General features: G+C 42.1%; 2 protein-coding genes across 2 annotated transcripts; both read right to left on the reverse strand.

Annotated features, from left to right (window-relative positions):
- Window positions 1–6,483: 6,483 nt before the first annotated feature.
- On the reverse strand, window positions 6,484–33,236 carry LOC140070202 (5-hydroxytryptamine receptor 3A-like). Its single transcript, XM_072116551.1, has 9 exons — window positions 33,197–33,236; window positions 31,474–31,622; window positions 25,838–25,882; window positions 17,940–18,049; window positions 17,458–17,630; window positions 15,995–16,125; window positions 13,787–13,994; window positions 12,806–13,009; window positions 6,484–8,471 (listed from the first exon to the last, which is right to left on the reverse strand). The coding sequence occupies exons 1-9, from the start codon at window positions 33,234–33,236 to the stop codon at window positions 8,203–8,205; spliced, it is 1,329 nt and encodes a 442-aa protein (XP_071972652.1). The 3' UTR covers window positions 6,484–8,202.
- A 10,633-nt stretch (window positions 33,237–43,869) lies between these two features.
- Window positions 43,870–84,917, reverse strand: LOC140070755 (5-hydroxytryptamine receptor 3A-like). Its single transcript, XM_072117620.1, has 9 exons — window positions 84,833–84,917; window positions 75,519–75,664; window positions 72,792–72,836; window positions 58,754–58,863; window positions 56,594–56,766; window positions 53,327–53,487; window positions 49,211–49,418; window positions 46,239–46,436; window positions 43,870–44,659 (listed from the first exon to the last, which is right to left on the reverse strand). Exons 1-9 carry the CDS (start codon window positions 84,882–84,884, stop codon window positions 44,382–44,384), a joined length of 1,371 nt encoding a protein of 456 aa, XP_071973721.1. The 5' UTR covers window positions 84,885–84,917; the 3' UTR covers window positions 43,870–44,381.
- Window positions 84,918–104,322: the final 19,405 nt, after the last annotated feature.

A 104,322-nucleotide genomic window follows, 5' to 3' on the forward strand; every position in this document is an offset into this window, starting at 1 on the left:
ACATTATAAAATGATCTATCTCCTCTAGGCTATAAATCAAACTCAATGTTCATATAGCAGCACCCCCACCATGTCATACTGAAACCAACTTGCATAGAAATCTACTAAAACAAGGTTATGGTGAAGAGGTTAGTGGGCTTATGCAATTTGATTGACATTTAACTGAAAACTTCGATTTTTGATTTTGAGCATTTGCAGAATATGAACATCTGGTACAAAAAATAATAATGCTATAAATAAATTAACACAACAAAACTCATTAATCATAAAATGCAGCTTAAGTAGTTAATTAATAATAATAATTCCTTTATTTATATAGCGCACACATATCACTTGGTGCTGCACAGAGCCTGCCAAATTGGTCCCTGTCCCCAATGGGGCTCACAATCTAATCACCCTACCAGTATGTTTTTGGAGTATGGGAGGAAACCTGGAGGAAACCCATGCAAACACGGAGAGAACATACAAACTCTTTGCAGCTGTTGACCTGTGTGGGAATTGAACCCAGGACCCCTGCACTATCTTTGGATTTATGATTCACAAAATTTTATGGGTTTTCTAAATTAGGTGAAGTTATCTCCAAGATGCCATATATGCCATATACGTATGATACTACAACTCCCATAAGTGCTTAGTCCTCAGTTACAGCTCAGCGTGCTCTGCAATAGACCAAAAGTTTATAAATAGAAGCTCAGCCTGGTGTTCTGGATGCTTCTGTTAGTCATTGTCTTCTTATATGTTCTTCTGCTAGTAAAAAACTACAGTGATATATGCTTTTCTGTGCTGCTAATGCAGCAGAGCTGACCTGTCTATCTGGAGAGTGATTCCAGACAGTGTAGACTGATTTGCGAGTCCAGTAACTAAGGACCTGAAAAACGTACTAAACTGTCTAGAGTACAAGAAGTTGCATGGAAGAAAGCTAGAAGCTAGTGAAGAATACAGGAGGTCTGGGAAAACTTGAGGAATGAAAGACAGGTAGGATAAGGAATGTGAAAAAGGGTAGATGGTGTATCCCTCGAACACTAACCCAACGGGCAGCATCATAGATGTCCAACTAACACATGCAAGAAATGATTTGGGGAAGAGGAAAGTGCATATTTCTAATGAGGAAGTACATGCAGGATGCAGGATGGCATTTGTCGCATGCTGTTAAAAGCCTGCCCAAGAGAGTTACGGTAAGTACTAGCTGCAAAAAAAAAAAAAGACTAACAGCAAAGGTTATAGGCCAACATTGCATATTGCAGAAGCATTAAAAAAAGTTATATTGGCATAGGTGGTTAAAAGATGTAAGAACCCATTCCAATTCGCACACAAAATAATTCAGTACTGTTCCTACAGACACTAACCTTATGACTGCCATCTAGAAAAGTGACTCGTGGACAGTGGAAACTAAATACACAGAGGTCATTGTTAACTTTGTAGAATGGAGTGACAGAAAATAACTTATTTAAAATGTTGGGAAAACTAAACAAATACCTAGGTGTCTACATAGATCATACACTGAACAGGGCGGAAAATAGCAACAAACTTTACAAAAAGGCAATGCTGAGGATTTATTTCCTTATAGTTAGAATTATTCCATATCTTCAGAAGACTTCTAAGATTCTAATTTTTTCCTGTCATCTGCTAAGCGGCAGGCATTAAGGAGAAAGGTAAATCTAAAAGAGAACCTGTCACCAAGTTTTACCCATCTAAACTTCTACCCTCCCCAGGTAGGGGATGTAATGTCTTTTCTAGAATCCCCCCTTTTATGTAAAATCTTCCTTGTTTGCCTATAAAAAAAAGTCTCTCCTAAAATCTGCCAAATATGACTACTCACCTCATTTTTACAAGAGATGAGTTAAGTTAAGTGGTTGCAGGGGGTGGGTAATTGTATAGACTCCTATAATTGGTTCTTTAGTACCTAGAAATATTATTTTGGTGTTATATTAAAGATAAGAATCACATCTTTTAGATCACAGCAGGCTTGTAAGAACTTGACATATAGGCAGTTAGAAAATAGGTGGGATCTGGATCTTTATCTGCACCTTGCATTTCCTGCTATGTATTTACCTACCTACCTTCCTAGATTACAGAATCACATCCCTGAAAGATGAGATTCTTATCTTCAATATGAAAGCATATGGTGTGACAGTACCAAAGATACAGACATCTTAGATGATCCATACCCTGCAACCACTGACTTTTAAGTGGAAATGAGGTAATAAGAGTCTTATTTAGCTCATTATTTGGTAGTATAGTAGAGAAAAACCTAGTGACAGGTTCCCTTAAGATCATTTAACCAGGTACAGTATGTAACTAGCAACAGTGTATTTTTTAAAATGTTTTTGTTTCCTTTTCCTGATCCCTATCCTATTTTGATGTTATGTTATGCATGTCTGTCTTGAAGCTGCACTCTACCAAGCATTTTCCCATCGGATAAAGGAAGTTGTATTGTATTGTATATAATGAATGTAAACGCCTGCTGGATTACTGATCCTCTTCTCTTTTTTTCAAAGGTTTATCATTACCAATGTTTTACCTAGATGTAAATAAAGTATGTGCTACTTGCTTATTTGCTAATATGTCACTGCAGATGGAAAAGTAAAAATTTTAAATTCTACAGTATATGAAATTTACTGGCTATCCTGAAGTTAAATATTGTTGCTTTAAGCTTACAGTTGCTAAAGTTGCTGTAGCAAATCAGTTGTAAGGTGACCTCCAGATTAACTGCTTTAACCAAAATGGCTACAGGTACCAGGATGAGCGCAGAACCCAAGACAGAGTCTAGTCTCTTAGAAAATGCAAACTCACAATGTTTATAAGTGCACCAGCATATATAAAACACATAAAATAATCTGCATGGGGGCGTGAAAAGGTGATAAAATACTGAAATGCTATAGGCTTCTTAAATATACCAAAACCTCCCCTTTAAGACATTTTTCCAAATGAACTTCATCATTGCAAAAATACTAGACCAGAAATAGAATGTTTATCCTAATTGTTCTTGTGTTAGCTCTCTACTTCGTCACAAAATGGCCTTCAAGCAAAGAAGCTACAGGAAAGACAAGGTAAACAATAGCGAGGTAATTTCTAAATAGTTCACACAAAATGATGTTTGAATCATGACATGGCTGCACAGTGGCCCCCGACTAAGACAAGATGGCGTCTGGTTGCATCTGTAGTGAAATATGATATCTCTCACACAATCTATACCCTTTGCTACTTTGCTAATCAGACCTTTTGTCTTAGTGTCTTAGTGTAAGGAAAGTTATACAATTTTCCAATATACTTCCTGTATAAATTTCTCAAGGTTTTTTTAAGATAACTGCTTGCTGTCCTTCTATAGAAGGTTTCTATGTTTACTTCAAGCAAATAGAAATCTGGACAGGCAGGTGCATGGCCCATTATTATCCCAGGGAGTAACCAGAGATGTGTGATAGTAACGCCACATGCATCTGTGTGTCCATCACAAGATCATGGACATATTACTACTCAGTGAAAGTTAACATCGCGAAATATGTAAAGTTTTCCAGGATGGGATAAGGAAAACCACAGCCAAACCAGTTCCCTATGCTGTACTGAAGAGACCCAATCAGGTCGTAATAGTGCTGTCTACAGTTGGGAATCTGTTTAGTCTGGAATAGATATACTGGTTTGGTTTTAATCCTGCATCACATCATGTCATAAGGCTTCTTGAAGGTCATACTTGATGTCAAGGGAGCTGCCTTACAAGGTAGTTAAAAGAGGCATGGTTTTCTTATCCCATCCTGGAAAACTTTGCATATTTTCTTAGATTCCCCCTACTGGAGCATACTCCTACACGGTGGCCTTATTTGGCAGTCTCCATAAGGAGAATTCTTAATTCCAGAGTTAGGAAGTAAACAAAGCAGCTATCTATGAAAGGACTGCAATCAGAGATCTAGAAAACCATTGTGCCTCCCTGTGCCCCCTCAGTGTTGCTGTGGGCTCATTCACCTGTCCGCGATCCAGCGCTGGCTCTCCCGATCCGGCTTGCTCTTCCTCGCCTCCTAGGGTGCACTCACGCCAGCTTCTTGAGATTTCAAGGGCCAGTGCACACTCATTGGCGCTGGCCATCTGGCAATCTAATAAATAGCCAGCCTCTTCCCTCATGCTCCTACCGGATCTTTGTGACTTGTGCCTCAGAGAAAGCTTGTCTATTATGCCTGTCAGACTTCTGGGGTAATGAACCCTCTGGACCACCACGGATGATGACACACGCCGACACCTGGGACTGGAGTCTAAATGGCACTCGGTTTTCAACAGAGCCCGGGTTGGTCTTGCTGCGGCATGGTACCACCAGGTCGTTCCACAGGTGCGACTTGTCCGCGGTGGCAGCCAAGGTCGGGTACAAAGTAGCAAAGTAGGGAACAGGTCTGGGGTAACAACATGAGGTCGGCACACAGGTCACAGATAACAGATAACAGCTTCTTCAATGGCATATAGTGCAAAGAACCGGTGGGGGATACTGGGAGAAACCGGCTTTTATGGAATCCCAGGAAGTGACCAACGCCAATCAGAAGTGCGCTGGCCCTTTAAATTTGCGACTGCCGGTGCACACATGCCCTGGCAGCTGAGACGGGAGCAAGAAGGTGGAGAAATGTGTGAAGTCAGGAAGGGACGCCGCCACGGAGAGTGGCACGGCTGCCTGCAACCCAAGATGTGGGTCGCAGGGGCACCCGTGACAATGCCTAATGCTCGTCTTGTGAGTTCCTGTTATGACTCCGGTTCCATCCCTATGCTCCTTTGCCTCCTGCTTTGCCTTTTACATTGATCGTGTGCTGCCTTTCTCAACCTCCTCCAGTCTGTCCCTGACCACGCCAAGGACAAAATCGTGCCTGTGGAGCGACCTGGTGGTACCAAGCCACAGCAATCCACTTTGCATCAGGCTTTGGTGAAAACCAGTTGCTTCTTAGAGTCATCATCCGCAGTGGTACAGCGAGTCCACAACCCCTGAATCCTGACAACCATGAGGAATAACTTCTTTTTACACAAACAACATCAATTATTTGCTGAAAGTGGACAACACCTTTAATACCCCTTCAAATATACTGATTATATAGGCCAATAGTGACGTGTTTGTTTCTACAGATCTTAAAGAGCTAGTGGAGACGTTGGTTCTCAGATGTCAGGTTTGTACCTCAGGTTTGAAAGTTGAGATGACTAAATTCCAATTGCACAGCATTCTGGAGAACTGTTTTGCAGGGGTGGGTTTAGTATTTAAGTGTTAGCTTCTGAATTGAAGCCAAATACAAATAATTTTAATGCCATAGAAGAGACCATGAAAATTGCTACATAGTTATTTGGGAGAGTATTTAGTATACCATTACTATAAATTTGTATGTATACTACTGAAGAGAATGTTGTCAGTGAAAGATAGGCCAGCCAGAGGTCACTACAGTCAAAGAACACGGTCTGCATCCATGTCCAAAGGACAATGGTGCCCAAACTGGTTAAGGCTGACATATTGTGAGGTTCATTAGTTATTTGGGATTTAGTATAACTTTACTATAAATTTGTATGTATATGTACAATGAATGCTGTCAGTGATAGGAAGGCCACCCAGAGGTCACTCACTACAGGGTTCAAAGAACATGGTCTGCATCCAAGTCCAAAAGATAATGGTGCCCAAACTTGTTTGGGATGACTTGTTGTCAGGTTCATTAAAGAAAAAACAAAAAATACCCTAACAACAAAATGACCCATTGTTTATCAAGCATTTAGTCTCAGACTTCTAGTCTAAAAGCCTCTCTTTAACAGTTTACCAAACCACACTTTGACAACCATTTGCTGCCATACTACTAAAACTGTCTAACAGTTTATAAGTTCTAAAACTGTCTATCCATTCTAAAACTGGACTAGACAGTATTTAAATGGCCCAGATTAATCACAGTTTTTGATGTTAAATGATAAATCTGAAAATGATTGTTGCTATCTGAAAATAGTGTGTGCTGTTGTCTGTATTACCTAGCAAGTGATCTGCGGACATTGGCTGCATATAGATAGCACCTGGCAGTCTTTTTCTATTGTCAATGGCTCATGATCTAACCTCACCCATCTGACACATGGGACAAACCATTGTTTGCATTCTGTAAAACTGCACTCATTGTGTACAGGTTGAGTAAGTGGGAAAATACTATCAAAAACAAAAAAAGGCAACGAAGGATACGTATCATGGACTAAATAATACACAATCTTTATTAGTAAATCAAACATCAATGAACAATGTCAACAAGACAGCATGTAAATAAAAACACTTAAAAAGTATGTGCCCTGTGCTCCCTAAGCCAAACTGACCAGATGAACAATTCTATCCGCAACACATGAATGACATGGTGCTAAATGTATAAAAAAAAAGAGAAGTTGGATGTGTATGAAAAGATGGCTTAAATTTAAGCCATCTTTTCATACACATCCAACTTCTCTTTTTTTGAAACATATGCACATTGGGATGTGGGGCACATAGAGTTGCCTTTATCTATTTTGCATGGTGCTAAATGTAACTACAATGGGAACAGTCTGCGTATATAAAGTACGTGCAGCAGTTAAAGTGACCAGTGCAAAGAATAGCAGCCCTGTTATATTGTTGCCTAAAAGCCTAACATATATGATACCCAATGTACATCTGAATGGCCATGTACAGGAGGCAGGTAGGCATGCTCAGAGTGGGGGGAGAAAGAAGAGCTCAGGAGATTAATTATAAAAAACATAATATTACCTGAAACAAGCACTATACTATTAAAAAATATGTAGACTGGAGGGTAGATTTTTTCGACAATGCATTTCGTACTATGCAAAGGTCTAGTATAATACTAGAGAAAATAAAGGAAAAATACCACTTAGTAGTAGGTAGTCATAAAGTAAACTAAATATACATAGCCCTCATGCTTTTCTTCCTCATAATGGGACATATCTTCTCTAGTTTTTATGTAATGGTAAAAAATAACTTTTAAATATATGCTTATTAGCGGCGGTTGCTCCTGTACACGTCAGACAGGTGGACCGACGCAAGTCGATGCCGTCTGTGGATCTCGGGAAATTTTGCGAATGCGTAGTCCTTCAACCATTGAAGCATCTGCTTCAGACGGCTTGCAAACGTGACGATTCCCGAGAGACGGTGATGTCACTGGTTCTTGGGGAATAGAGGTGGGAGGCAGTTGATGAATACAATTGCATGCAGTAGAGCAGTAGATGTGCATAATTAGGGAATGAAAGAGCGTTGAACGTCATCAGCCTGTGTGCCATTCAGGTGCTCCGGCATTAATATGCATATTTTTTTACCGGGATACAGATGTATGAAGATTAATGAAGATATGCCCTGTTATGAGCAGGTATGTATATTTAGTTTACTTCATGACTAAGCGGTAGTTTTCCTTTAAGTTTCATAGGGCCTAGTTTTTTTCAAAACACAGCATTCATACACTATTACTTAACTTTAAAGAGTTGAAACAAAGTACTTTTGTAATTCACATATTTTTATACTTTTATTCTTACTCTTGAATAACAGTAATGTTATATTTCCTTTGTTTTCAAAATGTACTATTCACCTTTTATGAATTTCTATTGTGATTTACTCCAATATACAGAAAGTCCCCGGTTTACATACAAGGTATGTTCTGTAGGTTTGTTCTTAAGTTGAATTCATATGTAAGTAAGAACTGTATATTTTATAATTGTAACTGCAGCCAATATTTTTGGTCTTTTTGACAACTGGCTTTTAAAATGTTGGATTGTCATAAGAACCAGGATTAACAATAAAGCTTAACATCAGACACCTTTGAAAATTGTTATGGATGTTTATTGTAGTCTAAGACTAAAGTACAGTAAATTACCAACATCCAGAGGTCCATGTGTAACTAGGGGTCGTCTGTAAGTCGTGTGTTCTTAAGTAGGGGACCGCCTGTACATGTGTTCATATCCTATCATTAACAACTATTAAAAAATGTTAGATATCTATAAAAAAAAGAAACAATTTCTAAACTTCTATAGGCATTGCAGCTGATAATTGACCAATTGTGGAGATCCAATAAAAACCTAAATGGGTGTCCAATGTCCCTGTATGAATTTGAACAAGTAAGCTACTCCCAAAGAGAATCCTACTACTGGGTTTGGTTATTATTAGCAGGCACATGAAAGGAGCAACAACAATGGTACTTCCATTCTTGTGACCCCATGGATAAGCCACTTATCACCTATAATGTTTCAGTTTTGGGCCCAAAGTGTAAACACAGTTACAAATAAAATGAATATAGTGATGAGGTAAAAAATCAGGAATAGACGATCAACCACTAGAGCAACAGTGTGCCAGTCTGTTTCCTCATCATCTTCATTAGCGTCAATCAATTTCTTGTGAATATTTTGCACTTCTTTCAGTAGCATCTTCAGTAGCTCTACCTCCAAGGAGTTTTCTGTGTATAATGGATCCCTTGCTCTGTGAGAAACCAAACCAATTTCTGTGTAACCACTATTATCTAAGAAAAAAAAAAATAGATATAAGTAATGTAACAATAATATTAATTGTGGAAGATTTAATAAGACCAAGGCACCAGAATCCTGGCACATGATCCACCCAAAAACTGGGGAATTTACAATTTATTTTTATTTTTAGACATTTTTTTGTACTTTGCTGGACAGCTTACAAAAACTTTATAGAATGGGCGATTGGATTAGAAAAGTTGTTAAAATGTGCCCCATTTGCTAATGGAGAAGTGAAAAAGGTTTGAAGGTATCTAAAAATGCGGACTAAAATAGCTAAACGAAAAATAAAAATGTTACGCCTATTAGAAAATGATGTAAAAACAATAGCTTTCTCGCACCAAATGAGTTTCGGCAAAATTTCTCAAACTTAAAAGGATATATAAATGGGATACTCGCATTATCCTCTTGACCCATAAAACTTGTATATATTATCTATGCTGTACAATGTATAAAACAAAACAAAATGTTAAAAAAGCTATTCCAGAATATTTTTTTTTGCATTCACCCCAAGAGGTGTAATAAAAAAGTAATTACAACCCCATTCCATATGATAAATATGGTAAATTACCGTATATACTTGAGTATAAGCCGACCCAAGTATAAGCTGAGTCCCCTAATTTTACCACAAAAACCTAGTAAAACCTATGTTTTTTTACTCGAGTATAAGCCGAGTTTGGTTTTTCAGCACATTTTTTGTGCTGGAAAGCTAGGCTTATACTCGAGTATGTATGGTAATAAAGATGTATAACATTATTTAGGGCAAAACTAGCTGCAGCAGGGAGAGGAATGTATAAATGGAGCGGGAGTACATCAGGGTTCACCACAGGATTACCATTCACACTATGATTAAGGGCATTTGACAATTTTCTTGCCCAAAATCTTTATTTTACGATGTAACCAATAAAGCAAGTTATTGTTTTAATTTTTCCGGTGCTATAACCGTTTTTTTCCTATCTTCATGCAAGTCTCCATGGCTGCAATCCAGTGAGCACTGGCTCTGAACATTGGAAGTCTATTAATTAAAACCCAGCTTGCAAAGAGTGGCCTAAGGGCTGTGGGAGCTGTTCCTTTTAGGATTTTTTTCAACGAAAAAGACAATATTTGACAGTCCAAGAATGCACCTCTATGGCAACCTAGAGGATAGTAAAGCATACTGCAGAATTTGGTGTACCCAATCTACCATTTCTCTTTTTATGGTCTTCTTCTCTGCAGAATAAATGTAACATGTGTCAACTAATATGCCCACTATACCCCTTAATAAATTCCTTGAGGGTTTTAGTTTACAAATATGGTAATTCTTTGAGGTTTCCACTGTTCTAGTATCTTAGGGACCCATCACATTGCAGGGTACCCAGTTGAGGCAGCAGTTTATGCCCACATAACCAAGAGTGTTGTAACCAAGAGTGAACCTAGCTTCTCTAATATCTGAGGTGAATTATAGAAAGATACCCCCATGGTCAAATGGTTATGTATTATGCTTAGTGAAAATAATCAATTGGGGTACCCATTGATCACAAGAACTGGGATCCGTTGTACCCCAAATTAACAGAGAAGCCGGTCACATATGCTCCTTGCTGCTCTTTTCATTTTTATGACAGTGATAGACAAACTAAGTACTCCGCTATCTCCATCAGTGCCATGTACAATGAATGCAGCGTCAGCACGCATATTCAACCTGCCTCTCCATTCATTGAGATACAAGGGACCCCGAGACCCCTAGGATGCCACACTTTTTATTGCTATCATTCTGAGGACTGTACGACCTTTTAATCATATTTCATCCCATTTTTTTATGAGTGATGAAAAGATGCGATTCAGACAATTGAACATTTTTTCTGTTATGATTATTTCAGGGGAGCAATGATAGTATAGTAACACAAGGTATTGGTAATAAGTGAAGCACAATCTCATCTGCTACATATGTCCCCTGTGTGCTCCCCACACTTTACTCAATTATCCCTCATATTCTCTCCCTCCCTCATGTTGCCCCCTCGTATTTCCCCTCACTCAGTTACCCCCCTTCATGCCCCCTAATATTTCCCATCACCTTACTCGGTTACCCCCTCATGTCTAAACCTTCTCATTCAGATACTGCCCCCATTTTCTTCATCCCTCTCATCATTCAGTTGCCCCCCCCAATGTCCCTCCGATACTCACTCAGTTAGGGCCCATTATGTTTCCCCCTCACCTTACTGTCAGTATACACTGCCTTGTCCTGAAGGTCATGTGATCATGACATCAGAGGTCATGTAGCCTTCAGATAGCAAAATTGTCCAAAGGCAACTGGAACTGAATGAAGTCATTTCAGGTTCTGTAGGGGAAAGCAGCTAATGCACACTATTCATTGTGCTTTTGCAAGCAATTTGCGGCAAAATGCGACAATATCAGCAGGGATGTTGAGGGGAACTGCCCCAAGATGCTGCCCTTGGCGATTTTCTCAGATCGCCTCATTGGTGGTGTGCCCCTGGTTGTACCCATGGTAATAAACTTACTGTCATATATGTGTGTGAAACTGCACAACAACGTTTCACTGTCAAACATTAAAATAGAAACTTCATTTTGTTTCAAATGCTTAATGGGTTAAAGAAGCATACCAAAAGCTGTTCTGTATAGTTTCGATAGCAATCTATAAAATAAATTGCTCTCGAAATTATTTATTTTCTGAAACATTTTGAAAATGTTTGATTTGTTGGCCTTCAAATGTCCTTATAAAATAAAAAATTATGCCAAGGTAAAACAGACATATGGCTTATGTCAGTTAGTAACCTATATACACTCATTGCACCAAGCACTAATCCAGCAACGGAGCTCAGCAACGGAGCTCAGCTGCCGAACAACAAGGTTTCAAAGTTCCTTTATACCAAGAGCCATCGATTTCTAGTTAATAATAATAATAATCTAATAATCTAATGGACTCAAGGAGCAGCCAAACCAACTTAATAACCCCAACTTGCCCCTCCAACGAAAGTCATCTCCCCCAAGCCATATTGTACCATTATTTCATCTGTTATCATCTGTGTTTCTGATGGTCTATGATTTTTCTTTTGTGTACTCTAAATGCTGGAGCCATCCATGTACACCACAATTTCTTAAGGGATCAATAAAGCTTTATTGTATTGAATATGAATGGTAAGACAGAACATTTAAAATTCTGAAAATTGTGAATTTTTGCTAAATGATTCCAGATTTCCAACATGTCACAAAAAAACCCTGAAGATTACTTAAAGCGTAATGTGTAAGTTATAGGGGCTTATTTACTAAGGGACAGGGACAGTTATAGGTGCTTATTTATGCCGGGACAGGGATTTAGAAGGGCATTGTGTCACACATGATTGGATTTTGGTGCAATTGCGCCGGCTTTCATGCGACACAAATCGGTGGGCAGGCCGCAAAATAAAGGGGCACAATATGGGCCACAAGATGATGGAGAGATGAGGGGTCATTATATGAGGGGGGAGATGAGGGGCTACAATATGAGGGGAGGTGAGGGAGCACAAAATGAGGAGGAAATGAGAAGTCATAAATGTGAAGGAGGGTGATGGAGGCCACAATATAAGCAGGAGATGATCGGCCACAATACAAAGGGCCACAAATTATGGAGGAGATGAGGGGCCACTTTATTAGAGGGAGGTGGAAATTTAATTTCATAAGAGGTCTTTCCTTATGTCTCTATTTACACAATGAGATTGAGTTGCATATAGAAATGCATATCAAGCACAACATGGGAAAACCCTTGTTTCTACTTACCAAACATAAGCATTTAGCTCTAATGATCGGTGTTCACTGAGGAGATGCTTTGGATGCTCTGTAAATCTATTTTAAAATGCAATTCAATTACATCTTGTGAACTTGGTCTTGGGCTGCATTCACACTATGGTGGGTTATCTATCCTGAGTCATGAAATTTGTGCGTGTTTTGGGTTTGCCAGGTTTTTCAACTTTGATTTACCTTAGAGATTAATATCTCTGAGTCTGTGGGGTTTTGGGACTTTATCAAAAAGTCGTATAAAAGTCACAAAAACGTAGCAAACTCTAAAGTTTTTCTAATGATTGTGCAGGGCTGCCATTCATTTGTGACTTTTTTAACCACGATTTGTGACAAAATTTGGACTTTTTCATAGGTCCACATCTGGATCTTAAAGTAATATCGGACACAAAACTGCATGGATAACTTTGCGGGGTGAGAGGAAAGGTCACAGATTTATGCGAAAATTTACAAATGTGCCCAAAAAATTTGCAAATATAAGAGAAAGAAAATCCTAAGATAAATGACCCCCTGTGTGTCATCCTAAGCTTCCAATTAAACATGAATAGCATCAGCCACTTACCATCTTCTATTATTGTCTCCACTTTTACTTCATGTCTATGAGGTACTTTAAAAAACAGCACACGAGCTAGAAATTTTATGACCAAGAGATGAATCCAGCCTGGCACTTCTTGGTTTGTGTCAGACAGATCGTTCATGTAGGTAGTTGCGATGGATCCCATAATGCTAGCCACCATGATGGCCATACAGGTACAACAGAATACACCTATAAAAATATACAATAGACAGCACTGTGGATTATCATGGTGTTCTATGAAATATAAGAGAAACAACAGCTTAAGGGAAGCAGGCTGGGTCTATATCTAGGTTCTGTAGTCTGACATTGTGAGGAGGTGACTTGATCATGATATATTCATTTTTTGTACATAAAGATTTTTTGACCATTTTATGATACATCAAACCTCTTGCAGTATCAGGCTGCGCTGGTGTATGATAGATAACCCACAATATGTATTTACATGAAAGCTCAACTTGATCCACATCTGGCCACTGCATTGGTTTTTATCCGTATAATTGTGTTGGGGTTGGTACTTTGGTACACTCTCAGCATTCTGTATAATTAGTTTAGTTTCTCTGATGTCATTTGGGGTTTCCTGGACTGAAGCAGATGACCTATCACTGCCCTTATGACAGCAGATATACTAATCAGCATATTGGGTACATAAACTAAAGGTACTCACTTGTTAGGAGTGGTGGGAATCAGAAAAATTCTGACATTTTTAAGAATCACTAGAAACTATTTCTCTCATTGCTCTGAGGATTTAGCTATAGTATAAGGTACGTTTTCTTTATAAATACATATTTAACTATAACTATGGGTCCACATGATTATTAATGTGCATCGCATTTGTGTATAATGGTACCATGGGCAAAAAGAACTCCAAACAATAATTTGCAGTGGGTCTATCTAATTTGAATAAAAAAATACACATTTTTTACTATTAATATGTGATATGTAAGAGTTTACAGACAGAGAACATACTCAACAACGGAGGGCTCTCAGATGTAGCCAGAACTTGGTTCAGAACAACAAGAAGTAAAGCAAAACCGAGTACGACTGTGATTTTAAACATAAGCCTTTGTGTATCTTCTAGATGTATAAACATGGCAATTACATCCAGGAAAATCAAAAAGCAAATTGGGACGATAAAGGCAATGACTTGTACTGAGGCGTTCCTTTTAATAGTGACCTAAAAGAGAAGCAAAATATTTTGCTATATTGATGCATAGAAAATGTAAACATGTAATTTAGTCTAATTAACTAATAAATGCTGCACGTATATACCATACATGACAATACTATGTTAGGCCCCTTTCTTATGAACCTATGCTCTTCTGGGCCAAACCCCGGGCATGTCATTTGGCTGGCTGGAGAAGGGGTGAACGCTCCTTATCCCTCCCCTCTCCATAGGGAGCCACACAGATGCACTGTATGTACTGTAAAACATTAAACATGCTCCATCTTTTTTCTGGCTGCGGTACGGTACAGTGACTCATGTTGTGCTCACCATACTGTGCCAGTTCATAATGACTTCTCAGATGGCTGGATATAAGCTACCATTCATATAGATAGCATGTGGCCATCATAAAAGTTCATGTGCATTGGGCCAAAGAAAGGCTGTAATCGCAGGACACAAACAAGGACACTGAGCCCTGACACTGAGACCCCCAATCTGTCCCTACCTACTTATTGGGTCCCCCCTAAACAGAGGCCAATAACTTGGTGACGTTCCTTCCATGGGTAAGGTGTGAACATGTAAAAATACAGACAAACAAACACAATAAGGTGAGGTATACAATCCGAGTTGGCAACAGCAGGGAATAACAATAAACAAATCACAATCCAAATAGAGTAGTCAAGACACAGACAAGAGATAAGAAACCAGAACTAGAGAATGCAAGAGAAGCTAGTGACCAGCAAGATAGACATTTGACCAGCAAGGAGTCAAAGCTAACCAGGACACTAGGGAAACTAAACCCTGCCACAGGTGGAAGGAGCAAGCAATTACAGATCCACAGTGTTAAAAATGACTTTTTAAAAATTAATATTTAAAAATAATAAAGGTGTACTTACCTCCTCCGGCGCCGCCGATGTCCTGTTTGATCCGTGCCTCTGTTTGTTTACAGGGACACAGAAGCCACGCACAGGGAACTTCCGGTCTGCGATGTGTCCGGCTCCTCCCATCTGTCCCTATCTCTCAGCGTTGTAAGCGCTGGGAGATGGTGGCGGATGAAAACTTCCGGCCTGTGCGCCCTTGTAATCAAACCTGCACACAGAGGAGATGGACCGCGGCGTGGGACATCAGCAGCGCCAGAAGAGGTAAGTAGATGTTTATTATGTTTAAATAGCCCACCCCAGCCCGGCCCAAAGTAATTTTTAACACCCAGATAACCCCTTTAACTCTTGCATGACAGAATCAGTGAGGGGAATGGCAGACATCAGGTCAGATACCCATAGAACCTAGTACAGACTGCAGGATGACGAAAAACTCAGTGTCTCCTAATCCTGCCAGCACGGTTAGAGGAGACAGCAGGCACAGACGTGACAAAGGCACTATATACCGGGGGCTCTTAACTACTTTTACTAGAAGTCCACTGAGGTTGTTTGCACATCATTGAGTTTGCTTAATAAAACTAGCTGCCTGTGTCTGTCAGGTTACTCATACTGGATGTTGAACAGCTAAACATGTCAGCTGCCCTCTCTGTATGGGGTGTCTGTAGCTAAAACCCAAGATTTTTGCCAGCACATAAACATAACAAAAATTATCCATGATCATACTGACCAAAACAATGAAAGAGTTTTTGATTAGTTGTACTGAATTAGGAAATTTTTTCCAGCTTACCAGTACTTTGCATGGAATATTAAATATTGATTTTAATCAAGTACAATTTGCCCTGCAGATAAAAAGGCCTCATAAAGAAAAGGCTCAGGAAAATACAAAATTGGCCTTTAAAAGGCAGAAAATGAAAAATGAAACTTCAAAATGTGTAAAGCGGTTAATTTGTTTTAATTTTCACCCCTTTAAATTATAAAGTTATAATCATTTTTTCCATTTTTGGGGTATGAATGACGCATTAACAATTTGTTTAAATTAATCCTCTCCTTTCCAGGTAGCATATAATATCGTAGGTGAGCACTATTGAAATATTACAACCACAACATGTACAAGTTTGAACAACTGGTGCATACCTGATATCGAACTCCATTTGGTAAATTGGTTACACTAAAATTTAACAGCTTCCATTCCCCAATATTGAAAAAACTATCTTTTGATTGTTTATATATGTAAGAGGAATTATATTTAGGTGTAAATTGTATGTCTGTAATATAAAATGATAAAAGTTAGAAATCAAATGATTCAATATAGTTCTTTTTTATTTTTTTAGTATTTGATATAAAGATCCTGCAAACAAAATACACAATAAAATAAGAATATTTATTCATATATATTTATTTAGAAATAATTACGGTATTTCTAAAGTACAGCCTTTTTTGCATTCAGCGTTTTGGCTGTGGGCATTCCCTAGTACTGATCACGTATTTTGTTTTTATTCTGTCTTTCACTCATTTGTCGCAAGTTCTTGTCTTTTTATCTGTTGATAAAGCTAGAAAACAGTTTTCAAAATATATAACTTATGTCTCATCTGCATACTGCTTGTACAATGTTTGATTAGGTTTTGCCATGGATTACCTGAATTGGCAGTTCCATTATGCTAATTCTTCTTCTCCTTCAAGGTTGTAACAGGTTTAGACACATGCGAAATTGTGCAGTTTGAGTTGTGCAGTTTGCCTTTGATGTGTACATGGTGCGCCAGATTTAGGATTTATCTACATTTAGAGGTCCAGTTACCAGCATGCCCCAGGACATTGGGGAAAATTTAACAAGCTGTCTGAAAGTCAGAATATTTCTAGTTGTCCATGGCAGCCAATCAAAGCTCAGCTTTCATTTTACCAGCACTCATGAATATTTTAAAGGGGAGTTGTGATTGGTTGCCATGGGCAACTAGAAATACTCTGACTTTCAGACAGCTTGATACATCGGCCCCATTACACTTATACTTTTAAATCAAGTCAGTCAGAGAACCAGTTGTCGAGAATAAGGGAAAATATAATGGGGGTAATCTTATTGACAAATGGTAGTAGAAAAAGTCATTGTTATGAAAAGGCCTCTTTGAAGGGGTTTCTAGGAAGTTCACATTTGTTTACAGGTCAGCTATAAGCCACTATTAATAAATATTCATAATAAATATTCATAAATATGACATTACTGGTTCACCTGTAAATTTTTGAATAAAGGGAAATCTATTCCCCGTACCACCCTTCCCTTCCCTTCCCCTCCTCTTCCTTAACCCCACCACCCCTTCTGTGTTCTGTCTTGTCTCGTGTCTGTGACCCAGCTTCAAGTTCCTTTAGATGTTGTTGACGGGTCTCACTGTCATTTTGTTACTTGTTACTGTTATAAAACTTACTTCTCATTCTAATTGTAAGGTATACCAATTCATATGTACGCATATGCCGATATTGTAAAGTTGTAAAGTGTATACGCAAATATGAATGTTGCTAAAGGAACAATGATCTATCATATGTTGTCATGCTATGCAACAATCAATAAAGTTTGATGTTGAACCATAAAGGGAAATCTATAAACTTACCCTCTTCAAAATAATTTATAACAGTTATGTTGCAATGCTGAGTGTCAAACGGAAAAAAGTAGACATCTAGGTTGCAGGTACTAGCAATTCTTATGGGTTTTCCAAATGAAATCAATCCATCATTATTAATACCATAGAAAGGGATAACAGGATTTTTATCATCTGCCTCTGTCCTATGTATAATACAATTGTTAAAGAATGGAGTTAGATATAACTAATAACAATGACTTCAGAGTGCATCAATCATCTTATTGAACAAAAGTGACGTTTAGACAGTAACAGATACATTTAGAAGAAAAAAGGGCTTTCAAATATAAAAAAGTCTATTAATTTATTCACTGCTCTCCTCTTGCCTCCCGTCCATACATGTGCAGAAAGCTGGTGACATCACCTGGCTCTCGTGATATTTTGTTCTCTCAATATTTCGTTGGTATCTGATGGTAGATGTCCTTTCAGTATTTTTGTGCATTAAAAAAACTTACATTTCAACAATATAGATGTCCGGTGCCCATAATTTATTAGGTTTATAGAAAAAATGTGTAATATTGCAAAACATATTTGGGTCCCATTGGATAAATTCATTCTTCCATTCCTAAAAAGAGAAAATTTTATGGTAATAAATTTAGACAAGCCATGGTGAATGGTATATAAAGGAAGATTGAAACATTCAGGTTAGAGAAACAAAATCAGGACTGGGTGGCCCAGATAAAAGGGTGCTAGCAATTATAGGGCTGCATTATGGATGGTCCAGTGGTATTTATTCTAAATAGTATTCTATATTATTTGGAAGAGATCTGTCATTTAGGAAAATAGATAGATAGCAGAGTGAAATCACTAGGAGATGCACCTGATAAAACTATCTTTTCTTTGTACTATGGGTGGCTGAGTGTATGCTATGTGGTTAGGGTGGTATGAATCTACCTATAAGATCTCTTTAATGTGGAAGTCTCCTAATGGCGAATGAAACCTATATTTAAGCCAGTAAAACACTGACTAGTACTGATGAGCGTATCATACTATTCGGGCCTATGCCATGGTCCATGCCAAATATAGTCCGGGGTTCACATCTAGAATCCAGACTATAATTTCTTCAAGGAGTTTGGATTAGGGTCAACAGGAAAAGCTGGTTGATGGGCTGAACAGCCCATCAGTCAGTTTTTAGCCCATTAAAACCATTGCCATGGGGATGGCTGTGATTGGCCAGGTGGGTGCCATTACAGACAGGAAATAGCCAAGGAGAGGCTGAAGATAGGGAGAGCTAGATAGGAGAAGATTTAAAAATTGCCATGTAGGGATGTAGCTATGTAGGGATCCAAGGCTATTATATTGGGGAGCCGCTAGAAATTTTAAATAATTGTTCTTTTCAGGGCTGTGACTATAACTGCATCTGTAAATGTGTACCATCCTAGAGGGCAGCAGTGACTGCAACTGCATCTTTATAAGATTACCATCCTATTGTAGTTGCATATGTTTATGCATACCATCCTATAATGGAGTGGTTGTAACTTGCATTTCTATAATCAAACCCTCTAATAGAGCTGTGTGAAGAACTGCAGATATGTTAAAAGTAAGAAAGCAGCCGTGGTGCTGCATCTGCTGGTGGTAATGGAGTTGGTGTGGCATGGAGAGGACAACAAAGCCCTCTGGCTCAAGCAGGCACCAGGGTTTGCATATTTTTATAGTCCACATTAGCTCTGTCAGAATGCAGAGGTCAAACGAAGTTGAGTCACTGGTAAACCTTCCAAGCCTTGGCCTCATCCTGCCACTGAACCCTTAATGTCAGATGGAAACTCCACCACAAGAGTGCACTTTTATTCTATTTTTTTCATTGCTCTCCAGTGGTGGAATTAAGGAAATTATTTTATCTTATGACTGGTGACTATGACTTATTATCTGGTGACTATGGGTATAACCATGCCATTCCACACACTGCATTAAAAGACATTATGGATATCCAGGTGCAGTTCAGGCCTGCTCATCACTAAATAGGGCAATTGCCCTGCAAAAAATGCCCTGCTATGTAAAATACTTAAAGGAATAAGATAAAATAAATACAAATATTAAAGACAAATAAAGAGGAGAAGGAGAGGTTGGAGGTGGATGTGGCGGTGAAAGAGACAGAGGATGAGGTAAACAACACTTTTAACACTCACTCAGGTACTAGCACAGTCTAGTGCCCTGGTACAATAAACATAAGGATGTCCAGGTTGTCTGTGGATAGGTGGATCCTCTTGTTGTGATGAACACGTGCAGCAGGGCATGCCAGCACCTCCAAGGCTTAGAGGGCAAGCTGTGGCCACGTGTCCAATTTACCAACCCAGGAACTCCAGTAGTACTGCGCTTGTACTCTCTCATTGTTCTATAATGCTTTAGTGGTGGTATCAAGAATGCTATATTATCCTTATAGCAAAAAAAACAGCAGGGTGGCCATCCAGTAATTGGCATTGTTGACTAAGCAGGCAACCTGGTGTTTGTTGCATATGCACTAGTGCATGTTGTGGTTGTGTCGTGAGCCAAGCTACCAAGGGGCAAGGACAAGATGTCCTCAGTGGGAGATTCTCCTTCTCCTCTGCATCCACCAGCCATGCTCCAGTGACACTCATGAGCTTGCCACCCTGCTGTAAGATACATTCCTTTTCCTCCTCCTCCTACAAAACTGTCCCCGAAGGAATGGTGGAGTACCTGGAGGCTGTTGGCATGCATGGTTGGTTGCTGGACCATGTGCAGACCAGAAACCTCTTCCCTTTGCTTCCTCCTGAGCGACCATTACAACCTCCATAATGGCCTTAAGTTTTTATTTTAGCAGGCAAAAGATAGGGATGGTAGCACTGACAAGGACATCATTGGCATTGACCATATTCGAAGCACTGCACAAATATCCCTCATCGAGGCCCACTAATTGGTGGTGAAGTGCTGTTGGTCTCTGGTCAGCGCTTTGACTAACCTGGGAATACCTAAACTTAAAGTCATCTATTGCCTTCAGCTGCTCCAACACCCTTTCTAACCTATGTAAAGTGGAATTCCACATGCCACCTTATCGGGAGGACTGGAAAAAAACAGTACAATGCCTATTCAAACCTCCATTAGAGCAAGAAATATTTTCATATATGTAACAATTTATTGAAAGAATTCCATCGTAATTGGCAAAATATCACATGAAATTATCCTGGTTAAAAAAAAAAACATTAAAAGAGATACACATAAAAACATAACCATACAACAGGTGGACAGTGTGGGTATAACTGTAAAGGAAGATACATATATACAAATAACAACATTGGTCCTGGCATCAAATGCAGATACAGCTTAAAGGGGTATTCCAGGAATCAGCATAATTCATATACAAATGGGTACTCAAAATATAAGCTAATGTGTAATTAGTTGTTATTAAAAATTTTGCTCCCCTTAGCAGAAAATGCAGCTGACATAGACTGTAATGAAGAATTAAAATGCTACTGGCCCTTTAATCAGTCCATAGATTTCCTCCGCGCGGTCCGTTGCAGGAAAGAAGATGGCCGCTGGTCACATGTCAACATCACATGTCATGTACCTGTCTGGACAGGTCATGTGATCACTACTATTTTTGGCTGTAGTCGGTTGGTTGCAGTGCGTCCAGTGTGGCCAGTGTTGTGGTGATGTCAGTTGCACATTATTACTATGGTAACAGAGCAAGAAAGTCTGTTATATTATCACTGGGAGCAGAGCATAAGAGGGAGGAGGAGTTACTGAGAACTAAAGGATCATGGAACTTGTAGTTTACAGTGGCGGCCATCTTAATGATAAACTCCACCTACTTTAAAGAGGCCATAAATTTTGTAAATCAGAAAATTAAACTATTGAAGCTCCATTTTGTGACTAATGACATTGAGTATTGTTGTATTCATTTATTGATATCATCATGGGTTTTTGTGTCAGACGTTCATATTCCCGGAATACCCCTTTAAGCAATTATTGCCAGACGACAACTGCATATAAGAAGCAATGTATACCATGTCCAATAATATTGCAAGTCTCCTACATCCACAGTAAGTTATGAATTTATTTGCATCAAAAGTAGAGAATTCAGAACTTTGAAAATAAAGAATTTTTCCAAATTTTTGCCAAATTTCATTTTTTTTCTAAACACAAAAGACATCATCCAAATTTTCAAATGTGTCACGAGAAAACAATCTCAAAATCCCCTGGATATCTTACAGCGTTCCAAAGCTATAAGTACTAACAGTGACAGAGGGCAGATTTGAAAAGATTTTGTAAACAGTTTCTGTTTTTGTCAATAGTTTCTGTTGATCCAGAGATTTACAGTGAGTACGGAAAGTATTCCGACCCCTTTAAATTTTTTCACTCTTTATTAGAGACGATTTTTAATTATTAATGTACATTCTGCACCCCTTCTTGACAGAAAAAAACAGAAATTAAATATTACATGGTCATAAATATTCAAACCCTTTACTCACATCTGGATTTGGAATTCCTCTGCCATTCTTCCTTGCGGATCCTCTCCTGGATGGTCAACCTTGGTGGACAGATATTTTCATGCTCAATTGGGTTTTGGTCAGAGCTCTGGGTCATTCAAGAATGGTCACAGAGTTCTGAAGCCATTGCTTTGTTACTTTAGCTGTGTGCTTAGGGTCATTGTCTGAGGTCCAGGGCGTTTTGTTGGATTTTCATCCAGGATATCTCTGTATTTGGCTGCGTTCATTTTTCCTTCAATTGCAGCCAGACGTCCTGTCCCTGCAGCTGAATAACACCCCCATAGCATGATTCTGCCACCGCTATGTTTCACTGTTGGGATTGTATTTGGCAGGTGATGAGAAGTCCCTGGTTTTCTCCACATATACCACTTAAAATGAACAACAAAAACTTCAATATTCATCTCACCAGACTAGAGAATATTATTTCTCATGGTCTGCAAGTCCTTGTGTTTTTTGCAAACTATATGCAGGCTTTCATATGTCTTGCACTGAGGAGAGGCTTCCTTCGGCACACTGTGCCATAATGGGCTTCAGTGATTTGAGTTGACTTTGTGGAATTTTCTCCTATTTCCCTACTGCATCTCTTGAGCTCATCCTCAGTGATATTGGGGTTCTTCTTTACTTCTCTCATCAAGCTTCTTCTACCATGATTGATTAGATTGGCTGGACTGCCAGGGCAAGGAATTTCTTTTTTCCCATTTAAGGATTAGGGTGGCAATTGTGCTCTTAGGGACTTTGAGATCTGCAGGGACTTTGAGATTGGGACCTTGCACAGATCTGTGCTTGCCACCGTTCTCTCTTTGACTTCTTTGGGCAGTTTCTTAGAACAGGTGTGTTGCTTTCCTAATCAAGTCTAATCATCTTAATTAAAGGAAACCTACCATGAAGAATCTATCATAAGAAGTAGACCTGATGGTAGATTCCTCCTGCCTTCCTCTGACCTAATCTGTAATTTAATAGTCCTGAAACCTAACTTGTTAAAAACTTTATTTTAGTAATATGTAAATTAACTGCAGAGGCTACTGGGTCATGGAGTAGCCTTAGCTCCCCGTGCCTGGCCAGGTCATACACAGTATCCTCTGCGGTTAATTTACATATTACTAAAATAAAGTTTTTAACAAGTAAGGTTAGGTTCCAGGATTATTAAATTACAAATTATGGCAGAGGCAAGCAGAAGGAATCTACCATTAGATCTACCTCTGATGGTAGATTCCTTATGATAGGTTTCCTTTAAACGCAGCTGGACTCCAATGAAGGAGTAGAACCATAAAGAGGATCAGAAGGAAATTTGACAGAATGTGAATTAAATATGAATGTTATAGCAAAGGGTCTGAATACTTGACCATGTGATATTTCAGTATTTCGTGTTTCATAAATTAGCAAAAATATCTACTTTCTAATATTTATATTCCATTTTTTTCTGTCAAGATAGGATGCAGGGTGTACGTTAAATAAAATAATCTTTTTGATCTTACAATTGGCTGCAATAGAACAAAGAGAAAACTTTTGGTACCCACTAAATGCTGACTGCCATATTAGAGGGACTGAAGGAATTTTTTCCTACTTTGGGCAGTGTGTTTTTTTAATTCAGAAAGATGAGTTTCAGTTCAGTTTTAACAATGGTCTAGGTCAGTGATGGCGAACCTTTTAACTTCAACCAAACTTCAACCAAAACCTACTTATTTACCATCGAGTGCCAACTTGACCATTAAACAGTAACTAATTGCTCTCTTTTGTTCCACAACAGTCAATCGTATCAACCCCCTGAGGACACCAATACAGTTGAAAGCAGGAAAGAAAATTCAGACCTCATTATAGCTTCTCTTCAGGATCTCTCTGTACAGGAAGAATCATGGGGCAGTTCCAATAAGTCAAGGATACATCACTTTAAAAGATCTGCATCTCAACTGTCTAGGACTGCAGGAAGATTTAAGTCCTGACTGGTGAACTTTGTCCTGGAGGACAGCCTGGGTGCCCACAGAAAGGTTCCAGAGTGCCACCTCAGGCACCCGTGCCATAGGTTCGCCATCACTGGTCTAGGTGCTGAACTGGCTGGATATGGAGACCGGAGATAAAGAGGTAACAAGAGACCAGGAGTGATGTCCGGCAATCCTGGGTGGTGGAAGTATATGCACCATATTGGTTCCTAATTTGAGCCTAGCAACTTCTGTCTTAACCAAGTGGACAGTTAAAGAGGACCTTTTACCACCTCACACATGTGGAGATTAGCATACCATTCAGGGGCACTTTGAATTTTCTTTCTGGCCCCTATGGTTGCGGAGATATCAGTTGCGGTATCTGACCATTATAATGTCTGTTCTGTGAGGAGTAGCAGGGGCTGGAGGCATGTGTTATGCTAATCTTTTCTCATACTGTCCAATCAGCGGCAGGCAATGTCAGAGAAGCTATTATGAGCAGTAGTGAGCTGTGATGTTCAAACACATTCCGCTAATATGTGTGATGTAATATAATGTGATATAATATAACGACATTTAAATGAAAATGACAACATGATGTAAACCTGATGTGAAAGCAGACACAAAATGCAATGTTACTTCAAGTAATGTAAACATGAACATGATGTAATGGTATTTACATTACATTTGCCCAATTATGATGTTTACATTTACTCTTACATCTTTTGCACTAATATCGCATTTGTGTTTACTTGGCATTTGCACTTACATACTTTTTTGTGCCGTGTTTATTTGCGCTTATGTTGCAACTGGGTTCACATGGCACCTGTGTGGCGTTAGTGTTAGAGTGTCGTTTGTGTTCATGTAGTATTTACGTTTATGTGTCATTTCTGTTTACGTACCATTTGTGTCATGTTTGCATTGCATTCAAGGTTATGTGGCATATGTGATTACATGGCGCTTGCATCTATGCACCGCTTGCGTTGCATTTGCGTTCATGTGGCGTTTGTGTTTTTACACAGCTATTGCAGTGCATTTGCGTTCATGCAGTTTTTCTGTCTACATGGTGTTTGTGTCACGTTTACATTGCATTTGTGTTCACTTGGTGTTTGTGGTACATTTGTGTGGATGTGGTGTTTGCATTGAATTTGCGTTCATGTGGCGTTTGCATGCATGTGGCTATTGCATTGCATTTCCATTCTCGTGGTGATTCCGTTTACGTGGTGTTTAAGTCACCTTTACTTTGACATGGCGTTTGTTTGGTGTTCGTGTTGCATTTCATTCATGTGATATTTGCGTTTAGTCAGCGTTTGTGGTGCATTTGTGTTTACATTTACGTGTAGTTTGCATCTGGTCAGCACAGATGTGATACATCCTCTTTCTGCAGCACCAGTTCCATCGCCACTAACAGCAACGGCACCACAGCCAAGTACCTGATTTACTGGTTTCTTCATTTTACATTTTTTTCACTTACAGTTTTTGTCATGGGCTATAAGGTAATATGGGAATACACAATATACAATTCTTCACACGATTCTTAAAATTTTTAACAGTCCTTTTAGCACCCTCCTCTCCTACGAATAGAGTGGGTTAGGTCCAAACAGTCTTAGAGCACAGTGACATTAACACTATTTTATAGTTTTTGGGGTTTTTTAAATATCTTTCTTTTTTTATCTTATGTTATTATTTTAAATACATTTTCACCCATCTACCCCTCACTATGCCTATTTTACAGCAATTTTTCGTCAGAAGGTTCAGGATTTTGGATTTAAATTTGGGTTAGGTCTGGGTACCCAACTAAAACTTTTTATTTAAGTTCACACAAACTCATCGAAGTTTAACTTCAACAGGTTTGCTCAACACTATGGACTAGTGTCTTATTTTTTTGGAAACTAGATAGCTAGTGTCTCAAGAATTTTTTTTATATCTACTATATTGTCTCATAATTGTTCTAAACCCCTTTTATGTGATAATGTGGTTTTGCCACCATACCATGGAGAACCAAACATAGGAGGTGAGACTCTGCAAGTTGGTATCCTGAAAATAAACAAACACAAATTGTTAAAATGTTAGTGCATAGATGTTTAGGGATTCTGAATGACTATATTGCCTATAATACAATTTAAGATCTATCCTACTTCAGTTTACCAAACAAACAATCAAACATTTATAAAACACAACTTTGAACTTTATCTGGAAAAAAGATAGAACAAAAGTATCAAAAACATTTCTATATAAACCCTTAGCTTAGGATTGAATGGTCGTTCCATCATATGACCACTATTGGCTGGCATCCATATTGGATTCAGTTAAAGAGCCTTGGGATTCAGATTAACCCAGAAATTGGGATTAGTAAACAAAGGTATATCAATTCAAGCTCTTCTAATCAACACCCTATTTAAACTGAAAACATATATAAAAAAGTCATATTACCAAAACCATTATTTCTACCTGAAGATTTAGTTTCCAATATCTTCAGATGAGAAAATGTTTAAGATCACTTAAGATACTGGAAATAATTAAGAATAAGATATGCTATTAATGTAGACACAGCTTTTTTACAATCAGATAAAGCTGCCTCAAAAGGGTATTTCCATTATATACTTAGAATTTATGGCAACCAAAACTAAATATAAATTGAGTTATATGATAGAATGGGAAGGTTATCTTAATAAAAGATTTAGCATTCAAGATTGGAGAAGACCTGAATATTCATTATTTAAACTTGCTATATACTGTATACTAATCATATAGAGACATTGAGGAAATATCAAGTAGGCTGTTACCACTCACCTTCTAGATTATCTAAAATATATCAAACGTATGTGTTGAGAGGGTGTGGATTGCTGGCGTAATAGAAACATTTTTGGGAATATTTTTTGACAAAATAACTAGAATAACCGGTAGTAAAATCAATCCCAGTATCGAGTACTTACCCAGCAAGTCATGCAAGGCATGGAGGTGCCGACCACTTCCATGGCAGCCCTGGGGTCCTATAAAGGATCTCCATAGCTACTGACATTAAATGCTTATAAGATCATGCTTACAGCTCACTGTGCTCCTGTAAGCCTTTGCAGAATGCATAGGCTGACTATGAAATATGCTGCAATACATTGGTATTGAAGAATATTACAATGAACAAGTGATCAAATGATTACTCGTTCAGGTTTTTAAAAAAAATGTAAAATAAAAATAAAATAATAAACTAAGTTCCCCTGACCCATCAGATATAAAAATGTAAATTTAAAATTGTTACTTTGTGTTCCAAAGACCCGAGGCTACTTTGTTTCAGCCAATTCATTACTGTAGTATGGCAGTATATGGTAGGATCGATCAGACAACCCAGGGTTAAAGTACCCTAGGGAGTCTGAAAAATAGTAAAAATAAAAATTAAAAAAAAACCCTAAAACTTTAAATCACCCCCTTTTCCCGAGAACTAATATAAATCTAAATAAACAGTAAAAGTCTTAAACACATTAGGTATTGCCGCATCCGAAAATGCCGATCTATCAAAATATACTAACGGTTTTTCTCTGCGTTTAACCCCGTAACGGAAAATCGCGACCAAAGTCAAAAATGGCACTTTTTTGCCATTTAAAAAAAAATAAAAATTTCAATAAAAAGAGATCAAAATTTCGTAAAGTCCTGAAAATAATATAATTGAAAACATCATCAAAAGTTGCAAAAAATGACAACACCCACAGCTCCGTACAACAAAGTATAAAAAGTTATTAGCGCAAGAAGAAGGCAAAATAAAAAAAAAATTTGTACAGGAGGTTTTAATTTTTGTAAATGTATGAAAACATTATAAAACCTATACAAATTTGGTATCTGCGTAATCGTATTGACCCAAAGAATAAAGTAGATTCGTCATTTGGGGTGTGAAGTAAAGCCGTAAAATCCAAGCCCACAAGAAAAAGGCGCAAATGCGTTTTTTCACCATTTTCACTGCTTTTGGAATTTTTTTCTGCTTCCCAGTACACGGCAGGGATATTCAATGCCACCATTATGAAGTGCAATTTGTTACGCAAAAAACAAGCCATCACACAGCTCTTTACGTGTAAAAATAGAAAATGGAAATGAAAAAACAGGAAAGGGCCCAGTCCTTAACCGGTTAAAGTTGGTTTTTCATATATTGAGTGGTGTAGTTTCTATATTGGGATGATTTATGGGGTTTTACCCCCCCCCCCCCCCAAAGTCACTTAAAAACTGAGCAGTTGCCTGTAAATATAGGTTTTAGGTGTTTTCCATTAAAATGTGAAAAATTGCACTTACAATTATAAGCTCTATAATATCCTAGAAAAATGAGAGGATGCATAAAAAACCATGCCAACATAATGCAGACATTAGGGAAATGTTAGTTATGAAGTGTTTTTGGTGGTATGACTATCTGCGTGAAAATTGAGAATTTTTAAAAATTTGTGCTAAATTTTCATTTTTTTATCAAAATTAAACACAAAATATATCATCCAAATCTTTCCACTAATTTGAAGTACAATGTGTGATGAAAAGCATTCTCAAAATTACCTGCATATCTTAAAGTATTTGAAGCTAATAACCACTTATAGAGACACAGGGCAGATTTTAAAAAATTGTGGCTTTGTCCTTAAGGAGTTAAATATAAATTCAAGAATAATCCCCAAAAACTTTGTTGAATAGTAAATAAAATCTTTGTGATAACTAGAGCTGAGAATGCATCTAAATGGAACGGCACAATGGACGGCAAGCTCCCTCCAAAAGATAACGCCATTCTTCTAGGGCAAGTTTGATGGCCAAAAGTTCTCTATCCCCAATAGAGTAATCTTTACAGGAGAAAAGGTTTTAGAAAAGAAGCCACACGTGAGTGCTCGGCCCTTAGGCCCTTTCTGGGTGAACACAGCCCGTGCACCTACGGAAGATGCATCCATATAGGCGCTACCATATAGCGAGACTGTCACTCTGGCTGGCACTCTGCCCAGCAGGAGGAACAAGGTAGAGGGTGGCAGCACGAAGAAGGAGAGTCTCTCCCAATGCAGGACTTGCATGGAAATTGGCTCAGTGCAATACCTGAGCGGATCTGAGAGGATATGTCCGCTAACCAAGGATATGACCAAAGGCTTCTCTAGAAGGACCACAGGGATGTGGTGCTGGGAGACCAAAGCGGCATCCACAAAGTTCCCCGCAGAACCGGAGTCATACGCTGAGGAGCACAGGAATAGTCAGGCATGGAAAAGCTTTGCTCACATCTATGGACGCTTCTCCCAAGAACCCTAGGTGCTGGAATTTCCCGGACGGTGGGGACAGAAAGAGCAAGTCCCAATGAAGTCCTCTAGGCTGGCACAATACAGACAGAGGTTCTCCTGATGTTGTCTGGAACGCTCCTGGAGGGAGTGTCAGGTTCTGTCCACCTGCATAGGTTCCTCAGGTGAAGGCTGGAGCGACTTTTGGAAGGCATGTGCCAAGTGGGGAAAACGTCTAACTCAAGCTTGAGGGTGCTTGAAGCGTAGGCAATTGGTGCACTCCTTAAAGCGTACGTCAATCCGAGTGGCCAGTGTGATGAAACCACTCAGAGTGCATGGCAGGTCATGAGCCAAAGCGTCTTTGACCTGAGCAGAGAGACCTTTTTAAAAGGTGACGATCAGAGCTGCATCATTCCTGAACTGCAGAACTGAACTGCATACTCTCCCACATATGAGTCACCTTGATGCAGGTTCAGCAACGCAGTCTCAGCAGAGGAGGCTCAAGCAGGTTTCTCAAATATGGACAGAAATTCCGCCAGGAATGCTGTGTGAGTAGCAGTGACCGGATTGCCCCTGCCCATAGAGGGTTATCCCAGGCCACGGCCTTCCTGGAAAGGAAGCTGATGATAAAAGCCACCTTGGAACGCTCGGTGACAAACTGAGACGGCATGAGTTCTATGTGCAAGGAGCGCTGAGTAATGAAGCCCTTGCACAGCTTGGGGTCCCAGCTTCATCAGCATGGAGAGCCTCAGCCTGGGTTCAGCAGCAGATGGGCTAACCAGAGTAGCAGGAGGAGCCACAGGAGCTTGACACTTTGGCCGGGTTGCCATCAATGGCTGCAACATGGCGGTGACTTGACCTAGCTGCTGACCTTGAACAGCAATCTGCTGAGACTGTTGAGCCACGATGGTGGTAAGATTAGCCAGGTTAGGTTGTGGAACCTCTGCGGGATCCATGGCCGGATCTTACTGTTAGGATCAAAAGTAGTGGATCCTCTGAACCACCGAGGACGATGGCACCTGGTACCCAGTTTTCGCCAGAGTCCGCCGCAAAGCGGGTTGGACTTGCTGCAGCGTGGTACCACCAGGTCGTTCCACGTACAGGAATGACAAGCAATCTCGTAGTAGGGAACAGGCAGGAGGTCAGGACAGGCAGCACAGGATCAGAGTCGGGGATATAGCAATAGGTCAAGGCAGGTGGTGGAGGAGCGTAGTCAGAAACAGAACCGGGGGCATAACAGGAAATCTCCATAACAGCACAGGGCATCAGACAAAGCTTTCTCTAAGGCACAATGCCCGAAGATCCGGCAGGGTGTGATGGGAGAGGCAGGTGTAAATAGCCTTATGGGAAATGGCCAGCACCAATTAACGGTGCGCTAGCCTTCTAAATTTCTAGAAGCCGGCGTGTGCGCGCACTAGGTGACGGGGACGCGTGTGCATGGGCTATGGACGGGGATCCAGAGCAGGGACGAGTGAGTATAGCCAGCGCCGTGCCAGCAGGTACCGAGGAGCATGGGTGAGCCTGCGACCAGCGTTATGGGTCGCGGGAGCACCCGTGACAACCATTATAAACTAATATTGGGGTGTTAGGGTGAGTTGAAATTAGGGTATACCAAGGGTAGTTCTGACATCTGAATCCTGACCTGGATGGACCTTTCATATACCCTCCCCTCCCTCTCTTTTTCTTACAGCTGGATGGGTAAGATCTAAGCATTTATTTATTCTAAGCATACTAGTTTTGCTACCATCCACTTAGAGATTGTACCCTGTCACCTTGTGTGTTGTACACAGAGGATTGCTGTATTATGAGTTCTATATCCTGTATTATTGTTTTAATCTATATATATTAAAAGTTATATTTTAGATGTATATATTTTAATTGTACTTAAATAGGCAGGTGGACTATAGCAATTATAAATACTGCCCCAAGGCCCAAAAAATTCTATATATGAATTGAAATTCAATATATGACACAGTCGCAAAAGTGTCTTACACTATGTGATAAAAATATTTAATAAAAATCTGCTGCTAGGTGTTTTATACAGTTTTTTGGTGCAAATTGATCTAAAATTGTATTACAAACTGTTTGATAAATCTACCCCTTTTGTCTGTAAGTGGGGAAGGTTCTCTATATTAAATTTACACCTTGTATTGGTTGGTTAATTTTACACCAAAAAACTGTTGTACCCTTTTGTTGTACCAAACAGAAATATGTCTGAAAGCTGGCATTTTGATGTTTGCTTCATAAACAGATAAATATACGCCAGTTATATCAATAAACCAGCTTGTGAACTTTATATGTCCTGAAGATGTTCTTTTCATGTTTATTGCAAACATGTCTGCTAAAATGAATATTAAGAGACCAAAACAAAAAAAGAAGAAAATACAGACTCAGCCCGGAAGGACTCACCAAATTGATAACTGTGTACAGAGTCATTGAAATGAACACATAGGTTATGTTGTTCCAGTCAGATACTGGACGTATATCTTGACTCTGATTATCCAGATTCAAATGTTTTTCCAATGCTGTGTAGCTGCAATTATCACAGTGACATAAACCTTTGAAGAGAAAAAAGAGGGAAGAGAATGATAACCATGTAAAGTAAATGTGGGAATAAACTTTACTGATGATACAATTGATAAAACTTACAGCCAAATTTACAGAATCTTAGGATACAGTGTAATGAGCTGGATTAACTGTAACATGTATTTCACAGCCAAAACAAAGAACCAAAATTTCACCCAATGTCATACTACTGCCATATAAAGGCACTGTATACAAGGACCTGTTATTATCTATTGTAGTAGTGACTAATGAGATATCTGGTAGATGCACTAAATAGATAGTCTTGGAGACCTGGCTGAAGACACCTTTCCCTAGCTAGCTTAATTCTAGTCAGAAGAGGGACATCACTCTATCACTTTCTATCATATGCTGACATCTATAATACCCTACACATTTCTAGATAGTTCTGTTTTCAGTAATGTAACTAAGGACAGCTTAGATTTGTGCATTGATATTAGCAGCAGGAAAAGCTTCAAGATGCCAAGATTATATAGTAAACTTCCTTCCCATCACTTGTGGTGGAGTCAACTCTGCCAATCCTGTCCTCATTCACAGGGCTGACACATACTGAAAGGTGTGGTATTTTTCAACCCCACAGCACGTATGGAGAAAAAAACACTACTCACAACACATGTTTCATTTCTGGTCACATGACCAGAGCATCACTAGGGTCACACGCTAGGTCACCCTTTTGTTTCCATGAGAGCAAAGCGACTAGTGGTCAACGCAAATTAACAGACACAATGGAAATACAACTGACCTCAATAGTCTATAGAGCCAGTTGAAAGATTAAAGCATCATACAGGTCAGAAACCCACTCCACCCTTGCAATCACATTGCTGAAAGCTATCTATTCACTATGGTATCCAAGGAGCTAAACAACCCTGTCCTACCCATCAAATCCACTGACTATGTCTGTGCTTGGGGAAGTTGAGAAAATTGTAGAAGTACCATGTTAGGCAAGAAAACAAAAAAATGTAATGTAATATCTTTTGTGTAAAAACTTCAAATGTGCTTAAGGAATGTTACCTTTATTGGCTAACCAGAACTGTTAAATTTCTAACTTTATCAAAACATACCATAAGGTTGTGAAACGCTGAGTTATGTAGTGGTCTGACCGACATACATAGCATACAGCGGTCCGAAATATTCATGAGGGTGCAGTCCTAGGCACTCCCCTCTCTTCAGCTTCTCTCGGGGACCATCTCTCCCACACCAGATGCCGACGGTGACTGCCGGGCTTGATGTTGCAGTCGTCGCTTCCCCGGACCGGTCGGTCAGACCGCTACGTACCTCAGTGTTTTACAGCTTTTGGTATATTCCGATAAAGCTAGAAGTTTAAAAGAGTTATCACTGTGAAAGGGCTAGTGACAATCTTCCTTTAGTATTTTCAGCTAGATTGTTTTATTGACCGGACAGACCACCCTGACTGGGTCTCTATAAAGCTAAACAGTATATATAGCTCTTGTCAGAAACAATTTAGCATTTACCATATTCACCCACACTCAAATAATTTGAATTATAGCAACTGTCACTAAATATTAAGGTAAAATACAGATTTACTCACCTAACGCACACACAATGAGTAGAAGGCTTTGTACTGACATTGTGACGAGAAATGAGAATCCAACTGCAGCCGAGTTCTAGTTTTGTGCATTTGCAATTAACATTTTGCATAGGTGGATAAACTTGTTCAACAGTTGTAACCTGATGCTAAATGCAAATTTTGAACCTCATTGTTAAATGGGCTGTCAATCTAAATTAAAAAACAAAAGCTTGTGAAAACAATAAAAATAAGCCTAACTTGGCTTTCCTGCTGTAGTGGTGAAATTACAGTGCAGTGGCTTACACAATTCAAGTGATACATTAATGGCTCTCCAAATGGTAGACAGGAATTCTTTTTTATTATGTGTCGTCTTTTATTGTATTTTCACAAAAAGGTATATACTGAAACAGCAAAAATAAGGATTAGGTCACACAATGGAACTTCCTTACATTCTTTGCTAACAGCGAAGCACATATCATATAGGTAATCTCCGGGTTCCGTACAAGAAGGTTCTTTAAGTTTGTAATGAAGCTGAATTTGGATGTACTCTATATACTCATGTAAAAGCCGAGTTTTTCAGCACAAAAAATGTGCTTAAAAACCTCACCTCGCTTATACTAGAGTCAATAAAAAAATGAACTTACATACTCACCCTCCAGCGGCACCGATTTTCAATGCGGCTCCCTGATGTCATTGCGGCTCCTCTTCTGGCTTCCCCATGGCTCCTCTTCTTTCTTTGGTCTTCTGTAAAAACTGGCATAGACACGCCAATGTTATCTGCCGGCAGGCACATACTATGACGTCAGCAGTGGTCGCCGTCATAGTAAGCGCCTGCTGGCCGAGCACATGGCCGCTTCTCTGACAGCTGTTACAGAAGACCGAAGAATGAAGAGGGGAAGACAGAAGATGGGGAAGACAGAAGAGGAGCCGCGCCGACATCAGGGAGCCACACTGAACATCGCGGCCGTTGGAGTGTGCTGGGTGGGCTGGCTGTATAGTACTGGGGGCTGGCAGGCTGTATACTATAGGGAGCTGTCTGTATACTACAGAGGGCAGGCTGGCTATATACTACGGGGGGCTGGCTGCATACTACTGGGGGCTGGCTGTATACTACTGGGGGCTGGCTGGCTGTATAATACATGGGGCTGGCTGTATACTACATGGGGGCAAGCTGGTTGTATACTAAATGGGGCAGGCTGGCTATATATGGGGCTGTGAGCAATGCATTTCCCACCCACGGCTTATACTCGAGTCAATAGGTGTTCCCAGTTTTTGGTGGTAAAATTAGGGGCTTATACTCGGGTCGGCCTATACCCGAGTATATACGGTAAGTCGGAACTGATATATTTTATAATTGAAAGTCCAGAAAAAAAATTTTTATTCCTGTGATAATTGGATTTTAAAATTTTACAAAATTTTGCTGTCCTGGAAACATGGATTATCAATAAAACTTCATTACAAACACCTTATAGCTGATAACTACAGCATGGGAGAGCATCCAGAGAGCTTCACCAGAGGTCACAGTGGGCAGAGAGTTCCATATGTAACTGGAGGTCATCTGTAGGTGGGGTGTCCTTAAATTGGGGACTGCCTGTATACCAGTCAAATAACCACCCAAATATATAGCATACATTTATCATCATTCATTGTTTGGTGTGCAAGTTAGTGTCATCAAAATGGAAGAAAGTCTTAGTGTCTCCAATGAGAACACAATTGAGACAGTCATCTGCATGTGCTTTGAGCTACTGCATCATAATAAGGCAAGTCAGAGGTTCGTTCCATGTGTCAGTGTTGTGCTTGATGTGTGAAACACCAACTGTATGCTGGCTGGATTTTGGGGACCTACCACAACAGAGGAAAGAGGACCCTGTGGATCAGAGATATATGATGTAAAGAGTTTCTTATTCAATTCAAAACATCAGGGTAAAATGACTAAGCAAAAAAAAATATAACATCGAAAAGAAAAAGCTTTATTAGATCAAACATAATGAAAGAAGTTTATAAAACTAGAGAACATAAACATTACTGAAGGTATGGCCTGAGGTCAGAAAACCTTTAACAATTTACCAATGTAGGAATTGAACAGGGGGATAACCTTGTTCAGTACCTGGAGATGTGTTGACTGATACTCACCCGCCATGTCAGTCAACCCTTTAACGCTCTGCGCCGTAGCTCTACGGCGCAGAGCTACAGTGAATGTATGTAGAGGGCTCAGGGGCTGAATCCTCTGTTACAATGATGGGGGTTGTTGCATATTGCAGCAAACCCCCACCGCTAATAACCGCGGTTGGTGCTTGCACCGATTGCGGCTATCAACCTGTCCGTTGCCGCTGGCAAAGTCACTGGCGACATTTAAAAGACAGAAGCGCAGGGATCGTCATTCCCCCGAACGTCAGCGGGGGGGGGGGGGGCGGCGATCGGTTGCCATGGTAGCCTCGGGTCTTCTGCAGATTCGTTACAATGAGCCAGTGGCTCATTGTAATGAATGACCTGCAAAAATGCCATATATTGCAATACAGAAATATTGCAGTATATGGTAGGAACGATCTGACAATCTAGGGTTAATGTACCCTAGATGTTCTAAGAAATAGTGAAAAAAAAAGAAAAAAAAAGAAAAAAAATTAATAAAATATTAAAAATTCTAATCACCCCCCTTTCCCTAGAACTGATATAAAACATAATAAACAGTAAAAATTACAAACACATTAGGTATCGCCGCATCCCAAAATGCCTGATCTATCAAAATATAAAAACGGTTACGGCCAACGGTGAACTCCGAGACGGGAAATGGTGCCCAAATGTCCGAAATGCAACTTTTACACCTTTTTTCATCACATAAAAAATGGAATAAAAAGTGATCAAAATGTCACACAGACCTCAAAATGCTAGCAAAAATGTTGTCTCATTTCGCAAAAAAATGACACCTCATACAGCTCCGTACCCCAAAGTATGAAAAAGTTATTAGCGTCAGAAGATTTTTTTTTTCTTTTTTGGATACATTCGTTTAATTTTTGAAAATGTATTAAAACTAGAGATGGGCGAATTTGTTAAAATTCGTTTCATCCCGATTCGCTGAATTTTTCGAAAAAATTTGGTTCGACCCGAATCGAATCAAGACGAATCACGTTAAAAAACAGCCATTTCCTGGCTACAGAGAGCCTGTAGGGTGTTGTAGAACGTTGTGCCTTGCTTAAATATGCATAGGGAGCGTGGTTTGGTCTTCAAACAATGCTGTGTTTTAGTATGACACGCACATGACAGCTGCGGCTCTTAGAATCGCTTCATTCTTCACTTCCATGTGCACTTACATAGGCCAACTTCCCTTAATAAGTGAAGCCTGACAAGGTAACGTCTGTGCCAGCTCGAAAGGACCTTGCTGAGGGCCAAGATCCCACTATAACATCAAAGAGTGCACTCTTTTTACACTGACATCAGATGATTCCATAGATTACGACAGAACCTGTTCTGTTAACTGAGTATATTTGATGGTGAGCTTTCGAGAATACTAGTTCTCTTCGTCAGACATGATGTTATGCATGAAACAGAAAATTCACAGCATTTTATACACACTAAACAGTGATCATCAAAGGATATTAAAAAAACCTCTAAAACAACAGAGGTTTTTTTAATATCCTTTGATGATCACTGTTTAGTGTGTATAAAATGCTGGGAATTTTCTGTTTCATGCATAACATCATGTCTGACGAAGAGAACTAGTATTCTCGAAAGCTCACCATCAAATATACTCAGTTAGCCTCAAAAAGGTATCGCCTGATTTCTTCACTCTTCTTCTGCTCTCCATGGCTAACACGGTACAAATCTACACTACTAGCAGCCTGTTCTGTTAAACGCGGATACATGTGGAAAGCCCCCCAAAAGAGTGCAGAGGATGTCGGAAGTAATTTTGCATTGACATCACTGATCATTTTGCCCTTCTTTCATGCGTCAGTGTCTTCTTTCAATCGGTCAATTATCCATCAGTATTGCTAAAGCCAAAAACAAACAGGAGTTGATCCAGAATAGAGATGAGTAGCAAATGGGATCCTTGCATGTCCTCTGTGTTCTGTATCCACTCCTGCTTTTGGCTATCAATCCTGAAGCTTTTCATCCTTCTGACAGATGAAATGAAGGGGGAAACCAAACATAGTGGCAGTGATGGAGGGTGAAAACAGCATTATGGAAATCACAGGGTGTTCCAGGGAGACAGTGGTCAGTTGGCAGCAGTATGAGTAGGCTGCAGAGTGGTACAATGACAAATTATGGAGGTGGCAGCAACATGGTAGGCCACAGGGTGGCACAATGACAAAGTGTGGAGGTGGCAGCAGCATGAGGTCAGAGAATGGAACAATGACAAAGTGTGGAGGTGGCAGCAGTAGCAGCATGAGGTCGGAGAGTGGCACAATGACAATTTCTGGAGGTGGCAGCAGCAGCATGAGGTCAGAGTGTGGCACAATGACCAATTCTGGAGGTAGCAGCAGCAGCATGAGGTCAGAGATTAGCACAATGACAAATTCTGGAGCTGGCAGCAGCAGCATGAGGCCACATAGTGGCACAATGACAAAGTGTGGAGGTGGCAGCAGCAGCATGAGGTCAGAGAGTAGCACAATGACAAATTCTGGAGGTGGCAGCAGCAGCATGAGGTCAGAGTGGCACAATGGCAAATTCTGGAGGTGGCAGCAGCAGCAACAGAATGAGGTCAGAGATTGGCACAATGACAAATTCTGCAGGTGGCGGCAGCATGAGGCCACATAGTGGCACATTGACGAAGTGTGGAGGTGCCTGCAGCAGCAGGAGGACAGAAAGTAGCAGAGTGTGGAGGTGGGTGACAATTCCAGTCCCTAGTAAAGATGGAGGGAGGCAGATGGAGCAACTGGCAGCAGATGTGTGGCATTAGGCGGGTGGCAGCATCAGAAGAGTGGCTGAGGCAGGTAGTTAGAATCCAAACTAATTTCTCACCGTTTGGGAGAGGCGGCATGGCTGAGCTAATCTGATGCATAAGGCATTGCTTTGTTGAAATCCTGGCCGATCCACACCTGATTCATCTTGACAAAGGTCAGTCTCTCCACATTATGGGTGGACAAGTGGGTTCTCCTTGGGGTAACGATAGCCCCTGCCGCACTTAACACCGCTCTGATGTCACACTACTCATGGGGCAGAACAGCTTCTCTACTGCAAACTACGCAAGTTGTGGCCACACATCCAGTTTGGCTGCCCAGTAGTCCAGGGGATCGTCTACCTGGGGTGATAGAGTGCTGTCCAAGTAGGTGGGTGAAGGAAGCTGCTCATTAAGGACTCCAGACTTAAGTTGCTGCTGATGGAGCTGCTACTGATCCTACCTCACCATCTCCCCACAACAGCTGTGGCAGTAGTATGTGAGTCATGAGTGCCAGGAAGCCCCTGGTCATAGGATGGACAATGGCGCACAAACGTCACCCATTTTGGACTGGTAGCAAGGGTCCAAGAGGGTGGAGAGCCAAAAGTCATCCCTATGCTGGATGTTGACTATTCGGCTGTCACTAGTTAGGCAAAGCAGCATGCTGTGGGCCATCTGCGCGAGTGACCCCGGCCTCCATCTCCATTGTATACTGCCACGGTGCTTCTGGGTCATCTGCCTCGTCTTCTAACTCCTCTGGATGCTCCGGAGTAGAAAAAACACTAATTTCACCAGACTCTGCTTGTGCTCCAATGTCCTCCTCCTCCAGTTCAGCCCCCACCGGATTCATGTGGCCATAAGATGTAGTCGCCACCTCTCCAGTGCCCTGACCAGACAAATTTTGCAGCATGAAATCCAGGACATGAAGCAGTGGAATGACGTTATTCATCCTACATTCCTGGTGACTGACAAATGACGTGGCCTCTTCAAAGGGACTGAGTAAACGGCAGGTGTCACGCATGAGCTGCCAGTGGCTGACATCAAAGTACTCCGGTCTGCTTAAATCACCAAAAATTCATTAATGGCTTTTCTATGCTCATACAGGCAGTCTAACATAGGGAGGCTGGAATTACAATGAGGGGGGGGGGACATGGCATATCAGCCTATGTTGGGGGAGGCCGTTCTACCGCTGCAACTCGAGGAGGGTGTACTTGGCTTTGTAAGAATGGCTGAAGTGCATGCACAGTTTCCTGGCCATTTTTAAGATTCTCTTGCAGATGGGTTTAAGACTTCAGGAACCTGTTGACAATCAGATTGAACAAATGCGCCATGCAGGGCGCATGGACCATCCCTCCTCGGTGCAGTGTGGACACCATATTCCTCCCATTGTCTGTCACCATGGTTCCGATTTGCAGTTGACAAGGATCAGTTCCTCCTGTGTCACTTCGTTCGCCCAGGCAAACTAGGTGTAGAACTGCGTGACACTGCTGTGCCCTCCACATGTGGTATGATGGAGCAGCACTTAGACTTGTGGAGGCTGAGGTGGTGGTGGAGAAGGAGGCGGACATTGGCGCAGGAGCAGGAGTTTGACAATATGGAGGAGAAATCGGCACCTCCTGATCGAGTTGGTGTGGCTGGGCAGGAAGCACATTCACCCAGTGGGCCATAAAGGACATGCACCGGCCCTGACCATAGTTACAGCTCCACACGTCCATGCTGCCATGCACCTTGGAAGAAACTGATATGCTCAAGGACTGGCCCACCTTCTGTTTTACATATTTGTGAATGGCTGGTACTGAAGAATTTTCAGCTCAAGTCATTAGTTCTCTGAAGGGTACAGAGTCCACAACTTGGAAAGGGGCACGGTCAGCTGCTACACCTTAGGTTGGCTGGACGCATACAGTTGTCTCTTTGTAATTGCCTCCATCAACGGCTGCTGATTCCAGGCATAGCAAGGAGCAGGAGCATCTGGCCCGGGAGACAAACAGCTCCCTTCGGCAGAGGTGCTGGAGCCTTAACTGGCTGAAATGGCATGTGTGCCAGTAGGTACTGCTGTGGCTGTGGCGGCAGGATGGACCACCACATCTGAGCCACTTTCTCCCAGGCCATTGGATGGTGATGCCGCATGTGTTGACGCAGGGCTGTTGTGCCAATGTTAGCTCACTGGCCACACTTCACTTTCTGCCCGCAGATTCTACATAGACACACGCTCTGCTCCTCTGGTGTCTTAATAAAAAAAACTGCCATACCGCCGAGTTGGTGATTTTACCACCAACACTCTGCACTGAGTGACTACTAACGCCACTGCCTCGCTGAGCCCCTGTACCACTGCTTACTTGGACCTGTGCAGCGGGTTTTGTACCCCACGGCCATTTGGCTCCCGTCCTTGCACTGCTGCCATTCTGCTGACTCATGGCCACAGTAGCAACTTGCTGCCTGCTTCGCTGCCTGACACGCAAGCTGGCATCCTCTTCTCCTGACGATGATCATGAAGCCCTTGCTTCATCATCGATTTGTGTTTCCATATCACTGCTATTCTCCTCAACGGTCTCAGTATGCACAGACTGACTACTTTCAAGTGCACCTCCCATGCCACTCTCCACATCTCTACTTTCCCACCTACTACACAAAGCAGCGGATGGCTGCCCCACCTCTTCACTGACTGTCCTCAAAGACTTTGTCCTTGCTGTATAGTGGTGCTGAGCCCAGGCCACCGGGTAGATCTCTCGCTGAGGGATATGAACAGGACAGAGGCTGGTTGAGGACAGTAGAGGGCCGCTGAGCTGCTCCTGGATCATGCTAATTAAGTGTTGTATCTGACGAACCCATGGACTGGGGTTGGGGTTGTCAGATGTTATTTGGGAGGAAGTGGATGACCTAGTCATCCAATCCACGATCAATACACTGCCGCTAGATTACAACAGCAGTTCTGGCCTCACAGACTGACCCCTGCTGTGACGTCCCCTTACTGTGCTGCAACCTCTGCCTGCTCCACCTGCCACCTTTCTGTCTCTCATAGTGGTTAATCAACTACATGAATTTGACAAGTATTTATTGCTCTTAACATAAAACTATTGAAATTTGTGGTATGCAGATACTCCAAAACGGACACTCTGGAATTAGAGCAAAAATCACTCCAGCAACTATGTGGATTTGACACGTATTTCTTGCTCTCAACTTTAGCAACAAAAAACTATTGAAATTTGTGGAATACAGATACCCCAAAATGGACACCCTGTAATTGGAACCAAAATCACTCCAGAAACTATGTGGATTTTACATAGATTTCTTCCTATGTAACACGTTGCCCCCCTGCCTATTTTGGTGATAAAGGAGAAAAAAAAACTTTGTTCCCACGAGTCACCGTAAACTTCGGATCCGTGACAAATCAAATTTCCCCTGAAATACGGACCGAATTCCACTTCATTAGTATTGATTCGCCCATCTCTAACCTTCACACCCCACTGGCGTGATGGTGGCGGATTGGGGTAAATAATTCCAAGTGCTAGCAATAAGCTCATGTGGCACATAGGCCCTGATAAATATGCCCCATAGACTAAGGAATTCAACCCATGGAAATAGCTACATTACCCTGAATTAATACCCTGAGCTGCACATACTCTACTGAACATACAGGGACCTGCAGGGAGCTGCTGGGTTAAGTTTGTAATGGCCAATCCAGTGGGCCATTACATACATACACACAAAGACACACAAAAACACACATACACACAAACATTATCTGTACTCTCATGTAGCCAGTTACCCACCGTTCCCTTGCTGCATGGGTCTTTGCCTTTTTCAGTCTTTGGCTTCCTTCTGCTCTTTCTCTATGCACAGGATTCAATGCAGTTGTAGAGTTCAAATCAATAGTAATACAAAAGTCCCATATGCCTTAGATGGCCAATACCTTAGGGCTGGGGGCCCTGTAAAAATGCCAATTATGCTTGCCCCTAATGCTGGCCCTGCTGAAGTGTAACATTTCTATAAATTACTGTTGTAGGACATAACAACAATAATATTTTCTTAAAACAAAATATAAAATAACTCTGAAACATTTTTGCCAGTTACATAGTATTTTATTTCTTATTACAACAATGTACTGATGAAGGCACCCAATTCAACACAACAGGAAGCTGCAGAATCTATCATTAGTAGGGTAGAGAAAAATCCAAAGGGAAAGTATCACTTATTAATAGGATATCCACAAACAAAATCCTTACAAATATATACTACATGCTCTCTGGTGTCACATGCCCATGTTACCTTGAAAAACATGCTGTCTCCAAATCTTTTATAATAACATTTGAGTTTTAAGAATTATTTACAGACATTCCCGGGTTACATGTAGGTTTGCACTTAAGTTGAATTTGTATGTAAGTTGGAACTGGTATATTTTGTAAGTGTAGTTCCAGACAAAGAATATTTTTCGTCACTTTGACAGCAGAATTTTCTTAATTTTGGGCTGTCATAGGAACAAGGATTAACAATAAAGCTTCATTGCAGACCCATTTCATAACTCTTATGTTGACCATTGCAGCCTGGGGCCAAAGATCAGTAAATTACCAGCATACACAGACCTTCTCCAGAGAGCACTGTCCGTTTGTAACTAGGGGTTTTCTGTAAGGGTGGACTCAAATGGGCTAAAATGGTTTCAGTGAAAAATGCCTATAACGTACTTACACATCAAGAGGATTTCATTCAGAATAGTGTTTTTATGTAATCCTGGGACAGGGTGATTTCCCTCAAAAAAGAAATCTTCCTGAAGTACATTTTAGTTGTCTACCATTAGTATTTCTGATGGTAGATGTCCTTTAAGTAAGGGAACAGCTGTACTTAATCATTAACAGTTTGGTCACATAACTATGTCGGCCCCCTGTATGGCAACCAGATCCATTTTTATAATTTTATATTTTTTTGTCTTTGATTTTAATTTATTATTTAATAAAAATAAGTATTTGGAAATAATAGTTTCATAGCCAGCATGCGTTTCTAGATTTTATTAATAGGATACCAGTATTTTCCCTACGTCCATATTTTCCATTAGGCCATTTTATGTACAGGCGGTCCCCTACTTAAAGACACCCGACTTACAGACGACCCATAGTTACAGACAGACCCCTCTGCCCCCTTTGAGCTCTGGTGAAGCTCTCTGGATGCTTTACTTTAGTCCCAGCCTGCAATGATCAGCTGTAAGGTGTCTGTAATGAAGCTTTATTGATAATCCTTGGTCCCATTACAGAAAAAAAATTTTAAACCCCAATTGTCACTGGGGCAAAAAAAAAATTTTGTCTGGATCTACAATTATAAAATATAATTCAACTTCAACTTACATACAAATTAAACTTAAGAACAAACCTCCGGAACCTATCTTGTATGTAACCCGGGGACTGCCTGTATATCATAAATACAATTTTAATTCAAATATTGTATACAAATTTAAATCTACTAAATAAAAATCCTAATATCAAGTTTCATTATTTATATTTTCTGTCCTCTTCATTTAGGAATTTTGAAGTGACCTAAACATCTTTCAGTTTCGGATGGACATTGTATCCATATTGCCTGTCCCTATTATAAATCTGATGTGGCCCTGAGGTTTAAGTGGCCCTTCATGGGCCGCCCTCCAGTAGCCTCACTGCCGCACCTACCCCGCATAGCCACAATGTCCCCCTCCAGCTATACTGCCCCCTCCCCCTGTAGACACACTGTATCCCCCTCCAGCTACACTGCCCCCTCCAGCTACACTGTAGCCCCCCCTCCTCCCCCTGTGGACATACCCTACCCCCCCTCAAGCTACACTGCCCCTCACTTGAGCTACATTGCCCCCTCCAGGCAAGAAAAAAATTCACCTTACCTAATTCCCATGAAGCAGTGTAGGAACAGCTGCCATCTCTCTTCGGCATGCGCCTGCAGTAAGGGCCAGCTCTGAAGCAGGCACACGTGATGTGATGACATCATCATGTTCGCAGGCTTCAGAGGTGTTTCATACCGCGCGGAGCGCAGATTCGGGGGAACGAGGACAAGTGAGTTTGGGATTCTGCGCTCGTCGGGAGCACAGCATAGAGGCAGAAAACAACACCAGCCGGAAGGGGATCATTTCTACCAGCGACACTGGTACAATTGATCTGGAGGCCCAAGCACTTGCCCGGGTAAGGCAGGTGCTGGCGTCGGGCCTGGATATAACCTTTGAGATTAGAGATAAGAATATGTGAGGGCCACATGTTGTTTTATACTATTTTTCTTAAAAAAATAATGATATAATTAAATGCTAACGAAAGCCTAAAACCTACAACGCGTGTAACTTAAAGAATAACCTCCATTGTAACAATACTAACCTGCCCAAATGACAGTAACATAGATACATAATGCAGTTATGAGAAGTACATATAGAATCAAAAATATGCGGTCTAAAACCTTCGCGGTCTGGCTCCACACTGTCTTGGCGTTATTTTGTTTCTTATTGACATCTATTATGTTTCGAATGTTTATAATACTTTCCAACAAGTTCTTCAGCTGTATCACTCCCTCGCTGACAGCCTCTCGTTTTGCAGATGCTGAGTCTATTTTCTCCAGCAAATTTTTAAATGTTGCATCTCCAGTCTCTGAATCTGATTTAATTAGACAACATATAAGAAGACACTTATGTTATACCCTGTGACAACTGACTCATCCTGCTCCATTGTAATAATACAAAACAAAGAGTAGAAAAGACCAATGTCTGAAAAAAACATCACAACGTTGTTATTATTTTTAGCATTTGGCTATTAAATTATAGATGTAAAAAGAAATTATGAACAAAATACAGAGGTTACACAAAAAAAATATTTATATGTCTATATCTATACATATTGAACATAGATTTAGGATTCACCCATATTTATTATTAATTTGCCTGAAACTTTCTCACAGTGTTTTACTCTACACATTAAATACACTGGCCCACATTTAGTAAGGTGCCTGCGCATGCTTTCTTTTTTGTACAAACTGCTTTCACATGTATTGAAGAAGTGTCTGCGCCACATATGTGTTGCATGTGACCCTTTTGTGGTGTGGCAGTGTTCTTCATGCAACATTTCTGCACTGAAATGGGTGCTCCGGTGCTCAGTCAGACCATGGGCCACATTTATCATGCAAAGTCCTACAGAAGTGTGTTGCACACCCCATGTTAAGGGTGCACCAAATATATATACAGGGTGGCTGCTGGCTAAATACAAGGGGGCAGTCACTGGCTATATACAAGGGTGCTTCTGGCTATATACTATGTGGCAGGGGGCTGTCTTTATACTCTGGGGCTGCTGGCTATATATTGGGGGGCATGGGCTGCTGGCTATATAGTAGGGGGCAGGGGCTGGCTATATACTGGGTGGCATGCACTGGCTATTTACGAGGGGGAGGCATTGGCTATACACTGGGGGCCGGAACTGGCTATATACTGTGGCCAGGCACTGGCTATAGACTGGGGGGCAGGCACTGGCTATATACTGGGAGGCAGGCTCTGGGTATAAACTAAGAGGCAGGCTCTGGCTATATACTGGGGGGGCAGGCTCTGTCTATATACAAGGGGGAAGGCAATAGGTTTTCCCAGATTTTTTGTGTTAAAATTAGGTGCCTCGGCTTATACTTGGGTCGGCTTATACTGGAATATGTACGGTAATTAGCATTGATACAGTTGAAGAAAAGCTTTATGAATGCACCTGCATTGATTTTACAAGATTTGAATCAACGTTTCATTGTGGAGGTTGACACTGAGGTAGAGGTGGGGGGCATCTTTTTCATGGTCCTGAAATTCACTCTAATATTCAACTAGTGGCCTTTTTCTCATAAGTTTTCCCCGTCAGAACAAAATTATGATGTAGGTAATCATGAATTCTTGGCAATTAAATGGCATTTGAGGAATAGAGACACTTCCCCCATATTTGGATAGTACTATGAGACTTTTCCCAGGCAGGCCTGTTCGTCATTAATTTTCAATAGTTTTCATTTCATCATTAACTATAGTCCTGGTAATAAGAATGGTAAGGCAATACCCGGGATCTAGCCCCTAGTAGTGGTCTTGTGCAACCCCCCAACCCCACAATCTCATCCTCAAGGCAATTGAAGTAATGCTATGTACTCCCTTGTATATCCCACATGACGTTTTAGTTCTCACTGTGAATTGTACCAAGGAAGGTCAATTATACAACTTACCTGGATCTGCTTTGTTGATTGAATCTGAAATTCTTTGTTTTTTGAAACAAAGGATTCTTGATAGATACTTAACAAATAAAATTTCTACCCAGTGGGGGGCATTTGTTTGAGAGTCAGACAACATTAGAATATAGTATGTAAATATAGAGCCAGTAATACTCATCACCATGAGAGCCATACACAAACAGCAAAAGGTACCTGTTAATAGAAAACATAATGGTAAATTTACAACATTGCATAATGTAAGATCTTTAGAAAAGTAAAAGGTATAATAATGATAGGAAAATAAGGCTGTGCCAGACCAAGCTCCCGACTATACTGTATGGTTTATAGCCCCCTAAGCCTCTTGGGCCCTCAATATAAGTTCATAAAGGGAGAAACTTTTCCATCGAATAGCCTCTTTAGGCTTATAGCACTCCAATATTGTTTGCTGTACATCAACGTTACAATCTATGTTAGCACTATGATCAACAGCAGTGTGTCCATCAAGGAATATGTAGGCAGAGTATAAATAGACCTCCTAGAAAGTGGATAGACTTGTAAAGAATATGTAACAATGTACATAATATTTTTGGATTTGAATCGCCTGGCCACACCCTAGGTGGTCTATTAGAATGCTACTGTATATACCTAAAGGGCTATTTGGTGGAAAAGTTCTTCCCTTTATGAACTTATAATAATATATAATAATAACATAATTTGATGCAACAATATATTGAAACCGTATATTTACTATAAACAAGAATGGAAATACTAAGGCCCCTTTCACACTAGAGTTTTTCACGCGCGTGTTCTGCGCGTGCTTTTGACGTGCAGAACTTGCATTGCACTCTGACCCATTGTAATCAATGGGCTTTTTCAGACTTGCATTTTTTTTCGCTCGCGCACGTGCGTGTTTTTTAACGCGCGCCTAAAACTCGGCATGCTCTACTTTTGCAAGTCACGCGTGTTAAAAACGCACCATACAAGTCTATGGAGATGCATCAAAAACGCATTGTACTCTGAGACACATGCAAGTGCAATGCAAGTGCAATGCGTTTTTCATGCATCATTTGCCATAGAAAACATAGAGCTCAGTCCTGAGTCCTTTTCACACGCATTACCTGCGCGTGAAAAACGCATTGAAATTGCATTGAAATTCCATTGAAAATGCGTGTGAAAAACTGAGACACTGAACAAACTCTGACTGAAAACTGATTGCACTCTGACTGAAAACTGATTGAACTCTGTTGCAAAATGTCAGTTTTTCACTGACCAAACCCTGATCGCACCTTGATATGAAGTGTGGAAGGGGCCTAACAAGAGCCGAAAAATTGGACGCATGTGCATTAAGCAAACTAGCACACCATGGAAGATAAACAGCAGAGGAACCAGGTGGGATAGAGAGGATGACCTGCGGCTATGTCACAGAAACTGACCGCGACACTACCGTTGTTGAAGAATTATTTAGGTGTGAGTACAATATATACTGTTACAATATAACATATATTTTTTGGTCACTGTGAATATATTTTATATTGAAGCTATTGAATTTTTCTGAGGATGTGTCGATCGCTAAATAAAAAAGACAATAGATTGATAATCTAAGTAAAGAGAGACTGTGGATTACACAGTTATAAAAGACCTCTGTATACACCCACACGTGGGTGTAGGGCTCATAGGTTGTGTGGTCCTCCTTCTATTACCTATTTATACAGTGGGTACAGAAAGTATTCAGACCCCTTTATTTTTTTTACTCTTTGTTTCATTGCAGCGAATTGGTAAGATCAAAAAAGTTTTTTTTTTTTGCTCATTAATGTACACTCTGCAGCCCATCATGACAGAAAAAACTGAAATGTAGATGTAGATTTTTTTTAAAAATGTTACTAGGCAGCCGATTCTGCCTTCACCAAAATATAATAAAATATTTAGCTAAAGTGGCCAGCCCTTTTAACATCTTGAACTCTGACTCTGCTAATCTAGCCACTGTCCCTCAAATGAACTGACCCTATGGGGCAGATTTATCAAGTGTCTGAAAGTCAGAATATTTCCAGTTGCCCATGGCAACCAATCACAGCTCAGCTTTCATTTTACCAGTGCTCATGAATATTTTAAAGGGGAGCTGTGATTTGTTGCCATGGACAACTGGAAATATTCTGACTTTGAGACACTCGATAAATCTACCCCTTTGTGTCTGATATTTAGAGATGAAAAAAAGATAAATTTAAGCCGCATAGTGTTGCTATGCTCAGCAGCAGGGGCATGTGAGGATGCCATGGATTTAAGAAAGATTCCCCTCCTCCTCCCCATCCCAAAGGGGAGTGAACAGCCCATCCAAAGCCAATCCAAACACCAACTTCCAAACTGCTCTAAAGGGCAGTGGTTCTCTCATGCCATAACACTTTAATACAGTTCATTGTTTTGTGGTCACCCCCCCCCCCTCCTTCCCAACAATAACAATCTTTTCAATGTTACTTTATAACTGTTATTTTTCTATTGTTATGAATCATAATCATAAATTTGTCGGTGATTCGGAGAAACTACTCCTTTGAATTGTATTTCAAATCAAAAGCAGCTTGTAAACACAACATTAACTTATTATTTTCTATGACTTTTGGTGAAACCTCTTTAAGGGTACATTCACACAAACTTAATGTGGACCGGCAGTACCATTTGTGGCCACGCACAAAGAAATATAGGACAGGTCCAATAATTCCCCATGTTACGCCGCTTGCCCTGCGCTGCTCTTTAGAGGTGAGAGCAGCATTCATCCCTCCTCTCTAATGGGCTGACGTTTGCCTACGGCGGGGCACACCTTCGTGTGATTGAAACTTCCGGCATAAACTCTGAGCAACTGGAACTGAAATGACATGCTGAGTACTTGGCGTTTGGATCGGACATTCCAGCCAGCACATGCTGCAAGTTTCACAGATCAATCCCACACGTGTGTAACCAGCCATATACAGTCCTTATTATTGGACATTATTTCTTACCTAGTAATGGTGGGTTATCCGATAAAGGAAGGACGTCATTCAGAATCAAAAGAAGCATTGCAAATCCAAGCAATATGCTGACCTTAAATTCCAGTCTGTCATTTTTCTTCATTTCAATGAACATACTTGCAATATCCATCATTACCATAAAGCAAACTGGCAAGATGAAACTCACAATGTAATTTTGTGGAACCCTTTTTATGGTGATCTGATGTATGGAATGAAAAAATAAATTACTTTAAGGAACATTGTATGAGAACACCATAGGTGGATTTATTATAAGGCAGGTTACACAGTGGGGGGGATGTATTAACGCACTTGCACAGCAATTCTGGTGGGTTTGTGTCTAAAATGTCTTGCACCACAGTTATTAAGGCCTTGAGACCTGTTTTTGGCACTTTTCCGACTTGTCCGAATAAGGGGTGTGACCTCCGCAAATGGGTGTGGCATTGCAATAAAGGGGCGTGGCTTGTGGTAAATTGCCCGGGCCCCCAAAATTCTGGCGCACAGTTAAAACCAAATAAAATTAGGTCTAAAGTAGAAACCGACAGGCTTATCCTGCACCCAAATTCATTATTACAGTGATAAATCTGGTGTAGCAGACTAGTGTTTTCCAGCTAGAAACTGGTGGAACCTAAGAAACATTGTTAAATCCCCCCCAGTGACTTTAGTTATTGAGATGTATTTTGCACATCAGATTTATTAAAGTTGATTTGACAGATTGGGAAAGGTGGCACATAAGGGGGGGATATTTATCAGGACCTCTGTGCACCGCCAGTGGTGCAGAGGCCCTGAAATAATCGCAAATGCTAGCTTATTGCTAGCTTTTGCGATTATTTTCCCCAATCCGCCACCTTCACGCCAGTGGGGCGTGAAGGGGCGTGAAGGGGGGGGGGGGCGCAGCCGGCCGGACGGGAGTGGGCCGGAGTGGGGCGTTACTGTCGCTGCTGCCGGCGACTTTTCATACGTGAAAAGTCACCGGCTGCGTTATTTTCTACGCCAGGCCCTGCCTGGCATAGGTTAAACGCTGCACTGCTGGCAACCCGATACATCGAGAGGCAGAAGCCTCTTCATGTATCAGGCTGCGAATTTGCAGCGGCGGGGCGATCATACTTTTAAATAAAGTAAATGTTTGCTAGTTATATATATACAACCCCCAGTTATACACATGTGCAGCCCCCCAGTAACACATTTATAGATTCCCGGTAACACATAGATATATACACTCACCGGCCACTTTATTAGGTACACCATGCTAGTAACGGGTTGGACCCCCTTTTGCCTTTAGAACTGCCTCAATTCTTCGTGGCATAGATTCAACAAGGTGCTGGAAGCATTCCTCAGAGATTTTGGTCCATATTGACATGATGGCATCACACAGTTGCCGCAGATGTATCGGCTGCACATCCATGATGCGAATCTCCCGTTCCACCACATTCCAAAGATGCTCTATTGGATTGAGATCTGGTGACTGTGGAGGTCATTTGAGTACAGTGAACTCATTGTCATGTTCAAGAAAGCAGTCTGAGATGATTCCAGCTTTATGACATGGCGCATTATCCTGCTGAAAGTAGCAGTCAGATGTTGGGTACATTGTGGTCATAAAGGGATGGACATGGTCAGCAACAATACTCAGGTAGGCTGTGGCATTGCAACGATGCTCAATTGGTACCAAGGGGCCCAAAGAGTGCCAAGAAAATATTCCCCACACCATGACACCACCACCACCAGCCTGAACCGTTGATACAAGGCAGGATGGATCCATGCTTTCATGTTGTTGACGCCAAATTCTGACCCTACCATCCGAATGTCGCAGCAGAAATCGAGACTCATCAGACCAGGCAACGTTTTTCCAATCTTCTACTGTCCAATTTCGATGAGCTTGTGCAAATTGTAGCCTCAGTTTCCTGTTCTTAGCTGAAAGGAGTGGCACCCGATGTGGTCTTCTGCGGCTGTAGCCCATCTGCCTCAAAGTTCGACGTACTGTGCATTCAGAGATGCTCTTCTGCCTACCTTGGTTGTAATCAGCTCGAACTAGTCTGCCCATTCTCCTCTGACCTCTGGCATCAACAAGGCATTTCCGCCCACAGAACTGCCGCTCACTGGATGTTTTTTCTTTTTCGGACAATTCTCTGTGAACCCTAGAGATGGTTGTGCGTGAAAATCCCAGTAGATCAGCAGTTTCTGAAATACTCAGACCAGCCCTTCTGGCACCAACAACCATGCCACGTTCAAAGGCACTCAAATCACCTTTCTTCCCCATACTGATGCTCGGTTTGAACTGCAGTAGATTGTCTTGACCATGTCTACATGCCTAAATGCACTGAGTTGCCGCCATGTGATTGGCTGATTAGAAATTAAGTGTTAACGAGCAGTTGGACAGGTGTACCTAATAAAGTGGCTGGTGAGTGTATGTATGGTACTCATCCAGTGCCTCGTTAATAGTTAGGAAATTTTTCCTGAGAATTTGTCAAGAAGGAGGAGAGCAATGTTTGTTAAATTTCTTTCTTGTTCTTAGAGCTGTTGTTCTAGTAATGTTATAGAGCCTTCTTTATTCGATGTATGTATTATAAAATTCATATTGTTTGTGACATTTTATAGAGCTTTTCATTCTTGTCTTGGTTTAGTTTTGAAAGATCCCTTTCTATCACTGCTTGGAATTGATCCATTATTTTGGGCGGTATTGGATGGTATAGAAAAAGTACTTTTTATCTTTATCTGCATGGAGAGAGACAGACTTTGTAATTGCAATAATTACGTGATTTGTTCTCTAAAGGAAATGTCATTTTGAATGCTTGATTGGCCCTGAATTATGTAGCAACAAGGCTTGTTTTTCTCTGGTATTTTAGGTATTTCAGAGTCAATAAATCGCATTTGAGTGTGTTTGTCAGATGTTTTTATCACATACAGAAATACAAGTGCAATCATATTATGAGTAACAAAAGCTTTTATTGACAGTTAGAATGAGTTAATGCAGCAAGTCAATATTTGCAGTGTTGACCCTTCTTCTTCAGGACCTCTGAAATTCTCCCTGGCAGCTCTCAATCAACTTCTGGACCAAATCCTGACTGCAGTCCATTCTTGCACAATCAATGCTTGCATTTTGTCTCAATTTGTTGTTTTTCGTTTGTCCACCGTCTCTTGTCCGTCTCTTGATGATTGACCACAAGTTCTCAATGGGATTAAGATCTGGGGAGTTTCCAGGCCATGGACCCAAAATCTCTATGTTTTGTTCCCTAAGCCATTTAGTTACCCCTTTGCTTTATGGCAAGGTGCTCCATCATGCTGGAAAAGGCATTGTTGTTCACCAAACTGCTCTTGGACGGTTGGAAGAAGTTGCTCTTGGAGGACATTCTGGTCCCATTCTTTATTCATGGATGTGTTTTTAGGGAAGACTGTGAGAGAGCTGATTCCCTTGGCTGAGAAGCAACCCCACACATGAATGGTTGCAGGATGCTTTACAGTTGGCATGAGACAAGACTGGTGGTATCGCTCACCTTGTCTTCTCCGAACAAGCTGTTTTCCAGATGTTCCAAACAATCCGAAAGGGGATTCGCCAGAGAAAATGACTTTACCCCAGTCTTCAGCAGTCCGCTATAGGCTCCGGCCCCTTGAAGTATTCAGCAGGGGCCTGCGCAGCCTGGCATAGAATTATTCCTGGCATAGAAATATACACAGCCGGTGAATTTTCATGTATGAAAATTTGCCGGGTGCATTGAGTGTGCAGGCACGGGGACAGGAACGCCCCTCGTTGGCCCTCTCTGTGTCTGCCCCCATTCATGGCCCTCCACAAAAGGGGAAAACAATGCATTTGCGATTAATTCAGGGCTTCTACGAGTTGTGCAGAAGCTTTCATAAATACCCCCTGCCCCAAACTTATATAGAGTCAGTCATTGTTACTTGTGTGGTAATTTACTAACAGGTGGACTCCCTATGTAACACCAGCATCCCCTGGTGGTGATTCAGGGTACAATGCAGGAACATTTTACTTGTATGAACTCCTTTGATGCTGCGGGCAGTATGACATACATTGTAGTACAGTTACAGTCACTTTACACAACAACATATAGTCAGTTAATGATACGTCCTAGAGTTATTGATGGTTTCATTCCTTACCGACAGGACAACTCTGCTGTAGGCTGTGTCTCCGAATGAATAACTGTCCTCACTTATTGTAATATTTACTAGTATCCAGTCTCCTTTACTCTGAAAGGTCTCTTTTGACACTTGATAAGAATTTGTAGAGTTTGAATATGAGAGAAAGATGACTTCAGAATCTGTGAAAATAAAATGTCTTTACCATCATCATAGACAAGGATTCTTTATTGTAAAAGCAGTGAGACTGTGGAACTCTCTCCCAAAGGATGTTGTAATGGCTTATACTTTGTACATGTTAAGAGGAGCCTGGATGTATTTTCAAGAAAACATTGTTATTAATTGAGGGACTTGTGAAGAAGGCTTAAAATGAATGACGAACAGCCCATGACTGTGCTCAGTCTACGAAAAACACACCTGCGCTGGTCATATTTTGCAGACTGAGCACATTGCGGAGACTCCTTGCATCATAGTGAAAACCTATAATAATCATCAGCACAATAGTTTTGTGGGGAAGCAGAAACTCCTGACATCAAATTAGACTTTGATGCAAAGAGTCCTATCCCTGGCACTGTGCTTTCTTACTTTACAGCTTTTTTGTCCATAACTTGACACAGTGGTAATTATTTATCGATAGATGTAAACAAGAATAATAGTGAGTAGCCATATAGCTACTAACTGTGCTGTACAAATCTAGCACATTATAGTCAGTCCAACATATTTCATCTGCTTCTTGGACAGTCTCATCAGTGCCTCCTCCCAGCCCAGGATGTGTCAAGCTTAGAACTATTTTAAGGAAGCAGATCCAGATCTGTAGTGGCTGACTACACCTCTGATACTGCCCCCCTTCTCCTGCAGATAGTATTGCCTGTTGGAAGAAGCTCATCTCTCCTTATGGCAGATGCATGCATGGTCAGTTCAATGGCTGCAAGATGCCTAGGTCCTATCAACGCAAAGCACTTTCAAAATAATAAAACCACTACCTTCATACCTGACAATTGATATTTGTACTGATAAGCTGTGTATGTGTTTTGCAAAATATAATCCTGTTAATTATTACCAAACATTTCCAGTTGTATACAATCAAAAGTACATTGTTCAAGCCTTATGGTTTGTTCATATGCAGCTTTGAAAACTGAAAGGGGTTTCCCATGAAAGAAAGTTCTCAAATTTTAATTCCCTAGTGATGTTTACACAATAAAGATGATGTATATGATGTCATTTTTTATGAGATGAGATTACATTTTCATTGCTACCATTTTGAGGATGGTGCAGCCTTTTGATAACATTTTATTAAATTTCTTCTGTGATGTGAAATCATGTGAAAGTGGCATTTTGGATGCTATTTTACATAATGGGGTTCACCGCCATTTTTATATTTTAATAGATTGGGCATTTTGGGCTGCGGTTATACCTAACATGTTTGTAATATTTACGAGTTTATTGTTTATTTAGTTTTATATCAGTTGTAGGGAAAGGGAGGTGTTTTAAATTTTTTGGGTTTTTTTTTACATTTTTTATTGTTATTTTAACTTTTTTATTACTATTTTTTAGACCCTCTAGGGTACTTTAACCCTATACGTCTGATCACTCTTACCATATACTGCAATACCACTGTATTGAAATATATGGCATTTTTACACAGGATTCACTACATTGTGCCACTGGCAGAAGCCATAGAGCCTCAGGTCTTACAAAGACCAAGGCTGTCATGGCAACCGATCAACACTCCCTGATGATGTCAAAGGGAGTGACAATCGCAACAAAGATGGTGGCACCCCACCTTTTAAATGCCGCTAGTGGCTTAAGGAGTGAGCCCTCTACATACAGTATTAGCAGCTTTGGGGTTTCACCCCTTACTTTACAATTTTACTTACTATTTTTAATTTCATTTACTGACAATGTTCTTAGATTATTAGGGCACATGTTTATCTACACTTCTATTTAGCTTCTAAACATTCTACTGGTTTCTGACACATAGAAAAGGGGAGATGAGACGGATGAAAGATGATAAAACACAATGACACTCTCAGGCTCTGCTAGCTCACCTATAATGCATGGTCAGCCCTGCTATATGTCTCCCTCCCTGATATAGACCTTATCTGTCTGTATCTAGTAGAGTTAGCCTCTGCACACTGCTGCTTGCTGGCAGGAAGTGTCTGTGCCTGAGCTGGTCTTGTAATGCAAAGGGGGAGGGGCAAGAGGCAGAGAACACTGCAGTGTGCAGACAAGAGGAGCTATTCATGAGAGGAATTCAACCATAATCGGAATATTTACAGTTGGATCCAGGACTGATAGAGACAAATTGGACTTATAAATGTGAATTGCTGTATTTTTGTTAATAACAGTGAATAAGAGAATGTGTTATTTTGTTATCCTGAGGATATTTAAAGAGGACCTTTCACCACTCCCAACTTATTTAATGTAACTTACCATGATGCAGGGGCTTGCACACTGATTCAGTGGCACTTTGAAATTTATTCCTAGCCCCCACCATTACCGAGATATGAGCACCGTTCTCTGACCATTCAATTTACAGGATTGTCAGAGAGGAGGTGCTGCAGCAGGGGTGGGGGCATGTGTGTATGTTAATCTTCTCTGGCACCCTCCAATCAGTGGCAACAGTTTCAGAGGAAACCACTCTGCACGTTCACTAAGGAAGGTCTTCTCTGACACTGTCTGCCGCTGATTGGCGACACATGTCCCCACCCCTGCTGCAGCACCTCCTCTCTGATGATCCTGAAAATTAAATGGTCAGAGAGAAGATGCTCATATTTTGGTAATGGTGGGACCTAGGAATAAAATTCAAAATACCCCTGAATCAGTGTGCAAGCCGCTACATTCTGGTATGTTATATTTAATAAATTGTGGGTGGTGAATGGTCCTCTTTAAGAATCTTATCTTCATGGGAATAACCCTTTAAACCATCATGTCATGTTCTTTTAAGAATAAAGAGACTTTCTGCAAACGAGTACCAAGTTGTATAATGATGAATTTTACATTTATTGAGAATGGTTTTATAACATGCCCCAGAGTAATGGGCATTGCTACTGCTTTTCAAACTTTTTCAGAATGCTGCAGATTAGCAGACTTCCAAAACCTCTGCTTTACATTTGGTGGTCACACTTACTAATGATAAATTGATAAAGGCTTTTAATCAGCAAATGGAAAGGCTATTTTATCTTTTGACACCAATGTTTTAAATCATTTAGGGTTACATTTTTTAAAAAAAATATAAAGAATCTATATAGAATATAAAACTGCTGTGGTCATTTTCATGTTACAAACCTGGATAATTATAGGAACCAATAGACATATTACATGTCTGTTTGTCAAACGGAAATTTAAAAATGTCTATATTACAAGAAGTTACTAGTCTCATCATTTTAAAATCAAGCACATATCCATCCGAATAAAGTAAGCTGAAGAGAAAAGGCTGAGATTTATCTTCTGTGTCAGTCCTAGAAAGATAAATTATACAGTTACTACGAACAAATATTGCAGATCAGTCTCATGGAAAGATTAGTTAAATCCTATTGACACCTTCAAGCTAAATTTATCAATAAACCCAAAAGTCCCTGGAGTAATTAAGTTGCAGATTTTTGCTTGTCATGCATGCATAACTCTTAATTTATAAAATGCAGCCTCATCTATTTCTTATTATTTATTATCTACATTCCAAGTTTTGGCTGTGAAGAAATTGCCTAGCACTGGCAACATGTTATCTGCTGTCTGTCCACATAAACAAATTCTTGTTGCTTTTAACCCCTTAAGGACGCAGGATTTTTTCGCTCAATTCTTGCTCTCCACCTTCAAAAACTTTTTCATTTTTCCATGTACAGAGCTATGTGAGGGCTTATTTTGTGCCCTTCTCTGTCACATTATTTATTATTCTATGTCGTGTATTGGGAAGCTGGAAAAGAATTCCAAATGTGCAAAAATTGGAAAAAACAACCCTAGATACATTATAAGAGGTGCCCTTTCCTTAAATTGGGTCACTTCTTGTGGGGTTTCTATTGTATTGGTAACTCAGGGACACCCCAATACCAGTCTAGTGTAAACAGAGCTTCAAAAGCTAAAATTTAGTTTGTTCCCTACTGATCCCTGCCTTGTGCCCATCCTGTAGATTATTGCCACATATGGGGTATTTCCATAACCGGGATAACCCGCAGAATGATTTTTTTTTTGTATTTGTCCCCAGTAGCATGAGTTGTGAAAAATACATTAGCACTAAAATGACATATTTGAGAAAAAAATTAAATTTACTCTGCTCCATTCACTTTGTATTACATTTTGGCCAGCATCTTGGGGTAAACAATGCTCACCACAACCCCAGATAAATTCATTGAGAGGTATAGTTTCCAAAATGGTGTCACTTTTTGGTGGTTTCTATTGTAGTGGTACCTCGGGTGCTCTGCGAACCTGTCATGATACTCCAAATCCAAACTCGTGAAAACAGGGCTCCAAAAGCTAAATTAATTCCCTTCTCAGCCCTGCTGTGTGCCCAGACTGTGGATTATTGAAACATATGGGCTTTTGTTTAGCTTTTTTCAAATCTCTTTAAAATCTGAGAACTTGCAACTAAAACTATAAACCTTCTTACATCCGTAAAAAAAGGAAACTTAAAACAAATTATGGAAATACAAAGAAGTCAATTGGCAAAAGGTTTCTACAAAAATACATTTGTGGTAAAACTTTTTGTCTAAAAAGTAGAACATTTGAAACTTTAATTTTTTTTCCAATATTTCCTCAATTATTGAATTTTTACCCCCTGGTCGGATCAAAAATAAAAGGGCTGAGCCTTAACGTATAAACTGGCTACGTCCTTAAGGATTTAAACCCACCCTCCTACTTTTATTGCAACCCCACAGCAACCAGCAATCATGTTACAGGGGTCCATAGGGGATATCGCCTCTCTGTGTCTGTCTCCTTAGCTGTATGGATCAACCTTTATTGCTGCAGTTAAGGAATCAAAATACCCTGGTAAAACATTCTCCATTTAAGGAGGCTGTGTGACTGTTTCAGTTAATGTACATTGTTGGTAGCCGTATGTGGTAACTAGTAATGTATACTATTGCAATACCTTGTGACGATCTGAAGTGTAAGATGATGCTGTTTAAATATTGTATAAATCTCCTTGTACAGTGATTCATACTGTTTAACATGTAATACATGTACAAATGTTCGTTTGTGTTTAAAATCAAATAAAAATGTATCTGATTTAAAAAGAAGGAGGCTGTGTAAAACAGATGGCCTCCCACTGCAGTACCAGAGCGATTATCAGGATAAGCCTGTTCATACTGCTGCAGGATGTCATCGCTAATCTGGTTGATCAATCACATCCTTCATCAATTATTTTGATTATTTCTGCATTTGTATAAGTATTCATTACCCCATCTGTATTGGGCATTATAAATACTAAAAGCAATGTCCTAAAAAAGAACTTACATTTCATATACATAGATGTCTGGTTTCCAAAAATGATCCTTTGTCAAAGAAAGATAATCAATATCACAATATTCTGTTTTATTCCATTGTATAAGCTGAGTATCCCAAGCCTGAAATAAAAAGAATAATTGATCTATGTTAAAGGACACAAATAACACATTCTCTTATTCACTGTTATTAACAAAAATACAGCATTTCACAGATATAATTCCAACCTCCAAAGCCGTAAATCTTCTTCTGTCTAGGGTCGGGCATGGCAGATTCTTCTCATGAAAATCTTCTTTCTGCTGGCTGCAGTCTCTTTTCCCTCCAGCCCCTCCCACTGCATTCCAGGACAAGCTCACACACACACTTCCTGCCAGCATGAAGCAGAGCTGAAGTGTGTCATTGTGTGTTATATTCATCTCCTGGATCTCATCATCTCTCATCTCTGATCTGTCTCATCTCTTTTCTATGTTTCAGATACAAGTACAATGTTAAGGAGTTAAATGGAATTGTATATAAGCCTTTTACCATGATCTAACCCCTTTGTCTCACACAGTGCACAGGGATCATAATGTGTCTGCATAGAGAGTAAAAAAAAAATTTAATAGGGCCCCCTACTGTTTTTATGTGCGCTGCACCCCCTACACAACTTGGCACCACAATATATCTTAGTTATGTGTAATTCTCACTTTTTCTTTTCGCTTAATTCACAGAATTCACAAGTCCTAAATTGGTGTGTCCCACACTGATGACCCAATATTCCACTTCATCTAATCCTCATATCCACAGGACCTCGGATCGGAGATCGACTTGTCTTTACCTAAAGTCCATTTTTCTTGCCAATTGCTTATTGGAAACAGCTATTTTTGACTTAAACAGTACCTTTTCTTTCTGTGTACCTTTCCAACTAGTATCCTCTCTTTTTGTATACCATGCCGAATTATACTTCCATCATTATTGTAATATAATTGTGACCAGGTATAATATTAAATATTGTTACTACTCATTTTTGTATACACACTTAATCTATTAATTGTATTTCAGTTTACCTATTAGTATTATTGTCTCTCTTGGAGGAGGATTGCCCTTTTGTGCCCTGCGCTGCTTATGTGCCTTGGTTATCAAGACGGTACGGCCGCATCTGTACTACCAGTCTCTCGTCTAAATACAACACCTTTCAGACTCATTGTATAGCATTTTTGCACTTTTTTCAGCATCTTTAGCACTAAGCACTAGTCACTTTATATTTAGCAAATGTTTGGACTGTAGATTGCCTACTATAGTAGCACTTTGCTGTATTGTCTTTTGTGACAGTTATATTAATCTGACCTGAGTGAAGTTGGCCCCCCCACCTCGTCCAAATCAAACAAAATTGGTGTCAAACATTTGTGCTACGTTTGTGCAGCAGAAATTTTCGTTTGTGCCGCTATCGTTTTTAAGATATTCATGAAAGTTTCCAGAGGTCATCAGAGGTCAACCAGCCCCCCTAGTTTGCCCAAACCAAACCAAACTGGTGCTGAACAATTCTTCTACATTTGTGCTGGTTTGTGCTGCTCAATTTTTTGTTTGTGCTGCTTTTGTTTTGAATAAATGAACAAAAAATTAAAGTTCAAAAGTTCAACTAGCCCCCCCCCTCCACATTAATCGAATCAAACAAAACTGGTGTCAAACGTTAGTGCTACGTTTGTGCTGGATTATGCAAAAAATTTCATTTGTGCTGCCATTTTTAAGGTATGTTCAGGTGTTTACATAGGTTAAAGGAGTTTAGGATGAACTGGTAAAAAACAAACCCAGTGACAATTCCCTGATTTTGATCACCAGGGGGAGCTAGCAAACACATTGTACTTTGGAAGAAATGAACTGTGATTACCTCTGGAAAAAAGTATGAATATATTAAAAATGATAGCGGCACAAACGAAAATTTTTGCTGCACAAACCAGCACAAACGTAGAAATAACGTTTGACACCAGTTTTGTTCAATTCGGTTAATGTGTGGGGGGGCTGCTTGAACTTTTGACCTTTCATTTTTTGTTCACATATTCAAAACAAAAGCAGCACAAACAAAAATTTGAGCAGCACAAACCAGCACAAACGTAGCACAAACGTTTGACACAATTTTGTTTGATTTGAACAAGGTGGGGGGGCCAGCTTCACTCAGGTATGAATCTGATATTAACACAATTTTGCTGCAGCTTTGCATCTAATATGAATTGAATCCATTTATCCACAGGGTCTTGCACTTTATTTAATTCAATAGCACCAATCACTTTATTATATGAACTTTTGGAAGGTAGATTTTACCGTCTGTTAGTATTTAGTGATAATTAACATGCACAATTTTTGCATCATATCACAATTTTTATATCCATCACTCACGCTCAGTAAATTATTGATCTTATACCGAGTATTTACATTCTCCACGGTATCGTGTATATGAGAAGTCATGCAAATCGAATGGAATATTTTGAATAACTCTCCTTGCCTAGTTAGCTCCTATGACAACTGTGCTGTAGTATTTCGCCGATATAATTTATTATTATCTAAGAGACTCTGATATCCGTCCTCTGTGGGTACGATATTCTTACCATTCCGTAGTACCGTGTTCCATCTACTATTGGTACCATGGGATACTTATTTATCCCGGGATACGTAGAGCCGCCTTCTGTTTATAATTGTTATCATATGATACTCCCTCAGTTCGGTGATACGCAGCTTGCGTTCCACTTACCTAGCAACCAATACCTATTGATGTATTTCCGGCGAATGTGAATGTGACACTCTTTCAGTTTGGTGACACGCAGCTTGCGTTTCACTTACCAAGCAACCAATGCTTATTGACGCATTTCCGGCGAATGTAAAACATACTGCGCATGTGCCATAACTCTGACCGGAACTGCACGCCGAGCAGTCGCAGGCATAAAAGGAAGTCCTCCCCCGCCATATACTCACTCCTGATGAAGCCTACTTGATAGGCGACACGTGTCGGGTCCTCTTCCTTAATTACAAAAAAGGTCCCTGGGGACCTCACTGAGACCCAGGGGCGTCGCTAGGTCAAAAGATCCGGGGCTCGTGCCCCGGATCTTTTGGCCAGTGCCCCGAATCTCCTCGGGTCAGCAGATCATCTGCCCCGCTGCCCGGGAGATTCCTTCCCTCTCGTTCTCATCACGATCTGTGTTCTGAGATCGTGATGAGAACGAGTGCAGGCGCTGCTTTCCCCTGCAAGGACCTAGCCTCCGGGAGTTCCAGAGGCTGAAAGACCTGTGATGATGTCATGATCACATGACCTGCAGGGGAAAGCAGCGCACAGAAAGAGAGAGAGCTGCATCTGTGAGGTGAGAAACATGATAGGGACTAGGGAAGGGGGAGAACATTGTGGGGCACATTATTTACTGGGGGGACTGTGTGAGGCACATTATTTACTGGGAGGCTGTGTGAGGCACATTATTTACTGGGGGGGCTGTGTGAGGCACATTATTTCCTGGGGAGCTGTGTGGGGCACATTATTTCCTGGGGGGCTGTGTGGGGCACATTATTTACTGGGGGGCTGTGTGAGGCACATTATTACATGGGGAGCTGTGTGAGGCACATTATTTCCTGGGGGGCTGTGTGAGGCACATTATTTACTGGGGGCTGTGTGAGGCACATTATTTACTGGGGGACAGTGCGGGGCACATTATTTACTGGGGGACTGTGTGGGGCACATTACTTACTGGGGGGCTGTGTGTGAGGCACATTATTTACTGGGGGGCTGTGTGAGGCACATTATTTCCTGGGGAGCTGTGTGAGGCACATTACTTACTGCGGGGCTGTGTGAGGCACATTATTTACTGGGGGGCTGTGTGAGGCACATTACTTACTGGGGGGCTATGTGTGAGGCACACTACTTACAGGGGGGCTGTGTGTGGGGCACATTATTTCCTGGGGAGCTGTGTGAGGCACATTATTTATTGGGGGGCTGTGTGAGGCACATTATTTACTGGGGGGCTGTGTGAGGCACATTATTTCCTGGGGGGCTGTGTGAGGCACATTATTTCCTGGGGGGCTGTGTGAGGCGCATTATTTACTGGGGGGCTGTGTGAGGCACATTATTTACTGGGGGGCTGTGTGAGGCACATTATTTACTGGGGGGACTGTGTGAGGCACATTATTTACTGGGGGGCTTTGTGAGGCACATTATTTACTGGGGGACTGTGTGGGGCACATTATTTACTGGGGGGTCTGTGTGAGGGCACATTATTTACTGGGGGGCTGTGTGTGAGGCACATTATTTCCTTGGGGGCTGTGTGAGGCACATTATTTCCTGGGGAGCTGTGTGGGGCACATTATTTCCTGGGGGGCTGTGTGGGGCACATTATTTACTGGGGGGGCTGTGTGAGGCACATTATTACATGGGGAGCTGTGTGAGGCACATTACTTACTGGGGGGCTGTGTGAGGCACATTATTTACTGGGGGGCTGTGTGAGGCACATTATTTACTGGGGGGCTGTGTGGGGCACATTATTTACTGGGGGGCTGTGTGAGGCACATTATTACATGGTGAGCTGTGTGAGGCACATTACTTACCGGGGGGCTGTGTGAGGCACATTATTTACTGGGGGACAGTGCGGGGCACATTATTTACTGGGGGACTGTGTGGGGCGCATTACTTACTGGGGGGCTGTGTGTGAGGACATTACTTACTGGGGGGCTGTGTGAGGCACATTATTTACTGGGGGGCTGTGTGAGGCACATTATTTACTGGGGGGGCTGTGTGAGGCACATTACTTACTGGGGGGCTGTGTGGGCACATTACTTACTGGGGGACTGTGTGAGGCACATCACTTACTGGGGGGCTGTGTGAGGCACATTATTTACTGGGGGTTGTGTGAGGCACATTACTTACTGGGGGGCTGTGTGAGGCACATTACTTATGGTGGGACTGTGTGAGGCACATTATTTACTGGGGGACTGTGTGAGGCACATTATTTACTGGGGGGCTGTGTGAGGCACATTATTTACTGGGGGGCTGTGTGAGGCACATTATTTAATGGGGGAGGCTGTGTGAGGCACATTATTTACTGGGGGGCTGTGTGAGGCACATTACTTACAGGGGGGCTGTGTGTGAGGCACATTACTTACAGGGGGGCTGTGTGTGAGGCACATTACTTACTGGGGGACTGTGTGAGGCACATTACTTACTGGGGGGAGGCTGTGTGAGGCACATTATTTACTGGGGGGCTGTGTGAGGCACATTACTTACTGGGGGACTGTGTGAGGCACATTACTTACTGTGGGGCTGTGTGAGGCACATTACTTAGTGAGGGGCTGTGTGTGAGGCACATTACTTACTGGGGGACTGTGTGAGGCACATTACTTATGGGGGGGGGCTGTGTGAGGCACATTACTTATGGGGGGGGGCTGTGTGAGGCACATTACTTATGGGGGGCTGTGTGAGGCACATTACTTACTGGGGGGCTGTGTGTGAGGCACATTACTTACAGGGGGGCTGTTTGTGAGGCACATTATTTACTGGGGAGCTGTGTGTGGCACATTACTTACTGGGGGGCTGTGTGAGGCACATTACTTATGGGGGGGCTGTGTGAGGCACATTACTTACTGAGGGGCTGTGTGTGAGGCACATTACTTACAGGGGGGCTGTGTGTGAGGCACATTACTTACTGGGGGGCTTTGTGGGCACATTACTTACTGGGGGTCTGTGTGAGGCACATTACTTACTGGGGGGGCTGTGTGAGAACATTACTTACTGGGGGGCTGTGTGAGGACATTACTTACTGGGGGGATGTGTGAGGCACATTACTTAGTGGGGGGCTGTGTGAGGCACATTACTTAGTGGGGGTCTGTGTGGGGCACATTACTTACTGTGGGGCTGTGTGGGGCACATTACTTACTGTGGGGCTGTGTGGGGCACATTACTTACTGTGGGGCTGTGTGGGGTACATTACTTACTGTGGGGCTGTGTGGGGCACATTACTTACTGGGGGTCTGTGTGGGCACATTACTTACTGGGGGGCTGTGTGGGGCGCATTACTTACTGGGGGGCTGTGTGGGGCACATTACTTACTGTGGGGCTGTGTGGGGGACATTTCTTGGAGCGTGTTCACACATGGCACTAGCACAGGTCTTGGTTTGATCACATATATTTTCCAGTAATACACATGTGATGGGTAACGAGCACCTGGTTTTGTTTAAATGCAAGACAAAGTGTGAGCGCTGCCTTACAGTATTTGGGGAGATTGTTAGGGGCGGCAGCAGGATAACACTGCCCGGGAACCAAGATGTAGGGACAATGAGGAACATAAGATGTGGTGATGGGGATTTCTCCTTTGTTCTCTGTAGCTGTATATACCAGAAGTAACCTTGTTATTGGCACAACCACATGTGAGGGGGTTATGTACAGGAGGGGGCATTACTGAAAGTGCAATACACAAGCATTGGGGCCCGTGCCCCGAATCTTTTACCACCCTAGCAACACCCCTGCTGAGACCCATTGGTCTAAAACTTAACTTTTAATATGTTCGAGCATTAAAAGGTCTTGCTTGGATTGCTGAAACCTATTTGAAAACACACAATTAAAATTTCTACAAATCCATGGCGTAGGATATATTATTATTTGTAAGCAGGTCCAGGTAGTGTGGAGTTGTCTATCGTGTCAGTTCAATACAGGGGGAACCACTAGAGGTCGCCAGTGGTATAGTTCTGATTTATCTATGTATTAAATCAGTAAATGTTTTTATTAGCTCTGCAACTTTGTTGCTATAAATGTATTCACTGATGTTACAGTGTGCTAACTTTGGCTGACTTCCAAGTCACTATTTACTGGTATATAGATCCACTAGAGCTCTCCCTGTCTGTAAATATTTTTCCTCCTCACTTTCTAACTGTTAATGGACATAAGAACTGATCCCTAAACACCATATCATTGCTGTCTAAAAAAAGGATAATAGCCCCCCTGACATGTTTCGCCAAGATGATGGCGTCCTCCCCCGCCATATACTCACTCCTGATGAAGCCTACTTGAAAGACGACACACGTCGGGTCCTCTTCCTCAGACGTAGGTTGGGATTGGTAACTTACTCCTTACTCATTTACTATGTGCACAGATAGTGTTTAATATATCTATTGGCCAGTATGATTTTTGCCTTGCAGACTTTATGGAGACCAATGTAGTATACTTATATTAACATGGATTACATTTTACCCTTATTGGGGCTTTATTCCAAATATTCCTTCTGGCCTCCTTACATATATAGTAACTTATTACATTGAGTGCACATTTGTCATTTCTACCCTCATGTATAAGTCCCATACCATTGTCTGGTTGGTTTAACTTGTACGTCCGATATAGGACTTTTTAATGGTTTTTAACTGTGTTTATGTGTATGTTTAACAATAAAAGATTTATTTTGTTGATTTTGTATATATGCATCCCCCTTTCTTTCTTTTTCATTTTCATTTTCATGCAGATGAATTATCGTATCTTGGCCCTACCATGATATGACACATCTGCATAGAGAGTCCTCACCCAAACACTGCAATTTTACACTGCCCATCACTGATTGATAGGAGCTAAAACAGCAATAAAACTGAGTAAAATTATAAAGTAATGGGTTAAAAATGACCTTTATTGTGTAAATATCACTAGGAGACCCAATTATATTGGACTTTGCATGTTAAATCTGGCGTACGGTCCAACTAAGCACCAGGATGCCCCCTTCAGCACAGAAATGTTTGTCGCATGAAGAATAGTGCAACTGCAACACAAAAGAGTTGCATGCGACACATATTTGGTGTGGAACCTTTAACCTTCTGTGTCCCAAAGAATGTATGCACTGTTGAAAGGTTTTGTAGTTACGCTGTAGCTGGCACAATGACATCACTACATTATGCTGTGTGCCATGGAGTTACAATTTTCCAATATACTTTCTCTATCAATTCCTGACAGTTTTTTTCTATTTCTGCTTGCTGTCATTCTATGGTAAGCTTCTATGTTTACTTCCAGTGGACAGAGATCTAACCATGGTCACACAGGTGCTCGGCTCGTTATATCACACAGCTCTGATTACTCTCTGTGATAATGAGCCGTGCGCCAGTGTGACCATGGTCAGATTTCTGTCCACTGGAAGAAAAGATAGAAGCTTGCCATAGAATGACAGCGAGCAGAGATCTAGAAATCCGGAAGGAATTCATACAGAAAGTATATTGGAAATTGTATAACTTTTTATCATAATTTTTTTTTTCTGAAATGGGAACACCCCTCTAAAAATGAAGAGTTTTTTCGCTCATTATTTGCTCCCTACCTTCAAAAATCCATAACTTTTATATTTATATATTTATTTTTTTCCGTGTACAGATCTGTGGGAGGGCTTATTTTCCACGTAAAAAATTTTACTTCTCAGGGACATTATTATTCCATGCTGTGTACTGGGAAGCTGAAAAAAATTACAAAAGCGGTGAAATTGGCAATGAGGAATGATAACTTTTTATTACATTTTTTAAGTTATGTAAAATGGTGTAAAAGTAGTGTTTTGGACATTTGGGTGCTATTTTCCATTTAAGGGTTCACCTCCGGTAATACTTTCACCCTAGATGGTCTTAACCTTCCTACCATATAGTGCCAAAGGCTCATTGTAACAAAACTGCAGAAACTAGACAGCCTCAGGTCTGATGAAGACCCAAGGCTCTCATGGCAACCGATAACATTTGGGGGAGTGACAATCTCAACAAAGATGGCGGCACCCACGTGCAGCCGTCTTTTAAATGCCCCTGGCGGTTCCGGTATTCATTATGCAGCAAACCCTACCTCTGTATGAAGAGGGCCCGTGAGCCCTCATCATATAGCCTCCACACCTTTGTGCTGTATATGTAATGATTTAAATAAATGTACAAGCAATGACCTACTCAGTCACTATGGAATGTCTCCTGCCACACCTCCCCCATCATCAGTGCTGTAGTGAGTCTGCATCCCTAGCCCCCTGCCCCAGCAGCTGCTTTTACTATGGTACAGGCACCCACCACTTCTTCCCCATAGTGCTGGCAACCAGGGCTCAGCTGTAGTGGATCTCCTGCCTTACTGTACAGGCACCCATCACATGATCCTCATAGTGCTGCCAGGCATGGCTTAGCTGTAGTGCATCTCCTGCCTTACTGTACAGGAACCCACCACATCATCTCTATAGTGCACCTATGATTTCCCTGTGGATCTCCTTCCGGGCGCTAGTCTTCCCAGAGGTCGTGTCTATCCTCTTTCTTTCTTTTTTTTTTTTTTAAACATTTTTATTGAATAAAACAAAATAAAATGACAGATATGAAATTGGTACAAATTGTTGATCAATTCAGCTGTGCTTGTTAACAATGAGTAGTCGCTATTGTACACATCATTGCATGCGATAGAATGTTAGGTCTGAACCACAATCTAAGCTGGGAGATCCATGAGAGGTGTGCATATTGTCCAGGTTAGCAAGGGGGCTTTAGCAGTAATACGTTGTGAGAGTCACCTTGGTACGCAGGTTCCTGGGTTGTAGAAGACACAGCATCTTGTGAGGTAAATGCTAATACATATTATACCACAACATCATAACGTCAACCTTAACAACAGGAGAAACATTAGTACTTACATAGTGACCAAGAATTGCAGGGTTAGGTTTCATGTGGTGCCCAGGTATCACTTAGAGGTGGTGCGTAGGGGGCTAACTAGCCATATTTGCCAAGCTTCTGAATATTTTTTATATTTAGGATCTTTTCATATGCACAGGTGGAGTTGATAAGGGTGATAATCTCATTGATTGGATGTGGGTTAGGATTTTTCCAGTACCTGGTAATGACCAGCTTTGTCGCCATGTGTCTATCCTCTTTCTGTACCCAAGATGGCTGCCATCTCCGAATGCAAAGAGAATCTGCAGAGGGGTTTCATACGCAAGTCCTCTTCTCCAGCTGGTGCAGTTAATTACAGGACTCTTTGATCTCCTACGTGGTTGGTTGCAGGGTGTTCTCCAAGCTGGACCTCCGTGGTGCTTACAATTTCATCTGGATCCGCAAAGGTGATGAGTGGAAGACGACATTTAATACCCGTGACGGGCACCTGAAATATTTAGAAATGCCCTTTGGACTGTGTAATGCCCCTGCTGTCTTTCAGAAGTTTGTGAACTACATTTTCGGGACCTTCTCTATACGTGTGTCGTGGTCTACCTAGATGACATCTTATTGTACTCTCCAGACCTTGAGTCCCACCAGGCACACGTATGACAAGTTCTTGTTCGACTTTGTGCCAATCACCTCTATGCCAAGTTAGAAAAATGCCCAGTTTCACCAGCACAGCCTTCCATTGCTTGGTTACATAATTTCCAACAGAGGCCTCCAGATGGACCCCGCTAAACTGTCTGCAGTTCTTCAGTGGCCAAATACGGAGGGACTACGAGCTGATGCCATGTCCCGTGTTGGAGAAGAACCAGCTTCTCGGCACATAATTGCTCCTGACCAGCTTGTTGTTGCAGCTCCCGTGTATCTTCGGCAGCTACCTCCCGGCAAGACATATGTTAGACCTGCTTTCCGGAAGAGGATTCTGTTTTGGGGACATTCTTCTCATGTGGCTGGGGTGCAACGCACCATGACCCTCATCTCCCACTACTACTGGTGGCCAGACCTGGTCAAAGATGTTCAGGAGTTTGTGGGATACTGCTCCTCCTGTGCCCGCAACAAAGCCTCTTGTCTCAAACCGGCTGGACTGTTACTTCTGTTGCCGATACCCAGTCGCCCATGGTCCCATGTGGCAATGGATTTTGTCACCGATCTGCCTGTCTCTTTGGGCAGTACTGTCATCTGGGTGGTGATGGACCGGTTTTCCAAAATGTCCCATTTTGTTCCCCTTCCAGGTCTTCCGTCTTCCCCACGGCTTGCCAGTTAATTCTTCAAACATATGTTCCAGCTGCATGGTCTTCCGCTACACATCGTGTCCGATCGAGGAGTCCAGTTTGTGTCCAAATTCTGGCGTTCACTGAGTAACCAACTGCAGGTCAACTTTGACTTTTCTTCTGCCTACCACCTCAGTCGAATGGTCAAGTAGAGAGGAGAACCAGACTTTGGGCTGCTACCTCTGCCACTTCGCCTCAGCCCGTCAAGACAACTGGGCTGACCTACTACCTTGGGCTGATTTCTCCTACAATTCCTTGGACATCGGGGTCTACTGGTTCGGCTCCATTCTTTGTGGTCTATGGGGTATTCCTCGCGCTCCTCTTCCGCTGTCTACTCCCTCTGATGTCCCTGCAGTAGAGGATCTGGTGCAGGACCTCAAGTCTATTTGGGACCAGACCCGCCAGTCTCTTCTACGAGCTACAGACCGTACCAAGACCCAGGCTGATAAGAAATCTCGAGCTCCTCCTGTATTCTCAACTGGTGACAAAGAATGGTTATCCTCCAGATAAGTCAGGCTTAAGATACCGAGCTACAAACTTGATCCCCGGTTCCTTGGTCCCTTTATGGTAATCAAGTCCATCAATCCAGTGGCCTACAAGCTACTCCTTCTTCCATCTTTGTGCATCCCAAACTCCTTCCATGTCTCCCTCCTGAAGCCAGTCATCTTGAACCGCTTCTCCCAGCAACCCCCTCCTCCTGCTCCTGAGGCAGATTCCCCAGATGTCTATGAAGTTAAGTAGGTTCTGGACATAAAGATCGTAAGAGGTAAGTGGTTCTTTCTTGTAGGAAGCCTGAGGAGAGATCCTGGGAGCCCAAGGAAAACATTTTTGATCGGACTCTCCTCCAGAGGTTTCTTGGGACCAAGGGTGAGGCCGAAGGGGGAACGTGGGGGTACTGGCGCATGTCCCTCCATGTGCCACCAGAGCCTAGTGGAACTTATTTCTCCTGGCTCCAGATGCAGTTTCTGTGGCTCCCGCGATAATTGGCCTGTCATAAATTCCTGCCATCCCGCTTTGCGGCGGGCTCTGGTGAAGACCAGGTGCCACTTAGACTCCGGTCCCAGGTGTCGGCTAGTACCATCTCAAACGTCGGTCCAGAGGGTCCACAGACTCTCAGTCCTGACACTTTCATTTCCATGCGCAGTGTTTCTGTTCATCATTCAGCTGATTCCTAGTTCAGTTTCGTATTGCTAATTCTATGGATGGTGTTTTGCCTAGCAGAGGTGAAAGTAGTTACAATGCATGCTGTCCTGTCGTCCTGTTTGGCAATTTTTTGTGGCAAGTTCAGTCTTAGGCCTTCTGGTTTCTGCCTGCCGGGTCATGATGATGGGGTGGGGTTTTGGTAGTAGGTGTTCCACGTCTACAAGGGGTGTAAACACCCTGCATCAGAGGGTTCAGATTACTAGCATCATTGAGGTTTTTGTAGCTGTTGTAGGGATGATGCTGTTCCTCACCCTGATTGCCGGCTTTATGTTGATGTCATTGTGTAAAGTAATTTGTGTTTTTTTGGATCTGTCGTTCTAAGATGTATGTGTTTGATCAGGGTATTGGGTTTGCTTTGTGGCTTTTTTGGGGAGAGGCTTGTCCTGCAGCTGTGGTTTCCTCCTATTTAAATAAATGAATGAAATGAATTTCCTGCAGCTTTTTTTTCAATTGTCTGCTGTTTTATAAAGGGTTTTAGTGGAGGTGGGGCTCCCTTCTAATGATTTTGATATTCACTCTCTTAGAATTGGTGCTGCACATACAGTTAGCAAGTTAGGTCTCAATGGTCTCATCTTCCCCCTGCTCACTCTCTTATCCCTCTGGCTGTGTAATCAGCAGCGGGAAGTGCAGGGAGAGCTGAGACCTGCTCTGCTCATTGTAACAGCCTGTTAAGTTCCAGCACTGAGGGAAAAACCCACCAGAGCAATTCAGACTCATTAGTATAATTTTAAAAAATTAATTTAGAATGAAGGAGGCCATGGATAACAAATATAACATTACCACAGCCATGATGTTTGGAGCTATGAGTGTGTCTCTGGTTTACCATGTTTGATTTTGATGGTAGAATTCCTTTGAAAGAAACCTGTCATCAAACATTGGCCTAATAACCCACTACCAGTATGTTGTCAAGAAGCAGGGCAGCAACTGCCAGATAATGTTTCTTTCATGGTCTGGTGGCATCATCCAGAAAATCAACTTTGAATTGAGATGTAAATTGGTTTTATGAAGTCAAGGAGGTCAGCATTCAACAATGAAGTCAAGATCTCTCTGCCTTAGAATGTCCCCTTGGCTGTTATTGATGGCCCTGTGCCCTGGGACATCATTGACCAGATCTCCTGAAGTCTGTGGGATTATGTCATTCAAATGGGAGGAGGTGTTCAGTGGCAGTGAGAGTTTGACCTCAGTGTTAAGCTCTCCGCCTCCCTGACTTTATACATTCATTCATCAAGAAAAATGATCTAGAAACTGTACAGCTGCTTTACAACATACTGGTAGTGGTTTATTAGGCCAATTTGGTGACAGGCATCAGATTATAGAAAAGATGTCCTGGAGTTTATAAAGAGAATGGGGCAGGTTTATCAAGCTGTCTGAAAGTCAGAATATTTCTAGTTGCCCATAGCAACCAATCACTGTTCCCCTTTAAAATATTCACGAGCACTGGTAAAATTTAAGCTGAGCTGTGATTGGTTGTCATGGGAAACTAGAAATATTATGACTTTCAGACAGCTTGATAAATCTGCCCCAATGTTTTCTAATAGTAGAACATGACAGATTTGCATAAGTATGTAACATACAAATCCAATAAAAATAAAAATTGGTTCCAAGTAATGAATGATGAATTATGTCACCTATCCCCCCCCCCCCTTCCAGTGAGGGAGTAACTATTACTGTTCTAAATAAACTGGACAATTAAGATGCTCAGCCAAAACACTATTCCTTCCCAACTCTTTTTAGATGGATGTTTTTATGGACAAACGAATGGGGTTTGGTAAAATTCAGCATGCCAGATTCTTCTTTCTTTTACATCTACCATCTGAGATGCGTCATGGTGTGCCTATAAAAGTAGATTGGTGGCTGATCCTCAGTATTTTGGACAACTGCTATATTTGACAAACACCTTAAAGATACACAGAAAGACTGAAAGTTTAAGATATGTTTCTTACCAGAACAGTCTGTAAAATGGTAGTTAAAGACTTTTCTTTAGTGTCCTAAAAAATAGAAATGTTATTAGTTTTTTTTAAACTTACAAGTGTGTCATGTAATATTGACATATACATGACTGATGAGTGCCATTTTGACTGCTCAGGAACCCCACTGATCACAGTCAAGTCTGTGGGCCTGAAGCAGATACACTCTGTCATATCAGGTAAGGCTATAAACCATGTATGGAGCATAATACAGAGGAGCTATGATGGATATCACAAGCCCCATTTTTTTGTGATGGTCCATGTGGGATAGAGTAAAGAAAGTCAATGTGCCAGCTCATCACTCGCCAATTCCACAACTCCAGTGTGTTCAGCAGGGGCATAATTAGGAAAGACTGGGCCCCATAGAAGATTTCTGCATGGGACCCTCCTCCCCCTTTAAAAAATACACACATTTGTAAAATCACATACATTTATATACTTATATACGAACACAAATTTCTACACTACTACACATACATACAACTCATACACACAACTCATATGCACACATGTATGTACTCATATGCATATTTATATACTCATACATACATTATATACAAACTTGTAAAAAAAATATACAAATACATTGACCCCGATTTATAAAATTTGCTGCAAGAGGTTTTCGGCCATAGTTTTCATATAAATCCATGTGCAAACTGCTTGCATGTGTATTTATAAAATGTCTGCGCCACCGTGACACAAAACTCTGCACCTAAAGAGGAGTTCAAGTGCCAATTTGCACATTTATGTCGAAAGTCTGAAATTAAAAAAAAAAACTGGTGCACTCAGTTTAAGTGCTATCAGTGTAGGATGAGCCGGATTATTGACCGACTATGCGCCGGTCTTCAATAATCCGGTGCACTCTGCACATTAGTGAGGCAAACTGTGGGGACGGGCTAATACACAGTTAATACTGTCACATATTAAACTCTTCAATAGCTGTTTTAGAACTGTCAGGATCTGAGGAAGTGAATCCTCTGTACCACCGCAAGCGATGGTGTATGCCAACACCTGGGAGCGGAGTCTAAGTGAGACCTGGTTTTCTCCAGAGCCCGCCGCAAACCAAGATGGACTTACTGCGGCAGGGTACCACCAGGTCGCTCCATAGGCGCGACTTTGCCTGCGGTGGTGGCCAAGAGTGGTAAAAAGTCATGAGGCAGAATCCTGGTCAGGGACAGGCAAGAGGCAGCACGGGATCAACGTCAGGAACAAAGACAGAGGTCAGAACAGGCAGCATGGAGTCAAAGTCAGGAACGGAATCAGGGTCACAAAGGGAAATCAGCAGACAAGCACTAGGCAACGAAACAAGCTTTCTCTGAGACTATATGCACAAAGATCCGGCGGGGAATGCAGGAAGTGGTAGGCTTTTATAGAATTCCTGGAAATGGCCAGCACCAATGAGCTCTGGCCCCTCTAAATCTTTGAGCACCGGCACTTGCATGCCCTAGGAGTCGGGGACTTGCGCACTGGGCTGCAAGTAAGGAAGTACGAAAGGGAGCCAGGGACCGGAGGGGAGCTGGGGACTGGAGCAAGGCACGGGTGTGCCCCCGACCGGGGATGTGGGTTGTGGGCACACCCATGACAAGAACCAGATGTAATCACTACAATTATTAAATGACTATGTCAAGAACAAATGACAAAGATATGTGTGGCTTGTTTTAAAAACATGCATAACACATCTATCAAAAAGATAATTTTAGTAGCATAAAACAGGATCTTATTCGATGCTATTAAATTGTAAATAGATGTATTTCTCTTTTTGATAGACGATCTTTACTCAAGCCGATAAAGATTGTATTCCTGCATTGACGAATATTTTAATGAAGAAATAAAACAAAGTTTTGACCATATCAGTAGTTGCCTGACAATTGCTTTTTTACGTGGGATAGAGTAGAACAAAGATTGAAGGCTTTTGGGAAGCAGCAGTAGGAGCTGTCACTTTCACAATAAGAATGGTAGAGTTGTAAGCAATCTCCAGCGAGAACACAGCACTGGCCTTTATATAAGAAGTTTACTCTGCCATACACTAAGCATCTTTAAAAAGGTATATCTCGCATTCTTTATCAGGCCCGGAAGCTAATAGCAGCCAAGTGGATACAGGCAATCCCTCCCACTATCATAGAGCTGAAAGAACGCCTTAATGATGTAATAAGGTTAGAAAAACGAGTATATAAAAAAAGAAAAGCCATGAAAAAGTTTGAGACTGTATGGGGTCCCTGGATTGCTACACCAGGTCTCCCCTCTAGGTTTCTAATATCTCCATCTGTCCTCTTGGGATAATCATATTGCATTGTATAAAATACGACTGAAGAGATCAGAATATTCCTGTGTGTGAGTGCTGTATGTCTATGGGAAGAATTGAAGGATAAAAAGGAATTCCATGGTATATGTCTGTAAATATCCAATTCTTAAGAAAGACTTATCATTACATTGACATATCGTGAAAAAGTCCTCTGTATTGTTGTACCGAGAAATGGGAGGGATATAGGCGAGGGAGGGTATAGAAAGGGAATGTGTTGTCAAGTTTTATTCTCATTGTTGTAAACGGAAAATGTGTTGGCGTTACTAATAGAAATGATCTAACTTTAAAAAAAAAAAGCATCTTTAAAAAAATACATTCCTGATGTGTTACGATAGTGTACAAAATGTGTGATGTATATATTAGTACTTACTTATGTTTGTATGCGATAGAATAATACTTACCACGTTAACTATATTGTAAAGAAATATGTAATACACTTCAATATAAGTGGGTTCTGTCCAATCCTTCGCAGGGCGGACAGAGGTACTAGGAAACTTCAAGCTATTTACAATAGCTTCATAACTGCAGTTTTGACAAGAAGATGAACCTTTAAAGAAAATAACACAAAATAATAACAATAATAATTAGATTAGGAGGGGAATATATAGCTGCATTTGTGTTAATTATGGCACATAAATTTGTACAGTAGATTGCTAATGCTTGATACTTGACAAACCCAGGAGTGGAGTACTAGTCCTGTTACACAAAAAAGCGAAATTTAGTTCTCAAAGTTCAGTACGACTGTTTGCAACTAGCCGTCATCTCTAAGTCAGGTGTCCTTAACCCCTTAACGACCTGGCCCTTTTTAGTTTTTTTATTTCCATTTTTCACTCCCCACCTTCAAAAATCTATAACTTCTTTATGTTTCCACATAAAGAGCTCTGTGATGGCTTGTTTTCTGCGTAACAAATTGCGCTCAGTGCACATAGTGATGGTATTTAATTTTCCATGTCTTGTACTGGGAAGCGGGAAAAACATTCCAAATACAGTGAAAAAACGCATTTGCACCGTTTTCTGGTGGGCTTGAATTTCACAGCTTTCACTGTGCGGCCAAAATGACATTTCTACTTTATTCTTTGGGTTGGTGCGATAACGGGGATACCAAATTTATATAGGTTTTATGTTTTCATACATTTATGTTTTCATAATTTTTTTTTGCCATCTTCTTGCCAGTGTATGGAGCTGTGGGTGGTTTATATCTTTGTAACTTTTGATGATGTTTTTATTGCTATCATTTTTAGGACTGTACGACCTTTTGATCACTTTTTATAAATTTTTTAATGTTTTTCAAAATGGCACAAAAGTGCCATTTTTGACTTTGGGGCGCAATTTTCCGTTACAGGGTTAAACGCAGTGAAAAACCGTTATTATATTTTGATAGATTGGGCATTTTCGGACACGACGATACCTAAAGTGTTTATAATTTTAACTTTTTATTAATATTTATATCAGTTCTAGGGAAAGGGGGGTGATTTTTTTTAGGGTTTTTTTTGTATTATAATTTTTTTTAAAACTTTTTTTAATTTTTACTATTTTTTGGACTCCCTAGGGTACTTTAACCCTAGGTTGCCTGATCAATCCTAACATATACTGCCATACTGCAGTCATGGTGACGGATTGCCGCTCCCCGTGACGTCACGAGGAGCGACGATCCTCGGCAAGATGGCGGCCATCTTTTTTAAGCCGCCGGCAATATGCAGCAAAGACTTACCGGCTATGGAGAGGGCTCAGCCCGTGAGCCCTCTCCATGCACCGGGACCCGACGTGCACCGTACTAGTTCGGTGAGCGTCGGTAAGGGGTGAGAGGGGTTGGCCACTTTACCTCATGTTTTTTTGTAATGTGCGTGTAAGTGTGGGGGGAAGGATATCAGGTTATTTACCAATATACATATATAAAAACTTCTGCTCTCTTAATATGTAAAGTGAAGCCTCCTATACTTAATCTTCCACATGTACCTCCTGGGACATAGACATACCATTCATCCATAGTCAGACTCCTTCCTATCCTGTAGATATGAGTTAATAAGTAGTTGTGGCACAACCTCTGTAAGGGAGTCTTTAAGCTATTAACCGATTCAAGACCGGGCCCTTTCCTGTTTTTTCATTTCCATTTTTTACTCCCCACCTTCAAAAATCTATAACTTTTTTATTTTAACATGTAAAGAGCTGTGTGATGGCTTGTTTTCTGCGTAGCAAATTGCACTTCATAATGGTGGCATTGAATATTCCCTGCCATGTACTGGGAAGCAGGAAAAAATTCCAAATGCAGTGAAAATGGTGAAAAAACGCATTTGCGCCATTTTCCAGTGGGTTTGGATTTTACGGCTTTCACTTGACACCCCATGTCTACTTTATTCTTTTGGTCAATACGATTAAGCAAATTTGTATAGGTTTCATAATGTTTTCATACATTTACAAAAATTAAAACCTCCTGTACACATTTTTTTTTTTGCCGTCTTCTTGCGCTAAGAACTTTTTCATACTTTGGTGTACAAAGCTGTGGGTGGCGTCATTTTTTGCGACTCTTGATGATGTTTTCAATGATACTATTTTTTTTTTTTTTACTTAAATGATCTTTATTTTATCAATGAAAAATACAAACATTTATATACATGTGGCTACCACAAACAATAATGCATAATTTCATCTAAATACATAATCTGTGCGTTTTTCCCCCTTTCCTTGAATAGTAATTGAGATATAATTTTCTTAGCACATTTCCTCAGTTTCTTTTTTCCAAAATATCCCAGTATAGCCAACCATGGATCCTTTGATAATGATATTCCCAGTGCTTCATTTATAGCCCTAAAAACCTCTTCCCAATATTTAAATAATTTAGGACATCTCCAAAACATGTGATACCACCCAGCCCTCTCTTCATGACATTTCACATAGACATCATTATCTTTATAACCTATTCTATAAAGCCAACTTGGCGTCCTGTGCAACCTGTGAATAATAAAAAATTGAGTGATTCTGTGACTACCATTTTTAGAAACCCACAATGGTGACTGTAATACCTCTTTCCATTCCTCCACCTCTACAGTACATACCCCCAATTCTTCATTCCATTTTTGCATTGCCTTAAACCTAATTTTCTTTGAACCCTTTTGTACAAGTGCTTCATAAATGGATGATATCTTTTTCTCCCTTATTAAATTTCTAAACTTCCCATACTCCTGTGACTCCAAATGTGAATCACTCAGTTCACCAACAACAGAAACCCAGTATTGAACCATTCTGACTTTGAACGTATCGGTGCAATGGCTGACTTCATAATGTTGGTGCCGGCAGCGCACAGGGACATGGAGTCGGAGGACTGGAAGCAAGAAGAGGACCTGGGAGACTCGAGTATAAGAGTTAGGTTTTTTACAGCACATTTTTTTTTGTGCTGCAAAACTCGGCTTATACGGAAGTATATTTGGTACTTTTCTCAGCTTATATAGATATGACTTGGGAAGCAAGATTTCATAAAAGAGGAATTGCTTATAAAGAACCCAATGAACGGTTCCCTTTAAGCCATAAGTCCTAAAAGACATGTGGGTGTTTTAATGCAATCTCTAATCTAAACTGGAATATTTATAAAGCTGTATGTTGTCTTACTGCCATAAAATTATGTGATTCCACTATCCTGTGATTTTTACCCATATGGTTATCATGGACTCCATCCTTCTGCTGCTATTTCCTATATTTAGGAAATGCAGTAAATTAATAATTTAAAGAAGAGACAAAATAACCAATCAGTTCACCTTTTTAAAAAAATGAAGTGTCTCTCAATAGGACCAAAGTTACCGGGCTGCCACAAAACAAAATGCCAGATAGCCTTATGTATCTTCATGGAAAACAATAGAAATAGTTTCATCGCTCTGGTTTGTTCTTAAAATTGGTATTTATTTCTCATAACACCAGGTAAAAGCCATCCATAATGAACTGTATAGTTCAAGTTATGAGTCTGAAACACGTAAATGGTTCATTATGGATATCTTTTACCCAATGTTGTGATGATGTGGCTCCCTCATTTAGTGAATGGCTTCCACATTTAGAAGCCACTGAGGAAGGAGCAACACATCTGACATCTTATTTACTTTCTAGCATGCGTTCTGTTTAATTTGGATTATAAATTAGGTTCTTTTGATAGAGTTATAACAAGTATTTTTTATCGTACATCTATCTCTGTTAGCACCTTGCTACATGCGGGCTCCTGTCACCCTCGTCATTCTATTTATCGTAAACCCAAAGGTGAATGGATCATAGCAAAGAGAAACTGATCTGACAGCACAGGTTTTGGTACATCATGATAATTACTGCAAACGTTTAGGGACCAACAATACCCATGGGGATATTTCATAGGACAATTAAATATACAGAAAATAGCAAAAGAGAATTTACCGAAAGATCCTTTAACCACAGAATCCCTATTCTCAAGCAGAAGCGTATCTAGCCTCTCTGCTGCCTGAGGCGATTTATAAAAAGACGCCCCCCCCCCATCACCCCACCCCCCGGATGATCAAAGAGTTATATACTGGGCTTAGTGGTAATAATCAATTGGGGAACCCATAGATCACATAATTGGTAAAGAAGCCGGTCGACCTGCCATATAATGTGCCATTTCGAGCAGCTCTCAATCTAAAACGCCCCTTTCCTGCAGCTGCCCCCCTCTGTAGCCCCTCATAGTGTATCTTTTTCTGTTGTCTCTATATAAAAGAAGGGGCTATAGAAAAGGGGACTTTATAATGCCCCTTGTCATTGGCCTTTTTACTTTGAGGAAATTTTTTTTACATACAGTACATACCCAAGTATAAGCCAAGGCTCCTAATAATACCACAAAAAAAGAAAAATGGGAAAACATATTGACTGGAGTATAAGCCTAGGGAGGAAAATGCAGTCGCTACTCATTTATAAAATGTCCAGCAGCCTCCCCTCATTGATAACCCCTCATTGAACCTACCTGTCTATCTTAAAGATTGCATGATATGAAAAATCCAATATCTGGGATGTACGATTAATACCCTTAAAACTAGAATCAGTAGGCTTCTGTCGGAGGTCAAAGAAGAGCCTAAATCGGATACCTCTAATGTTTTTTGAAACATTTCTCTTTAGTTCACAAAGGAGATTCAGGAGTATTAAAATAGCAGTAAAACCCATCACAGGCTGGAGACCAAATGAGGAAACTTTTGGATAGGGAGGACTTTAGGGATTTATTTAAGAGAGGATTTAATATATAATTATCACCTTTTGTCTCATTTTTTTTTATTATAGTTGTAGAGATTACTATTTATATAACATTTTATCCCATTTTCTGTATTAAAGGGAAACTGTCATCAGAAATAAATGAAATAAACCAATACCAGTATGTTGTCAAGAAGCTGAACACCTTCCAGATGACATTACTTTCATGACCCAGTTTGGTGGCATCATCTAGAAAATCAGCTTTGAAGTAAGATGTAAGCTGGTTGTATAAAGTCAAGGAGAAAGAGATTTTAACACTGAAGTCATGCTCTCTCTTCCTCAGAAAGTCCCCTTCACAGCAATTTGTAGTCCTGCATCCGGAGACATCCCTAAGCAGATCACCTGAAGTCCGATACATGATGTCAATGATGTCATGTTTATACAACAATTTACATCTCACTTTCAAGTTGATTATTTGGAAGATGCCATTACACTGGACTATGAAAAAAAGAAAAACTAGAAGGCATTATAAGGTTTGACAATATACGGGCAGGAGTTTATTAGGCCAATTGCTAATGACAGGTTCCCTTTAAAGGGGTTATCCGGGTTTTAAAAATTTCTTATGGCTGGGGAGGGATATTTAAACATAATAAACATGTACTTACCTCCTCCGGCGCCGCCGATTTCCCCCGCCGCGGTCCCTTCGATACGTGCCCCTGTTTGTTTACAGGGGCACGGAAGCCGCGCACAGGGAGCTTCCGGTCCGGGATGTGGCCGGCTTCTCCTATCCGTCCCTATCTCTCAGCGTTGTAAGCACTGGGAGATGGTGTCGGATAGGAGCTTCCAGTCGGCCAGAAGCTCCCTGTGCTCCCCTGTAATGAAACCGGTGCACAGAGAAGACTGGCCGCGAAGCGGGACATCAGCGGTGGCGGACGAGGTAAGTAGATGTTTGTTATGTTTAACTAGCCCACCCTAGCCCGGGCCTCAGTTATTTTTAAAACCCGGATAACCCCTTTAAGATCATGCAGCTCTGATGCTTATGTACTTCTTATGTTCTTACAACAAAAGCTTATGCTCTGCTGCTCTCTTATGACTAACCATCGGAAAAACAATTGCGTCCTTTCACTCTTCATTTTTCAGGTCTGCTTCTTCATTTGTGTGGAACAATTTAATGCACGTGGACTCCCTCTTGCGGTTTATTGGGGCTTATTTACTAAGTGTTCCGTGGCCGTATTATTGTGTCGGGTTTCCCGACTTTTAGGGGATCGCGCTGGGGATTGTGTCGCACGCTATTGTATCGCAATCGCGTTGGCTTTCACGCTACACAAATCAGGGGGTGGGCCGATTTAACATTTAAATTTGTGTCGCAAGCCAGGCACTTACATGCACCGGGAAGAAGAAGGTGAACTCCGGCGGACCTGAGCGGGGAGTGACACATGCAGTATATCAGGCACAGGATCTACGTGGATCGTGGCACAGTGCATCATCGTCGGGGAACGCACCTTGGGGATCGCGACTCGGACGGGTAAGTAAATGTACCCCATTGTGTTACTACATGGGGTATCTCTCAAGTTTGCTTTCTCAACACAGTGGGGCTTATTTATTAAGGGTTGTGCACTGCAGTATTTTCGGACTTTGCGCCGTTTTCGGGTTTTGTGCGGCTTTGACAGGTATTAAGCAGGCGACTGTGTCAAAGCAACAGATTTTGGCGCCGCTGCGCTGGCTTTCATGCAGAAATTGGAGGCCGTGCCATTGTGCGATCTGACAGTTTAAGAATGAGCGCGGATGATTTAACTTTCAAATTGTGTCGCAAGACCAAGCACTTACATGCACCATGAAGAAAAAGTTGAACTCTGCAGGATCTGAGCGGGGAAGCGATACATGCAGGATATCGGGCGCACAATGCACTTTCGGGAAATTTGCCGATTCGGGTAAGTAAATGTGCGCCACTGTTACGTAAGTTCCCCATCTGGTTGATTGGTTGCTTTTCAGTACATTGGCCCAAATATATTAAAACTGGTGCAAACTTACTTAGAGCAGTTTGCCTCACTAATGTGCACTTTGAACCAGATAACCCAAAAGTGGCGCACACTGGGCCACATTTATTGAAGACATATTTCGCCATTTTGAAACATGTAAGAGGGGCTGTTTGAGCTAGTGTAATCTTTTAGTTGAGTGGTGTAATGTAGTATCTTATTGAGCTTATGAAATCTAAATCGAACTGCAGCGATACAAAGATTAGACAAACAAAAAAAATTATATTCATAACAGGCAGGAATGTGTGCGCGTCCACCAACGCTAGTTATAAGACTGAGAAAGTGTGTATGTCTACAAAATCTAGTGTGGGACCAGAGTAACAGTCTATGTATGTCTGCAAAGTCTAGATGCGGGGCCAAGAGATAAATGTGTGTGTCGGCTAAATCTAGATGCAGTACAAAACTAATACCAAATGATGTATTGAAAAAACAAACTATTGAAAAATCACATGTTGGTCTTTGAAGACCTGTATTACGTACTAACTTATTGAATACCTAGAAGCTACCACCACCACTATTGTTTTAATAGTCACTATATGCATGCACAACCATACCTGTATAAAACAGATCTGAGTTAAGATCTTTTTATTTTATCAGAATAAATAAAGGTTATATTTCATGGCCAAAGGGTTTTTTGGTTTTGGTAAAGTGGTTTTTTGGTTGCATTAGTGCAAGTTTTGGAAAAATAATGAAGTGAATTTAGGCCTGGCCATTCAAAGTCTAAGGAATATTTATCATCCCCTTCTTGAATGTATCTAAAGGGTCTTGTTAGTCTGTTGGTCTGCTTATTCGGAGTTTGATACACATTTATTACTGAGGTGAACCTTCTGATTTTAGTTTTAAGGGTATTAATTGTACATCCCACATATTGGATTTTTCATATCACAAAATCTATAAGATAGACATGTGGGTTATAATACAGTTAATACATGTTTTGATGTGTACAGTGTGTAGTAGAGGAATTAAATTAATTAAATATATGAGCAAAATGACAAGATTTGCATTGGGAATTATCACATTTCTAAAATCCCTTATGTCTTAGCTTTGTGTATATATATATAACTTTTTCCAAAAATAAAAAAGGAAACAGTGAGAGCTCTCTAAGACACATATAGAAGACTAGTATCCACGATCTCCGCTAATATTTCATGTCTCAAAAGTGGAGCATATTTCAGTAAAATGCCTTTTATCTTGGTAAATTCCTCACTGTGGGGCATAGTTGTCAGACTATGCACCATTTTTATGGCTAAAACGGCTTGCACAGGTTTTAGAGGTGCATGTACTGGGATTGTGACTGCGCTGGCTTCCATGCAACACAAATTAAGGGGCGTGATTTCGGACAGTCTGATTGATTCAGACTGAGCATAGGATTTATCTTTGAAATTGTGTCGCAAGCTGTAGCACTTACATGCACCACTAAAAAGATGGTGAATTCTGTTGGAACAGAGCAGGGAAGCGACACATGCAGGATATCGGGCACACGATCTTGGTGAATCCCGCCACAGTGCATTATAGTCGGCCAATGCACTTTCTTTGAACTCCGGTGACCCTGTAAGTAATTGTGCCCCTGTATGTAGTGCTGAAAACAGGCTTGAGAATATGGATTATTTTGGTTGAAGTATCTTTTAGTAAATCCTTTCTTGCTATATTTTCTGTATATTTAAGTGTCCTCTAAAAGGTCCCCATGGGGTATTGTCGCTCCCTAATTCTTTGCTGTAATTATCATTATCTACCAAAACCTGTGCAGTCAGATCAGTTTCTCTTCGCTCAGTTCCATTCACCTTCAGGGTTACTATAAATAGAATGACGAGGGTGACAGGAACCCGCATGTAGCAAGGTGTTAACAGAGGTAGATTTACGATAAAAGAAATACTTGCTATAACTGTATCTGAAAAACCTACCTTGCTAGAATGCTAAAATTACATGTAAACTCTCAGGTTCGATTTATTGCGTTAGCTCCGCATCAGTTCTGCTCTTTCTTTGGATTGTTTGATTTTCAACACATTGTAATGTGAGTTCCCCATCAGGTCTGCTTTTTCTTTGGATTGGTTGAATTACAGGGATTTATATTCTGTTGGATTACCACCATATGAAGTTTAGTCAGGTAACTTTTTTAAAACTTGTCAACCGCCTATAAGAAGTGTTTAAACCTTATTTAACACAATAAAGAACATTTTACTGGATTTATCGATGTGCTGGAATTCTCTTTACTTTATCTAAACACCAACATTTATTGGGAGCTGATATGACAAACTATTCACCAAATTGCTAGTGTGTATGTGATTTTGGCACATCACACTGGCCTTTGATAAAATGTTGATCCCAAGAATCCCCACTGTCACCCAGGGGGGAAGTATATGTACTGTACATAGATGTCTATGTATAAATCCCAATAACAACATACTGAAGAGCAGAAGAAATACATTTTCATGAAGAAATGCAAATTCACATCCATTTAATAACTGATGAAAAGCTATATATATAATTTTTCGTATAAGAGAATGGCTTACCTATTAGGAAGACGAGAGAAAGAAATATACAACATGCTCCATATACAGCCATGATCTAATAAGGCTGAAATTCTGGCTTGGTGTGTTCTGCCTCAGGGATTTTTGAAGGGGAAGATATTTACAGAAGCTTGATAAACTTGTTGGAAAGATATTCTGGTCAAATGCATAAGCAAAATCCTAGCTGCAACATGAAACCTAGTATTTCTGGAAACAAATATTTCAATAATAAACATGTATAAAATGATTTATTTCTGTATGAGCATTTACATCCAGAAATATTTTCAATATCAATGTATTATCCAGTTCTCTAACAGTTTATTCATTCACACAATAATGTAATGTAATACCTTGTATCCAACTAGAAAACTGTACAAACATTTGGAGGGAAAGATCTCATCACTTCCATACATTATCCAATGATCTATGGCTGAAAGGCTAAATTAATGGATCAAACTCAAAGTTATTAATTGCAATCTGTTCAAATTGAAAAACCTCTTTACATTGTACTAGTTTTGTTGGGTCCCTACACTAGTGGGTGCAGCATCCCCTGGCATCCACCAATGTTGCAACACAGCACCAGCGTTGCATTACTTCATGAGATCCACTATAGTGATAGTGGGGTGCTGGGGCATATAGCCATTTGCGATAAGGCTGTCAGTATGTACACTGATTTTTCTGTAACAGCACACACTGTTACTAAATCAAGGTCACCTTTGTTAGTGGAATCATTGTATAGTAATTGTTATAATGATATAATATAAAATGCACACTTTCCCCACTGCAAACCACTGCCGGTGGTATCTCTCTCCCCTACTTTAAGGAACAAGAGGTGCACCAACAATAATGATCCAGCCTATCAAGGAGTATCTGTAGCTATATAGTCCAGCATGCCCTGCTGCCCAGTTCCTGAGCAAAAGTTCCTAGTCTGACTAGTGCTGTGGTTTGGTATCTGTGTCTATTGACTACCTGTGTGTGTGACCCATGGCTTGTTCTGTGACTCTGCTCTTAATATGTGCTTCTTGGTATACGACCCTGGCTTGTACTCTGATACTGTGCTGTCTGTCACGGCCGCCCTGTTCCTCTTCTCTTTTTTCAAAGGTTTATCATTACCAATGTTTTACCTTCCTCTCCTATGGATGCGCATAAAGTTGACATAGCCACCTATTTCAAAGACAAAATTGACTGTATCCGACAGGAAATTTCCCAATCCACAAGCTCCATGAATCCGTTTCCCTCCTGTAACTCACTCTGTTTGCTCTATTCCTTTGAGTCAGTCACAGAGGAAGAAGTGTCCAGGCTCCTTTCATCAGCTAGTCCCACTACCTGCATTAGTGACCCCATCCCTTCACATCCCGTACAGTCGCTCTCCCCAGCAGTCACTTCTTCACTTTATTCAATTTAACCCAGTAGCCAATTGAGTCTCTTTAAAGCAATAAGGTCTACTGCATTGAGCTCAAATCTCACACCTGTGGTTCTCAATGGTAACATAACTTTGCTGGTGAGACTTGACCGCAAAATCGAGCCACAATTGTGTACCTTGGGAAAGCAGGTCATATGTGACCCCTGCACTGTCTGCCTGTGGCGATATTCTCTTTAAAGAAAATGTTACTTCATCTAAATCAAGTCTCATGTGTCAAGGACCAGGAAAAATATCTAGTTGTTATGGTAATCTGTGCCTTTCAGTAATTGGCCTATATTCTCTTGCCTATAAGTCAGCCCAGTACTTACTAAAGGGCAAGGAATATATGCTGTTTATCAAAAACAGTGCACACTGCACAATGTGCCATTTGCCTGTGAAGTATGCAGGATGTGCCAAATTAATGGATTATGGCACACATTTTTCATGATTCTAGTGCTCTCTGCACTGCCCATGACAACTTTTGGTGCACCTTTAACATACAGGGTGCACATAGACTGTGCACCAGAATGCCCCTTTCAGGGCAGTATTTTGCACTGAAAAGGACGTGCAAATTCAGACAAAAAACTGGTGCAGGGGCTTTAAAAATGTGGCCCAATAGCTGTTCCCTTCTGACTCCTGAAGCTTCAAGGATTCATTCTAAAAGATTGCCACTTTATTCATTTAGTGAAAATGAAAACCTCATTCTTGTGATCAATGGGGTTCTCCTAGCAGTTGTACCCCTACCACATAGATTGTTATTCCCTATGTACTAAAACCACTAAACGGATTACACAGACTAGGTAGTGTTAAAAACTTGGATCAAACTGAACAGATTTTGAGGAGCTGGTAGAAACTTTGGTTTTGGATGTCAGAGCCTCAGAGGTCATGGTTAAGTGGACTAAATTCCAGTTCAACAGAATTCTTGAGAACTGTAGAGGTGGGTCTTAGCTGTTAATTATAAGTTTATGCATTTAAGAAACTAGCATAAAATGAAGTTATTATTATACCATAAAAGGCTGCCTTTTAGCATGAAAATTGCTACATAGTTACGTGGGAAAGAATTCAGTGTAACTGTATATTTTTGTATGTTTATTGTTCCAGAAAAGGTTGTTAGTAGAGATGAGCGAACATGCTCGTCCGAGCTTGATGCTCGGTCGAGCATTAGGGTACTCGAAACTGCTCGTTGCTCGGACGAATACTTCGCCCGCTCGAGAAAATGGCAGCTCCCGCCGTTTTGCTTTTTGGCGGCCAGAAACAGAGCCAATCACAAGCCAGGAGACTCTGCACTCCACCGAGCATGACGTGGTACCCTTACACGTCGATAGCAGTGGTTGGCTGGCCAGATCAGGTGACCCTGGGATAGACTAGCCGCTGCCCGCGCTGCTCGGATCATTCTGTGTCTGGATGCCGCTAGGGAGAGAGCTGCTGCTGGTCAGGGAAAGCGTTAGGGTGTTCTATTAGCTTACTGTTAGGCAGGAGTGATTCTCAAAGAACCCAACAGCCCTTCTTAGGGCTACAATAACGTTCTACTTTTTTTATTTTAATTTGCATCTAGTACCATTTTGTGAGGAATTAGCAGGGGGACTTGCTACCGTTGTGTTTAGCTCTTAGTGGCACACATATCCATAGCAAAGACCGAAGTGGAAAAATTTAGTAGGGGTTGGATTTCAATTAGGCACTAACTCAGTGTCATCTCATCTGGCATAGTAGTGTGCTTTGATACTTGGCTAGAAAATAGCCATAGGAGAATACAAAGAGCTTACTTACGCCTACAGTAGCGTTCTATATATTTGATTTCTGGTTGATCTGCTGGTGGCTGTACTTTCTGCAGTGCATGTACTAGCCAATTCTGAGCAATTTGTAGTGAGACTTGCGACCGCTGTGTTCTGCGCTTAGTGACGCACATATCCATAGCAAAGACCGAAGTGGGAAAATTTAGTAGGGGTTGGATTTCAATTAGGCACTAACTCAGTGTCATCTCATCTGGCATAGTAGTGTGCTTTGATACTTGGCTAGAAAATAGCCATAGGAGAATACAAAGAGCTTACTTACGCCTACAGTAGCCTTCTATATATTTGATTTCTGGTTGATCTGCTGGTGGCTGTACTTTCTGCAGTGCATGTACTAGCCAATTCTGAGCAATTTGTAGTGAGACTTGCGACCGCTGTGTTCTGCGCTTAGTGACGCACATATCCATAGCAAAGACCGAAGTGGGAAAATTTTGTAGGGGTTGGATTTCAATTAGGCACTAACTCAGTGTCATCTCATCTGGCATAGTAGTGTGCTTTGATACTTGGCTAGAAAATAGCCATAGCAATAGGATAGCATTGTTTGGTTTTAAAAACTCAAAAAAAAACAAAAAACACAAAAAAAAAACAAAAAACACAAAAAAAAACAAAAAAAAGTTAAAAAAAAAATAAAGTTATAACTCTCATTTTAAAAATGTTTAACCCGAGGGCTAGGGGTAGAGGACGAGGGCGGGGACGTGGGCGTCCAACTACTGCAGGGGTCAGAGGCCGTGGTCCTGGGCGGGGTGAGACACCACCTGCTGATGAGGGAGCAGGGGAACGCCGCAGAGCTACACTCCCTAGGTTCATGTCTGAAGTTACTGGGACTCGTGGTAGAGCACTGTTGAGGCCAGAACAGTGCGAACAGGTGATGTCGTGGATTGCTGACAATGCTTCGAGCAATTTGTCCACCACCAGTCAGTCTTCCACGCAGTCCACCCATGTCACCGAAATCGCCACTCCTCCAGCTCCTGCACCTCAGCCTCCTCCCCCCCAGTCTGCCCCCTCCCAGGAAAATTTGGCATTTGAACCGGCATACTCTGAGGAACTGTTTTCTGGACCCTTCCCACAGTCACAAACCACTTGTCCGGTTGCTGCTGAGCAATTTTCCGATGCCCAGGTTTTCCACCAGTCACAGTCTGTGGGTGATGATGACCTTCTTGACGTAGTGGAAGTGTGTAAAGAGGTGTCCGACGATGAGGAGACACGGTTGTCAGACAGTGGGGAAGTTGTTGTCAGGGCAGGAAGTCCGAGGGGGGAGCAGACTGAGGGATCGGAGGATGATGAGGTGACAGACCCAAGCTGGGTTGAGAGGCCAGGTGAACACAGTGCTTCTGAGACGGAGGAGAGTCCTCGACCAGAACAGGTTGGAAGAGGCAGTGGTGGGGCCAGACGGAGAGGCAGGGCCAGAGCTGGTGCATCAGCGCCAAATGTGTCAACTAGTGAAGCTCCCGTGGCGAGGGCTCTTGCGGCGAGGGCTAGATCTTCAGAAGTCTGGAGGTTCTTTAAGGAAACACCGGATGACCGACGGACTGTGGTGTGCAACATTTGCCAAACCAGGCTCAGCAGGGGTTCCACCACTACTAGCTTAACTACCACCAGTATGCGCAGGCATATGAATGCTAAACACCCCACTCAGTGGCAACAAGCCCGTTCACCTCCGGCCGTGCACACCACTGCTCCTTCCCCTGTGTCAGCTGCTAGTCAGCCCCCTGCCCAGGACCCTGCCACAAAAACCCCATCGTCGCCTCCACGATCCTCCACAGCATCCACCAGCGTTCAGCTCTCCATACCCCAGACGCTGGAGCGGAAACGCAAATATAGTGCAACCCACCCGCACGCCCAAGCCCTTAATGTGCACATCTCCAGATTGCTTAGCCTGGAGATGCTGCCCTATAGGCTAGTAGAGACCGAGGCCTTTCGCAACCTCATGGCGGCGGCCGCCCCTCGGTATTCGGTCCCCAGCCGCCACTACTTTTCCCGATGTGCCGTCCCAGCCCTGCACCAGCACGTGTCAGACAACATCATCCGTGCCCTGACCAACGCCGTTTCTGACAAGGTCCACCTGACACGTGGACGAGTGCTGCCGGGCAGGGCCACTATATATCGCTGACGGCACATTGGGTTAACTTGGTGGAGGCTGGGACCGAGTCTGACCCTGGGGCTGCTCATATACTGCCGACGCCGAGGATTGCGGGGCCTACCTCGGTCCAGGTGTTTCAGGCCTACTATGCCTCCTCCTCCTCCCACCCCTCCTCCACCTCCTCCTCCGAACTACCATCCGTGGGCACGGCGCCATCAGTCGGTAGCTCTAGGCACAGCAGCAGTGCCGTCGCTAAGCGACAGCAGGCGGTGCTCAAACTGCTGAGCCTAGGCGACAAAAGGCACACCGCCCAAGAGCTATTACAGGGCATCACGGCGCAGACTGATCTGTGGCTGGCACCGCTGAACCTCAAGCCGGGAATGGTTGTGTGTGACAACGGCCGTAACCTGGTGGCGGCTCTGCAACTCGGCAGACTGACACATGTGCCATGCCTGGCCCATGTGTTAAATCTGATAGTTCAGCGTTTCCTCAAGACATACCCCAATCTGTCTGATTTGCTCACGAAGGTGCGCCGCATCTGTGCGCATTTCAGGAAGTCCAGCACAGATGCTGCCACTCTCAGGGCAGCGCAGCGCCGCCTCCAACTGCCCGCTCACCGACTGTTGTGCGACGTGCCCACGAGGTGGAATTCAACATTAACCATGTTATCCAGAGTTTACCAGCAGCGCAGAGCGATTGTAGACTGCCAGATGTCAACTTCCACCAGAACTGGTAGTCAGGTCAGTCAGCTTCTTCAAGTTTACAATGAGGAGTGGACGTGGATGTCTGATATCTGTCAGGTGCTGAGTAACTTTGAGGAGTCAACACAGATGGTCAGTGGCGATGCCGCCATCATCAGCCTCACCATCCCGCTGCTTGGCCTGTTGAAAAACTCTCTGGTCAGCATGAAGTCGGAAGCTTTGCGCTCGTCACAAGAGACAGGGGAAGAATATTCCCTTGTTGATAGCCAAAGCACCCTCAGGTCTGTTTCTCAGCGCATATCGGAGGAGGTGGAGGTGGAGGAGGATGAGGAGGAAGAGGAGGAGAATGTTGGCGAGACACAAGAGGGGACCATTGTTGAGTCCTTCACTGTTCAGCGTGTATGGGCAGAAGAAGAGAAGTTGGAGGAGTTGGAGGAGGAGGAAATGGACAGTCAGGCCAGTGAGGGGAGTGAATTCTTACGCGTTGGTACTCTGGCGCATATGGCAGATTTCATGCTAGGCTGCCTATCCCGTGACCCTCGCGTTCAAAGAATTTATTCCAGCACCGATTACTGGGTGTTCACTCTCCTGGACCCACGGTACAAGCAAAATCTTCCCACTCTCATCCCTGCAGAGGAAAGGAGTGTGAGAATGCATGAATACCAGCAGGCCCTGGTGCACAAGCTGAAACAGTATTTCCCTTCTGACAGCGCTAGCGGCAGAGTGCGTAGTTCTGCGGGACAAGTAGCGAGGGAGAGTAGGCGAGCAGGCAGCTTGTCCAGCACTGGCAAGGGTACGCTTTACAAGGCTTTTGCCAGCTTTATGTCACCCCAGCAAGACACTGTCACCTGTCCCCAGTCTCGGCAGAGTAGGGCTGATCTTTACAGAAAGATGGTGAGGGAGTACGTAGCTGACCATACCATCGTCCTAAATGATCACACAGCTCCCTACAACTACTGGGTTTCAAAGCTGGACATGTGGCACGAACTGGCGCTGTACGCCTTGGAGGTTCTTGCCTGCCCTGCCGCTAGCGTCTTGTCCGAGCGGGTTTTCAGTGCAGCTGGTGGCATCATCACCGATAAGCGTACACGCCTGTCGACTGACAGCGCTGACAGGCTGACGCTTATTAAAATGAATAAAGGCTGGATTTCTCAGAATTTCCAATCTCCACCAGGTGAAGGAAGCTCAACCTGAATAATTGATCCACTCCTCCTCCTCCTCATTTTCCTCCTTCTCCTCCTCTTTGTACAGTAAAGCAGAGGAAAATGGCTATTTTTTGACAGGGCCCACTGGCTCTTGCTATAGTACTTCATGCATTTAATTTTTCTGGAGGGCCACCTACCCGGTCCTCTGTTTGAAACAATTTTTGTGAGTGCCACATACAGGCACTCAATCTATTCCATTTTACTGGAGGGCCACCTACCTGCTCCTCTGGTTTGAAAAATGTTTGGGACTGCCACATACAGGCACTATCCAAATTAAATTGTCTCCATAGCAGCCTCCACACGTTGTCTCCATTGCTACCTCCAAAAGTCGTCCATATAGCTGCCTCCATACATCGTCCCTTTATCAAACGAGGTGTGTCAGGCAGAAATTTGGGTTGTTTTCATGGATTCCACATCAAAGTTGTTAACTTTGTCGCCACCCTGCTGTGTTATCCACAAAATATACTGGCAAACTTTTACCATTTAGGGATATTATTTCAGCGCTTCTTGCGCATCTGTTTACATTCCCCTCACCCGGCATATCCTAAACTTATAAGAACGCTACTACACTTGATCTTATACAAAAGGTTCTTAGAAGTGCTGTTTGTGGAGTAGCCTAGAGACAGGGGCTTGGATTGGCGAAAGCCCGCCTGGCAGCGGAGCGCCAGCTCCATGTGCATCATGCGCTTCTTGCGCATCTGTTTACATTCCCCTCACCCGCCATATCCCAAACTTATAAGAACGCTACTACACTTAACTTGGTGCAGGCTGGGACCGAGTCTGACCCTGGGGCTGGTCATATACTGCCGACGCAGAGAATTGCGGGGCCTACCTCGGTCCAGGTCTCAAAGGCCTACTATACCTCCTCCCACCCCTCCTCCACCTCCTCCTCCTCCGAATTACCATCCGTGGGCATGGCGCCATCAGTCGGTAGCTCTAGGCACAGCAGCAGTGCCGTCGCTAAGCGACAGCAGGCGGTGCTGAAACTGCTGAGCCTAGGCGATAAAAGGCACACCGCCCAAGAGCTATTACAGGGCATTCCACATCAAAGTTGTTAACTTTGTCGCCACCCTGCTGTGTAATCCACAAAATATACTTGCAAACTTTTACCATTTAGGGATATTATTTCAGCGCTTCTTGCGCATCTGTTTACATTCCCCTCACCCGCCATATCCTAAACTTATAAGAACGCTACTACACTTGATCTTATACAAAAGGTTCTTAGAAGTGCTGTTTGGGGAGTAGCCTAGAGACAGGGGCTTGGATTGGCGAAAGCTCGCCTGGCTGCAGAGCGCCAGCTCCATCCCAAGATCCAACTAACATAGTTGCAGCACCTTTAATCTACTACTAGTTCACTGCCTCCATAATAATAATAATAATAATAATCTTTATTTATATAGCGTCATCATATTCTGTAGCGCTTTACAAATCATAGGAAACAAATACAAATGTAATGTAACAGAGCACAACATTTGTATGGAACAACAGGAGTGAGGTCCCTGCTCGCCAGAGCTTACGGTTTATGAAGATGATGGGGTAACACGAGGTAAAAGAATATTTAATGGTCAAGCCATTCTTCTTAGGGAATAGAAAAAAATATAATAAATGGAATTGCTGTCGCTTGAACCACTCAGCCGTCATCTTATATACCAGGTCCAGGGTGAATGGGACTGCAGAGAAGTCTGGTGCCTGTTGGTTGCTGGATAACAGATGGGAGGACGACACAGGACGGGTTAGTAGAAGAGTTAAAACTTCATGCAGTTAATGAGTGTTATAGGCTTGCCTAAAGAAATGGGTTTTAAGAGCACGTTTGAAACTTTGGAGGTTAGGTATTAGTCTGATAGTCCGGGGCAGAGCATTCCATAGAATTGGTGCAGCTCTAGAGAAGTCTTGGAGACGCGAGTGGGAGGTCCGCACTAGGGTAGAGGTTAATCTAAGATCACTGGCGGATCTAAGAGCACGGGTTGGGCGATAGACTGAGATAAGAGAGGAGAGGTAGGGGGGTGCAGCATTATACAGAGCTTTATGGATGAGGGTTATTATTATTTTAAACTGTATTCGAAAGGAGACTGGCAGCCAGTGCAGCGACTGGCATGAACTGTAAGCATACATGGTCCCCTTATCAAACGAGCTGTGTCAGGCAGAATTTTGGGTTGTTTTCATGGCTTCCATGTTAACTTTGTCGCCACCCTGCTGTGTAATCCACAAAATATACTGGCAAACTTTTATCATGTACCGATATTATTTGAGCGCTTCTTGCTCACCTCCTTTGGTTCCTCTCTGACACCCATTGGTTTGAAGCCTGAGTCCAATTAGGGTATGTCGCCATGCCACTCTCTAGCCTGCTGCCGCTGCCTCTGCATGCCGTCCCCTATAGTGTCAGGGTCAATTATTGGATGTTTTAGATGCTATCTAGCTTCATTCTGTCACTCTGTCATGGCCATGCTGTTGCCCATAATTTTGGCATAATGGTGCGATTAGGCAGCCTCAGAGGCATCCATGCATGCTGCCCCTGCTGTTTCCTGTCCATTTCCGTGGTGTTTCCATCCTTTTCTGAGGTTCCCAGGTGTTTGGCCAAGCTTCCCTGTGCAGAGCCTTGGTCCCCTTGAAAAATGCTCGAGTCTCCCATTGACTTCAATGGGGTTCGTTATTCGAGACGAGCACTCGAGCATCGGGAAAAGTTCGTCTCGAATAACGAGTACCCGAGCATTTTAGTGTTCGCTCATCTCTAGTTGTTAGTGATAGGACGCACATTTCACCCCCATCGTCCACATGTACCTTCTCACTTCTCAATACTCCATTGGGCCCCTCTGCAAACTTTGGATAGGGATCCCATATGTCTAAATTCACACTGCCTTATACACCTTATATGTAGTTTCCAGCAGCAACCTCCATTATTAATATACTGTCCAAATGCTCTCATTAATGAAATGTCTACACCAGCACCCTCTGTAATAAAGAAATGTTCAGTAGCAACCCTCTTATTAATGAAATGTCCTCAGCAGTCTCCTTAATAATGAAATATCCAGTAGCCCTCTTAATAATAAAATGTCAAATTTAGAGACCTGGGAGTGTATAAGTTTGAAAGTTCTTGTGGAGACTGGAATGGACACGGATCGAAAGAGATGTAAAAACCTTGGTAAGGTCACCATTTTACTTGTGTATATACGGCCCAGCTATTAGAGGGAAGGTTTAGACCAGTTATTTATATTGTTTTTGAATTGTACAGTAGGGAGTAGTTCCAGCGGAATAGCCACAATCTATGAGCAGTGAGCCATACCCCCCAAATATGTGATATAGTGTGGCTGTATTATAAAGACAAAAGAGTCTACCAGGGCTTCCTGTGTCCTACGTGGGATACGTAGACAGAGGGCCTCTGACTTGTTCATATTTACCCTTAGCCCAGAGACGGACTTAAAGCTGTTCAGGAGATGCAATCGGTTTGGTTGGGAATGTGTGGGGACTAGTGACTCACAGGAGCAGGTCATCTTCGAAAAGGCTAACTTTATAAGTGTCGCTGGTAGTAGAATAGCCCTGAATATAAGGGCTGGCCTGTATCAGTGTAGCTAGGGGCTCCATAGCTAGGGCAAAAAGAGAAGGTGATAGAGGCCAGACTTGAAGTGTGCCCCTGGCAATCTGAATAGGGGTGGGGTAGTGTGTAGGGAGTGTGAGCTAAGCTAGTGGCTGGTCATAAAGAAGCTTAAGGGAGGAAACAAAATCTGCTGGGAATCCATAGCGTTCCAGGATTTTAAACAACTATGGCCAGAGGACAGTTTCAATATTTCAATATTTTCTATATCCAGTGAGAGAATAAGTAAAGTGTATAATGTTCAGGTTTTTTCTATTGTTGTCTGGAGCTTGGCGGTACTTGGTCGCTATGGATTAGTGGTGGGAGAAAGGAGTTTATGCGTTGGGCTAGGATGGATGTAAATAACTTAAGTTAAAATAAATTAAAATGATTCTAAATTTAATTAGAAGATGGTTCTATAATTGCTGTGTTGGAGGGGGTCTTTATTTGGCTTTGGAATGACTGTAAAATGCACTAAGTAAAAATGCTGGGGCATTTGCCGTAAAGGCCGTCACGGCCAGGGCATTTGCCCAGTTTAAGATTTGTTTACCTTGTCTTTAATTTCTTCATCAGAATCTACACTGCTGCTGATGGAAGCGATGGGAGATTAATTGAATTAAGAAAACTATCTATATTAGTGGGGCCGGGTGGTTGCAGCATAGAATGATTGCTTAAAGTTATGGAAAGTACTGTATTCTGTGCCTGAATGAGGAAAACCGTGTTCTCTCTGTTGTAGGTGATGTGCCAGCATTTTATCCATCATATTAGCATATTTGTAAAAAAAAATGCTGGGGTCCATTTTACTGCTCTCTTGGTTTTCGTAGTGAGTAGGGCTTTTAGCTGGAGTTTGGTGTTGTAGATGCGTTTAGGAAGACGTAGGGTGGGGTGAAGCTGGTTAGCTATTTCTAGCCTATGTAGCTGATTTTCTAATATATGTTGGAGCTGCATGCGCTCTGGCATTTAAAATGAACTGCTTATGATCCAACCAGCGGTCCCCACCAGTTGATTAGTGTCAGTTGCGGAAGAGAAATATGAGTTAAGTTCGGTTTTTATTTGTGAGTAGATGTTAGGGTCTACTAATGAGGCTATATTTAGCCTAGGATAAAGCATGGATGATAGCAAATAAGTGTCAGTAAATATAGTCAATTCTTTCTGTAGCAGGGCTGACTGTAAAGTTAAGGTCTCCACTAGGGATGGGAGAATTTGTTGAAATTCGATTCGACCCAATTTGCCGAATTTTTCAAAAAAATTTGATTTGACCTGCATCGAATCACATTAAAAAACAGGTATTTCCTGGCTGCAGAAAGCCTGTAGGGTGTTGTAGATAGAGCGTTGTGGCATGCTCGAATATGCATAGGGAGCATGGTCTGGTCTTCAAACAATGCCGTGTTGTCATGTGCTGTGACACACATGACAGCCGCCGTTCTTAGAAACGCTTAAATATTCAATTCCATGGGCACTTACAGGGGCCAACTTGACCAAATGAGTGAAGATGAAACACAGCCCGACAATGTAAACTCTGTGTCAGCTCATTTCCTGATCATTTTCCCCTTCTTTTCATCCGTCAGTATCCACCTTCAATCGGTCAATAATCCATCAGTATTGCTAAAGCCAAAAACAAACAGGAGTTGATCCAAAACAGAGATGACCAGTAAATGGGATATTTGCATGTCCTCTGTGTTCTGTATCCACTCCTACTTTTGGCTATCAATCCTGAAGCTTTTCATTCCTTCTGAAAGATGAAATGAAGGGGAAAACCAAACATAGTGGCAACGTCATAGAGTGGTGGAGGGTAAAAACAGCATTACGGAAATCACAGGGTGTTCCAGAGAGACAGTGGTCAGTTGGCAGCAGCATGATTAGCCGGCAAAGTGGCACAATGACAAACTATGGAGGTGACAGCAACATGGTAGGCCACAGTGTGCACAATGATAGAGTGTGGAGGTGGCAGCAGCAGCAGCTGGTCAGAGAGTGGCCCAATGACAAATTCTGGAGGTGGTAGCAACATGGTAGGGCACGGTGTGGCACAATAAGAGTGTGGAGGGAGCAGCAGTAGCAGCAGGAGGTCAGAGAGTGGCACAATGACGAATTCTGGAGGTGGCAGCAACATGTTACGCCACAGTGTGGCACAATGACAGAGTGTGGATATGGCAGCATCGGCCGGAGGTCAGAGAGTGGCACAATTACAAATTCTGGAGGTGGCAGCAACATAGTAGGTGACAGTGTGGCACAATGATAGAGCATGGAGGTGGCAGCAGCAGCAGGAGGTCAGAGAGTGGCACAATGACGAATTCTGGAGGTGGCAGCAACATGTTACGCCACAGTGTGGCACAATGACAGAGTGTGGATATGGCAGCATCGGCCGGAGGTCAGAGAGTGGCACAATTACAAATTCTGGAGGTGGCAGCAACATAGTAGGTGACAGTGTGGCACAATGATAGAGCATGGAGGTGGCAGCAGCAGCAGGAGGTCAAAGAGTGGCACATTGACAAATTCTGGAGGTGGCAGCAACATAGTAGGTCACCGTGTGGCACAATGATAGAGCATGGAGGTGGCAGCAGCAGCAGGAGGTCAAAGAGTGGCACAATGACAAATTCTGAAGGTGGCAGCAACATGGTAGGCCACAGTGTGGCACAATGATAGAGCATTGAGGTGGCAGCAGCAGGAGGTCAGAGTGTGGCACAATGACAGAGTGTAGAGGTGGGTGACAATTCCAGTCCCTGATAAAGATGGTGGGAGGAAGATGGAGCAACTGGCAGCAGATGTGTGGCATCAGGCGGGTGGCAGCATGAGAATAGTGGCCGAGGCAGGTAGTTAGAATCCAGACTCATTTCTCAAAGTTTGGGAGAAGCGACGTGGCTGATCTGAACCATAAGGCATTGGTGTGTTGAAATCCCGGCTGATCCACGCCTGATTCATCTTGACACAGGTCAGTCTCTCCACATTAAGATTGGACAAGCGGGTTTTTCTTGGGGTAACGATGCCCCCCCCCCCCCCCCCCGCACTGAACACTTACTCTACTGCCACATTACTGGCCAGAAGGACAGCTTTTCTACTGCCAACTTCGCAAGTTGCAGCCACTCATCAAGATTGGCTGCCCAGTAGTCCAGTGGATCCGCAATTGGAGTGGTAGAGTGCTGTCCAAGTAGGTCACCACCTGCTGGTGCAGGGTCTGCTCCATGTCAGCTACCCTCCTCACTAGGTGGGTGAAGGAAGCTGCTCATTAAGGACTTCAGACTTAAGCTGCTGCTGATGGAGCTGCTACTGCTCCTACCCCCCAACTCCCGACAGCAGCCGTGGCAGTAGTACGTGAGCGATGACTGTCAGGAATCCACTGGTCAGGCCTGACAGAGGATGGACAATGGCGCACAAAGGCAGCGGCCAACTGTCTGCACAGTACTTCTCTATAGTACGCCAGTTGTTCCTCCCTCTTGGCAACTGGAAAAAATTCACCCATTTTGGACAGGTAGATAGGGTCCAAGAGGGTGGAGAGCTAAAAGTCATCCCTATGCCAGATGTTGACTATTTGGATGTCACTAGTTAGGCAAAGCAGCTTGCTGTGGGCCATCTGTGCAATTGACTATGAGGGACTCCTGGCCTCCATCTGCACTGTATACTGCCACAGTGCTTCTGGGTCATCTGCCTCGTCTTCTATCTAACTCCTGCTCCTCCTCTCCTGTCACCTGAGTAAAGAAAAGGACTAATTTCGCACACTCTGCTCATGCTCCAATGTCCTCCTCCTCCAGTTCAGGACTCATATGGCCATGAGATGTAGTCACCACTTCTCCAGTGCCCTGACCAGACAGATTTTGCATCATCAGTTCCAGGACATGAAGCAGTAAAATGACATTATTTATCCCGTAGTCCTGGTGACTGACTAATAATGTGGCATTTCAAGGGGCCGGAGCAAACATGCATGAGCTGCCAGTGGCTCACTTCAAAGTTACACAGGGGAGTACTCCTGTCCGCTTGCATCATGAAAAAAAGTGCATGCACAGTTTCTTGGCCATTTTTAGAGTGTCTTGCAGATGGGTGGAAGACTTCAGGAACCTGTTGACAACCAGATTGAACACCTGCGCCATGCAGGGCGCACAGTCCATTCCTCCTCGGTGCAGCATGGACACCATGTTCCTCCCATTGTCTGTCACCATGGTTCCAATTTGCAGTTGTCGCAGAGAAAGCCACACATTGATTTCTTCTTGCATGGCGCGGAGCAGTTTCTCCCCTGTGTAACTTTGTTCGCCCAGGCAAACCAGGTGTAGCACTGCGTGACACCACTGAGCCCTGCACATGTGGTATGATGGAGCAACACTTGCACTTGTGGACGTGGTGGTGGAGAAGGAAGAGGAGGCGAACATTAGCGCAGGAGCAGCAGTTTGACAACCTGAAGTAGAAAGCAGCGTCTCCTGTTCAAGTTTTTGGTGTGGCTGGGCGGGAAGCACATTCACCCAGTGGACTGTAAAGGACCTGTACTTGCCCTGACCGTAGTTACAGCTCCACACATAAGCACTGCCGTGCAACATGGAAGAAACCGATAAGCTCAAGGACTGGCCAACCTTCTCCTCTACTTATTTGTGAAGGGCTGGCACGACCTTTTTAGAAAATAAATTTCAGCTTGCAACTCTCCACCTCAGGTCGGCACAAGTCATTATTTTCTGAGGGTAGCAGAGTCCACGACTTGGAAAGGGAGGGACTGCAGTACCAACAACTGGGACAGGAGAATGGTCAGCTTCTGCACCATGGGATCGCTGGACGCATCCGGTTTCTCTTTGTAATCGCCTCCTTCAACGACTGCTGGCGTAATGCGAAGCGAGGAGCAGGAGCATCTGGACCGGAAGATGATGTCAAAGACAAACAACAACAGATGTATGACATTAGGTGCTGCTGTTGCTGCGGAGGCAGGATGGATCACCACATCTGAGTTTCACTTTCTGCCTGAAGATTCTACATATAAACACTCCTGGCTCCTCTGGTGTCTTAACAAAAAAACTGCCACACCGCCGAGTTGGTGTTTTTACCTTCAACACTCTGCACTGAGTGAATACTTATGTTGCTGCCTCACTGACCCACTGTGCCACTGCTTACTTGGACTTGCGAAGCGGGTTCTGTATCCCGCGGCCGTTTAGCTCCCGTCCTCGCACTGCTGCCACCCTGCTGACTCACGGCCACAGTAGCAACTTGTACCTGCTACATCATCGATTTGTGTTTCCCTGTCACTGCTATTTTCCTCAACGGTCTTAGTATGCACAGCCTGACTACTTGTAAGGGCAACATAACCTCCCATGCCACTCTCCACATCTCTACTTTCTCGCCTACTGCATGAAGCAGTGGATTTCTGCCCCACCTCTTCACTGCCAAGCAGCTGCTGACTGTCCTCAAAGACTTCGTCATCACTGTATAGTGGCGCTGAGCCCAAACCACCCAGTAGATCTTTGGGGGAAATGCTGGTTGAGGACAGGTGAGGACCACTATCTGTCGTACCCACAGACTCTAGGCTAGGGTTGTCAGATGTTATTTGTGAGAAAGTGGATGACCTAGTCAACCAATCGACAACCTTTGGGTTGTTGATCAACATGCTGCCGCTAAATGACAATGGCAGTTCTGGCCTCAGAGTCACCACTGCTGCGATGTCCCCTTACTGTGCTGCGATCCCTCCCTGCTCCACCTGTCTGACATAGTGGTTAATCAACTACGTGGATTTGACAGGTATTTCTTGCTCTCAACTTAGCAACAAAAAAAATTGAAATTTGCGGTACACAGATCCACCAAAATGGACACCCTGGGATTGAAGTAGAAATCACTATAGAAACTATGTGGATTTGACACAAATGTCTTCCTATTCACTTTAGCAACAAAAAAGAACTGCAATTTGGGGTATACAGATCCCCCAAAATGGACACCCTGGGATAGGAGCAGGGTGTCCATAGCACAGTACCTTACAAGCAGCTGGATGCTACAGACAGCACATGCAGTGGTAAATGCCGAGATGGCAAATGGCTGCCTGTTTTTATAGAGCTGTGTGACATCGCACAAGCCTGCCGGTCGCTGATTGGCTCACAGGTCTGCACATGTCATCGAGGGTGTTCCTTTCTCCTTCCCAGTGTTCTATGCCCCATGTAACACATTGTACTCGCTCCCATTTAGCTAAAGAAAGGGGGAAAAAACTTAGTTCCCACGAATCACCGTAAACTTCGGATTTGTGACAAATCGAATTTTGCCCTGAAATTTGGACCAATTTCCACTTTGCTCGAATCGATTCGTCTCCACACCAAATTATAGAGTGATAGGTAAATTGGCGTAGGCTGTGGAAAACTGCTTTAATAGTGGGGAGTTGAAGGTTTGGAGGTGCGTAGCAATTTACTATGCAGATGTGTTTTGATCGCAGCATTCCTGAGAGTATTAGGAAGTGACCGACATGGTCAGAATAGGAGTCCTGCGGTGGAAACAGGAAGGAATTTTTAAGAACAGCCACCTCTCTATGTTTTTCTGGCATGTGAGGCTAAATAAACCCGCCTGAATTGGGAGTGGAAGTAATTGGGTCTCGGGCTGTTACAAAAGCGCATCTCTTGGAGGCAAATAACAACAGGTGGTGTGTGTAATAGTCCATCATGGCTCTGTGGCGTTTGATAGGGGAGTCAAGTCTCCTCACATTATGGGGTAATGCACACATTGGGGCACATTAACTAAGGGTTTTGCGCCAGCAGGCCCAAAAAACGTCCGGCACGGCCTACAGCTTGGTCGCGCCAAGAAATTTAAAGAGGACCTTAGACTACCTCACCCATGTTAAGATGATCATACCATTCTGTAGGGGTTGTTAAACAGATTCGTGAGGGCTTTGACTTTTCTTTCTAGCCCCCACAGTTGTGTCTCAGTATCTGCCCATTGTAATCGGTGTTTGGTCAGAGAGGAGGAGCAGGGGCTGGAGGCGTGTGTTATGCTAATCATTTCTCTTACTGTGCAATCAGTGGCAGGCAATGTCAGAGAAGCCAGTATGAACAGTGAACATCAATTTCTGTGATGTTCATATTCCGCAACTATTCTGTTGACATAGCATTTACACTATGTTTACAAAAATGCAATGTGACTTAAATGCAACGTAAATGCAACAGAAACTCCATGTAAACGCAAAGGCATCACAAACTCCACATAAATGTAAATCCGATCAAAATTGGACATAAACGCAAATGACATGTGAACGTAAGCCTAAATGTGATGCAAAAGAAACATAAACACAAATGCACAAACGTAAGTGTAGATGAGACATAATCGCAATTGCCACATAAACTTAAGTGTAAATGCGTCAAATGCAAACACCACGATGCAATACAAATACGACTGAATGCAAATGCCACACAAACATAAGTGTAAATAAGACATAATTGCAATTTCCACATAAACGTTAGTGTATATGTGACAAATGCAAATACCATGTAAGTGTAAATGCGAATGCAACATAAATGCAAACAATGTAAACATGCTGGTCACATTTCCACATCACATGTCCTGCGGCCTGAGCTATAGTCGGTTGCTTGCAGTGGGTTTGACGTCACTGAGAGGACAGGATCTATCTTGATTAGGGGACGGAGCCATCAAGAAGTAAAGCAGCCTCAGATATCTGTACTGAGGGATCATTTCATGGAAGAGAAAAGTAAAGGTGTATGAGGCAGGACATAAATGGATATTCATGGGGTATGGACAATAGTGATATAATTTATTGAGACTAAAGGGACAACATGCGTGCATGTTAGGGGCTGGAGGGATGTAGTTACATGGCAGTGCAGTTAGAAAGCTTAGGGACAGGAGGGTTGCATTTACATGGGGCTGCATGTTAGGAAGCTGGGGGACAGGAGGGATGTGTTAATATGAAACTGCATGTTAGGTGGCTGGATGGATGTATAGAAGGAATGTATTTACATGGGACTATGTTGGAAGGTTTCAGGGAGTCTTATATGTAACACTGTATGTTGGGCATGTGAATGATTTTAGCTTTGCTTGTTGGTACATTAAAATTGGGTTCACTCAGATTTGAAAAACATGTCTGCTTCCTTCCATAAACAGGTAATATGTGGTATTACAGCTCTGCTATATTAAAAAAGTATTCCCACGAAGACAAGTTTCTTAACCCCTTCCCGACGCACGCCCTACTAGTACAGCGTGCGCCGGGTCCCGGTGCATGGAGAGGGCTCGCGGGCCGAGCGCTCTCCATAGCCGGTAAGTCTTTGCTGCATATTGCAGCAAAGGCTTACCGGTAACACCCGCGATCGGTGCTAGCATGGGTGCCGCCATCTTGCCGCGGATTGTCGCTCCCCGATGACGTCACGGTCCGTCGCCATTAGTAGCCTTGGGTGTTCCGAATACCCGAGGAAACCTCGTTTTAACCCATGCATTACAATGTGCTAATTGCACATTGTAATGAATGGGGAGTAAAATCCCCATATACTGCCATAATGTAGATTACCTATGGTTAGAGTACCCTAGGGCAGTGGTGGCGAACCTATGGCACTGGTGCCAGAGGTGGCACCCAGAGCCCTTTCTGTGGGCACCCAGGCCATCACCCCAGCATGAAGTTCACCAGACAGGACTCAAAGAATCTTCCTACAGAATCTTCCTACAATGATAGGCAAATTTGCCCTCCTCCTTCAACTGTGTTGGTGTTTTTAGGAGGCTGAATGATTGAAAGTTGTCAAAGAACAAGGAGAAATAAGTTTCTGCACCGGCACTTTGCAATAAATAAGTGGCTTTTGGTT

The sequence above is a fragment of the Engystomops pustulosus genome, chromosome 7, assembly GCF_040894005.1.
Source record: "Engystomops pustulosus chromosome 7, aEngPut4.maternal, whole genome shotgun sequence".
Classification (NCBI taxonomy): domain Eukaryota; kingdom Metazoa; phylum Chordata; class Amphibia; order Anura; family Leptodactylidae; genus Engystomops; species Engystomops pustulosus.

Bases quoted from the DNA above. Each gene is read 5' to 3' on its own strand.
- LOC140070202 (XM_072116551.1), bottom strand. From the start codon at position 33,236: ATGTCAGTACAAAGCCTTCTACTCATTGTGTGTGCGTTAG. The intron at 17,631-17,939 runs GTAAGTTTTTTT...TATTATACATAG, and splicing joins GACATCTATATTGTTGAAAT to GACAGAGGCAGATGATAAAA. The intron at 13,010-13,786 runs GTATGTTCTCTG...ATATTTTTATAG, and splicing joins TGAGAGCCCTCCGTTGTTGA to GTGTATTCTGTTGTACCTGT.
- LOC140070755 (XM_072117620.1), bottom strand. From the start codon at position 84,884: ATGGCTGTATATGGAGCATGTTGTATATTTCTTTCTCTCGTCTTCCTA. The intron at 56,767-58,753 runs GTAAGTTCTTTT...TTATCTTTCTAG, and splicing joins GACATCTATGTATATGAAAT to GACTGACACAGAAGATAAAT. The intron at 44,660-46,238 runs GTAAGTTGTATA...TAATTAAATCAG, and splicing joins AATCAACAAAGCAGATCCAG to ATTCAGAGACTGGAGATGCA.